Raw genomic sequence first — 144,179 nt, forward strand, 5'->3', positions numbered from 1 at the left:
CACGTCAAAGTGTTGAAAGCAGAAAGGATTTTTAGCGATAGCTCCGTTGAAGGCTGTATTCTCGACCATACCAACGATTAAACGTTTGGGTAACTGTCCTTGGAACAGATGATCTTCGATCATGGATCGCTGTCCCCTAGGAATGGTGAAGGTTTTCACTTCTACGCGTCGGATCGGATACTTGGCGGTCGTTCTGCTCAACGTCTGACTGATGTCGTTTCCCACTTTAGGTAACACTTCCACACGGCGTACGTAGAGTCTGGCTTCTTGGATTTTGGTTTTGTAATTATCGTCACTATCAGCTATTAAATGGAAAGCGGCACTGCTGCGATTCAGTCTCAGGCGGACATCCACTCCGTTTAGCAAATATTTCTCTTGCAACCACATGTCCAAATGCAAACGATCCATCAGTTCTAAACTCTTTTCATCTTTGATTCTGTCTCTTCGTTCTACAAATCCATCATTGTTGTCTTTGGTTGTATTAGTTTCGAATGTTTCAAATTTGCCTGCTTCGTCAGCTTCCCATACCACACAGGCATTGAGATGAGTGTTCTTGGCGTCTATTCCGTACGTCAAGAGATTTTCCAGGTAGGCACGGTAAGGGTAAGTATCCATGCTGCTGCTAACCAGTTTGTTGTTCAAGTACAAGTCCACTGAGCTGAACAAGGAATGCATGAAATTGTTGACGGGAGCTACTGGCTCAGTGTCTATAGCATTTCCATCCTTATCTAGAACTTTGACTTTCAGGTACAAGCAACTGCTATTCAGATCGATGTAATCTTCGGGCTGTCCCTTGATTTCAAACTCGATGGGAGCGGAATCGGTCAATGAGGAGACGGGATGAAATTCCACCCATTGGGATTCTTGCATGGTCATCATGGGGGGGGGGGGCATGGCAAACAGATCCAGTTCCGTCTTGGAACAGGCGCAAGACTCTCGGTGCATCATTTTTTTGTTGCAGTGTCTCAATAATCGAAAACGTCTAAGTCTCGAACGGTTCTTCTTTTCTTGGCCTTTCTAGCTTGAAGTCTGGTGAAAGGGTGTTTTCTTCGTCGTCTCTTTCTGCCTTGTCCTTGCTGAATGCTTGACTCGGTAGCGTGCAGGGCATTTATAGGTGTGTCTTGTCGGCCCAAAAGGTCTTTACCCGTTTGCAGCAAGACATTTTTGCCTGCCCTCATGAAGGCTTCTTTAGGGTTTTGTTTGTCGATGATGACATTTTGGAGAAATTCTTTGCCTTGTGTCAGTGCCGCATCTTTCAAGGCGTGCAATCCGCGTGTCACCATCGGTTTCAACACCGGGGCCACCGAACGAAAGGCCGATTTTAACATATCTCCTAAACCGTGTCCTCGCTGTCGAGCAACCCCTCGATACACTGGATACATGACTTACGAGTCGTGAGAGAACCGTTTTCGAAAATGGAGTTTCACCGTGATTTTTCCTTTGGTGAATGGAATATTTTGTCCCAAATCTCCTTTTATAGCAATGTTGACCGTGTCCAAATACGACTTGCTGACAGGCAAATAATGAGGATGCACAAATTCCCGGTGGACGTGATAGGTGTTTCCACCTTCCTGGTCACTGGTCGTGGTACTATCCACTTTGAAAGGAATGACACGCAGTAACGGTACAGAGGTGTGTCCCACCACGTTATACTCCACCACATCGGAGAACATGAACATCAAATTCAGTACTTGGTTCAGTTCTACAGGGAATCGAAAAAACTTGTAAAATTCCGTATTGCTGTTGATCTTCGGTTTAAAATTTGGAGCCATTTTTGTGTCTCCACCTAAAATATCAAACAAGTCACGATTAAAACTGATGGACAACGTTTGGGTATCCTGAAATTTCATCAGTAAGCGACGAGCCACTTTATGGTACTCCAGGGTGACACTTTTTTTGACTCTGTTCAGGGCTTTGCCAAAGGCGAACTCGAACCTGGAAGTAATGGTGTCCACCAAATGTTGGCCACTAAAATAAAACCCTGCCGGAATTTTCAAGGTGTAGATATTGAAGGGTGAATTGTTGGATGGTCTTGTGTCCCCTGAAAACCCGATGTCATTCATGGCTTCTTGTAATTGTTGGTTCAGGATTACGACCTCAAAAGTGTTTTGCTTTTCGGTGATGTTTTGGATTTGTGTAGGGCGAATCATTTCTACTAAAGAAACTTCCCAATGGGCTTCGTGATCTAACTCGATGGCTTGAGGTAATTTAGCCGTGTAACAGCACAACGTGTTGTGGGGAAACACCTCCGTGGAACTGTCACTGGGTAAGGTTAAGTAAAATTGGTTTTGGTGACTCATAATTCCAGAGTTCTGTGGCTGTCCGAGGGGTTAGTGGATGTCAGAGGCGTGTCCCCGCCCAAAATGGGGTTCTGGTTGTGGTTGTTGTTGGAGTGGTGACTGGCACTGGCACTGGATACAAGGTTCCCGTGGTTCCCGTTCGAGGAGAATTTCAGGGAGGGATTGGGAAGCAGGTAACCGATGCAACTGCTCAATAAAATGGTCCACAATTGTTTGTGTCCTTGTTGCAAACTCAAATTGGCAATGGCTGCCCCGATGACACAATACACCACGAAGATTTGGCAGAAAAAGACGATTTGCGTTTTAGGCACACGTTCTCCACACCACACCCACAAGGGTTGTTTTTGTAAATCTTGCACAGAAGAACTAGGTGAAGGAGGAGTGGTCGACGTAGCTGCGTCTGTGTGAAAGGGCATGATGGTCACTTCTTTTTATAGTCGATGACTTGCGAAGCGTCGATCCAAGAATCAAAACTGGGTGGATATCCTTTCCAACGTACTTTGACTTCTTTGACACGTCGTTTGCCCACTTTACGGGTTCTGCGTTCGAGAATGCTTTCGATGTCGTACACGTCGTCTTCTTTTTTGGTGACACGTTGTAACTCGGGCAAATAAAACGTTCCTTTGAGCACTTCTCCGTTCATGTCTTCCAATTTATAGACGGCAGGATGACGGCCATGCACTCGTCCAGTGACGCGAAACAATTCGGTCGTCCAGTTAGGTAAGTAACCTTTGTCGAAAGTGCGTTTGGTTTTGCCAATGCGCACCCAATCTCCTACGGCCAACTCTCCACTTTTCTTGGGACAGCCCTCGTCGGGGACGTACCGAACAGACGCTCAAACACCAACACTTCGTTGTCGGGAGTCACGTCTTGCGGGGCACGTCCGATGCTTCGATGGTAAGATTGGTTGTACGCTTGCACCAGGTGCGGTAAGATGTCGATGTACTTCAGAGTGTGGTGATGCGTAAAATATTTCCACATGCGTTCTTTCAAAGTGCGATGAAAACGTTCCACGATGCTGGCTTTGGTTTCGGGATTCTCGGTGGTAAAAAAATGAATGTCACGTTTCTTTAATTCTTTTTGGAAAGCTTGGTTCAGAAATTCGGTGCATTTGTCCGTTTGCCATCGAAGAGGGTGACGACCGCATTGTTTCAATACCCGTTGCAGGGCTCGCACTAACTCGCTGCTTGATTTGGAAGTCAAGGGCACGACCCAGGCAAATTTGGAAAAGACGTCGATGACACAAAACAAATATTGTAGCCACGATTGTAGCTGGCCAAATGAGAGACATCGGCTAAATCGGCTTGCCATTGATGATCGATGCCTTCCACTCGGGTGCGACTTCTGGCAAACTTGCGTCGAATGGGTTTGTGTAAAGTGTAGGTAGCTTGTTCTTGTAACCATCGTTGCACTTGAGGTAAACGGAGACTTTTCAATCGCGTTTTGGCAACACGATACAATTTTTGAACTCCTGCGTAACCTGCAGGATGCGAGGGATCGTAGTAAATGCTGGCTAAGACTTTTTCCATTTTTTGTGTTGGTTGGTGTGTTAATAAGGCACCCACTCTTGGAAGATGCTACTCTTTTTCTCTTGGGGTACTTTCTTGGATTGCAATGCTTTGCGTGTGCGACCAGCAATAGGTGTTGAAGAGGAGGATATCTGAGCGGGGGATATCGGTTCTTGTTTCACTTCTGTCTTCACTTCTGTCTTCACTTTCTTTTTCTCTTGTGATGAAGAAAGGGTGGCCATCATCTTTTTAATCCATCCAATTCTGGAGGTAGGTGGTGTTGTTAACTTGCGTACTTTTTCTGGTGGAGTTTGAAACCCTTCTTCTTCTTCTTCTCCTTTTTCTGTCTTAGTCACTGGTAGTGGTGGTACTGGTACTGGTATTGGTGATGGTGCTGGACTTTTCATCAAGGTCTTAAAATCTTTCAGAGTGGGTAGAGCTGTTTCGTCTAAAGCTTTCTGGTGAAAGAGTTGCAGTCGTTGCAAGAGTTGACCGTACTTTTGCGATTTTTCTGTTTCGGACAAATCTTGGCGATCCATTAAGGACTGCAATTCGTGTTGTAACTGGGACATCTCGCTCAAATGGTGATTGGGAGGTAAATGCGGGGTGAGTTGTTCTTGCCACCGATGGTATTCCATCCATCGTTTGTAAGGCACTAAAGCTAGTTTTCGTCCTTCCATAGGGTTGTCAGGGGTCAATTCTGAGATCTTGGGACTTCCGAGGGCCTTTTTATCTTGCTCCCACCAGTCCTCCCAGCATGGTTCCCAAGACTCCTTTCAGTATGGGGCCTAACAAGAGAGGCAAAATGCCTCCACGTTGGACCAACATCTTCTTCTTTTGACGAATGGGAATTTTCTTTCGAACCATTTGGCGAAGGACGTGAAGATGTTTGCTTAAGCATTGTTTCTGGTGTTTGGACAAAGGGATCGTGCCTTTCAAAACGTTCAAACAACATTCGCACACGGTATCGATGACCTCTTTGGAGGCCGATTGAATGAGTTTTTTTCGTAGAGGTGAAGAAGCTTTGGACAGGACAGATAACATGTACCCATGTTTGACTAAACGTGGTGGTAGTCCTTTTCTTTTCTTTCCTTGGGGTTTTCTGGAGGGTGACATCTTTGAGTCTTCAGGAGCACCAAAAAAACACTGATACCCCCGACTTGGTCACAGGTCTTTTTTATACTGGAACGCGTCTCCACTGATTGTCTTTACGGCGTATCAGTTTGAGGACAGGCATGACACGTCGTGGAGGGGTACGCAACGGACTAAATCGAGCCAGTTCTTCCTGGACAAATCCAGTAAACTTTGTAACATACCCGATCTTTCATGGACTTTGATTTTGGGAGAAGGTACTTTGTGAGCAGCAGCCACTGCCACTAAATTGGAGGGTCCTGCCACTGGGGAAGTTCTTTTTGGGGTCATCAACGGAGAAGTTCTTGGTGTGATCAACGTCTCCAAGTACTCTTCAGTTCTTGGTGTCATCAACGGAGAAGTGGATGAACGTGAGGCTGCCGGAGATGCGGTCACCGCCGTGGCAGGTCGTGGTTTGCGGGTGTAAGGTTGCGTCCTGGCCGAAGTGCCTCTCTTGCGACTAGTTTTCTTCTGTGGACTTTTCTTTTTCTGGGGGCTTCTTTTCTTTTCCCGGGGTGGTGTCTGGTAAGAGGACGGGTCCCGCCACTGGAGAAGTTCTTCTTGGGGACCTGGTCTTTTTCTTCTTCTTGGGGCTTCGTTGGACTTTTTTCTTGGGGATAACTTTGGGGGCATTAGGATCCCATCTTAAGAGTGAGCGAATGATGACCCCTCCTAGAGTACCACTCCCTCCAGGTTTCAAAATGATTTGTTTTTTGGTTTGAGTGTCGATGCGGGGATCGGCCAGTTGGACCAAAGCGACTTTGTTTCGATCGAAAAAGCGTTTGGTTTGATGAGGAATCTGAATGATTCCTTGGAGTATTTGACGTGCCGTCACCGTGAACCATCGTAAGACTTCTTTGAGACTAGCTTCTAAGACACGAGCTCGTATTTGTGGATTTTTTTCTCGACTGATGCCATACAAGGCACGAATCAATTTGACGGGAAGATGCGACTGAAGGGACGTCATGTTCGCACTGTGAGTGAGACAGACGAAAAAGAGTCTGAGGTTTTTATAGATTTTTTTATGTGGAGTGAAATGAAGTCGAGGACGTAGACGTGTACAGGACAGGCCCTCCGTCTTGGCACCAGTGGTGAAACAAGTGGGTACGAAATCTCAAATCCTCGGGGGTCGTAGGTTTCAAATCGACGAGTAAATAGGCGTGTGGAGTTTGAGTGGCATCGTCGTATGCCTGAGTCAGCCAAGGCGTTCCTAACTGTTTGGCTAAGACTTGCACTTGCGATTTATCTCGAGGGCTTTTAAACAAGACCACGTAATGCGCATTGAGACTGATGGTGCGATGGGCTTTACTTTGTTGAAACAAATTTTGGGTGATGTAAACGACACTGGCATTACGGTGATGCCCTTTGCGCGTAAACCACAGTTTAATTTCTTCTTCGTCTTCTCCTAACATGTCGTCGAAAATGACCAAATGGGTTTGACGGGAGTCATATACGATGCCGTCGGCTTCTTTAGGAATGCCTTCCACAAACACGATGGAATCGCCTTGACTTTCTCGCAAGAGGCTGTACGCCGATTGCCACTCTTTGTAACACCACACGATCCGCTGAGGTGGTCGATCGATCAAATGATGTTTATGTTCGATCAAACGTTTGACAAATTCGGTTTTGCCTGAACCGCTAGGTCCAGCAATGAGCATGTTAAAGGGATGGCGAAGATACAAAGCCTCCCAACTGGCACGATCTAAGTGTTCGTCGATGACTTTGACAGTGGAGGAAGAGGGAGCAGAGACAGCAGAGTTAGCCATAGTGTGAGAAATGTCACTTGTGACACGAAAACAATCAAGACAAGAGTTTATATACTTTTTTTCAGAACACGTTTATTGAATGTTTCAAACATGAATACGAAAGACAAAAATACGTAAAAGTCAAAGGCTTAAGTATAAGGATTAAAGGCACATGATAACCATCAACGTGGAATAAACACAAGTGTCTGTACAACATGTTTTGGGTAATGTTCTAACCAGTTCTATAGTAGGGGGTAAGGTCACACAAGTGTCCTCCCGAAAGGGTCTTTCAGGCCTGTCCACGACAGTCCCGTCCTGGGTGACGGGTTCTTCTAGCACCGTCACTAACACAGGTTGAAAAGTCGCAAGGCTCACAATCGCATTCCACTTCAGAAGCCCCACACTTGAATTGTGCCTGTCTAAACTTGTTTTGTGTCTCTCTGAAAGTATTCATCTTGCTCGCTCGGTCTTGGTAGTCACAATGAACTATCGATCTTGCCTATGGTTCCTTTTTATATACAGACCAATACCGACGTGTCCATACGGTAAGGTGAAATGATTGGAAAGTCGCACTCGATTCTGGTACACGATTTGATAGACTTTTTCCAAGGGTCGACTGACGATGTGGTGAGTAGTTAAACGTACAATTTTGTTCGGTTGATAGGTGGTCACTTTAAACTTTGCATCCTCTCCCGATTGCAAGGCTTCTTTCAATACCCCAAAGTTCACCACACGACTGGTACGATAATTCAGAGTCAATCCTTTCACTTTACACGTCGTGTGCAATTCTCCTTGTGGGTCCTGGTATTCGTAGCCGTAATTTTTGGGACCACCACTGACGAAACGTAGAATCTTGTCGTCGGGATGCTCGTCTGTCCAGGCTCCTAAACGGTCTCCTTCGATGTCAGGGTGCTGTTGACTCGGGTGATGGATGTAAATGCAACTGTCCGTGTCAAAGTACAGGACACGTTCCCCTAACAGTTCTAAAGCTTCGTACAATTTTAAGCGAGCATGAGCTGTCACGTAAGCCGCAATGATGACATTTCCAAAGGGGTCGTCTTGTACAAAGTCCAGATCTTCTTCGTAATTGACCAAGATCAAATCCTCTCGAACGACGTCCACGTGTTTCATGTATTTGGTTTTGTCGTGAATCATCTGAAAGTAGCGGGAAGGTTCTGTCAAATATTCCGTCTTGGGTAAACACGGTCGTTGTGCCATTTTACCCCACAAGCAATTTAACATCACTTTGGCAAACGACCGCCTGCCTTCGTTTTTCTCGATGTGGTCTAAAGAGATGCCTTCTTGTTCATAGTATTTCTCTTTGAATGTCTTTTCGTCTTCGGAAGTGTGACACCAGGAAGGATAGCCGCTGGCTTCTTGCTTCAGTTTCAAAAAGGCATCCACGTAGTCGGCGAAAATGCCTTTCTGACTGGGGTCACCCTTGTGGTATTGTTGTGTCTTGGGAAAGTGGCAAATTTCGTACACTTCTAACAGTTGGTATCCCATGTCCAGAGCTTTGAACAATTCTACGCTGACCCAGGTTCCCGTCAAGGCCCGTTCTTCCTGGGTGTGCTGACAAGGTTGGTCTTGGTTACACGTTTCGGCACAAGTACGACACAATGGAAACATCAGTTTGCCTTGACAATGGTGAGGTAAGACGGGATGGTATAGGTTCGTGGGAGGCAAAACTTTATACTTGATCAAGCCTTCGTATTGTCGAATGTTGACCAGGTCGATGTGTTCCGTGAACAATTGTGGGTGCCCTGCAGGAAAGGGACAATATTTGCACACGTAAGGATACAACGAACACACGTCCAAGTATTTGATTTCTTCTCCTTTCTCTTCGTCGGCTTGGTACAGCAAACAGGTGGCATTGGTCCTTCCTCCGTACAAACTATCCCTCGGGTTTAGGGGGTCCATCAGCTTGTAACTTTCCACGGCACGTTTAAACTCGGGATCGCTTTTCATACGGTGATCGTACTCGTGTTCCCACATTTCCACCACTTGGTATCCTTGCTGTTCTAACTTTAAGCGTCGCTGACAAGTGTCCTGGTACAAGTCTTCCATGGTTCGTTGTAAAAACTGATTTTTAGTGCTACGATCAGGGTAACAGACGGGACATCCGTGAAATAAGCAACCGTTAAACTCGTACACGATCTTGGGGTTTTCTAAGTCCCAGCCATCGACCGAATACGTTCCGATGGTCTTTTCACCCCCTCCGTTGCGGGCATGCTGAATCCACTTGTCTTCCTTGTCGCACAAGTAATGTAACCAACGTAGGGCTTTGACCGAGTATTGACGTTTGACATAGTGGGTCGTTTGAGGACTGATGACAGCCACGGTGTTTTCAGGCATGAATCGTTGTCGATACACTAAGGAACACGCTTTGGCAATGGTGCAATCTTCTTTCAAAGGATCGACCCCTCCGTGTTCCATGAACAGTTCTCGAAATTTTCCACAGCAACGCCGTAAAATGTCCACGTCGGAACGACAATACTTTAGCATTTCTTCCTGAAAGTCGAAAGGGTCGGAGACGTGAGTCTGGTACCAAGCGTAGAAAGCTTCTCGTTGTTCGGTACGCATGTTGTCGGGGTCGTAATAGTGAGCCTCAGGCAAATGGGGTAGAACGGCGTGTTGATTGGCTTCCGTATTGAAAAAGTGTGGAAAGTACCCTTTAGCCATTTCTGTCATTCCAAACGTTTTAGGCATTCGACTCAAAGGCATGGCCAAATAGCTCATCGAATCTTTAAACTGCACTTGTCCCACTTGCATGAAAATGATTTTGGCTCCGTTGAAAGTGACTTTAGGACGTTCGGTGCCTTGTTCCGTATAGTATCTGAGAAGAAACTGTCCATCGTATCCGGAGAAATTGTGAGCCATCACTGTGGCATGACGATGACAATCTCCGTAACGTTCGATGTCCTCTTGGCTCCACGTCTTGTCGATGGGATCTAAGACCCATTGGGCAAAATCGGCTAACGTGTTCGGTGCTCGAAAGATTTTTTCACGCCCTCCGGGAATCTTGCTGCAGTGAGGGCAATGACTGAAGATAGGTTCTTGAATGCACTTCTCGCACGCTCGATGAGCCACGCAGAAATTAGGAATGTGAATGCCAGTCTCTTGCATGCATTCGAAATCGAAAAAGATGAAATTGCCTTTCTTCTTGTGACCGTCCTCTTTCTCTGGTGGGGGTTGGTATTTTTGCACGTAGCATTCGTGTTTCAAGTCCACGATGTGGTGACAAATGTGACATTTTTCTTTCCTGAACATACGTGTGCCTTGGCATTATTGGTACGTAGGCCTTGTCGACACGTAGGGCACAGTCTCAGCAGCTGACAAGCACATTTCTGCTGTGAACCTTGCGTCTTCAGATGTTGTTGGTAACAGGCAGGGCTGACAAACGTGCGCAGACAAGCAGGACAATGTACTCTTTCTTGTCCTTCGCTCAGACAGGGTGGAGAGGCCAAACATCCTGGGCATTTCCATCCGCAATGTTTGTGTTGCTCTCGATTGTTATAGCCATAGTCACATTTCTCACAGTAATAACTGTATCCCAGGAATCCAGTGATAGTGGTAATGGTATCGAAATGGTCATCGTGATAATAGACATGAATGTATTTTCCGTCCTTAAAGTCGTTCCCTCGAAACAACAGAGGCCCAGGCACTTCTTGAGGGTGCACTTTCAAGGTGTAGCGTGGAGCTAGGACATCTTGCAATTTTTGCATTTCAGGAATGCCACAGGGTGTGTCTTTGGACAGGCCAGCTTGTTTCAACAGGAGTTCTGCTTCGTTTCGTTGTTTGGCTCGGTCCGATTGTTGAATAGTTTTCCATGTTCTTTTCCATTCTGCCGTGTCGTTCTTGTTGGCATAGGTTCGTCCCACCACGATGGCTCGGGCTAAACACATCTGGTCTTGAGGGTTGTTAATTTGGACGAGACTCTTTTTGGTGCTGCGAAGGTCGTTCACCAATAACACCTTATTGCGTTGTCCGGTCCCTTGAGGAGGAGAGACGTGGGCCATTTTCAGTGTGGCTTTACCATCGGTGATGTCAAACTGGTCATTAGATTGTTGTACGTGTTGAATCTTGTCCATGACTTTGGAAGGGGTTAGTTCTGCGGGTCTGCTAAACTCGATCCAAACAGGGGATTTCAAGCTGTCGTGATCTATGGATAGTGTCAAGCGATCGTCTTCTTTGGGTTGACATTGTCACTTGAGTGCGGTGAGCAAAGAATCCCACATCTCGGTGATAAACCCTTCTGCTTTCTCCAATGGTACGTCGGACTTGAAATCTTTAAACTTCACTGTGTAGGTGTAAGCCGTGGTTCTAAATTTTCTAGAGGAGCGCTTTTCCGTCTCTGGAATGGAATAGTACTTTTCAGGGTTAACTAAGGGTGGTGAACTTTGTTTAGAGGGTTCGGATTCTGGTTCACTCATGTCCTCTTCAAAATCACTGGCATGAATTTGTGCCAAGACTTCAGCTCTGGTACGAGGCGATAGATCACGTTTCTGCCTCTTACTTTCTTCTTCTTCTTTCTTCTCGAATGAATAGGATCGTTTCATCTTGAGTGCAAAACGTCAAATGACTCAAGTTTAAACACCATAGACTAATTTATAGTCATGACAAACCAGCGTATATAAAAAGGGTGTGTGTCTTGTCCTTTCACTATTCATTTCACTCTCAAACCGAGCACAACGATGGAAGAGACTACCCAGATGGAACGTTTCATCAGAGCTTTGCGAGGGGTCATTAGAAAATTCTCTTCAGACCAGCCGACGGACTACTCTCCTTCCTTTCGAGATAAAAGTCAAGATACTTGCTATATCTGTCAGAAGAAAGGGCATTGGTCTTCAGAGTGTCCAGACCGTCAAAAAAGAAAAAAAAAACAGGGGCTAGAAAAGACAAAAGTCAAGATACCTGTTATTATTGTCAAGAAAAAGGACATTGGTCTCAAGATTGCCCAAAAAAGAAACAAGAGGAGTCGGAAGAAAAGAGGGATTCTTCAGAAGAAGAGAGAGATTCTTCAGAGGAAGAAAGCAGCCAGGTGAAGAAAAAGAAACAGGAGAAGAAAAGAAGAAGGGAAGAAAGTGAGGAGGAAGAGGAGGAAAAGACTGTGCCGGTGAAGAAATTGAAAAAAAAGAGAGAGTAAAAAAGAAAGAAACAGAAGAAGTGAATGCGATTTATAAAGTGTTCTGTTGTGAATTGTGAATTGGATTGTAACTATGGAGAAAAGAATACATTAATTATATAAGGTAAGTGTCTTTGAGTTTTGATTTTAAAATAAGAAGCTACACTCACGCACTCATACACAGACATGTACTATAAGGGTAAAATGTTTTTGTTTTTTTTTTTGTTGTTGATTTTTGAGTTATTGGCAAATTGAAAGGCTATCTCTTTTCGAGAGAAGTGGGTGGCCCTGAAAAGGGCCTTTTTATTTTGGTGTAGGGGGTGAGTTTAAGCAATCAACTTTAACTGCCTTAATCCTTTGCCACGGCCGAGGCCTACTTCTGATGATTGGATTGAAATCACTAAGGGTGGTACGATAGGCTTAGTCACAGGGTTGGCATGTTTAGCTCGGGAAGGTCGTATTCTCTTCGGTCGTGATAAAGAAGTCTGATACATTTGTTTCAGACTTCTTAACTCCGCTAAAATGTCCAACAGTACCGTAGCCGTTTGATTTTCACCCTCTTGTTTCTTTGCTGCTACTTCTTCTTCTTCTTGTTTTTTTCTTACCTCTTCTTGTTGCTGTTGCTGTTGCTGTAGGAGAAAAGCTTGTTCCGCTTCCTTTTGTCGTTGCATAAATTTCTCCAATTCTTCTTTCTGTCTCTGTCTAAAATTCTCCACTTGCGGTAATGAAGAATGAGACGAAGGTTCCGGAACAAATTCTTGCGAGGTAAGAAAATCCACAAAATCCCAATGTACCTCTTCTGAAAGTAAGTCCGGGTTCCCTTGGGTGGTCTCCACTGCTGGTGCACCCCAATGGATCGTTTTCTGAGTTTCCGTCATGTTGAATCACTGTCGCATAGATTGACAGCACACAGGCGCTAGCGAATCTTAATAGACCACATGACGTCACAGACTGCTCTCTTCGGATTGGATGCGGACTGACTGAATTTTGTAACGCGTGTTCGGATTGGTGAATGGACTCAATCCGTTTCAATCCTTCCTCTACCTATAAATAAGCGCAGTTCACTGCATTGATTCACCTGTTCTCGTCGCCTCACGATGTGGACCACAGTTGAATCATCCACCCTTGTATCTTCCATGATGTTTAGGACGGACATGCTCATGTATGTCCGGTCCAAGTGGACTGTTGTTGATAGGACAGATACTAGTCTATGGATGAGAAGAGTTTACATTGAAAGACAAGGATGCCTCAAGAGGGTACTTGTGTATGGACCTGCAGTTAGAAGGAGTTTAAGAAGAAGAAGAAGATGTGACAGATGCCGTCTATGTTAATATTAATATTAACATAAATCCAAAGGGCCTTTTCAGGGCCACCCACATTTCTCGAAAAGAGATAGCCTTTCGATTGCCTACCCCTTTATAAAAATTTTTTTTTTTTAAAAATCCCATATTCAATTCCCCTTGTCCCTAAAGTAGTTTTTTTTTTTTTCTAACATGTTCAATTCCCCTTTGTCCCTAGACAAACCCAAACTCTATTCCCATGTTCAATTCCCCTTGTCCCTAGACAGACCCAAACTCTATTCCCCATGTTCAATTGCCTTTGTCCCTAGAATCGATATTTTTTTTCCATTGTTCGAATGCCTTTGACGCTAATCTCAATATTTCCTTTTTTTTTCCTTTCTCCCATGTTAAATTCCATTGACGCTAATCTTACCCAGGGTTTTTTGCCCATGTTAAATTTCCATTGACGCTAATCTCGCCCAGGGTGGTTAATGTTAAATTTCCATTGACGCTAATCTCGCCCAGGGGGTGTTTGTAATGCTAATTCCCACTGACGCTAATCTCACCCCTTTCACTACTAACATAAAGCCTTACATCTAAACAAACATAAAGTCGTATAAACATCCAGACAAAACGTCCGATATTCATCAAAATACAAAGTCATATATCAATAGAAACATAAAATCTTTCATCCACATAAATTTATATATGTATACAAACATAACTTCTTACATCCATGCAAACATAACTTCATTCATCCAAACAAACTTGATGTCTGTTAACCTTGAAACTTGTAGTTTGTTATTCTGGAAACATCAGTTAACTTTTATCAATCTGAAGTGGAACTAATTTTGTGCGCAGGTACACATAGCACGGCAGAACATGTACGGTAAACAGCTGACATTACCGTAAGAAATCTGCTAATTCGTTGTGTCACAAACTTTAGATAACCAACGTATGTGAGCATAAAATAAAAAGAATATTTGCTTGAAACGCGTGAATAATTCTCGTGGGTGAAAAACTCTAGTATTTTCACTTGTGGCTTCGCCACTCGTGAAAATACTGAGTTTTTCATCCACTCGATGAAATATATCCGTTATCCACTCGTTTCAAGCAAATATCCTATATATATATATATATATATATATATATATTTAACAGCCAATTTTTAAAGATGCTTAAACGTCTATCTGGAACGAAAGTGCAATAAACTTCTACTTGTTTTCTTTTGATGCGATTTTTCATACGAAACCTCATGGCTTAGTGACCGGATGTTTTACTTCTCCGACAATTAAAAAAAAGAAAAACTATTTTACTGTTTTATAGCTACCTTGCAATTCTAAACTTGCATTTAGGGCGTGTTCACCAGACCTTTTAACCCTATGAGATTATAACATAAGGTTTCACCCTCTAAAATCATAGCTTCATCATATATTAGCAGGTGACCATTAAGATAGTATTTAAAATTGTTACTGTCGCATATTCCTCCATCAAAAGTCCATTTATAAGCCATCTATCGCTCTCGCAGACTATGTTGACGGTATAGGTATTTTTGTTTTTATATTTACTGATAAAACCACTCTCGAGAATTAAGGAGTCTAACTCCCAAAAGCCTAATAAAGATACTGACTGAATTATCTCCCTTGAATATCTAAGGCAAACGAATTTCCACTAACTGCCACCTCACTATTACGGAATCAGAATATTACATGCCATCGGACGTCGAAGAAGACTACGATTGAACAAGAGGAATTGAACATGCTACTCGTAATAAACCAAACTTGCTGATGATCGATAAACTTTGTCCCAGTAATGTTCTTTCCGACGTTGAACGCCTAGAAATTCTGATTGGCTGAAGACGAGCCGGCAATAATTCTCCATAAATCATTAATAAAGCAGTTGCTATTTGTCAGAGATTATTTACAGGAGGTATCATGGACATTAATGTTTATCGGTCCCTCATTGATGCAATCGTTGATGATTACCACAGTATTTGAGGGTATGTAATGAAATCGGTGACAAGAAAATTAGATGATCATACATAATGCTCAACGTGGACCTGTAATGGTCAGGGTGATAAATTCGCGATTACCAACATACAAAGTGGTCTACGGAGGTAGACTCGGTGATGTTGTTAATGGTCTTTTTAGAATAATAGCCCCAAAAGCAATACCGATCGCAAAGCAACTGGGAATGAAAGCTATTGACGTTGTTCGTAATAAAGATATTGGTGCTGCTGGTGATGTTGCCAGCAAAGCATTCTCAGCAATCAAGGACAGACTAGCACGATTAATACGACAAAAACCACAGCCAGTAATATCAACCAGCACTGAAGTTATACCTGCAAATGTCAGTAAAATAATAAATCAGGCTGCAAATGAACGGTTGAAAGAATTTACAGGTGACGAAGCTCGGAATATAACTGCAAATCTGGTATCGGGTAGTGGGTTATCTCATCGCAATCATTTTAGACAGCAGTAAATATAAATAATGTTTAAACGTGCATCCTATCCAGCATTTGACATGGACGCACCAGTACTGAAGGATGTGTATGTACGTTATTATCAATAATATTCATATGAAGCACGAGAATCAAACTAACGTGGTCGAATCGAACTACAAGTTCAATATACAAGCAGATATTTCTTGCCCGTCGATTCGTTCGTTGAAGTTCAGGGTAGACTTGTAAAAAGCGATGTTAATCCTTATGGTGATGAGCAGGGTGGGTTTGTAAATAACGGAATTATGCCATCATTTAACAGTGCACGATATATTATTGACGGTCAGGAAATTGAGATTTGTCATAATGACGTTGACGTTGCCACGACGATATTGAGGCTATGCTGATACGGCGATGATTATTCACAGTCTGGTGGTTCGTCAATGATGTTTGCAAACGATACCACTGAAGACCGTTTCGACGGCAAAAATAACAAGAGTAACTATGGACTAAACATGTTTAATAGATACTTCAAGTAAAGGGACGTCCTTTGGTATTTTAGGAAGCATATTTCCAGTCACTGACCGAGTAACCAATATCTTCTCGCTCTTTTAGATTAAGCAATAAGATACCCAAAAGCCATATAACTACTATCTACTGAAACTGATCGTGTGACTCAGGCACTTGTTGACATGTTCATCTGTATAAGGGCGCCAGCGGAGATTCTAAAACAGAGGTGGGCAAACCTTCCAGTGCAAGTGCCGCATACACAAATTTACACCTTGTCACGGGCTGCATAGTTCATTAAGTAAAATAATTAATATTTGAAATAGCAAAAACAAAAGGTTTTTCTAAATAATATCTAATTAATTTTATTTGTTAATATGTTGTTAATATTTGAAAACTTAAACTTAAACTTCAAAAGAAGCACATTTATTTGATAAACAGAGTAACATAAACAGAGTCAGTGCGAATGATGACTTGTTCCTAGGCCGCATGAAAGCCCTTGGCGGGCTGCATGTGGCCCTCGAGCCGTAGTTTGCCCACCCCTGGAATCTAACAGAATATTGAGCCCAATTTACTTCAGAATTTATAGTGGAAATTAGTAGTTTTCTATTAATTAGGTTGCTGAAGACAACACTGTATCACCTCACGTGGAACAGTTTGGTGCAGGAATTTAGACAAATGTACAAACGTATGCTGCTACGTCAGATGATGCAAGGAGATATCGCGAGATTAGAACCGATATTCCAATACGGGTTTGTTCGTGTATCGAGTAGTACTCACGAAAGCTTAGGATCTGTGACCGTTCGAGTTATTACACAATAGGACAATATGTGGTCCGATGTGATTTCTGCGAAACTATGGTCGAATGATATCTCATGCGAGGTATTCGAGTTATTACATACCAATACGTTGTCGACCTTCACGAACGATACTGGTTACATAAATGATGGCATACGACGAGCTCGCGACATATTACAACGTGGGGATGTGAAATATTTAATTCGAAGTTGCTGATCGAGTGTTGATGCTTCTCTCTATTAGTAGGAATAAACTATTGATCTACTGGAAAGGGCCTTGTGAAGTCAAGCAGGTTAAGAACAAAAGGGACTACAGAATAAATATGGAGGGTAGGCTAAAAATATTTCATGCCAGTATGGTTAAACGATATGCAGAGAGATTCGAGGAAATGATAGAAACTTACTGCGGTCATCGACGACGAGTTGGATGGCTAACTAAAGGAAGATCCGAGTACGAAAATTCAACTAGATTGCTCTATTGGGGAAAGCAAAGAAGGAGTACCTGAAGGGAGCGTTGGAAAATCCTAGAGATTTTTAATAGGTAACCAGGCGTGTTTACAGACAATGTCATACTGAATTAATGAAGCGTGAAATAAGTTTACGTACAACGGAGCCAGTTAGAATTAAAGATATCAGTACATTTTAGGGCACGTGATTCTATAAGCGATTACATATTTAAAACGCAGGATATGGTTGTGACTGTACCACATACTTTCCGTATTCTTCCTTTATGATGTTGGTCAGAAAGATCAAACAACCGTTTCAATGCAGAACCAATATCATATATCAAGTTTTTTTTTAGACTGCCAATATCTCAGCTAAGGTATTAAAAGGTGACACGCTGGTGATACCCCTGCGTTAACGGCATTCGTGTTCCGCAAATGTCTATATCAGTTTATATCTATATCGTTGTTGATACAATATTCGCTCACGGAATAACCCTCACAGGAGAAACTTCGTCGATAGCAAATTCAGTGAAACATTAGCGTGTTATTATTTCATATCAAGATTGCTTCATACTCAATTTTAGCGCCTAACGGTTCGCTCCCTTCACACTGAAACTTGTATTTATAGTAGAGAGACAGAGAAAGCCAGGAGTAGTGGAAGTTCTTAAGAGGATGTTCCCAGTGTAGGAGGCTTAGTTAATTTATAAAGGCAAGACATTTCATTCATTCCAATCTATAAACTCATATTCTTGAATCGTTTCAATACTGATGTTGGCCTAGTTGTTTATGTACACTTTTAGAGCTCTTGTTTTCCTCAATGAGCAAACGTATAGCTGTATATAAATAAGGATAATTTGAATTAATGTTTATATGAAGTTTGTCAAAATAACGTTACATTTTGTTGGTGCAGCAGTAGTGTTTCGCAACGATAAAATTTACCGTTGCAATTATATTTTTTTTAAAAATCTGACGCGATTGCAACGGCACTTGTTGATGCTGCCACCTTTTTATCGCTCCAACGGTAAAAATATAAATTTAGCATTGAAACAATGGCGATTACTGGTACAACACTGTATCAATATTACCGTCCAAAGATGATATATACCATTACAACCACTAATTCCTTTACCCGGGTATTTGAATATCCTTACAGCAGTTGAAGAATGTCATTTCAACAGGGAATGAATACCAATGAAACGTCACCAGTTTGAAAAGACAATTGTAACGGCAAGTTTCCTTGCTGCAACGGCAGAGGTAATCTTTGTACAGGCAACATTTGGCATTGTAACAATAATTTGATACCGTTGCAACTGCACCTTTTGTTTTGGAACTTTTTGAACCAAAGACAAAATGCACACAATTCTTGCATTAGATGCCGGAAGATAACCTACCACTGATGTTGCAGAAGTTGATAAACAGTAGGGAGATTTGACAATTATTCCACACTGAAAGTTGTATCAATCGACGTGAGGTATCTCAGATAAATCCAGATGTGAATAGCTTGTATAATGCCTAAACTTTAACATGAACTTAATTGTTTGCTATAATTATTATGAATATTTTTGAAAACGCTAAGATTATATTATTTCCTGAAAACTGGACACCAAAATTTTAATAGCGCTATATGGAAACAACAAGAATGTATTAACCGTTAAAAAGTGTGTTGAACATATAAATTGAATAAACTTGAAACTAAAACCAGAAAAGAAGAAATAACGAAACAAAGGTCCATTTTACATTATTTACATTGATTGGTCCAATTTTCCTAAAGGCTTTGTACGTGCATTACATGTGGAGCTTTGAAATGAGGCTTGTTCCGGTTCATCATACCCTCTACAGATGTATGCTAAAGATTTTAGTGTACTCTTATAACCTTAATGCTGAGTGACAGCAAGGCATGTCTCTGCTTACTTTAAAAAGAACACTTCACAATTCAGTATTTATTTTGTATTTTGTCAAGAGAGTGCCTTCAACTAAACACGCACAAATACATATAAATATGAAATAATAAAATATTTTATTAGGATAGGTATCCGTGGTGGTTAGCTTCCAAAAACAAATTTGAATGAATACCTTTGGAATGATAAATACAATATTTGGGGGGGGGGGTTCAAAACCAACTTTCTCCTGTCACCATCATCCCATCCCCTTTTCCTTAACATCTGGGATCCGTAAACATTTATGAGAAGCTCTTTAGTGAGATAAATATTTAAGAATGGCATCTAAACAGAAGAAAAATGATTCATTGAGGGTTTTAAACACTACTAGTTTCGACTGCCAGCCTACACGAGTCAAGTCGTACAAGGAATTTAGATAAAACGCAATATGCAGTTTACGTTTAACATTGTAAATGATGAAGAAACATTACATGGTATAAAGATTCACATTTAACATTATATCCGATTTATTTCGTAACGAACACCGGCAACATAGACAAGATATTCAGGAGCTTCTATTCGAACGATGACCTCCTTCTTATGCGTCAGGGTGCAGGAATAGCTTTGATCTACAACAGATTGAACATAAATCAAGAAAACATGCAGGTTCATCGTGTATTAGCATCACAATCATCGTTGACTTGTACAAAGAATTACCCACTAACATGAGAAAACGGTACTAGCCAAATAAAATGAAACGGACTATATATTACGACGGAAAAGACAATCGTAAATAACATAGTTTGTAAATTTCTTCACAGTATTTTTTTTTTCTCTTCCTTTTATTGGTTAGCACCATGGGTTGAATAATGTTAAAATAACTGCTCTGATATTTTTAAAAAGGTCGAACAATTTCGGGAAAAAAGTTATTCCAAATCATTTCTTCGATTAAAAGCACGTGTTCTTGTGTTAAGTTACTTTTTGCTAGGAAAGCTATACTTTGTAAGAAACAAGAATCGAAGCTTTCATATAACTCGAACCGAACCTTGGAAGACTATCGAACCCGAAGCTCATTGTTCTCTCCCAAATTAAAAATGTAGTTCACGTGTTTAGAATGGTGCAAAGTGCGTCTAAACCAAACAAAAATTACAAATACTGTAAGTAAAAATTGCAGCAAAAGATCGTATTATTTGCCTTCAACTATTTATGTTAGATATATTTTCAGACTTTCTTCGAATTATCATCCCTATGTTCATAAATAAAACTGTGCGCTGAGGAGAATGGTTATTTTTTTATTAGTATTAGGCCTTTAAACATGACGAAGTTGCAACTGATTTGTAAACCCATGTCGATGGTGCATCAGTCTTACATACCAACCCTCTCCTGAATATCTACTTTCGACACCTGTATCCCTTTGCAACCAAGACCTGAGCTGCTGTCAAATTTCACATTGAATGTTTTTCGATTATCAAATTATCTACGTAATGAAGAACGTTGTTACGAGGAATGCGGACAGTAAACGTCTTGGTATATGCATGTTTTGTTAATCAATCCCCTTTGTCTGGTGATTTTCTACTGCCGTTTCCGATAATACATAAGAAATTCTAAATTAATGATAGTTCATAACAATTACCCAAAATAGTAACAGCAATTCTCGACAAGAAATCCTTATTAAAATCTCGATTTCTGAATGGTTGATGAAACGGGGATTGTCATATGAACAATATAGTGTTTATAATAAACTTACCCTTCATAGGCGCCAGCTTATATTCAATACCGTTATAAACATCAAAGAACGTTAGGGCGTTCCCTATCAACCAATTGGAGAAACAGACAGAGAAAACCGAGAAGTCTCTGGATACGAAATGAATTAGAACATTTCCTCTAGGGTAATCCCAGCGTATAGTTCCATTTATACAGCTGTTGTTAGCATAGATGACAGTTCTGTTTTCATCAGACATGCTGTAAGACACAAAGTCAATACATGAAAGTAAATACGTGTTATCGTCCTATATCAATCCAGCCATGTAATGAGGTATTGAAAGCATCTATCTATTATCCATCCGTCCACCCGATTTCAGTCCATTCGTACGTTTATATCATATATGCATACACGCTTTATTCGATCAGTTTTTTTATGACAATCTTATGCATTCATGTATCTATCCATACCTGTAATACATTCTTGCATATATATCTATGCAAGATTGTATTACACACACACACACATACACACACACACACACACACACACACACACACACATATATATATATATATATATATATATACTATTATTTAAGGTGGGTCGTGGGCAGTTTTGTCGTCCTCAGACGGTTTCGTGGGCAGATAAAAGTTCGTGGGCAGATTTCCATCTGCCCACGAAGCACGTCGTCCTTTTCTGCACTCTTGCCACAAATATCAATAAAATAAATGCATATTTATGCTGCTGAATGTTAAATATTCGATAAATATTCATCTGCAAAATAAATAATTGCCTTTTTACCTATTTATTTCCATTTTTTCATTAATGAATTGAATTGAATAGCACAACTTGAGTTACCTCCCATTATGTACTAGTATATATTGCACCTTAAAAATAGATTGACCCGGAAGTAGTATGTTTCAAATTTACTGCCCATGATGACAGGGGGTCGTTACAAAGAAAATCAAGGGATGGGGTTCTAACCTGTAACAATATAATATGTTAATAGTGTTACAGGTTAGAACCCAAATCTGTTGATTTTCTTTGTAACGAGCCACTATGCCCGTGATTAGTATTGTGAGAGATCAAAACTGCCCGGGAACCAGGATGTGGAGTGAATAATCTGCCAATGTCGCCAACAAGCACCATACATATATACTATTTATTTTGATCTCTAAGAAGTTTTCAATAATGCTAATTAGTAACATTATAATGAGTGAGCTGTTATATGTCTTTCGAAATACCTCTATTCACTATTGCTGGTCTTGAGCCCAAACTAAGAGGATTGTGGCTGTCATTAGAAATACAAGTGATACCATTTATTTAAATCCAGGCTTAGTAAGTTCATAACTTCACTTAAGTTCATATTATATGCTGCTGCATTTTCTTCTCTCAGTCTACCATTAACAACGACAACAAAAGAAAAATGGTGTTTACTCAGAATTTGTTCCTATATTTATCAAAAAATTTGTTTTGGAACAGATATTTTGTTGGAAAAGCTGAAAGAATAAAATTGGGGGAAAATCATGATGGTATAATAATACAATTGTTTACTTATGATAAAAGAATACTGGATTTAGTGTACAACATCCTTGCAATAATTAAATGGCATTGTGAATATGCAGAACCCCAATTCTTTAATGTACATGTACTGTTTAAGGTACAAAACTGTTTTGCATACTTCATAACTTATTTCTCTAATAGTGCAAATAATAGGAGACAGAAGACATTTAGAAAGAATTAATTTGTCAAAATAAGTTAAATATCAAGATTAGTTTAATGGACGTTTGAAAATTTACTATTAAAGTAAAATTGCCTATTTTTGAGAGAAACATCCTAATAGTAATACACGTAATTTTATTTAAATTAGCAGTAATGTAGAGGATGCTGATTTATTTATGAAATATACCATAAACGTGTGTTTCATGTTCATTACTCCAAAGTAAAATACCCAAGAACCACCTCAGAAAATCAGTAATGACATATTCACGTAAAACACAAAACACAATTCTAAAAAGGTGATGGAGATGCAGTTATCAGCTGTGAGTCACATAGCTAACACATGTTGAGTAGCAGACTGGATGATTGGTATGGAACGAATTGTATTTGCCTTGTCAGAATAGTTGGTAAAGATTTTAAGAGGACTTCCTGGTTGGAAAAAAGTGAATTGGAGAAATGTATTATTTTTTTCATCGTATGTGTCCTTGTTTCACTTCATTAATAATAATGATATGACTTTTGACAAATCTTTTTGTCCGAGTGACTCAATGCTGATAAGTGTAAAAAAATGTCGAGGCTGCGACAGATGTGTCCTCTGTAGAAATGGGTGTTTATTAAACTAGGTCAAAATTAGGTAGTGTAAAAATAGGAAGTGGAACAATACACAATATGGAAAACGCTCGCTGTGAAAGACATTGGGCGGACATACAGACACATCAAGATGTATTTAATAAGATTCATACACATATTATATACTGTTGTATAGCTCTCCTTGTATGCTTCAGATTTATACTACAAACATTGAAGTGTGTGATACCGAGACAAACGGCAATGGAAGATGCACGTATCAAGGTTATGAAGATTGTTAAATTCACAAGCGATACAGAGTCAAATATACCAAAACTTTCATATTGCATTTTCTTACATTTCTACTATCACAGATCGATTTAGACTGATGCGAAACGTATCAATTTATATCAAATTTGTCAAAATCGTTTTTTTTTTACTATTGTTATGAGTTATTCACCTGTATGGAAAACGATCGTATAGGAAGACATTAGGCGAAATGACAGACAAAGGAAGATATACTTAATAAGATACATACACATACTATTTACAGTTGTACGGCTTTAATTATATGCTTTAGATATATAGCAATAGCATCGAAATATGTAGTACGATCGCAAAACGGCAATGGTAGATTCACGTAGCAAGGATATGCAGATCGGTAAAGTCGCACCCGATATTCAGTAAAAAGAACAAAACCTTCTATTTTGCATTTTCACACATGTCTATTGGCACAGATCGATTTAGTATGATTAGAAACATATCAATTAAAATCAAATTTGTCATCTGATATCAAATGTGTCAAAACCGTTGTTTTTGCGATTGTTATGACTTATTCGCCCATATGAAAAACTTTCGTATAGGTCGGATCTAGGCGCACGGACAGACAAATAAAGACGTGCTTATTAAGATATATACACACATTTTATAATATTGTATAGTTTTAATTCTATACTTCAGATCTCTAATATTAGCATCGAAGTATGTGCTACAATCACAAAACGGGAAAGGTGTATTAAAGTAGCAAGCATATGAAGATCGGTAAAGTCGCACCCGATATTCCGTAAAAAGTGGAACTTTTTTATTTTGTATTTTCACACACGTCTATTGGCACAAATCGATTTAGGCAGATGAGAACCTATATATTAATATGAAATTTGTCAAAAGCTGTGTTTGTTTACTATTGGTATAAATTATTCACCTATATGGAAACCGTTCGGATAGGAAGGCATCGGGTGCACAAACAGACATATGAAACCGTACTTAATAAGATACATACACATATTATTTAATGTTGTACATCTTAAATTATATGCTTCAAATCTATAGTATTAGCATCCAAGTATGTGCTACTATCGCAAAACGGGAAGGGTAGATGCACATATCATGGATATGAAGATCGGTAAAGTCGCAAGCAATAATGAGTCATAAATACCAACTTTTTTATTATTAATTTTCTCGACTTTTTTTGGCACAGATCGATTTAAACTGATGAGGAACCTATACATTGATATTATATATGTCGAAATATATGGTTGTTTAAGATTGGTACAACTAATTTACCTATATGGAAAATCTTTGTGTTGGAAGGTATTTGGCGCACGGAAAGACAAATGAAGACGTACTTAATAATATATGTAAACATGTTATATGCTGTTGTTTAGCTTTAATTTTATGCTTGAAATCAGTAGTATTAGCATCGAAGTATGTTGTAACCCCCCTCCCCTTAGTACGCTACTGCAAGCAGACTTTGTTAAATGCTAAGAGACACTAATTGCTCGAAAATTATAATTTAAAAATATTTATGTATTTATGGACTCGTATATTATAACCTTATAATGCGCCTTCATTTTCCATCAGGTAGGTCTCCAGGTCGAGTTGTCATGAAAAACAGGAACCAGTATCGTACATTCTTTACTAAGCGACTTCTCCGATGGTGCAATGTGTCTATAGAGCGTCCGCCTCGGATGCGAGGGGTCGCGTATTCAAACCCCGGCCGAATCATACTAAAGGCATAAAAATGGTACTAGCAGCTGCCTCTTTTGGTGCCGATCATTAAGAGGTTAGTGTTCGGATTAGTCGGCCTGGTGTCAGGATAGTGTGACTGGGTGGGACAAGTTTGTCTTATGTCCGCTAAAATGCAAAAGCCTACTGAACCAAGTCGAACAGGTTACGTATTATACAACTTATTTTCGAGGTTTCAGCGCCCCCCCCCCCCCCTTAAATGCGTACATATATTATCAGTATACCTCCATGCTCAAGCCTATGCATTTGGGTTACCCCCCACCCCACCCCTCTATGCGTACATACTAAATGGACGGCCCCTAACCATTCATGAGATGGTATTGATTCAAATTTACGAGTGCGATTGTGATGTACGCATTTCCCTACACAAACACGGGATGGTATTATTCAACCGTACATGTCCACAAAACTATATATATTTATAGATATATGTATACAACCATGGTACATCAATTAGGTATCTAATTACATAATGACAGTGTAGTGGTTAGCAAATTTGAGAAATATACTTTTTTATTCAGACACCATGCCAAAAGGAAAGAACTAACTTACAGTTTACGCTGAACTAAATTAAATTTACTATTTTTGTTTCAAGCATGGTCGGAATATGTTTACATGTTTCATATTAGGAAACAATTTGCATTATGGCTAAGTATATCTAAGAAGGAAATAAGATGTTCTTACAAACTCTTATTTTGTTGGTGTATTGGTTACCTCTCAACATATGAACCATTCTTTGCCATCTCACGATTATAATCCGTATGTACTTAAGCGTTGTCTCATTTGTAGTGTTAATTTTTAAATGTATACTTTGCTTGTAAAATGATCCCACTTTATATAAATGTACAAACACCGCAATCGTGATGTGCTTACAGGAATACATTCTTCTGAGTTCTACTGAAGTCAGTTATTCAGTATAATTTGTAAAACGATATGGACTGATTGATAAAAGTGACTGTTTTCTTTACTTTGGTTTGTCGCAATATTTTTCTAACACAGTACTAATATACACTGGTCACACATGACGCCCCAAAGAAGCAGTTGTAGTTAATTCTTTTTTACCTGTAGTAATGGGATTTTTACAATATATGGCTGTGGCAGATGTACGTCGATTATCAGACAATGGTCGGCTTTTGCACTATTCGCTTATTTCCCTACTTCGAGTGCGGACTGATTGACCGTTAAGCAAAATCTCAATTAATCTCTGCGATTTATGTGCAACGTACGATATTGTCCCGATTGTTTATTTAATTCCATCATCGTTTAACAAAACTTCTTTTCTTATCCTCTCTAAATCAACTTTTGTTGACCAAAGACAATACATTTTATAAGCAAGGCAGAACGCAAAATCACATTACCCATCCACGAGTACAATGAAAATATGTAAACAAAAATAGTTAATAAAATTCCAAGGTATGTATAATATTGTAATATATTTTGGAGTATGCGCATTTGTTTACCGCTCTCCATTTTAAGGATTCCTTATATACTTGCTTGAATATGGGAAGTCGGTGCTGGGATTATAGTCTTTAGACCAAAATAATTAGCCAATTACTAGGGGCAAACGTTACGGAGTGAAGTGTAAGTGAGTTTCAAGATGACATGGTTTACTTTTGGTGAATTCAGGTAAGAGCCGCATGAGTATCCCTGTCACTCAGTAGTCCCTATTCAAATCTAATTGGGTGAATTGATCGTGTGACTCCAGGTGCAGTATTTATGACTGGAGATTGGTAAATTATACAATGGAATCAACAGAAAAGGACTGTTCCGCCGTCGGCGCGCGCCATTTATTGTTGCTGTGGTGGTAAATATGTTACAAAGTTACAGGCGAAATGAAGCTAAAAATCATGATTTAAAAGGCCTAAGGTGGCGTAGTAAAAACGGTTCCCTGTATTAGGTTGTTGAGTTGTATAGTTTCACGGCGTGAAATACTGGCGGTAAGTTACGGAAAGTTAACGAAGAGAAGCTTTGCAGTTGTGACATTGACATACAATTGGGAAGTTGGGATTTGTGGTCATGTATTAATTAGAGTAACATTACTGATAGATTGGACGCGTTGGACTTTCCAGTTTGCAGAAGTAGTTGTACAGGATTCCTTTGAATCGGGGAAACCTATGACTCGTAGCGGGATTCGCGCAAGGGCTTGACATCGCTCGGTCAAGAAACCCATTTGGTTGATACAATATTTCTTGCGTGAGCATAATGCAAATGTGTATATTGGCTTGCACTGTTTGCAGCTATGATGTACGATGTTAAGATCTCAGTCGGTCAGGATATTCTTTAACAACGGTATCTTTTATCCTAACACGTCTTTCAATACGGTACCATTTACCCCTTGCAATAAAGTATATCAGTTGGAGGTTGAGGATGAACTAATCGATAATGAATTTCTCTAAGTACTGTTTGGTCAATGTTCGGATCTCATTATCTTGTTATTGCAAAAAATATATATTGGTTATAATCAATTACACCTTTAGTTTTATGATTATTTAGACATTCTATATAAATCCAGCATGGTATCAGTTAATATTTCGACGATATTGTTATATGTGACCAGTACATTTGAACATGTATGATTATAAACAGTAAAATTAGGCATTTAAACTGTAGGAAAAAAAATTCTACTGAAAAATGTTTCATCAGCATAAAAAACTAAGGCTTGTCAAATCCGAGACTAGCAATATTTTATAGTACCTATATTTGCTCTTTTCAGGCCAAGTTCTCACGTAATGGCTTGTTTTAGTAAATTGCTTGTTTTTGTGTGGGGTTTTTTTTGGTGCTCCCACACAAAATGCGCATGCGCGGAATTTATTTTCCGTTGCCATGACGTATAAAAGTTACCGGCCATGCACCAACATTTTTCTTTATACATCAGATTTGCATAACATGATTAAAAGTAGTTATACTTGAACAAAAAGAACCAAAAAAAACCTATAAAGTGTACAGAAAAAATAATTTAATTTCTCGAAATAAAAGTATACATCACTGTTACTTAGATACGATTTTCCACCTATAGAGGACGCCAGCAGGAAATGACGTACATTTATCCCCACAAGACGAAGTACTGGGGGGGGGGGGGGGCCGGCACCAGACAGACCCCCCACCCCACTTTTCCCAAAAATTATAGTGTTTTATGTGTATTTATCCCCCCCCCCCATGTGTTGTATGTTTTATATTATGCAAAAGAATTTAGGTCAAAAAAATTTAATTCTCCTTTTTAACGGGGTATTTCTTTTAAAACCTAGTTTTATCTATAGGGTTGTTTTTCCGAATAGGTTTCCATCTTTCCATCACCTGACTTGAAATCCCTTCCCTATACTCTTGGTTGACCTTGGCTAGAGGTCGCCTATATCCCGTGTGTGCTATATATATATATGCTATAGTTTGTGTATGCTATATTTTGCTTCCATGTTGGGATAGCCTTTATTTTTTCCCAAATCTCCCCAGTAATCTTAGGACCTTATAATCGGATCAAGAAAAGGTTTATTTTTATTTATTTAATATATTTTTGAATTTTGGCTAAGTAACGGTGTATTATAATTTAATTAAGAAAAAAAAAACTTAATGTGTTCTGTGTGCAAATATATTGTGTCATTATTCACATATTGGATTTGTAAATTGAAATCCGCTGTACTCGAGTTGGAGTCCATACACTTTTTTATTTGCTTGTATTTCTCCCACCTAGAGTTAGGCCGTCTCAAATTATTTATTGGATTTCTGCCAAAATCTCTAAAAATGGTTGTTCTTCACACACACACACACACACACACACACACATACACACACACAGTGGGGATTTACCGTGCAGTGCGAGAGCTGCACATTTTGAGCAAATAGAATTAGAAGAGAGACTTATTAGATCCTTTGTTTTCGTGTATGTATGTAAAGTTTCCTATATGAGGTGTTTTTCCCGACTCTTTCATAGCCCCATGACGTCATTATCTCGTTCTTTTCCCATATAGTTTCTCTGTCCCGATAATTAGGATTTGTGATAGTTTACGTAATATAATTAAAGTCTATTTAATTATTTAATTTTAATTGTAATGGATAATAAAAAGAAACTGAAGCTGTTTAGGAAAATTTATAAGAATCTAAAAGGGTGGCGGCTACAGCAGATTCCAATCCGGGGTGGGGGTATGAGGGCAAGGGTTCACTTTGTGATGGTCCCCTTTAAGGGGAGATTATCCATTGCCCCATCTCCCTCCCCTTCTTTTCACCCTTTGCAGCCCCGTCCCTCCCATTCACAAATCTTCCTAGAAGTTCTTTTTTCTAATTAATTTGAAAGGATTACAAAAAAATTTGCCTATTCATTTTTTTTATGTTTATGACTTGGTCACACGCCATCATGGTTTTAGTTATGTTATCTGTTATTTTTCCTATTAAAGTTTTGTTAAAGTTGCCGTCTTGATATAAAACTTGGTTTCTTCTGTATTTTTATTTCTTGGATATCTCCATAATTAATTGTATCCTGTCTTGTTTCCTAAACTCGCACTGTGCCATCGCATGATATTTTGTGAAGTTCGCACATTTGCACATGAGATAATTTACATGTATGCATATGTCGTGTAGATATTTGAATATCAAGCTTTGTATTTTTGGAGAGCCGATGTTGGTCCAGTACCTCTAAGGTCTGTCCCAATTAACCGAGATATTTCCTCCTCTACTTTATTTTTAATTTTAGAGGTTAAATTTTCCCTTATCCAATTATATGTTTCCTTAGTTTCAATTCCCCAAAGTTCCTCATTTTCCCTATATTTACATAAAAGTTCCTTTATACTTCTAAAGGTCCTTGTTGTTTCTAGTCTTTTTACCAGTTTATTATTTTTGTAGATGTCACTTATGTTTTTCATGCTAAAACCAAACCAGTAAATGTATAAAGCTTCCTAAGGGGTTTTGGGTTGGATATTTACTTCTTTTACATTATAAATTAAATACTAGAGAGGAGGCCTAACTCGAATCGGGAGAAACACAAATAAATAAAGAAAGAAAGTGCGGACCCTGACTCGAATACAGCCTACCTCATTTTGAAAATAGACTTTAATGTGAGAAACACCACACCATAGTCAATCACATAAAACAAAAGGTTTTATTTTAATTTCAAATGGTAGTATACCGTTCATCTCGCCGGAATTCTAAATTGCAAATTAATTCAAAAGCAACTAAATTTATACCAGGACAAACAAATAAATTTGAAAAGTCCATAGAAAAATATATATTAAGACAACAGAGACAAATTTGACATAGTATTGCTGTCCCTACACACAGACTATATAGCATACACACACCATAGCATTGATACACATAGCATACACGGAACATAGAAAATTCTTGACAAAGATCACTAAAAATCAAGGATATGAAATCTGAAAATGGGAATAAGACCCATGTTTCAGACTACTACCCTTTAGAAAACACTAGGACTAATTATAAACTAAAAGTTTGATCAAAATTCCTTTTTTAAACTTTAAACAAGCACACACATCTTGGGGTATACAAGAGTACATGAAAACACTTTATTTTTTATGTGGTGGGGGTCATCTGTCTGGTGCCCCCCCCCCATGATACTTTCGTAACTCATACCTGCGAAAGATTATCATTTGCACTCACATTGTATGTTCTTTAAAATAATGATTTTTTTTTTATTTGCGAGATATCGTCGTATAGTTAACCTGGATACAATATAATCTTGGTCCGTTTGCACCTTGAAACTTATCATGCGTGAATGGCAGGCGCCTTCAAGCAATCTGGTGATATTTTCGTCTCTTTTGCGGTATTTTTTTTATCTGACATTAGCGATACACACACAGTAAGGATGCATACGCATGCCGGCATCCGCTACATTTACGGAGTTCGTTGATATATTTTGTTCTGTAAATTTCGCATGATGAAAAAAGAAGGAATACATTATAACAATGCAAGGTTAGTTTCTTTTATTTTATTTTCAATCAAGTGTTTGTTTATTGTACCGTGCCGGGGCGGGGTGGGAGGGGGGGGGGGGCACAAATTCAACACAAAATTAGTTCCTTTCTTATCTGCATGGAATAATGGAGCAAATATGATTGACGATATTGACTGGTAATAACAAGCTTTCAATTTACGCGCGCACACACGAAGACAACTTGAAAAATAGAAACAAACAATAAAATTAACTGGTAACTTCGCACTTGCTCAAGGCTTTGTAGTTACAATGGGGGGGGGGGTCTGTGCTATTATCTGGTTAGGCATGACTATTTCGCAGAAATACAAACAAATCTTTTGAGATGAGCATAAAATACAATTATTTCTTTTCCTCCATACATTTACGATGCTCTCAAAGGACCCACATATTTAGGTAAAAGTATGACCGTTACCAGGCGTTACCGAGTTGAAAATATGCCGAGTAAACTTACGAATTACGCCACGTACAATGTATAAACAACACTTGGCAACTTTTAATGATAAAAGATGGTGTTTTTATTGATTTACTTATTTATTTAGTTATCAGAACTCTTTCAGAATAACAATGTAACTGCCGATTATACAGCTCGCCTCTAAGAAGATTTTCGTAGTTTCCAACTGCCATGCATAAAATAAGTTTATGCCAAAGTGATCGTGACCTACAAAATGTTGGCCATTGTCACAGGGCATAAAATTCATAAAACAATAAAGAACATTCCTTTTTGTTCTACCAAAGCAGCGGAACCATAATGAGTTGATAAAACACAAGGATATTTGTTGTTATTTTGCAAACCATTGCTAATAAAATCAGCTTCAGAAACTATTATTATTGTCCGCCCTAGAGGAAAGATTTTACAAGGTGGAAATCACTGACTGTCAGTATCCCTGGAATGACAACCAGTATGACAACTATAACTAGTTTGTGCATCAGTAAATAATCTTGAGTAGCCACTGCACCTGAAATGCGTGCAGTCCATTCATCGAATACCTCCTATTCATTCATTGTATAATACACATTTTACTTACTAAGAATACCCTATCACAGTATAAATGTTTAGTCATAAATCGGGAAAGTTTACAACTGTATATGCATATTTATTTCTATTTTAACCGTACTGTCATAAAGGTACTTCTGTGGAGGCTAGTGTGTATATGTCATGATGAAAGCTTATGTCATTAATAGTTTTCTTTCTTTGCTCTTTACAAAAAATCAAAATAATAAGACTTTCGTTATCTTTTGTCAGATTTCATATTTTCTTGAGAATTTTTTTAAAAATGTATCTGGAAAGTAAACATAAAAAATACGATAATTTAAAAAATGAAAGTTGGGTCTCCATCTAAAGAATTTATATATTCTTAGTTACTACTCAGTAATTTTTAATTATTCATAAATGATTGTAAGATAAATTAGTTTTACAGTGTAAAAGTGCGAGTTTGCTCCATTTACAGAAGGGTTTACTTGCTATTCTCTTTGTATAATTCTCCCAGCTTTAAACTACAGATACAGAACATTACATAAGACAGCGAATTTCAGTCTTAACCTAAAGCTCGAGGCTGGAGAAGAGGTCACTAAATTACCGTTTCCATAGTTACACACTGGTCAGATAGAGCAGTCTCCCGCAGGTATCATTCCCTATAGATGAATTAGAGGCCAAGTAAACTGCCTTCATTTCATGAGCTATACTAGTGTAGTATAGATGAAATAAGTTTTAAATTGCAAAAGTTGTCTCTTTTGTAACCAAAGTGCAAATCAATAAAGAAATATAATGACATGTAAAATTACATGAACAGCAATGAAGGATCTTTTCACGAGAGTCGCAAAAGATTGAAACTATTTAACGAATTTCATAAATTTCATTTTAAATAAACTTAAATGTAAGATTATGTTATGTGCATCACATGACAGAAATGATATTCAATAAAAAGCATAAAAATAGGTTACATAATTGACTTTAAATTGCATTCGTCATTACACCTTCAATTCATATGTCGTTATGCCGGCATTTGCTGAGTTACTGGGTGTTATTAAACGTATCATATAGTTACGTATGATACTGGAAAATATCATATGGGTATATTAATCTTAAGAGGAGCAACATTGGCTCAGTGGTTAGCGTCTCAGACCTGCGACCGAAAGGATGCAGGTTCAACCCCTGCCATCGGATCAAATCCTCAACCTTATTGGAAAATAATGAGATAACAAGTACATTCTACAAAGACATGGAACCTATTACCTCCACTGAAACGTACGAAATGATCATCTAAATTTGCAACAAGTGATCAGGAGAAGTGCGACCTGTTGAACTCGGAAGTTTGATATGTTACACGTTTAAAAAATTATGATAAACAGTTACCGCATTTTGAAGTTAGAAATGAAACTTTTATTTCTGCCATCATTATATATAAACAAGAAATTATAGATGTAGTAACTAGTCTTGACCTAAACAAAACCGCTGGAACCAATCCAATAAGTAATAAACTTGTACAAGTATAGTTGAAGAAATGTATGTTCCATTGCAAATACATTTAAATAAATCACTCCCAGCCAGCGTGTTCCTAACACAGTGCAAGCTAGCGTATGACATACCGATGTATAAGAAAGGAGATAAAACACTACCGTCTAAATGCAGACTAATTGTTGACTTCAGCTAAATTATATACACTATTCATAAGTCCAACCTTAGAATATACTTCTGGAGTCTGGGATAATTGTTCTATTGAAGATTCGGAAAGATCAGAATAAAGGGGGGAAAATCAGATGGAAGATGCACGGATCGTTCCAGATCTATACCCATTAATTCTTCTAGATAGTCTCTTTATGCGGAAACTGCTTGGTTTGCACAACGAAGGAAAAGGAAGAGATTATGCATTATGTATTCGATTATAAATACTCAAGTACCTAACTATTTAAACGAACTTCTTCCACAAAGGAGATATGAGGCATCTAATTATCGTCTACGTTACTCTCAAAGTATCACACCAATCTCAACCAAACTTTATATTTTCACACGACCTTTTACCATATACGATTCGTCTTTAGAACTCTCTGCCTGATGATATCCGAAATCCTCCAAATCTTTCTATTTTTAAGAAACGTTTCTCTAATTTAACTAACGGGTCATCACACAAGCAGAAAGACATCTTATTGTAGGTGAGTAGTCACGTCACTTTTCAATGATAAATCTAGACTTAACCAAGAAGTGTATTGAAAGGTAAAGCGAAAGAGCTGGGATCTTTGGCATTAGGTAAGGGGCAATAGACAAAGTGTTCAACTTCTTCATTATCATAAGCACATGCACACGTGAAAGAGTTAACTAAATTCACCATGTAAAGGTCGGATTTCAGGAGACTACCTGCTTGTCTAAGTTTAGTATGTAGGATATTAAGGTGACATTTGTCAGTAGCGTAATTTTAGCGTGATGACCCGTTAGTTGAATTAGAAAAACGTTTCTTAAAAACAGAAAGATTTGGAGGATGAGAAACCTATAAACTAATATCAAATGTGTTAACATCGGTGGTTCTTTACAATTGGCATGACTTATTTGGTTATATACAAACCATCAAAAAACGGCAAGGGTAGAAGCGGGTAGCAAAGATATGAAGATCGGTAAGTCGCAAGCAATACCGAGACAAAAAAGGCAACTTTCAAGGTAGCATTTTCACACATTTATATTGACACGGGTCGTTTTAGACTAATGAGAAACCAATGACTGGATATCAAATAGGTCCAAATCTTTGTAGCTTTTTTTACGATTAACATGACATATTTAGCCTTATAGAAAACGATCATGTTGCAAGGATATAGGCGCACGGACAGAGAAATGAAGATGTACTTAATAAGATACATACACATAATTTTTACTGTTTTATTGCTTAAGTATATGCTTCATATCACTAGTATCAGCATCGAGGTATGTGATACCATCGCAAAACAGCAATACTAGAGGCACGTAACAAGGATATGAAGATTGGTAATGGTAAAGTCGCAAAGGATACTGGGTAAAATATATAAACTTTTCTAGGTTGCATTTTCACACATTTCTGTAGGCATAGATCAATTTAGACTGATGAGAATCCTACCAAATACTACCAGATTTGTCAAAATCTGTGTGTGCTTACGATTGGTATGACTTATTCGACTCTAAGATAAACGTTCGTGTTGTAAAGATCTAGGAACACTAACATTCAAATGATTATCATCGAATTATATGGTACCATCTCAAAGCGGCAAGGGTAGAGGCACGTAGGTAGAATATAGAATATGATGATCCGTTGATGATCCGTAATATCGCAAGCGACACCAAGTAAAAAATATCAACTTTTTTACTTGCATTTTCACACATTTATATATTTCACAGATCAATTTAGACTGATGAGAAACCTATCAATTGATATCAAATTCGTCTAAATCGCGTTTTTAAAAAATTACTAATGTTATAACTTATTTGCCTATATGGAAAACGCTCATTGAGGAAGACATTGAGCGGACATACAGACACACAAAGATGTACTTTATAAGATGCATACACATATTATATATTGTTGTATAGCTTTCCTTATATGTTTGAGATCTATAATATTAAAATTGAAATATGTGGTACCGTGGCAAACTGCAATGGTAGAGGCACGTATAAGTCGCAACCGATATCGAGTCAAAAATACAAACTATTTTATTTTCATTTTCACACATTTCTGTTGGCACATATCGATTTAGACTGACGAGAAACCTAACAATTGATATCAAATTTTGCTAAATCGGTGTTTATTACTATTGTAATGACTTATTCACCTGTTTGTTAAACGATCGTATAGAAGACATTAGGAGAAAAGACAGACAAATGAAGACGTACTTAATAAGATACACACACATATTATTTACTGTTGTACAGCTTTAATTATATTCTTCAAATTTGTAGTATTAGGATCGAAATATGTGGTACAATCGCAAAACGGCAATGGTAGTTTCACGTACCAAGGATATGAAGATCGGTAATGTCGCACCCGATATTCAGTAAAAAGAACAATCTTTTTTATTTTGCATTTTCACACATGTCTATTGGCAGAGATCGACTTAGAATCATGAGAAACGTATCAATTGATATCAAACTTGTCAACATCGTTGGTTGTTTGCGATTGGTATGACTTATTCGCCTATATGGAAACTATTCGGTTAGGAAGGCACTAAACGCAAGGACGTACAAATGAAGACGTACTTCATAAGACGCATACACATTATTTACCGTTGAACAGCTTTTATTACATGTGTCAGGTTTATAGAATTAGCATCGAAAAAATGTGATACGATCGCAAAACGGGATCGGCAGATGGACGTAGCAAGGATACGATGATCGGTAACGTTGCAAGCGATACTGAGTGAAAAATACCAACTTTTCTATTTTGCATTTTCACCCATTTATATTGGCACAGATCTATTTAGACTGATAAAAATTTATCAACTGATATCAAACGTGTCAAAATCGTTCTTTGCGATTGGTATGACTTATTCGCCCATATGGAAAACTTTCGTATAGGTCAGATGTAGGCACACGGAAAGACAGATAAAGACGTGCTTAATAAGATACATACACATATTTTATAATTATGTACAGCTTTAATTCTATGCTTCAGATCTATAGTATTAGCATGGACGTATGTGCTACCATCGCAGAACGGGAACGGTATATGAACGTAGCAAGGATATGAAGATCAGTAAAGTCGAACCCAATATTCAGTAAAAAGTACACTTTTTTGTATTCTGCATGTTCACACATGTCTGTTGGCACAGATCGAGTTAGACAGATGAGAAACCTATATATTAATATGAAATTTGTCAAAATCGGTGTTTATTTACTATTGGTATGACTTATTCGTGTATATCGAAACCGTTCGTAGAGGAAGGCATTGGGCGCACGAACATACATTATGAAGACGTACTTAATAAGAAGATACATAAACATATTATTTACTGTTGTACAGCTTTAATTATATGCTTCAAATCTATAGTATTAGCATCCAAGTAGGTGCTACCATCCCTAAACGGGAAGGATGGAAGCATCAAGGATACAAAGATCGGTAAAGTCGCAAGCGACAATGAGTCGCAAATAGCAACTTTTTTATTATTCATTTTCACACATTTTTTTTAATTATTTTTTTTTTTTTTTTTTTTTTTTTTTTTTGCACAGATCGATTTAAACTGATGAGAAACCTATAAATTGATATCATATATGTCGAAATCGGTGGTTGTTTACGATTGGTAAAACTTATTTACCTATATGGAACATGTTCGTGTAGGAAGGCATTTTGGCGCACGGAAAGACAAATGAAGACGTATTTAATAAGATATATAAACATGTTATGCTGTTGTTTAGTTTTAATTTTATGCTTCAAATCAGTAGTCAGCATCGAAGTATGTTGTAAACTCCCCCTCCCCTTAGTATGCAACTGCAAGCACACTTTGTCAAATGCTAAAAGGCACTAACTTTCTTGAAAATTATAATAATCAAAAAAAATTCCGGATTCGTATATTATAACGTTATAATGCGCTTTCATTTTCCGTCAGGTGGGTCTCCAGGTCGAGTTGTTATGAACAACAGGAAACAGTATCGTACATTCTTTGCTAAGCGATCGCTCAGGTGGTGCAGTGTCTGTACAGAGCGTCCGCCTTGGATGCGAGAGGTCGCGGATTCAAACCCCTGCCGAATCACACTAAAGACATAAAAATGGTACTAGCAGCTGCCTCTTTTGGCGCCCATCATTAAGATATTGGTGTGAGGATAATGTGACTGGGTGGGACAAAATGCTGTATGTTTGTGGCATGATGCCACATTGCTAGACATCATTATAAACTGTCACAATGCAGACATGGTAGCGATATGATTGCATTTTTTTTTAAAGCTACGTTAAAAATTACACACACACACACACACACACACACACACACACACACTTTGCTTAGTTATTTGCTATTTGAAGAGATGGAATATTGTTCATATTTCAACCGCTTTTTATTAATGATCATCGATGTGACCAACATATACGATAATAATACTCCCGATGATGATGATGATGGTTGTTGTTCTGATTTCTGTATTACTACTGCTCCATGGGTATATTATATATCGAACTTGAAAACAGAAGCACTACCAGCAATAAAGCAGCTTTGAAAACAAATCGCACTTAATCGATATCAATATATATTGACATCAAAATGAACGTCAAATGCTCTGTGCAACTGTATCGAAATGAACTATTACATGCTGGGTTTTTTTTCTTTTTTTGGGGGGACAGTTTTAGACCGAAAAAAGTAGTACTTCAAGGCTCTGTCTATGGTATAAATATGTTCATGTACACTTTTCCATTGTAACTTTAAGTGTATAGACTGCAAATACGATGAAGCACAAATCGAGGACGTCGAGTGTTAGCATTGGAACAATGTTACTACTTCGGTCGAGAAGGATAACGACCTATATATGTATTCCTGCCCACTACCATGTAGGATGTATCAAACTGTATATTACTCAAGCGCTCTTTGTCGAGCGTGCTGGTGTGTGTGTACAAAAACAAATGGAATATAATAACTTTAACTGAAATATATACAATTAAATTCTATATAAAAGTGATGCGGCACCTGGGAGTAAAGCAAAAATGGAAGAAACAAATTTCCGGATCGCTACTATCAACAGCAATGGGATAGACAAAGCGAAAGCAGACAAAGTAGCCAAAGAAACAAACTTTGGTGTAATAATGATACAAGAAACACACTATAGAATTAAGCCAGAGTTCGAAATTTTAGTAGAAGACAAACTTAACGCAATAAAGATATGCAACAATTTTGCAAATAATGATATTAGAGTTGGTTGCAACAATAATATTTTTAAAAAGCTGGGAAAGGTTTGAGGAGGGGGGAATTTTTTAAGGGACGGTTGCTACGTGTTAAAATGTTTAATTGGCATATTATAAATGTGTACATGCCAGCTAATAGAAATAAGAAACTAATTTTAAAGAAAACTTATACACCTACCTACAACAATATTCGATGGAAAATCTAATCATAGGGGGAGATTTCAACTGGGTAACTATAAATTAAACCAGTCTAGCAGGATTGATAAATTTTACGGAAATTTGTATGATCCATTAATATATATTAATACTGCAATAACCAACCAAAAGCTATCAGACCATTTCATGCTCACTATTGACCTAAAAATGAAAAAAATAGAAAAATGTGGGTCAGGACTATGGAAACTAAATAATAAGATTTTAAATGACAAAGAATATGTCGAAATAATAATTAAAAAAAGAAATTGAAACCGTCAAAAATGAAGAAAATATTAATATAATAATTGATTGGGATGTTTTAAAAAACAAAATAAAAGGAATAAATATTCAGTACTCAAATAGAGGGCGGAAAAACCCCAGAAAAAAAAGACAAACACGAACTCAAATTAGAACTAAGCAAAACAACAAACGACGATGGAGAAAGAAAAAAAAAACGATTGACAGACAAAATTAAAATCGTTGAAGAAGACGAAAATCAGGGGAGAATAATAAGGGCGGGAAAATTTACAGAGATCTACAACGAAGCAAAAAACGTATATAAGCGAGAAGAATTTAGAAAAGGGGGTGATACAATTTTAAACAATATCAAAATAAACAATGTAACCCATACTGTAAAAGAAGATATCCTAAATAATATTTCCAAATATTATAAAGAACTATACACCACACACCACACAGAACATATACTTCAGCACAATCGACAGCTACTTAAAAAATGTCGACTGTGAGATGACATCAGCAGTACATAGAGACCAATGTGATGATGTCATCTCAGATGAAGAAATCACAAAAAGTATATCAACACTCACAAAAGTCACCAGGGAAAGATGGACTCATCGTGGAATTCTACCAAAAGTTCCACGGTGAACTGACGCCGATCTTAAACGCTTTGTATAATAATATAGTTTTAAGTAAAAATAAAATGACTAAATCTATGAGGGAGGGAGTTATCACAATTATATACAAAGGGAAAGGGAATAGAGACGAGATTAAAAACTGGAGGCCTATATCACTTTTAAACACGGACTATAAGATTTTAAGTAGGATTTTAACAAATACAGTAAAGGGTAGGATAAACAAGATAATTAATGTAAATCAAACTTGTGGGGAAGGGATATACAAAACAATATTTTAAACATTAAAACTATAATTAACTACATAAATGAAACTGGTATGATGAGTGCTATGGTACTCTTCGACCAGGAGAAAGCTTTCGACTGATTTGAACAAAACTGTATAAAGAATGTTTTTAAAAAATTTGGTTTCGGACCCAATTTCCAAAATGGACCAAAATCCTACACACTGGGATAATTAAACGGGAAATGCACGAAAGAATTTGAAATACAACGATCAGTGATACAAGGATGTCCACTATCAATGCTAGAATACGTAATGGCAATATAAATCCTACGTCACACGATAAGAAACAACCCAGATGTGCAAGCAGGGGCGTATTAACCATTAAGCAGACTAAGCACGTGCATAGGACACCAGGGCCAAAGGGGGCACCACAAAGTTGAGAAAAGGGTGAAAAGAAAGAAAGAAAAAAGAATGAAGATTTGTAAAAAAACTGATACAACTAGTGCAAATTGATCATGATGTTCTGTTTCTTGATCATGGTACACCCTAGGGTTATCTTCTCAGGTGTACGTGGAAAAGAGGGGCGCGCCAAGATTTGTCAGTGCTTAGGGCACCAGTGAGCCTTAATCCGCCCCTGATTATACAAGGCATACAAATACCAAACCTAAAAAAGAATTAAAAAATGCTCTAACATGCATATGATTGCAACATCTTTATAAGAGAGGGGAAATGCTATAAGCGTCGGGTTCCAAAATAAACCACAACAAGCACGAAATCTTAAAAATAGTTAACTGGAGGGGCAACCACCCTGGATTATCGCCCCCCCCCCCCCCACACACACACACACTTACTGAGAGACACTGTAAAGGCTCTAGGGGTTTACTTTGGCAATAAAAAAAGAAGCTGTAGAAAATTATGAACATATTATCAATAAAATAAGAGAAAATGTGAAAATCTGGCCATGGCGCCATTACCTATCATGGAGCGGGCCCAAGTGGCCAAGACTTATTTATACTCAAATATTAACTACATAATTAAATCCATAGATATGGATAATACAATTTTAAACAAAACAGACAACGAAATAATAGATTATATATGGAATCATAAAATGCATCATGTAAAAAAAGAGACATTATATAGGGCCAAAAGTAGAGGGGGCTTGGGGTTGCCGAGCCCTCTACTACTATAATTAACTAACATAATCAATAGATTAAAAAAAAAATGCACTCAGACCCGGCTACAGTGTGAGAAGCACCGTACATCTACTGGTTCGGCTTCACCTTGAGAAACCGACCAGAGATATACAAAAATAACAAATTAATATAAAAAAATCGAAGTGCCACGCAAACATATGAGAACTAATTTTAAAATATAGAGACAAAACAGATTTATGCAAAATTTAATAAGTAAAAGTCACGCTTGGATTAGGGAGGAGGTAACCAAAAATATAAAATGTAGAGTAGAGCAGGACAACTGAGGGGGTAAATTGGACAAAAAATTGGAAAAATTGGGGAAAATAAGATCTGTCAAAACACAAAGTATAATTTTTAAATACCTGCACAACACCTGGCTAACAGGCGAAGAAACAATCAAACATCGTATGCTGAGGATAATGCCGAAATGCCCTTTATGTAAAACAGCGAACTTCACCAAACTACATACGATTGTCCAATGTGATAAATCTAAACATAATAGGATAAAGTTAATAATGAAAATTTGCAAAAAATATAAGTATAACAAAAATAACATTTTATTCATAGATTTAGACTACGAAAACAAAATCGTTCTAAAATGTATAGACTATATAGTAACTACGATGATATCATGTGGACAGGTGATAAAGATTTTTAAATAAGATACGTGGTAAAAATAAGAATATTAACCACAACAAGAACTCAGTACGTCTTACGACGAATAGATACTTACCGTCAGGTTGATATAACGCAATTGATGTTGGAATTGGGGGAGAGAGGGGGAGGGAGGAATAGGTATTACAGACCGAAGGGTCGCGTAGCGCAATTGCGAGCTGATGCCATACCCATACCCCCTCCTCGCACCCCACAACAGCCATATTTCAAAGAAAATTTCAAATTCTATTTCAAATATTTCAAAGAAACCCATATAACTTTTCTTTTTAAAAGAGAAAAGGGAAGAAAGGAAGAAAGAAAAAAATAAAAGAATTTTGTAATTTAATTTTTTTTCTTCTTTCTCTGAAAGAAAATTCTAAAGACATATATAGGAAGGGATACAGGGAAAATATAAGGGGGAAGTAAATGGCGATGACATCATGGGGCTAAGTCACAGGGCTCAGTGAAGTGCATAGGCCCATCATGAGTCTTTGAAAACACCCAATGTAGAACATAAACAGACAAAATAAAGACACAAATACATACTGTATAACACTTAGTTTAAAACCCTACTAACTTCTCCCGCACTGCATGGTTGACCACTATAGAATAATGTGGTCTCATAAATACGTTTGGATCTTTCAATAAAGCATAATCAGATAAACTAAATAAAGGAGGCCTAACGCGACCCAGGAAAAACACATAGAAAATAAAGAAGCGTGAACCTTGGATCGAGCGTAACCTACCTATCAACATCTTTAAAGACTATTATGAGGAACGACACATATTATCACTCGAATAATAAAATAGGAAATTATTTTTTTTAAACAAAGTCTAAATAGTACACCATTCCATCGTCAAAATTAGAAAACCATAAAACAAATTAAAAGATACAATATAACATCATAAAGGAAGAAATACAACTGGGAAAGATATTTGATCTATACTTGCTGTCTCAAACATAAAGAAAATATAGCATACACACAATATAACACCATTACATATAGCAAACACTGAGACCTAAGCGACATATAGCAAAGGTTACAAAACATTTCAAGGGAATGAACTTCGAGCAAGGTGAGGGAAACCAGACTCGGACGAACAACCCTTTAGATAACACTATGGAAACATAAATACCCCATCAAAAATTCTAAAAACTAAATTTTTTATATAAAATTTTGTTTTAATAAAACGTAGAACACATCTGAGGGGGAAATACACAAATATAAAATACTTTTTATTTTTTTTGGGAAATGGGGGCATCTGTCCGTTGCCCCCCCCCCCACTCCCAAAAAAGTGTGTGTGTGTGTGTGTGTTATTATACCCATTACATTACTTGCAAAATATATATGGTGCTGACATTTTCGGCAAGAGGGAGACCTACCGATATTCTGCATATAATTATTTTAATGTTTTTCAGAGCGAGAGTATTGGGGCCTGATCTGTTCAATATATTTCTCAACTGATACAGCAGGTATAATCAGAGGCGTAGCGGGGGGGGGGGGGGGGGAAGGGGAGTACATATGTCCCCGGGCGCCAAGGTACAGGGGCGCCAAAATGAGGCTTACAACGTTACATTATAATAAGTTAACAAGGGTAATATTCAAAAATGTGATTAAACGGGGAGGGGGCTGGGGCGCCAATTTTATAGTTCGTCCCCGGGCGCAAAATATCATAGCTACGCCTCTGGGTATAATAGAGACACCCCCCCCCCCCCCGAGTTTGCCACAGAGCGCTCGTGTAATATACGGTTTAATACAAAATACATGATTATGGGCAGGAATATACAAAATTTGGTCGATATACATGATCGTTGGTATCTATTCAAACGAGGGCCATGAAATACATTAGCAAATTCCTACAGTATTTTAAGGCAGGCGATTACGAATTATTTAAACCACGTTTTTGATCTGTCACAGATTTTATAATCATTTTGAAGTGGCTGCTTTATCTCGAGGAAAACGAGCGGTAAGTGTTATACAAAACAAAATCTTAATAGCAATTTGATCACTTTTGCGTCATTTGACAGTAAGAATAGTAATAAATAGAGGATAATTTCTTTTCCTACGTTAGGCCTAATACCTGGTATGTTTTTTAGTGTGGTACACACACAAAAAACAACCCCAAAACAACACTAACAACATTTTAAAAAACCCACAAAAACGAGTGCCGTGCCGAAGCCACGGGCTAAAATGCTTTATTATCATTTTTTTTTATTTATAGCATCAATCACAAATTGAAATATATACAGTATTAGCGTTGGAAAAGAAAGTTTTCTTTTTGTTATATTTTTTTTTCTCACCCTAGCGAAACACTTTCTGCAAATGACCTTAATAAAGAAAAATAATAAATTAACCTAAACCACTTTGAATGTCGACCGTATCTTTTATTTACACGGCATCATGCGCGGAAGAAAATACCAACTGAACCGGGATTTCAGACAGCAGATGAATTGAAGTTGATTCATTGAACATCATTAGCAATTGTACAATCAAACAGATGCAACAATGAAAAGTGGAACTATGAAAAATCGAGAATGTTAGATTTGCGAAGGATTTATTCCGAATCATTGTCTGCTAATAGAGAATTCATGTCAGTTGCTGTGTCGGCGATGCCCACACAGCGCGCCGTCCAAATGTGAAGTTGCGTTTTGCTGACAGACATAACACTGTGCCATAATTTATCTGATGGCATGTAAAGAAGCTGCTTAAATTATAGTTTTTAAAAGTTTCTTCATTTTGTAAGAGCTCAAGAAATTAATTCTGGTTTGAAAGACAAGATGACGGTAAAACTCAGAAGACGTAGCTGTACAGTACCGTTGGTGTTGGAGACGTCATAATAAAGGTAACTGCGTTAACTTCGCTTTTTGTTTGGTAATTTGTTGGATATTATCTTTTGCTGATCTTCTTTGAGCTTGGAGTAAATTTTACATTCTGAACATTTTTATTTGCACTTATCTGCTTAATATGTATTGCTGGGATATCATATAGAATATGAAGTCAGTATAATGGTACTATATTACATATTTGAATGATAAAAGACTGGTAAATGATATAATGATAAACTACAAAATAAATAATTTGCCCAATATCCCAAATATGTTAATTAAAACAAACATTGAATGTAAATTCAGATATAATGAGCAGTTGTAAGAAGTAAGAAATAACATTTTATCCATTGAACCTGTTATGTGTTATCATCATCAGTTTTAAAATAAACACATGGAGACAAGTTTGCTTAAATTCTAAAATTAACACACACACACACACACATATGGTATTTTAATCTAATACAGAAATGGTGACATTGATATATGCAGACCAATAGTTTTTTTCTTCTACAGATATAAATTAAAAAGCCTAATTCTGAGAGTTTCACCTACAACATTCATGATGGGAAAGGGCCACTAATTAAGAGCTGACATATGTGGAAGAAAAATACCATCCATGTTGAAAAGGGCTAGAGGTAATGTGAGAAAACATAATTTATCAATCTTATTTAACATTATTGTTGATATTTTATCTCAACTGGTCAAAAGGCTAAGTGGGTTTATGTAATGGTCCAGAGTGTGTTATTTATTTCACATCCCCTTCTGTCTTTCAACAGTAAGAAATTAGCTACTTTGGAGTCCATAGTTCTGATCAATTTGTTTATATAAAACTTGGTTTTGGGCTTAAATCAACATCTTGGATAAATCTAATAATGAGCAAAATCCAAGTATATACATGTGATCATGTATAAGATTAGTTGAGTTTTTTAACCAGCCTAAAAGCCATACTTCCACAATATAGGCTAAAATCATTAAGTTGTCCTTGAAGTTTGATGAGTGTTAACCATTAATAATAATAAGGTGATCTTTCATCTGAGTATGTTACCACCGCATGCAATATTTATACATGTAGTACAGTTTTTACTAAACGTAGAATACATGCTTATATAAATGAGATCTAGATTGAAGAAGTGAAGATGCATACAAATACATGAGGTTATAACCACTACTGCTGATTCAAGTTTGATCATGCTTGGCCATTGGGCTTATAGAGTCAAGTTTCACAATGATGCTTATTATGAGTGTGATAAAGGTATGGTAGTGAAGTGACCTTGCATCTGATTGGCAGAGTTTCTTATGATTTGCACAACAGTGTTTATGATCCAATTTAGATCTGACTTGTTTAATTATTTGCTTGTATGTCTGAGGCTATAAGCAAAATCTATGCATATAATGTGGTGGTTCTACATCTCACTAGCCATTCTTGCTACTGCTCTTAAAACTATTTCTCATTAATTTCATCAGACTTGGTGGATAGATTTATCTCATCAAGATATAGCAAAAGAGCAATTTTGTAAAAAAAATATTCATTCATATTAAACTCAAATTCTGCATCTGATTGGTTGACCTTGCAAATACTATAAGGGCTCTATTTCTGACAAAAAGATTATTTTGATCTAATGTAGCAGAAATGCTTATATGATCAAAACATTGAACATATTTGATGACAAATAAGAAATAGTTTTTCATGCAAATTTGATAAACATTGATAAATCGGTTCATATCATTAAAAGCTTGGAAGAGTTTGATTACATGTGAGACCATCACATATTAATCATTCTTTATTTAGAGAATTATTTTTGTCAGGATTTAGTAAAATATGTAAAATCAATATGGACTGGTTTTGTTATGTACAGCAACACTAGTTGTTTACTGAGTACTGAGGGAATTGGAGTAAGGCAAGGGTACATTGCAGTAGGTAACCTGGTTGACTTGATAACAGGATTTTAACACAAACATTTTTATCAGGAGTCTAGCATACTAACCATTGATTCACTGCAGATCCTGCCCCCATTAGTTACCTTTTAATACATAAAGCATTTGGGTTTTTTATGTCACAAATCCCATAGGGATTAAAATTAACATCATAGGTCTCACTGGATAGTTTCGTATTTTGACATCCCTCTAATTTTTAAGGTAGAAGGCATGAACCTAATTATCACAAGCCTAGCATTTATAAATTTACACATAAGCTAAATCTATAATGTGGTTCAGATTTACTTTGAGTTAGGCATGGAAATAGGTTGGCTTGTTGGTGACTGCCTGTCACAGTTAGATGAGCATTGGAGATCATATGCGTAACTTAGTCTGCAAATGAGCTGCCGACTTTTATTTGTGTCTGCTACAGAGGTAAATATAAAAAAATCTTGATGGTAGAGGGGTGATGAAAAGTATGCTAATTTGTTATAGTACTAGTGAACTTTATTCATGCATAAGGCACATACTGATTCTTTTAGTTGCCTTGTCACAGAAAAATATTGAAAATAGCTATTTCTAGTAAAAAATGAATGTAAAATGTACCTGCATCCTTTGACCCTACCAGAACCAAACTAAAAGCTCAAATTTGTGCAGCTGCTTTTGCTCATCACAAACATAATTGGGAGTATAACTGCTAACCCTACCCTCTAGCACACATTTCATTCATTCATTGGATTAAAGTCACGTGCACCTTTCGGTATGTGCGACTGTTTAGTTTGTACACGTTTGTGTACTTTTTGAATTTAGCGATTAACTTATACAATGCCCCCAAGCAAGCAAGCCGAAGCCCAGGTGCCCCAAAAGGTCCCGCCCAGGCTCTCATCGCTGCAACCTTCTCCATCGTTGTACTCCGTTGGTGGTCTGTTTCTGCATCCTGCATCTCCTTCCTCTCTCATTTCAGGCAGTAACCGAAGCACACCAGCAGCAGTATTATGAAATTTTCGTTGCAATCAATGCCCAGTTCCCTATATTTATTGGGCTATTCCTGTACTATCTTGCCAAACATGTGATTGTCACATACGCTTCAGATATTCCTGAGTTGTGAATTTTCCTATCTTTTTTAAGGTCTATTAAATTTTGTGTACTTTGCGTACTTGAATTTTCCGAAAATTTTTTCACATCTAGTAGGCTTTTAGTAGCCCTTTATTTTGTTTTGGAGATCTCAATTTGGTTAAGTATTTCGTACGTGTGGCTTTAAACCAATCAGTGTGTTTCAGGGCCAGTAAGTTGTTGGTCAAAAGAGGGCTTTCGTGGGTCAGAATGAAAGCTCTATGTGGTAAAATTTGTTTGTAAAAAAGAAGAAAAAAAAAGAAAAGAAAAGAAAAAAAAGGTGGGTAGGGAGTGTGTATGCTATATTTGTGTGATGGCTATAGACATTTTTGTTCGTTTTTCTGCTTTTCCCACATATCCCGACAACACACATTCACGCTCACTTTCTCATTCACACTTATAAGTAGATGTGGGGGGGGGTGGCCTTATTTCTTTTGTTTGATTTCGGGAAGGCAATTCTTTTCATACTGGGGGGTGGGGGTGGTTTGATTATTTGAGGCATACTCTTTTCATTGTTTCTGCCTTCATTCCCCAAGGTCTGCAAGTGTCCTGTTCTTTCTTCTTTTACTGCCTTAGGACGTTTAACTTCATCCTGTGCCTTTTCCTGCTCTTCTTTATTTCAGCTCTTTCTGCCTTATCCCGTGTCCGTTTCTATTTTGGTCTTCTCGTCCTTTTGATACTGCCATGTTCGCCGTGAGATGTTTTCTTCAAGGGAGGTGGTTTGATTGCCTTTGTTTCCCTTCGCTTTGATCACTTGGCTATTTACCTGTTATTTTTGTTTAGCTTAGCTATTTGTGATTTATTTTAATGTATATTTTTTTTATTTTTATTTTTTTATATTTTTTTTATTTTTTTTTGATCCTACGGGACCTAGCATGCCGTTATAATTCCGAAACAGTGATTTTGTAATATTTTGTCCTTATCTGGTTTTTATTGTTCGGGTTATGATCGGCTGTGCCAGTCTGTGAACCCACGATACCGAGCCGGCCGTCACAATTCCCAAACAGTGATTTGTAATATTTTGACTGGTCTTTGATTTACTTTTTAATATTTTTTTTTTTGTTTTTTGTTTTTTTTTTTTTTTTTCCTTTTTTTCTTTTTTTTTTTCTTTTTTTGAACCTACGGGGCCTAGCATGCCATTATAATTCCAAAACAGTGATTTTGTAATATTCGTCCTTATCTGGTTTTTATTGTTCGGGTTATGAGCGGCGGTGTCAGTCTGTGAACCCACTAGCCCGAGCCGGCCGTCACAATTCCCAAACAGTGATTTGTAATATTTTGATTGGTTTTTTTCTTTTTTGGTTCGATCTTTTAGGTTTATTGGTTTTAATTTCTTTACATGGTCTCTCTTTATACCCAACCCTTCATTCGGTTTAGATTTGTCCCCTTTTGCCTATTTTGTTAATGAATGTCATGATGTTATTATAGGTCATTCCTATGTTATTGTTTTTTGCCACAAGTAACTCCGGGTATGTCCACCGTTCTCCTATTTGTTCCTGTTGAGATTTTAGTTCGGCCCTTTCCTGGTTGTATTTGGGGCATATATTTATTAAGTGTGCGATTGTTTCTGGAGTTGGGCAGTAGGGGCAGTTTTCGGTTGGTCCCCTTTTTATGTGTTTCCCTGCGCATCCTGCCAATAGTGTTTTACCTGTTCTTATTCTATTTATTATTGTTATATCGTATGGATTTTTGAAGGTCGGACTTTCGACTTTTCTACTTACTTTTTTCATCATCGTGTGTATTAGACTGTTTGCATCCGATTTTTCCCATAGCTCTTGCCACATGTCATTGATCTTGTCCCATGTTATTGATTTCAGTGACGCTGTATGCTATATTTTGGGCTTTTGGTTCGTTTGTGGCGTTTTTTGCTTCTGCATCTGCTTTGTCATTGCCTGGGATTATGGATGTGAGAGGGTATCCATACGAATTCAACGTGTTTGTTGTTTTTTTCAATCTCTTTAAGTAGCGATCTTGCATGATTAATCATATTAGGTCTGCTCTTGGATTGGTCTGTTGCTAACGATTGTAGTACACTGTAAGAGTCGCTTAGAATGACTGCCTTAGTTGTGGGGTATGTTTTGACGTATGTTAATGCCATTAGTATTGCCATGAATTCTACCGTGTATATAGCGCATTGGTCTGGGAGTCTTTTTCCAACGGCGACATCTAATTTTGGGATCACTATCCCTGCTGCAGTTTTATTTGGATTTTTGGTTTTTGATCCATCTGCGAAGATTTGCGTGTATGTCTCGTATTTGTTGTCAATGTACGTTAGTATTGATGCTCTTAGTCCTATCGGGTCATTTTGTTTTTGTCCTAGTTTACGTAAGCTAAGATCTATTTGTGGTGTGGGACAGGTCCACGGGGGGTCTGGGTAGTACCTTATTTTTTCTGGGTTGATATTTGCGATTTGAAATTTCCTTTTTAATTCTGTAATTATTTTCCCACTAGGTATTTTTTTATTTTTTCCTTTTGTATCGAATGGTTTGTCGCATGCTAAGAGGGCTTGTAGCGTGAGGTGGTTGGGTTGGTGTATTGATATTCGAGTCGAGTATCGCAGCATCAATTCCTTCCGCCTTAGGTCTAGCGGGGGTTCTCCTACTATTATTAAGATATCTTGTGTGGGGGTACCATTTAGGACGCCGGTGCATACCCATAGCGCTTTTGATTGGACTGTGTCTAGTTTCTTTAGTAACGTGGCGTTCGCCGCTCCATATACCTGGCAACCGTAGTCCAATTTTGCTCTTATAAGTGCTCTATATAGGGTAACGAGTGTTTTTTGATCAACCCCCCAATTCACCCCTCTGAGGTTTCTGTGGAGGTTGATGTCTCGTTTGCACTTCGTTACGAGTTCTTGGATATGAGCTGCCCACGTGAGTTCGTGGTCGAATACCATACCTAGGAGTGTTGCTTGTTTTTCGAATTTGATGGGTACCCCCTTTAGGGTTAAGTTTGGAGTGGGTGGGGGGTGGCCACCTCCCGGATTGAAAACTATGCCTACTGTTTTTAGAGGTGACAATTTAAATCCCCATTTATCTGTCCAATTTCCTATATCATTTAGTCCTTTTTGTAAGTGCTTGGTCGTTTCTCTGCTGGCTGGGTTGCCAGTTTTCCATACGGCGCTGTCATCGGCGAATTGGGATAAGTCAAGGTGGTTGGGTTTTACCACTGTTTCCAGGTCGTTTATCATTATATTAAATAAAGTTGGGCTGATTACGCTTCATTGTGGCATGCCATTTTCCAGTTTGTATCGTTCGGAGTAGTCTTGTCATAGTCTGACTTGTATCTTTCTATCAGTTAGGAAGTTAGCAATAAATTTGTATATATTGCCAGTTATTCCGTATGGTTTAAGTTTACTTATCAGTCCCTTAGTCCACATTAGATCATATGCTTTTTCCATGTCTAAGAAGATGGCTGTAACATATCTGGATTTTTAAAATTTTTCTCTAGATGCTAATTTGACAGCGGTTTCTAGTCTCATGAGTTGGTCTATTGTGCTTCGGTAGTTGCGAAACCCGCTCTGTGTATTAGCTAGTAGTCCTTTGCTTTCTAAATGGTATTTCAGCCTGTTGTTTACCATAGTTTCCATTATTTTACATATATTGTCTGTTAGTGATATGGGCCTGTATGATTTTATATCGCTTGAGGGTTTTCCAGGCTTAAGAATCGGGACCACTACTGCCTTTTTCCATCTTATAGGTATGGTACCGGTTTCCCATATTTTATTAATGAGGTTAAGTGCAATTGTGACAAGTTTTTTGGGTAGGTTCTTGTACATTTCATACCCCAAAGTATCCTCCCCGGGGGATGTGGTCTTTTTGCCGGCGAGGGCCTTTCTCCATTCGGCTTCTGTAAACGGAAGGTTTAGTGGGCCGTCATTATTTCCTGCTTCCTTTATGTTGTCAGAGTTGCTTTCCTCAAATTGCCTTTTATGATTTTTAAACTTATCCTCTAAGTTGGTATTGCTACACATGTTGGCGAAATAGTTTGCGAATAATTCTGCCTTATGTTTGTTGTTTTGTCCAGGTATGTTGGGGGTTATTGATTTAGTTTTGCCTCTCATTTTTTTAATTCTTTGCCACACCTCCTTCGATTTTGTGTTAATATCTAGTTTTGAGCAGAATTCTCTCCATGAGTTTTGTTTAGCTATCATAATAGTTTGTTTGGCAGTTTTTTCCTTTTCCTTGTAGTAGTTAAAGTCCCTATTATTTTTAGTTCTTTTGAATTTGTTTAGAGCTCTTTTTTTCTCTTTAATTGCTATTTTACATTCATTATTCCACCAGGGCACCGTGGGTTTGGGTGCTACTCCTTTAGTTTTAGGAATTGTTTCTTGGGCCATTGTGTTAATGGTTTCTATTAATTTGTCATTAAAGGTGTCAATGTCCCGGTGATATATGGTTTCTGGGTCGATTGAGTCACCTATCTGTTTGAACCTAATCCAGTTGGCCTGTTCGTATTTCCATCTTGGTGTGAAGGACGCTTTATTTTGAGGTATTCTAATTTGTATTTCTATATTTATAAGGTAATGGTCACTTCCCATAGGGTCGCTTTCATCAACTTGCCAATCAGAAATGCCTGTTAATCTTGGTGTGCATAGAGATAGGTCTATTGCTGATGTGTGGCCTGTTCTGTCATCTATCCGGGTGTGCATTCCGTTGTTTAGAAAAACTAAGTTGCATTTTTGTGCCCATTTTTCTACAATTTTTCCTTTAATGTCCGTCTTTTGACTCCCCCATAGTTCATTGTGCGCATTGAAGTCCCCACATATTACCACCCATTCTCCACAGTCTTTAATCATTTTGATTGTTTCGTCTGCACTTAAATTGCACTGCTCATTTGTTTCATAGAGGTTAACGATTAGTACCTGCTTAGTTTGAGCGGTTATTTTGACTATCTGTATTTCGAAGTCATTGGGCGGTCTACTATCTGTTAATTTATGCATTTCTGATGTAATTCCATCTCTAACAAAGGTTGCTAACCCCCCTCCTCTTGCTGTGGGGGATCGATGCTTTAGGTATTTGGTGTTGTAGCCTATGATGTTTGGGATACGTGAGGTATCATTTAGGTGGGTTTCCTGTATGCATATAACATCTGGTTTTCTTTCCTGTTCAAGTATTTTGTTATTTAGTTGGTCAGCGTGGGCCCTAAGGCCGCGTGCATTCCATTGCCATATTTTGATTTCTGCTCTGGAATCCATCTCTAGTGCAAAAAGTCTTAATAGTTTGTTTAATTTACTGTTGTTTTCGTTTTATGCGTGTTTCCTACCAGTGAGGGTGCTACCTATTTATTTTGTTTTTGGTATCCTGATTTTTGTTTTGGCCTGCTTATAGTTTACCCCATGGGAGATCATATATTCGACTATTAGGGCTTCTCTAAGAGCCCTGGGGCATTCTGCGTGGTTTGGTTTGTGGTTACCACTACAGTTAGCGCAGTGCTGATTGGTGGCGCTACATGTTTTCCGGTCTGGGTGGTGAAGACCACATTGATTGCACCGGAATAGGTTTCCGCAACTCTTAGAGTAATGCCCCCAATTTTTGCAGTTGCCACAGAACCGTGGTTTGTTTTTGAAAGCAAAAATTTTTTTAGCCTCGAGTTTTTCGGCTATTTTGATAGTTTCTGGGGTGGCGCCCTTAAAAAAGAGTACCACTGCAGTGCTATCCTTTCCCCTTCTTGTTTTTAGGCGGATTGCTTTCTCTACTTCCTGTCCTTTACTCCTTATGTAGTCTACTATTTCATTGGTTTTATTTTGAGTTGATACGTATATGACTCCTTTGTTGTGTGTTTTTGGTGGGTTTGGGTCTATGTGTTGTTTTGTTCTGTTGTGTCTAGTGACCTGAACATTTATTTGGTCTATTCTTTCAATTTCCATATATTTGGCAATCTGTTGTTCAGTGGTGCATTTGATTATCAGCAAGTCGTCTCTAGTGCTTTTAAGCGTGAATTCTCCTTGGTGATGTTTGTTCATTTGCCATGCTATGGTTTTAAAGGCTAACTTCGTTATTTTGGAATTTACTCCCTTGACGAAGAGAGTCAGTTCAGCGGGGTGTTTCTTGTTTTGGATATTTTGCAGACTGGTCTTTTTTCCCCTGGTGTTTGTCTCTTTAGCTGACTTTGTTTCGTTGTCCATAACCGGCTTGCTGGGTCTTGTATTCTGACAGTTAGTGTGTTCCTTATTCTTTCTAACTGGTATTTGGGATTTGGTTTTCCTATTATTCTTACCTTTTGTTGAGTCGTGTGTGACTGCTTTATTTGTGGTAGGGTGAGGGCGTTCTGTTTCATCTAGTAGGTTCTCAGTTTGAGTCCCCTGGCTGCTAGTGTTTTTAACCAGCGTGGTCTGGGTTGTTTTTGTGCTTGTTGAGTATTGTTCCTCAGTTTGGGTACTCATGTCGGATGTAGTTTTGCGGTTACTCGGTAGATTGTCCACATTCTCGTTTACGCTTGGTGACAGGTAGAGTCTACTCATCGAGTCAGTTGGGGTCGAGTTGAAAATTGGCATTAAGAACTGTATCTGTCGTTTTTCTCTTAGGGGGGATGAGACTGCTTCGGAGTAAGTTTGCCTTAGTTTATCTGCCTTTAGGTTGACCAGGCAGCTGAGATAACTATTTGATGATGTGACATTAATTTTGTTGTTATCCATCTTGAGTTTCTTTATTTGATGTAAGGTATATATGACGGGATATTTCTTTAGTTTTAATCCTGGGTTTGTTTTGATTTCTTGCAATTTATTTGAGTTTAATTCTAGCTTAAAGCTATCTGTCTTAACTATACTTTATTCTACTTAGTACTATGAAAAAGCAACAGCTGTAAGGGGATATGCAAATAGCTTTTATTCTGATTTGTGTAATTAATTATTATATTACTATTATCCAATTTAAACTTATTGAAAATTATTTTCTAGCCAAATGGTCAAAGTAAAAGGTTTTACTTACCCCGATCCAATTTTCTTTTTAAGATCTTTAGAGTTTTTAAATACAGCCTTCTAATTATACAAGTTTCATTACATTGGTCAATAATTAGTCACATGTGATGACACTTGTAACTAATCAAACCACAGCAACTGAGAGCAGACTAAGCACTGATATTTATATGGTACAGTGGCAATATACAGTCTGTCTGCCGCAACACATGAAACAAACTGGACAAATCTGAAAGCCTTGAATTTGACTTTATTTATCTGTATGGTAGAACAGAACCTGAGTTGAAAAGCTTTTAAAGAAAGACCTTGATATCAAACCTAATAATAACTGCAGGAGTTATATTATGGATAATTAACCATTCTCTCAGTTTCAAACTGGGCATTCCATCCCATGGGGTTCTAAATGTAAACCAAGTGTAACTGATATCCTAATGAACTGTAAAGACCATAGCAGCACAACAGCAGGGGACCAGGTATGTCCAGATCCAGAAATCACAGACCAGTTTCAAACTGATGATGAACCACATAAAAATTACACATCTGCTAGAACTTATGTTATGAAGATAACTTAAATTGCATTATTATTAATCCTCCTCCTCACATTCATCATAATTGAGATGCATCATATATGTTTTATTGTAAAATAGTTTATGCAACATAATTCAGTGAAGACCTTTGCTGCCAATTTACCAGTGAACCATTTGTTTCAATGAACATATTTTATGTTGTAACAAGGAGCATCATTTAAACATTATGATACACTTATCATACCTGTATATGAAATCTTAATACTAACACTTATACTTGCAATACTACTACTAATAAAAACACCTGCATTGATAATTTGATTATGTTCAATTGGACTTGTATCTAAATGATCACCAGCTGTATGAAAAGACATATTTTAATATATAGATATTGGATGGAATACTAGTTACCACAATTGAATAGTCATATGATAAATGATATATTATTTTAAACAATTTATATTTGCAGTGAAACATACTTTTACATTATTTTCACTTAAATTTCATTTATAGAGCAGTATACTCTGCATTCATTAAATTACTGAAATGGTTATAATACAACAACAAATACTGCAACTTCCAGAATCACAAAAATCAAAAGATATAAACAAAAACTTCCCTACATGTATCAACAGTTGTCACTTAATAGACAGAACTCTGAAGATTTAGAATAGGATGTTAACAAATTAGGTATTCAAGTTAAAAAGAAAAAAATACCAAGTAAGCTTACTACCAAAAAATCAAACAATAACAGTGAATTTTAGTACATTCCCAGGAAACAGAATATATGATTTTTCTTAACTTGATCTGATACATCTTAAATCTATAGAAAATGATTCATATTGTATGACTAAAATATTATGTAAACAAAAATTCCATCACTTTTTTCAGATGCAACATGCATACCCCAACCCATCCTTCTTGATCATAAAGTATACCAGCATTCCACTATAAGATGGGGAGCTGTAGTGGCTCAGTGGTTAGCTTTCTGGACCTGTGAAATAAGGTAGGTTCAAATTCTACCATCAGACCAACCTGGGTTAGCTACCATGGTGTGTCCTTGGGCAAGGCACTATACTTAAAGTGCCTTGGCACTAAATAACTTACTTGTGTTGGTTTACCATAAAAGGCCAAACCAAACACAAAAAAACAACAACTTTAAAATATGAGTTTTGTCAATACTAAGTAATTGAAAATCATACTGAAGAAATGTTTTTGTTAATACAGATTAATGGATCTAAAAAATCTCTTTCTTCTGCAGGAGTTTAAAATGTTAAATTAAAAAGGTCATGGTACACATTGCTTTGTTCGTACACATCAGGCTCCGTAACCCATATCCAACTAAAAATTTTAGTAGAGTCTGAATAAAACATATTTTAATCTGGATGATAATATTCTTTCTCCATTCATATATTACACCACCAAGATTGATCCAAATAAGATTACATTTTACTATAACACTGAGGATGAGTATGCCTCTTAACAACTTACAAATGTGGAGAGAATGGAGTTAAACTGAACTTTGATTTCTTTTCAACCATAGCACAAGATGATCATTTATTATGAAAAAACCTGAATAAAGTTGGAGTTCATAACCATGACAGTCTTGATACAATATAAATTCAATATATTATTGTTGTCTTGAGGTATAGTTCTGTATATTACAATCTCACACAAGATCAGGGTATATTTTAGTACCATACAGTTAATTCGGGATTGTATTAATACCTATTCTGGTGAATGAACATTAAATAAGATTTACTATTTTGGAACCAGTTGCAATAAAGTTTACTAAACAAGAGAAAATATGACTTTACTATAATATCTAAAATGTAAAATCTGCAAACAGAATACTTGCTTGACTTTACACTTCAACTATATCATAATATTTATTTGAAATGAATTTATACAAATGGCATTAAATTTGGTTTCAGGCTGGTAATGACAATGGTAGTAGTGAATAGGGACGGTCTAGGGACTAGGGAACTTCCATGTTAAAAAGGGTATATCCACTCTGGGGACTATGTAATTTAACATGGGAGAAAAAAAAAAAATATCCATTCTAGGGACAAGGGGAATTTAACATGGGAGAAAGAAAAAAAACTATTCACTCTAGGGACAAGGGAAATTGAACATGGGGAATAAATCGTGGGACTGTCTTGGGACTAGGGGAAATGGAACAGGGTCGGGACCCTATTTTAATAAGGTCCCGACCTGATGGGTCTATGAAAATGGAACAGGCGAAAATTGAAACAGGGAGGGGTCTCTATTTTTTTATTATTTTTTTAAACAAAAAAATAAAAAAAGGGGTAGGCAATTGAAAGTCAAGATCTTTTCGAGAGATAGGAATGGCCCTGAAAAGGGCCTTTGGTTTTATGTTAATATACCCTTAACATAAAGGGCATCTGTGACATCTTCTTCTTGACCTTAGGCTGTGCCTGACTGCAGGACCATAGATTAAGACTCTTTTGAGGCATCCTTGATGCTCCACATAAGATTCTTCACATCCACAGGCTGGTGTCTGTCCTGTGGATAACTGTCCAGTTGGATCGGACATACATTGATATGTCCGTCCGGAACATCATCGAAGACACAAGCGTTGAAGATTGTACATCGGTCCACATGTTGGGGTGCTGAGTAACAGGTGAAGGAATGCAGTGAACTGTACTTATTTATAGGGGGAGGAAGGATTGAAACGGATTGAGTTTGTTGACCAATCCAAACACGTGTTACAAAATTCAGTCAGCCCACGTCCAATCCGAAGAGAGCAGTCTGTGACGTCACATAGTCTATATAGATTCGCTAGCGCCTGTGCGTAGTCAATCTAAGCGACAGTTTTTCAACATGACGGAAACTCAGAAAACGATCAGTTTGGGTGCACTGATGGTGGAGACTACCCAAGGGAACCCAGACTTACTTTCAGAAGAGGTGAATTGGGATTTTGTGGATTTTTTACCTTGCAAGAATTTGTTCCTGAACCTTCGTCACCTTCTCCTTCATTACCGCACATGGAAAATTTTAGACAGAGACAGAAAGAAGAATTGGAGAAATTTATACAACAGCAAAAGGAAGCGGAACAAGCTTTTCTCCTACAGCAACAGCAGCAAGAAGAAGAGGTAAGAAAAAAACAAGAAGAAGACGCAGCAGCAAAGAAACAAGGGTGTCAAAATCAAACGGTCACGGTACTGTTAGACATTTTAGTTAAGAAGTCTGAAACAGATGTATCAGACTTCTTTATTACGGCCGAAGAGAATACGACCTTCCCAAGCTAAACACTCCAACCCTGTGACTACGCCTACTGCACCATCCTTAGTGATTTCAACGAAATCATCATCAACAGTACGCAGTCCAGAAGTAGGCCTTGGCCATGGCAAAGGCTTAAGACAGTTAAAGTTGATTGTTTAAACTCACCCCTTACACCAAAAAAGGCCCTTTTCAGGGCCATCCACGTCTCTCGAAAAGAGATAGGCTTTCAATTGCCAATAACTAAAAAAAAACATTTTACCCAATAGTACCTGTCTGTGTATGAGTGTGCGTGAGTGTAGGTTCTTATTTTAAAATCAAAACCCAAAGACACTTACCTTTTATAATTAATTTATTCTTTTATAAATATTTACAATTCACAATTCACAACAGAGCACTTTAAAAAGTTCATAGACTTATTCTGTCTCATTGTTCACTCTCTGTTTTTTTAATTTCTTCACCGTCATAGTCTTTTCCTCCTCTTCCTCCTCACTTTCTTCCCTTCTTTTCTTCTCCTGTTTCTTTTTCTTCACCTGTCTGTTTTCTTCCTCTTCTTCTTCCTCTTCCTCTGAAGAATCCCTCTCTTCTTCTGACTCCTCTTGTTTCTTTTTTGGGCAGTCTGGTGACCAATGTCCTTTTTCTTGACAATAATAACAGGTATCTTGACTTTTGTCTCTTCTAACCCCTTTTTTTTCTTTTTTGACGGTCTGGACACTCTGAAGACCAATGCCCTTTCTTCTGACAGATATAGCAAGTATCTTGACTTTTATCTTGAAAGGAAGGAGAGTAGTCCCTCGGCTGGTCTGAAGAGAATTTTCTAATGACCCCTCGCAAAGCTCTGATGAAACGTTCAATCTTGGTAGTCTCTTCCATTGTTGTGCTCAGTTTGAGAGTGAAATGAATAGTGAAAGGACAAGACACATACCCTTTATATACGCTGGTCTGCTATGACTATAAATTAATCCATGGTGTTTAAACTTTAGTCATTTGACTTTTTGCTATCGAGATGAAATGATCCAATTCATTTGAGAAGAAAGAAGAAGAAAGTAAGAGGCAGAAACGTGATCTATCGCCTCGTACTAGGGCTGAAGTCTTGGCACAAATTCATGCCAGTGATTTTGAAGAGGACATGAATGAACCAGAATCCAAACCCTCTAAACAAAGTTTACCACCCTTAGTCAACCCTGAAAAGTACTATGACATTCGAGAGACGGAAAAGCGTCCCTCTAGAAAATTTAGAACTATGGCTTACAAATACACAGTGAAGTTTAAAGATTTCAAGTCTGAAGTACTGTTAGAGAAAGCAAAAGGGTTCATCACCGACATGTGGGATTCTTTGCTCACCACACTCAAGCGACAATGTCAACCCAAAGAAGATGATCGCTTGAGACTTTCCATACAACATGACGGCTTGAAATCCCCTGTTTGGATCGAGTTTAGCAGCCCTGCAGAATTGACCACTTCCAAAGTCATGGACAAGATTCAACACGTGCAACAATCTAATGACCAGTTTGACATCACCGATGGAAAAGCCACACTGGACATGACCCACGTCTCTCCTCCTCAAGGGACCGGACAATGCAGAAAGACCTTATTGGTCAACAACCTTCGCATTACCAAAACAAGTCTTGTCCAAATTAACAATTTTCAAGACCACTTGTGTTTAGCCCGAGCCATCGTGGTGGGATGAACCTATGCTGACAAGAACGACACGGTAGAATGGAAAAGAGCCTGGGAGAACATTCGAAAATCGAACCGAGCCAAACAACGAAATGAAGCAGAACTTCTGTTACAACAAGCATGCCTGTCCAAAGACACATCCTGTGGCATTCCTGAGATGCAAAAATTGCAAGATGCCCTAGCTCCACGATACACCTTGAAAGTGCACCCTCAAGAAGTGCGCGGGTCTCTGTTGTTTCGAGGGAAAGACTTTAAGGATGGAAAATACATTCACCTCTATCATCACGATGACCATTTCGATACCATTACCACTATCACTGGATTCCTGGGATACAAATATTACTGTGAGAAATGTGACTTATCATGGTTATAATAATCGAGAGCAACACAAACATTGTGGATCGAAATGCTCAGGATGTTTGGCCTCTCAACCCTGTCTGAGCGAAGGGCAAGAACCAGTGCATTGTCCTGCTTGTCTGCGCACATTTGTCAGCCCTGCCTGTTACCAACAACATCTGAAGATGCAAGGTTCACAGAAGAAATGTGCTTGTCAACTCCTGAGATTGTGCCCAATGTGTGGACAAGGTCTATGTATCAACAGTACCAAGGCACACGTATGTTCAGGAAAGAAAAAATGTCACATTTGTCACTGCATTGTGGACTTGGAACACCAATGCTACATACAAAAATACCAATCCCAACCAGAGAAAGAGGATGGTCACAAGAAGAAGAAAGGCAATTTCATCTTTTTCGATTTCGAATGCATGCAAGAGATCAGTATTCACATTCCTAATTTCTGCGTGGCTCATCGAGCGTGCGAGAAGTGATTCAAGAACCTATCTTGAGTTATTGCCCTCACTGCAGTAAGATTCCTGGAGGGCGTGAAAAAATCTTTCAAGGACCGAACACACTAGCCGATTTCACACAATGGGTCTTAGACCCCATCGACAAGATGTGGAGCCAAGAGGACATCGAACATTATTATGGAGATTGTCATTGTCATGCCACGGTGATGGCTCACAATTTCTCCGGATATGATGGACAGTTTCTTTTGAGATGTTATACGGAACGTGGCATCGAGCGTCCTAAAATCACTTTGAACGGAGCCAAAATCATTTTCATGCAAGTGGGACAAGTGCAGTTTAAAGATTCGATGAGCTACTTAGCCATGCCTTTGAGTCGAATGCCTAAAATGTTTGGAATGACAGAAATGGCTAAAGGGTACTTTCCACACTTTTTCAATACAGAAGCCAATCAACACGCCGTTCTACCCCATTTGCCTCAGGCTCACTATTACGACCCTGACAACATGCGTACCGAACGAGAAACTTTCTACGCTTGGTACCAGGCTCACGCCTCCGACCCTTTCGACTTTCAGGAAGAAATGCTAAAGTATCGTCGTTCCGACATGGACATTTTACGGCGATGCTGTGGAAAATTTCGAGAACTGTTCATGGAACATGGAGGGGTTGATCATTTAAAAGAGGCTTGCACCATTGCCAAAGCGTGTTCCTTAGTCTACCGACAACGATTCATGCTTGAAAACACTGTGGCTGTCATCAGTCCTCAAACGACCAACTATGTCAAACGTCAATACTCGGTCAAAGCCCCATGCTGGTTGCATTACTTGTGCGACAAGGAAGACAAATGGATTCAGCATGCCCGCAACGGACAGGGCGAAAGATCATCGGAATGCATTCGGTCAATGGCTGGGACTTAGAAAACCCCAAGATCATGTACGAGTTTAACGGTTGCTTATTTCACGGATGTCCCGTCTGTTACCCTGACCGCGGCACTAAAAATCAGTTCTTACAACGAACCATGGAAGACTTGTACCAGGCCATTTGTCAGCCATGCCTAAAGTTAGAACAGGAAGGATACCAAGTGGTGGAAATGTGGGAACACAAATACAATCACCGTTTGAACACCGATCCCGAGTTTAAACGCCTCATGGAAAGTTACCAGTTCATGGACCCCCTGAACCCAAGTAATAGTTTGTACGGAGGAAGGACCAATGCCACCTGTTTGCTGTACCAAGCTGACGAAGAGAAAGGAGAAGAAATCATATACTTGGACGTGTGTTCACTGTATCCCTACGTGTGCAAATATTGTTGCTTTCCTGCAGGGCACCCACAATTGTTCACCGAACACATCGACCTAAAAAACATTCGACAATACGAAGGCTTGATCAAGTGCAAAGTTTTGCCTCCCACGAACCTATACCATCCCATCTTACCTCGCCATTGCCAAGGCAAACTTATGTTTCCTTTGTGCCGTACTTGTGCTGAAACGTGCAACCAAGATCAACCTTGTCATCACACCCAGGAAGAACGGGCCTTGACGGGGACATGGGTCAGCGTAGAATTGTTCAAAGCTCTGAACATGGGATACCAACTGTTAGAAGTGTACGAAATTTGCCACTTTCCCAAGACACAATAATTCCACAAGGGTGACCCCACGCAGAAAGGCATTTTCGCAGACTACGTGGATGCCTTTTTGAAACTGAGCAAGAAGCCAGTGGCTATCTGTCCTGGTGTCACACTCCCGAAGACCAAAAGACATTCAGAGGGAAATTCTGGGCACAAGAAGGCATTACTTCAGATCACATTGAGAAAAACGAAGGCAGGCGATCGTTTGCCAAAGTGATGTTAAATTGCTTGTGGGGTAAAATGGTACAATGACCGTGTTTACCCAAGACGGAGTATTTGACCGAACCTTCCCGCTACTTTCAGATGATTCACGACAAAGCCAAATTCATGAAACACGTGGACGTCGTTCGTGAGGATTTGATCTTGGTGAATTACGAAGAAGATCTGAACTTTGTAGAAGATGACCCCTTTGGAAATGTCATCATTGCAGCTTACATGACAGCTCATGCTCGCTTAAAATTGTACGAAGCTTTAGAACTGTTAGGGGAACGTGTCTTGTACTTTGACATGGACAGTTGCATTTATATCGATCACCCGAGTCAACAGCACCCTGACATCGAAGGAGACCGTTTAGGAGCCTGGACAGACAAGCACCCCGATGACAAGATTCTAAGTTTCGTTAGTGGTGGTCCCAAAAATTACGGCTACGAATACTGGGCCAAACAAGGAGAAGTGCACACGAAGTGTAAAGTGAAAGGACTTACTCTGAATTATCGTACCAGTCGAGTGGTCAACTTTGGCATATTGAAAGAAGCCTTGCAGTCTAGAGATAGTGACCACCTATAAACCCAACAAGATTGTACGTTTACCCACACACCACATCGTCAGTCGACCCTTGGAAAAAGTCTATCAAATCGTGTAGCAGAAGCGAGTGCGGCTTCCCACCCACTTTACTTTGCCGTATGGACATGTCGGTATAAAACATTGGTTGTAAGAGGATAGCCACCCACCAGAAGGATGACTTCGCCGCAGCAAGAATCGAGTGAGAAATCCAGTGAGAACTCCAAGTTCAAACCCTACCATTTTCCAGTCTTCTTACCTGACTATTGTGATTGTGCCCGTCGATTGGACTTGTTTCAAAAATGGCCTACGGATAGGGAAGGATTACCTTCTTCGTATGTTTTAGCTAGAACAGGATTTGTCTACTTCGGACCCGAGTCAGGATTGGGATACGAAGTACAGTGTTTCGCTTGCGGACTGAAGTTACGAATGGATCTATGTATCTACAAAGATTCAGCTCTTCTGGAACATACTCGATGGTCTCCGCACTGCCCTTACCTTTCAATGGCCTTTCCACCCATTAAACTACGGTACAATTATGACGGTACCTTAGAGACGGTACCTTCCAAAACTAGACGTAAACACATTGCATCCTATTTCATTGTTGTTTCTTTTCCACATAATAGCTTATTTTTTATAAAATGTTAAACTTTACTAATCTTTTTTCAAGATCACTTTAGTTTGCAAAAATACATCTTGTCATTTATTGGCATTCTACATTGAATTTTGTAAACTAGCTATAAACCTGACCTAATTACTCAACTTAACTGCTGACAGAAACAGTCTACAGTAAATGTATTTCATTTCTATAGCTCGATGGATAAACATTACATCTTTTAAAGCTGTGCACAGAATAGGCCGACATATCACGAGTCAGGAAAACATGGGGGTGGTATCCCCTGTGTCCAAAATTAATATCATTTTGAATAGAATATTCTAGTGACAATTGCCTCTTTTCAAATGGTAAGCATTGCTTTTTTTTATTTTCATCAATCTGTCAAATTCGGTATGCATTTTGCTTTAATATTTGAGATGGAAACCTTAGGTGCATAGAAATGTCAGACAGCATTGTACATCATGGATGGTGTCCAACATACTTTTATGATCATAAAACAAAATCCCATTTTTTAGTTATGGCCACTGATTTAAAAAATATTCATCCAAGCTAAATATAATAATAATAATAATGAGGACTTTGTATAGCGCCTAATCTTTAGAAGCTCTAAGCGCTTTGCAACATTAGACAACATAAAAACATACACAATGATATGATTACAAAAACAAACACCATGAAATTAGAAAACATAAAAAACATGCTGAGAATATTTAAGGTAGTTAACATTATTAAGTCATTAAGTTTGTTTTTGTAGTCAGAATAAGTAGTTTTGAGAGCACTCTTGAATGGGATCACTGCGTCTTTGTGTCTAAGTTCAGTGGGCAATTCATTCCATGTTGCTGGGCCCTGGTATGCAAAAGAATGCTGTCCATGTGACTTTGTTTTCATAGTGAGAATAATGAGTATATGATTGTCGGAAGAGGAGTGTAAGTATCTTGCTTGTGTGTACACATAGGTGAGGTTGGATAGGTATGTTGGACTAGAGTCTGTCAGTGAAACGTAGCACAGAGAACTAATGTTGTGTTTGATTCTGGATCGAATGGATAGCCAGTGTTGGGTACAGAGCAGCGGGGAGGTGTGCTCTGATTGTGGTACTCTAAGTATGATCCAAGCAGCTATGTTTTGAACTTTTTGAAGTCTCTGCAGTAGATATTAAGATGAACCAGACAGAATTGAGTTACCATAGTCCAGTCTTGAAAGCAGTAATGAACACACAAGTGTTTTAGTGGCATCAACTGAAAGATATCTGAGAATGGAGCTGATGCGTCTCAGCTCAAGATACGCAGCCTTGCATATGTTCATGACATGTTGGTGCAATGTGAGAGTACTGTCCAGAGTAACACCTAGGTTTTGTACTGATTGTGTGAATTTAATGTTGGTGTTGCTGATATTTATTGTGTGAGGTAAAGGATGTGAATGAGAAAGTCTTTGATAAGTAAGTATGGCTTGATTTAAATTGTGTTTTTCATGTGACTTGCCAGAGATTTTTAAATGAATTGATAAAGTAACTTGAGACACATTTCAAAGTACATGTTTTAAAAATATTCCATTGATTATTGCTGGCATTTAGAAAAATGCAATGCATCCTTTGTTGTGAAACTTATTTTAAAACATTGTATTACTCATGCAGAAGCCTGCTTGAAAACTAATGGCAAAGCAAAGGCAAATGGAATGGAAGAGACCATATCAGAGACCCTCAAATATGCACCCAACCAACGCAGAATGATAAAAAACAAGGTAATCCAAATGACTCTTATTTCATCAATATTGGATTCAGTTTCGTCTTTTAAAGCATAGTATTTGCAAAGCGGATGCATTTCTAAACTGATAACAAAATCAGCTTATCCTATTGCCCAGGACTATCAGAGCTAGAGTCCAGCTAACTACAATATGCATATATCTTGTCTGATCGGACAAGTGCCTCCATTTGGAATTTTTATTCACATGAAATATTTGGATGAAATAAATTCATCTTTGTGCAAATTGATTGCACCATCCACTTGCCAGAAATGACAAGTAAGTGCAAAGTTATCTTGTATCATGGCTTAACGATAGTAAGGGAAGCACAAGTGCAGTGAAGAAAATTTCATACATTTTTATAATGCTGATTAACATGACTTCTGCATATGTAACTAGTGCTGAGATGATATGACTTTATTTAAGCATTACAATTTTGTTTTAATTTGCAGGTGCCTGAGCAGAAGAAGTAATAGATAAACTTTACAGTGGAGTTGGAGACTGATTCTGATTCATAATCTTAATTAAATCTAGAAAATAAACATTAAAGTCATATTAAAATATCTGTTGTATTGTTTCCTTCTTTCATTTTTCTCTTAAAAACAAATGTCTGAACCTTTAGTCTGTAAATTCAGTGGATTCCTTATCAGCCCATCTACTTTTACTTTACACCATGCTACTTTAAAAAAAAAATGAATTATCCCCATTGGGGTAGGTCCCCCCAACCCCCCACCCTACTTTGTCAACTTACCTGCCACATTTAAATCTAATGGAAGGCCCTGCTGTAAAGCCTGTTAGTAAAACTACCCAACAAGAGGATTTCATACATTTGCAACTCCTAGATGGATGGTAATGTTTTCATTTTTGTAATGTAGATTTGGACATTCTTGCCACCAGTATGGAATATGTGTTTCAGAAACACAAGCAGCTTTCATCAGATTTGCATATAGGTTTTATATGTTGTGAGTATGTTGTAGGAAGTTTTTTTAAATAACATCATATGAGATGATGCCAGTGGAAATGGCAGAAAAGTGTCTGTATTGTTCACCAACTACACCTTGTTCTTACAAAATGTGGCTGTTACACATTCCCATGATGATGTCACTGACAGCCATCAGTGAGGAATGCCCCAACAAGCATAATACAAATTGCTTCCATTGTAATTGTTACAATTCCATTCTGACCACTCCGGTGTCCTAGTGGTTAGAGCGTCCGCCTCAGAAGCGGGAGGTCATGGGTTCAAACCCCAGCCAAGTCATACCAAAGACTTACAAAAATGGTATTAACAGCTACCTCGCTAGATGCTCAGCATTAAGAGGTTAGTGTTAGGACTGATCGGCCTGGTGTCAGGATAATGTGACTGGGTGCAACATCATACTACATGTTTGCAGCATGATGCCCCAGTGCTATACATCACTATAAACTGCCACACTGCAGACATCGTAGCAATATGACTGAAAAATTATTCAAGCTACGTTAAAAATCCAATCACACACACACAATTCCATTCTACGATCCAGAACCAACACTAATTCTGTACTACAGTTCTTGCATTTCAATCCAATTTTGCTTTTGAAATGTAGTGCCACTCAATTCATAATGAACCCATTCATTTCAAACACTCGCAAATACTTATTATTCCTGTCTACAACTGAAAAATATCTATATAAAAAAACGTGTAACTGTGTTTTATGCAAGGGCATGGAGATGCACAAAAACTTGCACCTGAAGCTTGAATAAAACCCCGACTGTGGATAAGACTTTACCCATCGATTACCCCAGCTTGGGGATAAATTCCGACCGTGGCGATTTATTATATATCCTATGACTGCTCCAGCTTGAGGGCAAAATCCAAGCACATCCCTAAAAAGATAACAAGTATAGCGGCTCTTTACCTTCTGTAAATGCCACTTGAGCTTCCTGATGCTGTTGTATCTGCCATTTGACAGAATCACGAATGTGGATATATTTCTTAATTGCCTCTAGTTGTTGAGCTAGTTTAGCTGTATGAAATTCCTTTGTGCAGACTCACTCATTATTAATATTACAACAGTGATTTAATTACACATCACCTGTCAGCACACCAATGATAAGTCAGTTATTTTATAACACACCAACAAGCTTGCCCCTTGCACCCCCCCCCTTTTTTTTTTATTTGGGCACCTGTGGACATGAATCTGCAAGGCTCAAATTGTCATTTTTAATATAAGATCTCAACATTTTTAAGGCCTTAATTTTAAAGACATCCTTAAAACCCCCAAAAGGTTATCAACTGGATCACCAGCCTTCGTTTAGAGTAACAGCAAGTATATATATATATTTAGGTCTAAGGAAACACAATAAAAATGTTTGATTTAACAATGACATATTTGCCTCAGGTCTGTGATCCTGAAGTGAATATTAACTGTCCATTTATTTTCTTGGCTTTTCTTTACTAGGAAATTGATTATAGAGATTTCTGCAGTGGTGAAGGCAATGTAAAAATTGGTTACTATAACATACTTTTTACGCCATGTTTGAAAAAATAAATCCAATGGAAAGGTTATAGTCTGAAAATCTTCATTAAATTAAGTTAATATAGGGGAAAAAACTTTAAGAGTTCATAAATATTTTTCAGTGCTGAATAAAGATATAACATAACACTTTCTGCTGTGATTTTAATAGTTTCTGAGAGCATGAAAAATTTCTAGAACTATAATGTATAAATGTTTTCAAAAGATTATATTAATATGAGGGAAAAATCTGTTATGAAATAAACTGACAAGATCTTGTATGAATTCATGTTATCTTTAAATATGATATTTGTGTGAAAATATCTGGAAGAAAAAACAAGATGGTGCCACTCACACATACAATGTGGTTGCCACAGTAGCCATATTAAGAAACTTTTTATCGCTACTTCTGAATGGATAATTGTGTCAGCGTGTCAACATGTGTACAAAATACTTATGTTGATGTCTAGCAGGTCCTGAATGAGAATTATGGTGCTGTACAGACATCCTATAAGGCCACCAATGTGGCCATCCTGAAAATCTTGGTATAACTACTTCTCCTGAATGAATCGTCATATCAGTGAAAGACTTCTTATGTCTAGTTGGACGTAAATGAAAATAGTGCCAATCTAACCTCCAATATGGCTGTTTTAATGGGCATCTGGAAAACCCCTTCCTTGCTACTTCTCCTAGATGGCTGGTCATTTTGACATTGTGCTTTCACTAGATGACCTATTTGATGTCTGGTTGGCCGTAAATGGAACTATGCATATGGTTTTGATGTCTAGTTGGTCCTAAATGTGGTTTTTGCTGCTCATAAACTTCTAATGGTATTATAGTTGGTTCCTTAATGAAACTGCTGTACAAAATTAAAAGGCCTTCTCACTTTCTGTCAAGTTGGATACAATTATCTTTACCAGCTAGGATTTCTTGATCGTCTTTTTTATACATCAACCCTTCGCATATGTAGTTAGCTAAAACAGTATTTTGAACAATTAATTGCCCTCTTGCAAATACAATCCCAATTGCATGCTTTTACCAGTGTGAGAGCTCCTTATATAAGTAGCTAAGTATTCAGTAACTGAATTTCCACATCCACATGCATCAACTCAGAATTAAAAGTTGCAAAACATATACAAATTTGAAAATCTTGAGACATGTGTCACTTTGCATGGTGGGTGTTATGATTTAAATGCAACAAGGAAATTGAATTAGGGTTAATTTCTTTAAGCTGTATTCAATCATGGGGCCCTGGATTATAGAATGGTCTAGGCATACACATCACTAATCAACTCTCTCTAGTCCAACCAATGTGTGTATATGAGAAAGCTTGCCAGTAGCGTTATGTGTGTTGATTTCTTCCAATAAATATGTTGGCTGCCATGTAAAGTCTATGATGTCCTGAAAAATGGTGTTAAGCTCCATACAAGCAAGCTAAACAATCAATGATATAATGGAACAGTAGACACCATTTTAGCTAAATATGCCAAGAATTGATTTAGAGACTTGGTTAGTGATGATGACTTAAAATTGGCAAGGGATTAAAAAGATAAAAGAAATGACCTTTCATGGCACTGTAATATAACAAATGAGGAAAAACAAAAGTTTATTGCATTTGAACCTTTTGTTTTTTCACAGTTTCAATTTAAGTCATAAGGCCCCTTATTTTGCCTTACCAAACATATAGCAAGTTATTACCTCAAGCCCTAGCACTAATAATGCCTCACAAGTAAGCAGTCTTTTATGAAGTCTCAGGTCTGAGTATATGTCTAGCAATACTTATGTCCAGTTTGTTTATAAAATTCTTTCTCACATGGTACAGTTTTCAGAGAGACACGATAAATTCAACAAGTGTGGTAATGAAGGGACAGGCATTCTTTATTTATGCACACATCCCAAAGGGACATTCCTATGTTTGAATCAACACTGAACTGAAGAATGGAGCATCAGCTGCATCAATTAAAATATTGTGGCCCACACAAAATACTGCAAGGACTATAATCAATTTATGAGTGCAGTGGGCATGAATTACTGTAGCAGACTGGAGGAAGTAATCCGAATTTATTAATATCTTGAAGCTAAATATAGTAAAGTTTTCATCTATAATCTGTGGAATCATTTTTGCACACAGTTTGCAGGATTTGTCTTTGGGTCATCGTTTTTCTTTTTCTTCATCTTTCTAGCTTATGGTATCTTGATAAGTCTTATGGTGCCGTGCAACTGCACTTGATGATTACCACAGCCAGTGACATTGTATCAAATCTTCTGGGATCAGATGATTCAATGCAAATTCCACATAACCTATCACCATCCTCATGTTTGCCATCTGACTTACTAAGTTATTTTGCCTAAATAATAATAAAAACAATCTGGTCTGATGTATTGATAGCATTCTGAATGACCATAATATATTCTCTGTATCTATCCTAGAAAATCCTGAGTGGATTGCTGTTTGGTTTTAATAAACCAAAGTAATCCAATGAAAGGCATTTTACAGACACAAGTGTCTGTTTCCTGTATGCAGTGATTAAATGATAGTATTATGTCTTTATTTTTTTAAAACTGATGATACATATGATCACCTTCAATGTGCAATATTAGTTATGTTAATTAACGAGTGGGCAATATTTGAATTTCAAAGATAAAAGTGTATGCCATGATCACTTTAGTAGGATGATTTGTCAAGTGAGGTTATCTTTTCTGTTTGAATAAATATTGTTAACTAAACTATTTTCGCAAGTTATGACATAAGAATGATTCAAAGAAAGAAAATTCATTAAATTGAACATATAAAATGTAATACTGCAACAGAGTCTAGATGAACTATTTCTTCAGAGACACAATCCAGACTCTGTGGCAGCAAAATTATCAAATAGGACACAACTAAGAGACAATCACATTTTCAGTCACAATGGTTTGACAATTATCAATGGCTTGAATTCATTGACTGTGAAGGCAAAGTGATTTGCAGTTACTGCAAAAAAAGTTCCCAAACTGTCACAGATTTTAAATTCTACCAGTGGACTTGTAAGTGTAACTGACAAATTCAGGATTTAATCAAGCAAGTCTCATGATAGTATTATACCTAATAAAGCAAAATGTAGCACAGTATATTCATGACACTTAGGCCAGCATGTACAAAATATTCCTCAAGTTACAGTTGCTAGCACTCCACTAAGAAATGTCATTTTATAATAAATAAAAATGTAATGGAAAAAAAAATTGATAAAGTGATTGCACTCTTTAACATAGCCTACTACCTAACTCAATAATGAAAATGATTTGGTTCATTATATCTTTGTGTTTTATGGAATAAGTGCATACATCTGATTGAATTTTAGGCAAGAGACTGAACTTTTGGGTTAAGTTAAAATGTATGTGGAACAAATGCATTTTCTAAAACTACTTGTATCAGTGTGCATTGTGACTTTTCTTTAAGATAACTCTAAATGGTACTGGGTATATATCATTTTCTTCAACTGCACACTGTTGTCTTCCATTTGATTTGATGACTTACAGCTATACTGTCTACACAGTAGGCCTCAACGTCAGGAAAAATTCTGTATACTTCAGTTACAGCTGAAATAAGTTTTGCATTAGTACCTGAATCAGACAAAAAAGGTTGTGTTCTGGTGTGTGAATAGAAATGGCTAAAAGTAATATAGACAAAAGCCATAAGAGTACACAAGTTACATATGAAAACCACCAATTCACTTGCATGTGTGGCATACAAGTTCAAAGATTTGCTTCATGTTTATTTCTGTACACACATTGTTCAACTCATAAGATATTTTAAGAGCTATTTCTCTATTGTATGCATAATTCATTTACAAATGTGATTAGTGGGCCACACCGAAGGCCATACTATTAGTTCACTTGGCAATATGGTAACGTCAGCTGAAAAGCATAATCATCCATTAAAAGAGCATTATGATATGAACATTAGGTATTTAGGACATATAGATTTTTCTTTTCCAAATGGAGTCCAAGTAATTATTGCCCAATCCAGGTATAATTTTGTACACAAGTAAAGAACAAAATAAGATAAATCTTCATTTATTTGCAATTGACAATACACTTCTTAATGAATATACACTTTTGCATTTATTTTGTATCACTTGAATAAACAATATTTCTTTCAGTTCATTTTAAACTTTTATTTTATATCACTTGAGTAAACAATATCTCTTTCGTTTCATTTAACACTTAGAAACAGGTTCTTCCAGTTACAATAATCAACTCTGGAAACAATAAACAAACTGGAACTTTTGACCTAATTATATTACATTTACTAGGGTTAAAACAATAAATTCCTTAACATAATAAATTAACAGTTCCAGTTAATCAAACACAAAATCACCTTTTATACAGGGTGTGAACTGTTAATATTTACAGGATAAAGCTTATAGTTTCCAAATTGATTGAAGCTTACATGTTGCAGTTGCTGGCACATATCTATTTCCAGCATGGTTTGCATACATTCCACCTTTAATAATTTTGTTACTTCCCTACCCCACCCCATTCAGTAACAAGTATCAAAAATCAGGCTCATTCTAAGGCAAAGTCTGTAACTTGTGTACCACAGTCATCAGAGAGACAAAGATGCAAAACTTTATGATGCCTGTCAAAGGAAGAAAACAGTTTGTTGTTTACCCAAGTTTTGAACCAGTTAACTTGAATTCTCAGACCATCAATTGCTACAGCCCCACTAATTACAATTGTTAGGGAATAATGAGAACTCACCTTCAGTTATCTGTGTATATATATAATTTTAATAACCAAGAATACCGGATGTCTGGGAACATTATAGCATTCAATGGTAACGTCAGAACTGAGATGAGAGAATTAAACAAGCATAGTACATGACATAATATATCCATAAACTATTGACTGGGAAAAATACTACAGAACACCATTTCTGCTGGCAGTAAGATGTTGAACCTATATGTCATAAATATCAGGTTGGACATCTAGGACCAGTAATATTCATAATGGGCAGTACCACCCCCCACCCCCCCAAGTGAGAAGGGCCTGATTTGTAATCTAAGCCACCCAACCTATCACAGCCTTTATAGTACTTGAAACAAATATTGAGTAATAGTAAAACAAACTCTGAAAGTTATTAAAACCAATTTGTTATATTTCCATAACTCTGCATAGTTAACTGTGCAAGCAGACTTAAACATATCAGTGTATGACAGTTAAATTGAGCTATAGCATCGATTAACAGAAGCTACGAATTCATCAACAAGCAGTGAACAATCATCTTCACAATAAATGTCAAACATTAGCATCCATAAGCTGTCAAGACAAGTTGTTACACTGGATATATAATCATCCATTTATTTCAAACAAGCTGTGAAAAACGAACCTCACGTCCGCTATATGTACGCTGGCCATTGCAAAGGATGCTTTAATAGATTAATGTTTATCGTCGTGTCTTGACAACCATTTTGCGCGCGCACACCGGAAAGTCATGCTATATATTTGTTACTTGTGAACGTATTCGTGGGCAGTACGCTATATATTGTTCCCGTGACCGTATTCACGGGCAGAATGCTATATGTTTGTTCTTCGTGAACGTATTTTTGGGCAGTTACTTTGTCATCTTCAACCTAAAGGTCAAAACTGCCCATGAAATATATATATCTGCCCACGAACCGAAAACATGAATAGGACTATAACATAAGTGTATATACTTATTTTCAACATATACATAATTACTATGTAAGAAATACAACCTATGTATATGTATTTTGATTTGAAATGTAAACTATATCATGTCCTTCCCGTAAACCCACTTTCGGGATGACTGCCCACAACGCACCTAAAACGTGTATATATATATATATATATATATATATATATATATACGAACTAGAATAGTTGTAGTCTTTATTTTAAATTGTCTCTATACTCTAATCATAAAATGAATATGCCTCTTTTATCGATGAATCACGGTATAAATTTCAGAATGTGAAGCAAATAAAAGGATAGAAAAGATTGTTATTTATCCCAGTGCATAGCATTCAGAATTCCGGCTCTGCTTCGTAACTGTGAGTCAAATTTAACAAATCAGGAAATTACCGAATAAGGGGTAAAATAAATTCACGCGAGCTTCTCTGATGAAATAAGCACCAGTGAGAATGCTTTGTTTTTAGATTTGATACAGCACTTATACAACAGATTCTCGTTATATGGACCAAGGTTCCAGTTATTTTGTTAGCGATAATACTTTTATTTTCAAAGGGGTTACCTCCCTTATCTTATCATTATCAAATCAGCATAAATCAGTATATAAAATGTCAGAAACAAAACTCGTTGCTTAATATTAAATTAGTTTAAGTGTGTAGAAGATAAAATGCATATTTTCATAAATTTTAAATGAAATTTTATCAGAATAGAATAATTACATGCCATTCATTGACATATTCCGTCCTAAACGTAAATAGGTAATATACATCCTTGTTTCAGTGGAATTGCTGTTTTAGACTTGAGTTGAATATTAAGTTCTAAAGATAAAATGAGTTCTCACCAACGCTGTTTAACGCTATTTTCAGCACATGATAGGCTATACATGGCAGCCAGTATATTTGGTGGAGAATGAACCCAGGAAAACCCACAGAAGAACCACCTACCTAGGTGAAGCTACTGTCAATTTTTCTCAGATACCCATGTTTGCCGAGCCGAGACTCGAACCCACTGGGACAGTAATCTGAAATGATGAGCGCCTTTGACCACTCGGCGATTCGGATCACCAAATGCTTCTGCAATCTGTTCTTGTGTGTGAGGGCGGGTACTAGAGACGCTATTATTTCTTTAATGAATTTTCTTATTCATTCTACTTCGCGTTATGACTGTATCCATGAGGTCCTCGTGGCAAGACTGTATCAATGAGGCCTTCGCGGTATGACTGTATCCATGAGGCCTTCGCGGCATTGCTGTATCCGTGAATCTTTCGCAGCATGACTGCATCCGTGAGACCTTTGAGGCATGACTGTATCAATGAGGCCTTCGCGGCATGACTGTATCCATGAGGCCTTCTCGGCATGATTTATCCATGAGGCCTTCGAGGCATGACTGTATCAATGAGGCCTTCGCGGCATGTCTGGGATAGACTTATCCATGAAGTTCACATTTTCCCTCCTTCGTTCTACTCAGTCTCTTTGGATTATTTCATCAGGAACTGACACTGGTTAGACTTGAACTATGCTTCCATCTAGGCTCAGTCTGCTAAAATTGTCACATCACTTGCTGAGCACAAGTACCAAACACTGACTTAAAACTCCGAAGTTAAATATTCGACCTAAAGTTTGATGAGATTTGTGAAATAGTATCTAAGCAGAGAAGAAATGGTATAATTATCGGAAAATGGTTAATAGATCTTCTAAGCATTGAATTCTGAGTCCTAATCAACTATTAAGCCTAAGGGGTTGTAAGAGCACAAGGCATACATTCACATTTCAGTACGAACTCTTAGTTCTTGAACATTTCTTAAGGCAATTATAGTTTCATCCTGCATATTATCTGATGCCGTGTAAAAACATGCCTAAATCATTAGTTGTTTTGCAAACCTTTGCACAAATTCGTCGACGTCAGAAGAATAAATTTCGTTGGAGAAAGAAAAAGGCTTACCGCTCGTCATTTGCTGTGATTGATTATTTTTAATGACAATTAGTCATTTACATTTTTGTGTGAGCTTCACTGGGGGGGGGTCCCTGCTTGATGTTCTAGTGAAACTATTATAAGGCTCTGTGTTAAATATTATTACGAATAAATTATCTTATACTTACCTAGGTGGTGTAATCTCGCAAGGATCGTCAAAGAGCCATGCCGTCATAATTGGCCACATTGACATGACGATGGCGATATAATACAAACTGTACCTCATTTTGTCTGATTTCCAGCTGAACTGCTTAGAGCATAAACCGTGTACTAGTGTCATGAAATATTTAATCTGTCCATCTTATAGTATATCGCTGGTCTTATCTTATTTTGAAAGCCAATCCTTCAAATAATGTCATGAATTAGAATATTGACAATGCTCATCGTTGCGTAAAAGTGCATCATTAGTTTGCATCAATTATTCACGTACTGATATGTAGCGTTGTGTCTTTATTGTATGTGAAATTTTGTACTGCAACGAACTTATATGTACTGACAATAAGTGCTGAGTGTCACAATACATCATAAAGATCGTTTGCAAAATAGTGTTCTTAATGAAGTCTCTTTTTAATTTGAAAGAGAAACTAATGTTCCTCATGAAGTTTATACTAATTTTAGATGAACATTTTATGATACTTATATAATAATTTCTTTCACTTAAACATTAGGAAAGTCTGCGGAAAAATTACATTTTACATGAAAACTTCAACCTATAACCACCTCCTAGTGAAAAGGAAGCATGCTCATGTTATGTAAATATGTAAATAAAAGTTTTATCAAATTCTACGTTTGTGTTAGAAATTGTTCCAAGTCATTTTTGTCCATTTTTTTTTATTTACCACTGTTAGTATTTTTACTCATTACTGAACATATAATTTATCGACATTCACCTGTCACCAGTCACCAGCCATCAATCAATCAATCACCACCAGTCAGTCACCAGTCAGTCACCAATCAGTGAGCAATGTTCAATCAATCAGCTCTCAACTGGAGCTCGCACGCCATAAAGTGGACTGCTCACTGACAAGACTCTTCGTAATGTATATATATATGTATATACCATGCCTATATTTCGCCCATCACTGACATTAAGAGATATTTACATGCCATTGCTCAAATATCGTTTACGTCGGAATCATGATATGTGGTGAGAAAGATGTAAAAGTGTTAAGTGTTATTAGTTGTTGAAGTCTTTGTTACTGCGACCTATATTGCCTTCTTTACATTGTTTGTCTTAGGTCGATTTATCGGTCACATTATAAGGTAGAATCGTGAACTAGTTTTAGAAAATTCATCTCTGGAAGAACTCCTTTGTTTTAGATAAGAATTGTCTCATTAACATAAATACTGTAAATCTTGCTGTTTTAACGTAATTAGGATTTCGGTGATACATTATAGTCAAAATATAAGAATTAATCTATATTTTATTGCAGGAATTTTTGTGCACTATAATTTCCCCCTCCCTGAATTCACTAAACTTTTGTGCAGTAAAACGAAGTGTACGTAACCTGTAGTGTCCAGCTTTACAGAATTCCTTTGAGGATAGTTTATCAAATAATGATCATAACAGAGTTGTCGGTCTTTGCGATGTGATGCACCTCCGTGAATACTACACGGGTTACAAGAACACTCTATTGTCACATATAGATCAGGCTGTTTTTTTACACTTAATTTATTTGTTTGTGTTCTAATTCATTTCTCAGGCACTGTTTGTGTTAGTGTCAGGACCATGGTGAGGGTTTAGATTCCGAGTACTACATATGTATGTCAACAGCAAGTCACTATTACTGATAATCAGGTTTCAAATACTTTATTATGTCGATGTTTAATTTAATTACCTATACATTAATAATCTTGAGGTCGTGAACCTGCGTGATTGGATCCACCTCTGAGTTCTACACCATTCCAACAAACGTTGTTTGCATTTGTATATTTAGTACTTTTATTTATATTTTATGTGGTTATTTTTACATCGTATTGGGGACTACTATGAACCATTAATTGTCCTTATATTCAAAATAGACTTTGTCACTTCTGATTGAAAAAGAGCATTTTATTTGGGACTGTAATGAGCTTTACATGAAAGGTATCGGCTGCTGTAGATGTTTGAAAGAGAAAGATAGACCTACACATCACAGCACATCAAGTCCAAAAGCACTGAACATCTTACATTTAGTTTGATTGTTTTCTTCTAGAAAACGATTCACTTTAATGAACTCTGCTGGAGACAGCTTTAATATGGTATAAGCAAGCAATGCAATCGATCAATGTTATCTGGATTATCAATTTTCTAATATACACTAAAAGGTAGCTACACGTATTTCAGATACCCCACTTACGGAACCCACGTTTCAATCCGAAAATAGAAACACAATTCTCGAGTATACTCTCGAAACAAAACTTTAAAAAACTCTTGTGTATACGTTACTACTTCTTCATTAGAGCAAACGTAATGAATATACTGAGTACAAGCACTGACTCGAAGAAAGTTCAAGTAAACAATTCATGGGTGACCAAGTGAAACTATGATTCTCAGGAAGAGTAACTTATTATCGTACAGTGCTCACGACAATATTGAGTATAAAGGTTATGGCCATCTTTGTTTGCCTTTCGTCCCTTTTTGCTGAAACAGTACAACAGTCAGAAATAATAATTTATGTCCATTACCTTTCCTCTGACTGCAACATTACAAAATTAAAATAGAATAACTAAGTTCAAATACCACAAAGCAAATGATACAACACAAAAATTATAGACATAGCTCAGAACGAATAGTTTTCGTAGAACCAAAATTTTTGTTGCTTTTAGAAATTTATATCAGTCTATTTGTATTTAGAAAAAGTGGTTAGTTAAGTTATTTCGTGTATATTTACTTCAATATTTCAAGTTTTGTTAGGGTTGAGGAGAACATACATACATACATACATACATACATACATACATACATTTCTTTTAATTGGCGTATGTTTCCAATTTTCTTTTTTCCATGTCTTATACAAAAGAAAAAAGAGTGAACCTAATTTTTATGACGCGTAGTGTCAACAAGCTTCAGACGACTTTAATGTGGCGCGCGCGATATCAAACAAGCTCTTTCTCTCCTCGGAATACCTTGCATTTTATGCGTAATATTATGATTCTGGTCCACTTTGGTTATTAATAAATGGCTTAAATGACTTAGTGCCGGACAATCCCAACCGCTCCCTAAACCTATATTCAGCGATTAGAATAATATGTCCTGTTTCTTAACCCCGTAACTCTGTTGTGTCAATATATCAAGAAATCTTGTACCTCCTGAAAGCTGAGAGGATTAATAGAAGCTCCTAACGTATATATCATGCGTAGGACAAAAATATGTCAGCTTTCTTTTTTCTTTTTTTTTTTTCATTTCAGACAGGGAATTTCACAAGGATTAGAGGTCGATATTTGACAACATTGTCAGGAAAATTAAGATGCAATTATAGGTCATTCTCTATTTTGTTTTGCAGAGCAGGGTTCATTTATACCAGTCCATACATCAATTCATTATCATTTGAATACTTCCAAATAGTGGTTCGACGTCCGCCTCGGATGCGGGTGGTCGCGGATTCGAACCCCAGTCGAGTCATACCAAAGACTTATAATAAATGGTACTAGACGATAGGCGCTCAGCATTAAGAGGTTAGTGTTATGACTGGTCGGCTTGGTGTCAGAATAATGTGACCGGGTAGGACATCATCATACAGGCAGCATGATGCCCCAGTGCTGGAAATCAGCATAAACTGCCACACTGCAGACATCGTAGCATTATGGCTGAATATTTTTTAAAGCTACGTTAAAAATCCAACACACACACACACACACTTCTAAGAAGTAGTTTTGTAGCTGATAACTGTAGTCGTTTGCAGTTCTTTTTTTGATGATTGTACTCTATTAAAATACGTTCTGTTTAATAATGATTGTACGCATTGCATTACCTTCATTTGCTGATAATAATACTGTTGTGTGTGTGTGTGTGTGTGTGTGTGTGTGGTACTTTCGTTTGCTGGTAATTGCATTCTTATAGTACATTTTATTTACAGACACTTCTAAAGCGGCATACCTTCGATTGACTTGGCATGCAAGTATGCTGATATGTAGAGACAAGGATAACACAGTAATTAAATGACTTTATTTGTACAACTGGCTCTACTTCAAGAGAATAATTCTCGCGAGAAGTTAAACAATTTCAGTTATAAATATTTAATTTAATTTCCAAGAATGATGGTCAAATATATATAGATTGTATCAAAAGTGAGTGTTGAAAAAAAAAAACCTCAGTACAAACATATGTGGCTTGCTGACTAAAATCATTTTAGTGCTTCCTTTTTTATTTGCTTGCCTATATTACCGAAGTTTGATCCATAACGGAATTATTCTGAACGTTGTATGTTTAACTAAATCGTTTGTGACGAGTTTGAATGTGTGTTGTGGTAGGACAGTAAATATATAAAATGTACTCCACTTGTTCCTCACAACAAAAAAGACTCGATCAAATTTTGACCGCATAAGACCGCCATTGACCGCCATGGACTGACAAGATAATCTGCCCATGTACGTTACATATAATACATTAGAACATCTGTATGATTTCATTTTAAGGCAAGTTGACTGCTGGACTTATCTTGTTCTGAGAGTCAGTCCCACATTTTTTCACAATTGAAATGTTGTTCGAATTCTCGCAATGTGCTCTTCAGGAACGTGACCTGACATCATTAACAAGATTATGCAGCAAAATGTCGATCATTCGGAACAACAGAATGTTCGCTTGATACAAGACTTATTTTGTTCTATCTTAGGAGTAATGCGGACAACCAAATATCCGGCCAAAATCAATATATCCAGAAGAGTCCGAATCATAGACACTTTACTAAAGCAACCCTACATCATTATTAATATTATACAGTAACTAAAGCATGTGTTCCCCTGATAGACACCTTTAGTCGGAACATCCTCGGTCTTCTCCGCCATGTAGAGAAAGAAACCCCAAGTGGTGTGAGCTTAGACGTTTTCTATTTTGTTGGCTAAGATAGACCAACACCTTCTGTACCCGATGAAATTACTATTTTTGCCATGGTCATCGAAGTTAGTTCCAGGCGCTATGAGGAAGTAAACAATATTCCTAACGCTAGCATGAACAATCAGACCAGCAGATTAAACCAAACAACCCAGCCACTTGCGTTGCATCGAATTTCTGATAGTTGGTGCTGTTGACATTGGTGTCTCAAGGTCAGCCGAAGGTTGACTGCAATCGTTTACTTTAATGAATGTTAAGAAGTAAAAATCAGTGGCTTAAAAATGTGCGTATGTATGGGTCACAGACAACGTTTCCTGAAATATAAATCACTCTCTTACTAGTGTGCATAAGTATATGTTTACTTCAATGTTAGATTAAGATTTTCCTGTGCGGAAAAGTCGATGACTGTAATAGCTTCGGAGATTTTTTTTGTGATATTATATTAAATAGCAATTGTTGCACAACATAAATGTCCTATAACACAACCATGTCCTCATATTGTGTGTTATTGCAAGCCAACATGAACGGCAAATCCAACTCAGGTTTCAATGTGTAATAAGTGATCCGCGATCGCTGGAACATGCGTCCGGTGTGGAACAAAGAAGTTGTCGTTCACTAAGAAATGTCGTCGTTGGTGGTGTCCATGCTGCATTAACAAAACTACCAGGAACACCATAAAGTAAATACTATGGTGATAAAACATATTTCTGGATAGAATTTTAGCGGGCCTGGTACACAGCTGGATATACGACTAAATTCTAACAATCAATCAAAGCCTGTGGAAGAACCTATAAACAGTGTCGATACTGAATGTTACCGACCGATGTACTGATAAGGCATGAAGTGATATCCTTAGATGTCAACGTGCCCATTGAGATCTCATCCATGATCTCATCCATGACTTGAACGCGATCAGGCTTATGCTTGGAGAAAGAATCCAGGGACGTCTGAAGGCCACGATTGCACTTGGAGGTAAAATATATTGATATAAAAGTATATTGATACAAAAAGCTTAGTTTCCGAGAGGACTTTATCAAAATATACCTCAATCCTCTTGGTTATTTTAAAGGAGAAGCATTTGTTGAACAGTTAGCGAGCACGGCAAAGTAACCAATAGGATTGATTGAACATTCTTGGCAAATTTACCTACCAGCGCCAAGAAAGAGTTTTTGGGCGACAAAATCGTCTATACACATGGAAGTACGCGTTAACAAATGTAGATGTAAGTGCAGATACAAGGAAGCTGAGCCGTTGACGTAAAACCAAAAATTAGCAAGTCCCGAAAATGCGCTAAAACTTATTCTTAAACGTTCACCTCTAAAATGGCCACTGTTATTGCAGGTCAACTCAGGCAAAGTACTTCCTGAAGCCTTTACTGCATTGTTAAAAAAACATTGGGTGATTATTTCTTTTGTTGTACATGTTAATTTCAATATACTTCGCAACCAGGCTGTTAATCGATTTAACCGTATACTTGCGGCATGGCTATTCGGACATTAGTACGCACAGGAATTGTTAATGAGGTCTCGGAGTATTCGATCATAGATCGCAGAGAGATTTAGTGAGTGGGTAACACGGCTTCCGTCAGTCGTACAAGCGTTAAATAACATTACGAATGAATCAGTTGCTCAACCATCTGTGTTAGCCCCCTTCGGAAACAATTTCGCTCTGTATCTGTATCCGCTGTGGAATTAGAAAGCGGTAAACATAGTCCAACTGACAGGGTATGATCCTTTCATGTATTTACGATCTCAGATCGGAATAATTTTCCAGGAGAGCCAATATGTTATCATTTAGCATACGCTGGTGAACAAGAAACAAACCAACGTGCAGAGCATTTGTGCGAGGCCAATTACAAGTCATTCCTGCGGATACAGAACTACCACCAAAGTCTATTATAATGCTCAAGTTGATTCACAAAAGCATTATCAGTACGGTTAAGTGGTGATTCCGTCTAGGAATGTTCGTGCTTAGTGTCAAGCGGTGACAAACTCAATGCAACGATAAACAAATGAAAGATGTTTCTTTGGCCGAATCTGGTTTTTTTGTGTGTGTGTATTCAAATTCACGTCGGTGCTGCAAACATTCCACAAACATGTCATTTTAAAGATCTTTTGAAACAACAACCTAGGGAACTCTTTTCGCGCTTTTCTATGTGCTTACCGCTCCGCTGTCAAGTACATTTTTGGACGCAGTCCAGCAAGCTTTTCCATTGGTTTCCAGCATATCCATAGTTGAGCTTAACAACAACTTGAATGTTTGTGTTACTAAACAGTGATAGGTCGTATGAATAATCACTTGAGTCGACCTAGTTCAGAAGTATATATGAGGTCATATCCGTTTAAATATCCACACTGGTAATATGCGTAAGAAATGAAACTTTGTCCGTGCAGAGCATCCTTACACGATCCTGGTAAAACGGCTTGATCTTTTCATCATAAACTTTTACTTGAGGATCTTTGACAAACCCATCATAAATCTGATTTGTCAACTTCAGCTTCTTTGCTTTCTTGACTTGGACAGCCACTCGTCTGCCGTCGAATAGCTTGGGTGATTGAAATGCTGTATCCGCGATGAGCCTTCGACGTTTGTCACATTTTAACATCGATATATATATATATATATATATATATATATATATATATATATATATATATATGCAGGTTATTTTTAATGGCTAATGAATAACTCTCCTTGTCCAGGAACTTCAGTAGATAGATTATCTCCCCTAGGCCATTATTGGGGAATCAGCTATTAGTCTCAGAAAATTGTCTAACTTCAACACTAAAATGGTATTTTGGGACTATTATACATTACATTTAGGAACTGTTGCAAAATTATATCTCTCGGAATAAATGATTTATGTGTTCACATCTTGTCTGATATCTCTTGACGGCATTTTACTCAGTATTCATATTTTTTTCATACTTTTTTGTTTAATTTAGTTCGCTTCATGAATTAGTACATGCAAAGTAGAAAATAAGTTGAATGATAATAATATCTTTGTAAGACTGAATCATGGGGAAGGTCTTTTACCTTCTTTGTTTCTGTGTGACTGACATGCAGCGCAGGATGTAAGAAGTCAACCTTAGATAATATAATACTTCTTTCTCAAAACACCAAAGTGTGAACCTGGTTTTGGGGTGACAAGATTATGCCCTTCCTCAAAAATTCTTATTAGCTTTGTTGACGTCCCACTCTAATCTTATTCTCAATTGTTACGCCCTTGTTATGAGTACAGTTTTCCGGTTTGAAATAAATGTGTCTCCGGTTAAAGTAACGTTTGGTTTTCTTTCTTTTTGACATTTATGTCACTGTAATATGACTGTGGTTTATAACTTGAGTGTGAATGCATTTTGGTTTTGTTTTTTACTGTTAGGATTATAGGCTGCATTATTTATATTATATCTTTGCATCAAGGAAAACTAGTATCAGCCGGTGGTCTGACTAAACTAGGTTTTTTTTCCTTTGGTTTCAAAGCCCCTACATTTGGTCGTTTCTTATGCGACATAGAAAGCAAAACTACATGAACCTGTCAGCTGTCATAAACACTTCTTAATATATTATTCAAGAAAAGATAATTCCATTTAAGAAATTTCCAGGGATGCAAAGTACCGTGTTTATACAGGAAATTTATGCAAATAGTGGTTTCTTTAATTTGAAGCCTCTAACCACATAATGCAATAGATGGATATTTCAAGCATGCACACCTGAACAGTAGGCACACTGCAAATAAACAAAGGGAAAAAAACACGATGCAAATTATTAAAACTGCTGTACTTATTCAGTTACCAACATTGGTGATATATGAGCCTGGTAAAATTATCAGTTGTATCATTCACTCTTTCCATCTGTCAGCATTATGTAAGTGTTGATTATTATTAATTACGGTGCTTGGAATACCGTCCAAATCAGTATAGTGCATATATGTTTTATTGGGCCGTGACAGCTTTATCGTTGGTGAGAAACATAATGAAAAAAGTTACTATGATGTATGAGGTATTATTGTACTCCTAGGCCAATTATCCAGTGGCACAGCTGACAGGAACCATTCGCCATACTGGTTGAGCAGACAATGTTAAGGCTTATCGGGCACTTGCAACAGCGATTCGTAAATCAAACATAGTATAATTTCTTCTATAATAATGCAAATTGTTGTAAAATCCAACGACCGTTCCGTCTCTCACAATATAGAAGCCCATATGCTTCAATTTTCCCATCTTTACAGCGGAAATTTGGGATTTTTAAAACCAATGAACAGCGCAGACAAGAAATGGAAAAGACCTTTTAAAATTTACGTAATTTAGAAAACGCAGACAAAGAACACCAACAGAAGCAACAACCACTATCACTAATATGAAACAATGCACACTACCTTCAGCCATTCCTCTGCTTTAATGAAGTTGGTCATTCGACGCATTATATGACAGCTGGAATGATTTTTTTTTTTTTTAAAGGAATATTACGCTTACCAAGTGTCTTAGAAGCTGAAACTGGGGTTTATGCATTGTTTAGTTTGATTTATACAAAAATATTCTATGCATATATAAAATCGTGCAATTCTGCAAAACTAGTGTAATTATATGCTCACGTTATGTCTACAAGCATACTTCAATGCATTGGACAGATAATTTATTTCCCATAAATTTAATGTGAATATATTACTAAAATAAAACTAATTTCTTCTTTAGGTTGCATACAGACCACATATGTTTCCACCCATTAGAATTAGAGAAATTCTCTCAGCCTTGAAATGCAGCTGCTTCGCATTATTGTTTGGACCTCGTGCTTTTCAACAGGAGGACTCCACTGTCTGTACATGATAACATAGCCTCGCATTGAAAGCTCATATTGTATTTGGTCCTTAGGAAATTGAATTTCAGGATATCAAAGTGAAAGTGAATATTTTGTTCTCAAGTATAGTACAATGATTGATGTTAAAGACATGAATACTGGAAAAGAATAGGTCCCTTTACCAGCCAATTGGTGCATCTTACAATATTTAGTGCTCTGTTTTATTCCCCCAATCAAAGAATGCTTATGTGACCGTAAACTAATTTGTACATAACAAAATTACTGCAAAAGAGTCGATTGGATTATATCATTCCCAAAATTCACTGAAATTTCAAAATGCCATCATCTCTTTGAAATTTAATAGTCGCAGCACCTACAAATCCTCCGACGTAATTTCCAGATTTCTCACAATCTTTCATTGATTGGCAGCGACTATCAAAGATCGGAAAGTTATTTGATTTTAATGTCAGATCCCGTTAGTTGTTTTCCATTGTGTAATTTTGAAAACTGTGACTTAATCAAATGCGCCACTTAAAAAGTATTAAACAAATAAAATGTAAGTGACTCGTAGGAAAGGTAGTATGTGAAAATTAATTGCATTGTTGCTCTTGTTTTAGACATCGTTTAAATAAGTTACCAGAAACAAATAATTAATCAAAACAAATGAGCGTATATACAGACAGTTAGGAGCCCAAGTCGGCAACCGTTTGGATGATGTATAATTCACGGCCAGTATTTTGAAATGAAATTCTTTCGCTTATAAATATAACAATTTCTCATTTTTTGCAGACCTGCATCAACTAAAATTATTCATAAACTATAAACAAAAACAGGTCTGACCTCTATCGATATATTTGATAAACTATTCAATTTGATAAAATGTTAGAACCATAATTTAATCAAAACGTTTTTTCCCCACCATTTTCACCATGGACAGCTTGTGCAACCTATACAACGTACATTTTAATGTCAGTCTTAGGGAAAAGAACAATTCGAAAAATGGATGATATTTTGACACCATCAAAATAATCCTATATCAAAAGCAATTTCATAAATAATTTGTTCAAATTTTGGAAATTGGTTTTCCTAGCATTTGGCGTTAACGTGTTGATGTGTAGTTATGCAAAAATGAAACGCATCTATTTATAATGTATATCTGTTATTCTTAACCAGTTCCATATATGTTATCAATGCATTGCCATAAGAGCATCTACAAACTACAAAGAACAATTTTTATATAAGGCATATTGTATTTATAGAAGAACAGACAATAGACCTCCTGTAAGAGCTAAACAGATAAAGCACATATGGTTTTTGTTTTAAACATATTTTGTTACATATATTAGAGAAGCAAAAGGGTTTGATACAAGTTCCCATAACAACTACAAAACACACAATGTTTCATGCATCAGGTGAAAATGACGAAGCAAATTGAATTGTATTTGAATGAGTGTTAGAACGATACTGATCCAAAACAATCATTGTTTGAGATGCAAGCTTATAAAGGAATAATACAAGTGAAGTCACATGTGAGAATAAGTCACAAATAAATCTATAAAGACATATAAACAAACACCAGTATCTCGATAGTTCTTAAATTATTAAACCTTTCACTTACAATCCTGGTGATGTGATGTGATTTTGATTTTTAACGTAGCTTTAACAATTTTTCAGTCATAACGTTACGATGTCTGCAGTGTGGCAGTTTATATCGATGTCTAGCACTGGGGCATCATGCCGCAGACATGTAGTATGATGTCCCACTCAGTCACATTATCCTGACACCAGGCCGACCAGTCCTAACACTAACCTCTTAATGCTGAACGCCAAGCGAGGGAGCTGTTAGTATCATTTTTGTAACTCTTTGGTATGACTCGGCCGGGGATCGAACCCACGACCTCCCGCATCCGAGGCGGACGCTCTAATCACCAGGCCACCGGAGCGGTTGACACTCCTGGACAAATACATTTAATTATATTTGAACTACAGTATAATTGCTTCGAATACATGTAAACATATATGCATACAAAAATATGGGCATGTGTACACATATATGCATACATATATAGCCATATATGAACATACATACACATATACATGCGTATACATATACACACCTGCATATGTACACACAAATGTATACTACTTAGTCAAATCATGATTAAATTATGATTGTAGGGAAAATCAGTTAACTCCCTTGCGGGACATAATACTACTACTACTACTACTGCTGCTGCTGCTACTACTACTACTACTACTACTACTACTACTAATAATAATAATAATAATAATAATAATAATCAAAATAATAATAATTATAATAAAAATAATGTTCAAGACTTAAAAACCATGACAAGATATTAAATAACATATAAGGTTAATAAGCTCAAGAGCGGTTAGTATGTACGAAATAAATGTGAACTTGATTAAAAACTTCATTATTAATTTTGTTATTAAGAGTATCGTCATCAAACAAAAGCATTTACAGGTTAGTTTGAATTGGCACTGTGTAGGTTATTCATTAGGAAGTTTCGAGGATTAGTACAGTATCGCAGTATTCTATTTCATTTGATTCAGAGCAACTACACAATCAACTGGCAACAATGTGTATCAAATTTAGATCCACCTTACAATGTGGGCAGTTATTCCTGATTTTACCATGTACGAAATAGATTTCTCTTTCACCAATGAGACCAGTAGGATGGCACTTGCTTTGCCTGCTGTTTTTTAATAACGTATTGGAAGACGATATAGAACTGTAGTTTCGTATATTTTGGGGAAGATTGCCCATTATTTGATAGGTGAGTATAACAAGAACTTATTTTTGAAATGTAAATAACAAAATTGTACTTCAGAATGTAAAATGTTTCCTAAAGCATATCCCTGGCCCCACGGTGAGAAACATTTGGCGGAATAATTTCGTTTGAAATGTCTGGTGTCATATGATTGATCATTTTATAAAATCAACAAGATTTTGAAAACCAGCTAGACACCGTCTCTTCGTAAACACTTCCGGTAAGTTCTAGTTCAGTTCTAGATGTTTGCTTTTGTGGCCTAGTGGTTAGAGCGTCCGCCTTGGATGCGGGAGGTTTAGGATTCGATCCCCGGCCGAGTCATACCAAAGACTTACAAAAATGGTACTAACAGCTGCCTCCCTTGGCACTCAACAGTGAGAGGTTAGTGTTAGGACTGGTCGGCCTGGTGTCAGGATACTGTGACTGGGTGGGACATCATGCTACATGTCTGCAGCATGATTCCCCAGTGCTAGACATAACTATAAACTGGCACACTGCAGACCTAGTAGCGATATGACTGAAAAATTGTTAAAGCTACGTTAAAAATCCAAATCACACACACACACACACACACACTGTTTCCTTTTGCATATTTTTAAGTCGATCATAATCGGTTTCATTTGATCCGGTGCATAGTTCGTTCGCATAATCTAAAACTGGTCTGATGAATATTTAATAATGCTCTCATTATTCGAATAATCTTCGATGATTTTCGAAATAGATTCTTCAGTGTGATTTCGACAATTATATCAATCCTAAAATTTACCCTCAAGGTGTTCTTGGTAGTTTATAAAGGCAATACATATGTTATCTAACAGAAATTGTATGACAAATCTGAGCAGGTGAAGCAGCTTGGAATCATACAGCTTCTATTTGTATGGATTTTATGGCACATGCCATTGTTCTGTCCATCTGTGTAATTTGTCTAGGTCTTGGTTTAGTTTTGGGTTCAGTAATACTAATATCTGTTAAAATGCAGTTCTTACCGCCCTCTGGTGTTACGAAAACTATGATGCTTTCGACGGGATGACTTCACCTAATACTTCCAGTTCCATAACACAACGTGTATTACATGTAATTTTAATTTGCATCTAATTCTAAATTTTCTGGTTTAATGGTGTGATGAGAATGAATGCAAGAATAAGAATGCATTCGTCAAACTTGAGTATTGATCCTAATGTTCATACTGTGGTGATTCGCAATAACATGACATAACATATTTATATTTTCTATCTCCATTAATGTTACACGTACTAGTTCGCAAAATGGTCGTTTACATGTAGAATTCAAACTGAATGTAGCCCATATTACCTTTATGGACGGCTATTTTTACAAATAGCTATCGGTGTTTTTCTTTATAGACATTTGTACGAAGAATAACGAAACGCTCAACTAAATCCGTTCTACTTGTTCTTGACTATGCTAAGTTTGCCAGCACTGATTTAACTTAGGTTGAAATGTCTCCAAAAGATCATTCAAAGCAAAACAACATATTTTACGATATTTCATACATACTTGTCATTTGTTTGTTGTGGATGGCAGGAGTTCTGTTTTACCTGACGTAATAGGATTATGTATAACGGTACAGGTGTCACTATCCCATATGTCAAGGTCTGCCAAGCACGAAATTACGCAAAATGCAAATTGTTTCAGCAGCATACACACAAAAAGGGTTTGGAGGAAGTGTTTGACACAAGCAACTGTTAACATATAAAAAAATTATTTCTAGAGTTTGGGAGTCGTCAATAACAAGTCATGGAATGGAAAACAACTGGACATACATCATCAAATTAATTATCGGTTAGAAAGAAGTATTTTAATCGAGCACCGGTAATCAAAAGAAATGTAAATAGGGAAAATATTCAAGTGACTAGAGAGTCCTTTTAGACATTGGCATTTTGGTGTAATTGTTTACCTAGCGATGCATACACCTTTATGAATGAAGCCTACTGCATACAGACAACTAAACTATGTCGTGTAAATCAGTATATAAGAAGCATTATATTATACATATAATTGCATAGTATTCCAGAAATCTAAAAGTTGAAAAGGCATATATATATATATATATATATATATATATATATATATATATATATATATATATATAGTGTGTGTGTGTATGTACATTTCGACAATTTTTTATATTTCGATGATGCTATCAATATATGTGTAATATAATGTTTACCTTCTACATGTCACGGGTCAATTGTTTTTATGCAATTTACTTAATTCATAGAAGTTTATATGTTTTTTTTGGTATAATTACAGCAAAATGTCCTTGTCAAGAAGACTCTCTCGTCATTTGATCAATTTTCGCATTTGTATTTGATTTAATTACATGCGTTCGAGTAAAACAATTCTTTGTAACTGATAATTAATTTGATGATGTATGTGCAGTCTTTCCCCATTCCATGGCTTGTTATTAATGACTCTCCGTTTCAAGGAATAACAAATTATGTGGCGACAGTTGTTTGTGTTAAACACTTCCTCCAAGCCTTTTTTGTGTATTTGCTACAAACACAGTTTGCATTTGACTTATTGTCCTGCTTGGCAGACCTTGACATATGGGATAGGGCACTTGTGGCGTATTGATGTAGTTAACAGATGCTTTCGTACCGTCATACATTAACCTATTACGTCAGGTAGTAAAGAAATCCTGCCATCTACACCAAGCAAATGACGGGTATATGTGGTATATAGTAAAAGATGTTATCGTGCTTTGCAATAATATTTTGCAGCCATTTCAACCCAGATTAAATTAGCATTGGAAGACATAATATAGTTCAGAACAGGAATAACGAATGCAGTTGATACGTGATGCAATTGTTCGTACAAAAGAAAATGAAAAACCCGAATATACTAATTGGTCTCATCTGAAATGGGATGACATCATAGACATTGCTTGATATTGAAAGACTAATGAATTCATTGACTGCATCACGTCGGTAAAAAAAAAAAACCTGCCTTGCATGTTACAATATTCAAGGTAAATTCATTGGTATTATTTACAAGACTCGTCTTCATTTTGTTTCAAGTAATTTCATAATGTTGCTGGATGAATTTTTAGCTATCATAATAATAGACTTTGTCATCTTCATTGAACAATTCTCTCTCCAGGGAAAATTATTTTGATTACATCTATATTTAGCATCCAAGGATATTTAGCAACAACTAAGAGATATTGTCGTGGTATTGAAAGTGTTCTTCAACCGCGTATGCAGTCACCAAGATAGGAACGTGTTTAAAACGTGACTATCATTATTAAAATACAAGATGCTTCAAGGATTGTTTCATAATCAAAATATACCAACCTATCCAATGAATAACCACTGGAGATATTCCGGTCACTGGGGGCTAGATTTATTATAACACTGAAGACTGGATGAAGTCCGTATGATATAGGTGAAGATGAAAACACATTGTAATCTTCTAATTGTTATTGACAAGTACTTACCTTGAAAAATGGAAACAAAGAGGTTTACACAGCTTTAATTTGGATTGTTCCAAAATGGTATATTCATGCAAAAGTATTGCCGTGATATACTAGTCTAATGTTTGTAAGCAGATTTAAAAGATTGCCGTGAAAAGTGATCTAAATATTTGGTATGTATCACGTCTGAAAAAACACATGCACATTCTCTAGATATCTGAAAAAAGGTATTGTTGCATCGCTTTAGTGTTCTTACTAATCTGCCCTGACTACTTCACTTGCCATCGTATTTCTCTAATCTTCACACTACTCTAACCTGCATACTTCGCATGTCTTCACGTTACTCTCTCTCTCTCTCTCTCTCTCTCTCTCACTACTTCTCTGATCTTAACAGTACTCTACCCTGACTATTTCGCTTGTCTTCGCAATATTCTCTCTGACTACTTCTCTAATCTTTACACTACTCTACCTTACCTACTTTGTTTGTCTTTACTCTTTCTCTCTCTCTCTCTCTGTGTGACTACTTCTTTAATCTTCACAGTACTGACAATTTCGCTTGCCTTCACACTACTCTGTCTGTGCTTACTTCACTAGTCTTCTCCCTACTCTAAGTTGACTACTTTGCTTGTCTTCACGCTACTCTCTCTCTCTCTCTCTCTCTCTCTCTCTCTCTCTCTCTCTCTCAGAAAATCCCATACTATCGGAAGTCTCATAGATAGGATATTCCACAGTCTCAATTTAAGCATGTCTAATTTATGTTCGTACATGTTTGGAATTGTCCACAAGGCTCAATTAGATATAACTTTCACAGATATGTTTCATGTAACTTTTTAAACGCATGAATTCTTTAGATTTATTCATTGTAAACACGACCATCTTCATTAGAACTACACCCTATTTCCAGGTAAAAGCTATTTTTTTAGAGTCTTCTCAAATTATCTTTAAGCCAAACTTTATTATTCATTTCTAGGACAAAGTCGTGTAATATATTTTGTTAACGATGACAGATAATGTCGTAGGTTTTAAAGTATATGTCAACTGCGCACGTTTAAAGCGAATAAAACATATAGATACACCCATGAAGATTCGAACGTGTTTAAAATATGACGAACAATGTTACAATACAAAGCGTTTTACAAGCAGATCAAACCATACAAAGCGTTTTACTTGCAGATCAAACAATACAAATCGTTTTACAATCAGTTCAAACAATACAAAGCGTTTTACAATCAGATCAAACAAAACAAAGTGTTTTATAATCAGTTCAAACAATACAAAGCGTTTTACAATCAGATCAAACAATACAAAGCGTTTTATAAGCAGATCAAACAGTACAAAGCGTTTTACAGGCAGATCATTAAGTACACTATCAATGTCCCAAATGTATAACCACTGCGGACATACCAAATAGGTGGGGCCGTAGATTGACTGAAACAGTGGTTGATATTAATCTCTTAGTTTTCGTAGTAAGCCCATGATAGCTAGGGAACATGTTATTACTCCTACACATATGTTGTCAATCAGTAAAGGTTACAGTTAATTATATTGTCACTTTACTGAAGGTTATTTTATACACCAATTTGTAATCTGAACCATTAAAGGAAATCAAGATAATTGCGTGTTTCAAATGCTGCTTAAATGCTCATAAATGTGGCGCATGTATGCATGCCGCTCCAATTAATTGAACACACGCATTCCTGGAGATTCGGCTGTGGTGCGTTCAGGCAGGGTGCTCCAATAAATTGAACACTCACTCAAGCCTATAGAGAGAGACTCGACTTAGTACAATTATGCATGACTCTAATAAATTTAACACTCATGCAAGGCTAGAGATTCGGCTGTGGTGCATTTATGCATGGTGATCATATAAATTGAACACTCACGCAAGCCTAGAGATTTGACTGTGGTGCAATTATGCATGACGTTCCAATGAAAACGACACTTTTATGTTAGCCCATTTTCATTTGTTATCATGGCATTGTGCCTCTTGCGTTATCTTAAATTTAAATTTACGTTCATATACGTGTTTTGCAAAATCCAAAAAGATAGTATGAAACACCGGATTTGTTTTATTGACTGCTGCATCAGTTAATGTAATGAACGTATTACTCTTCATAATTGCACAGTAATTAAATATCGTGTTTTTATTTACCAAAGAACATGCTGGGCTACATCATTTTCTAAATAAACTTTAGCTTTTCCTCAAATTTTGGATTTAGATCCACAAGAACTTGATATATATATTTTTGTCGCCGAAGTTTGCACCGCCACGCCAAACACACTGAAGGCAAACAGAAGCCCATCAACTAGAAATTAGGAGCAAAGAGCTTTTGCTGTCAGTGCTATATATACTACTAACACTGTGGAGAGTCAATTAGACCGACAACAAAAATACATTTCTTTGCACATTAATTTAGCCCAGACGGCAAAATATTCAGTGTTTCTGGGAAAATTATATTATTGTTGTTTTGTTTTTTTTTCTCTTATCAGAACCAACCTTCTTAAAAGTTACTTGACTGAGTGTCCTAAGTTATTCAGTGCCTATACTGATATCGAGTCGTTAAATTTACTCGTTAGCTATAAAAACAGTGATGTTAAGCCAGGCCATATTGGATGTGTCAACTGCAAGAGGTAACCAGTTCGTGTTACATCGCACATAAACGTCGAGCTCGCCATAATATATAAGTTCTACGATGTCTGAACAAGAAATACATATACAGAATCTGGCTACCACACCTCTACGCTAAATGTCCAGTGGCCCAGTTGCCAGTAGCCGGTCACCATGCTGGTGCGCAGAAATAGTTTTAAAGCTAATTCGTGATTGAAGAACTTCCGATAGTATGTTTTAAATCAAAATAGTATGATTTCGACGACTTGTATTCCGACAAGTGAAACTATTTTTATGAAATTTTAAAACTTGACTCAGCTCATCACACAGTGCAACATACGTTACAACTAAAATCATATAGAAAGCCACAAGTCTGATTTCTAACAACACTGGTAGTGGTTGTATTCCTTTAAAAGCAATAAAGAAATAATAATCAGCTCTGCTGTCATATAGTCAGAAATACGTTTGCAAATAATTCATCAATAAGCTGTTTCGGGTTACAATATTTTAACAATCATTCGTCGTTGATTAGCAGCATCAAAATGATTAGTATCACCGAACAGACTTCTTGAAGGAGGTAGTGTTCGTGTTAGTTAGAGAGAGTGGTTGCTGTTGTCGTTGCTGTGTTTATTTATGCACGTGTTGTTATAAATGACTTCATGTTAAGAATAAGTTGGTGTGCATCAATGTTGTGACAGAATAATGTTTGACTTTTAATTATTCCCTAATGAACCCGTTCACTAATATATCTTAGATGAAATAAATTATTTCGTTATAAATATCGACCATATACTGCACACATGTCGGGGCCCCGAGTGGCCGAGTGGTCTAAAGTGCTCTCCGTTACGGATCACTGCCATCTCACCTCTGTCTGCATGGGTTCTAGTCTAGAATTCGGCTAACGTGGGTATGTGAGAAAGCTCGCCAGTAGCTTCTCGTGCGTCGGTGGTTCTTCCCGGGGTTTTCCCGGGTTCTTCCTCCACCATTTATACTGGCCGCCATGCATAGCCTATCATGTGCTGAAATTTGGCGTTAAACCCAGCAACAACAACAACTGTACACATGTCAAAGAGAACATGTGTACATTTAAAGAACACAATGTCCACCTCTAATTTCATTTCATTACATATACCTTCATAATTCTGATTTATATTTCTTGCTTTCTATACATATTTTTCTGCCTAAAAATGTGAGTACGAGGTATTTGTCATTCAATCATGTTAAAATGAATGCTTTTTTTCTACGATGAAACTTAGTCATGCAATACATTTCTAGCCAATCAATTAATGTTCTGTGACTTTATTATGAACCCTGCGGTAATTCTCATTTTTCCGTATCAATCGGAGGTTGTAAAACGCCTAAGAAACCTGATGTAAATATATGTACAAACAAGAAAAAAATAGATGGAATCGTATTCATGTTTTTATTTAGATTTGTACAAAAATAATGTGTGCATACAAAATAAAGACATCACACATACCGATCTTACATCCGCAAGCACGTTGAAAGATTGTTACACATGACTAAGTTGGTATATATCAGATAACAGTGCAAGGTGAAGGTGCAAGCTTCACTGAAAATGTTAAAAGACTTCCTCTCATGTAGATCTGTTGAAATATAGGCATAGCTTGGAATGTAAACTGATACCATTTCGCTAAACATTTACCAAGCATGACACCTTAAGATATAGCCACATATGTATCATAGCTTTATAGAACTCTTGATCTATCCCTGGGGGAAACTTAAGGTTTTCCTAAAATCAGAGGAATTATTCATCTGTTTCGTTGAGAATAGGAAAAGTCTAACAATATAATTTAGGAAATCATTTTCACTCTTTACACTTCGCAATAGTTGATATAAGATTCCTATATTGTAAGAAGTGCTCTAATTAGGATAGTCCATCATCTCAAATTGATGATTATTTTTGACAGATTTAACAAAAACAGTAGACAGCCTAGAAATCATAATCGTTATTACGTAGATCAGCTTTTAGCCTCATAATTAAGACGAATTTGACACTGGAGAGATTCCAATATTTTGACTGGCTGAAAATGATCCTTACCTAAAACTGACCAATCAAATGTTTGAAATCTATAATTAACTTCAAGATTTGACCCACTTCTTAGGACTATACTTATGGATCAGCTAATACCTAGGTAATTTAGTTGTTGGCCGAAAACTTTGATTGATTCATACCGAATCTCAGGCTGAACCTCAAGATAGAAATAGATATTATCATAAAATCAGTTCTAGTTATTTTTTCTACATCGCGTAATTTTGACGTAGCTTAATTATATGTTTCACTTTGTAATTAATAAAAAAAATAACATAATAGACACTCTTAGGAAAGGTAATTTGTGAAAATTCTTGCATTGTGTCTCTTTCTTGAGATCATTTACCTAAGATATCAGAAACAACCTTATTCAAACAAATAAGCATATGTAACAAACAATTATTAGCTCAAGAAATAACAGAATTTACTACGCATAGCTAACAGACAACTTATGAAGTGAAGGATTTCCTTGTCATACTTTTGCTGTGTACATTTTTGGAACGTAATAGATTTTTAGCAACAATAAAAACTCTTTGTTTATACAGGGACGTATCATTCAAAATTAAAATCATAAACTACAAACAATAATGTGTCATGCCTCTACCTTTTCTATCTTGCTATACAACAAACTATTAAATGACGTTAAACTCCAGAACCATACTTGAATAAAATAGTTTGGTTTTACTTTTCTCAGCATTAACAGCTGTAACTGCTATATTGTACAGCTAAAACTTGGAACCAGTCTTATGCAGTGATGTCTGGTAATAAAAAACGACACCAATCTACTTACAATACGTACCAGCTATTTTACCCCATTTCCTATACCTCACAAACACATGTACGACGTCACTACAAATCCCCCATGACATAAACCGCGTAATAAAATAATAAGAATGAGATGATGGTACAGCTTTTTGATTACGATACCATATAGTCATGTACAATTATATTGATATTTAATGTAGAGTCTATTTATAAAAGAAATGCCCCATAAAATCCCGGCGCCCACAGACCAGCTGTAAGAGCTAAACAGAAAGCAGAGAATCCTAGTCCTCGGCTAACCACGCCTTTAATGAAACAAACGTTTAAAGATAAATAAATGCCCATTCCTTTTGACGTTAGAACATGTTGGCCCATAATCGACGATAAGCACATTGAGTGGTTCATGCTTTCCTTCTCAATGCCTGATCAAACTGTGGCTTGAGATTTAATACATTTTATAGCAGTAAACATCAGGATGGAGAAAAAGATGTACTAACATCATTGTCCAGTAATTAATAAGTGCAGAAGATTAGTGCGTAATTATTGTGCACTGTCTGATGAACACGTTAGTCCTCTGTTTGAAGAGATAAACCTCACTCCTGACTGAAATTTTCAGCTAGCGATCTTTTGATCCTGTGATGATCTCTACTGAGGTGTCCAGTCTCGGAGAATCCTATAGTTGGTAATGGACATATAAATATAGGGGAAATATGGCCCTTTCATCTGTATCTTCACTGATCCATTCAAGTCTGGTATGCACACAAGATTTCCTGGAATAAATCAACCAATAAAAGCTATGCATCAATCAATCAATCAAAACATCGATCGATCATTAATATACAGATTACTAGAAGGTTTATGTGAATGTTTATTTGCAAAGTGAAAAAGTTTGACATGTTTTGTCGGGTACATATTTAAGAGAAAAAGACCTATGTTTTTATTCGTCAGCAGTCTGCATTTCATTAAGCTGTCATGTCTATTCTGTTCTTATATTCCTCTGAATTCTTGCATCATTCTCGCTTGACATGCATAAGATGTATCAAATAGTTAACGCGTTCAGAATCTTGGCGTGTCCTGTAAGTCACCTTTCCTTTAGTGATTGGTTCTGTTAGACTCCACAGTTCATTAGTGTACTATGAATGTATTTATCAAAAGAAGTTCATTGTTGAAAATTTACGCTTTCCATGTACTTTTAGAAAAGAAGTAGATAGTCAAACAGTTCAGCACTAGAAGAGCTAAAAAGGTGGATAAAAATTCTTAATAGTCGATTATACCTGATGAGGGAAAGGGGATTTCTCGCAGATTGTCAATTCCTTCTGTGGCGTCACTGTACGTAATGTCGTTCGAAATTTCATCCAGATCAAGGCAGAGCAGGAAGTTCTTACCGCCGTCTGGTGTGAAGTTAACTATGATACTACCAGCAGGATAACTCCACCATGTGCTTCCGTTTACACAACTTGGATTTGCATAAAATTCTACGTTTTCCTGATAAAATGGTCTGAAAAGAATGAACGAGAACGCGTTAATAAGCACCAGCCTCGCCAAGGAAGAAATATGTTACACAAGCAAAGTTAAATAAAAAAAATATATAGTTAGACTCAGTGGATACATTGACTGAAGAAGTTTCAGTTCTGATATTAGAATATGATTTAATTTTTTTTGCAAATGAAAATAATTTGCAAGTTAAGGTTTGTGAGAGTGCAAACACTTGTGCTAATTAGATATAATCAAATCCTGTTTCAAAATCCAAAACGACCTTAGTTTCGCCCCGATATACTCTGATCATATCGACCTTATACACACTTGGAGTTAAGTAAAATGGGAACAAATATATATATATATATATATATATATATATATATATATATATATATATATATATATATATATATCACATACATTAAAAACAACATGGCATTTAAAGTGTTGGTATAAAGCTAATTGATATGCCAGTACTTTTGGTATATCAAATTGTGATCCGCCCATGGCGCAATACGAATATATAAACATTCTTTTAACTACAGGCCTATAGATCAACGATGAAATTCTACTCATTCATTAATCATAAATGACATATGAAAATAACGATCAAAAGTATTAATAGTCCCTGTTTTCTAAATGAAAAAAAAATGGTACACAATTTCGTCGGAAACCTTTCTTTTCATACCCCTCTCCCCCATCGTGCGTAAGGGACAAAAAAACAAATATCTGAGTGAGAGAGAAAATCATGGCGCTGGACCAAAACATTAAAACTGAACTTGTACCAAGTAACCTACAGTAATATGGTTCGTCGTAACGGTATGTTTACGCTTTTATGAGGCGCCGTAGCGGACAAATGCTGGACCAATCAGAACGTTGCCCTTGAAATTTTAATTTCATATGTGCATCATTCCAATTTCACGTGTTGCATCAAAACTGCTTGTCCTTAAAGTTTCATTTTCTAGGTCGAGATTTTAGATTGTATATGTTGAATTAAACAGTAGTGGTTGAAAGTTATATTTTCTATGTCGAGGTTTTAGATTGTGTCGCTTGAATTACACGGCGGTGGTTGAAATTTCAATGTCATACGTCGATAATTCCTAATTTATGTATTGGTTCCAAGAGTTTATGTTGAAAATTCCATTTGAGTATTTAGGTCTCATCCGTTCAATTACACGGCGATTGTTGAAAATTCGATGTCCAATGTCGAGTTTTTAGATTGTATCTTCTGACTACACGGCGGTTGTTGAAATTTTAATTTCATACGTCGAGAATTTCAATTTAACATGTTCATTCACATTCATTGTACTGAAAGTTCCATTTCGTATGTTAAGTTTTTCGATTGTGTCTGTTGAATTACACAGCGGTGATTGGACATTTTACTGTGCTTGTCAGAATTGTTATTTTTATATGGTGAATTGGTGTGTTGGTGTTAAAAATAACATTATACAATGTCCACTTTAACAATTCAAAATAGTATCGAGCATTAAGATACATAATTCGTGTATTCAATTACGAGGCGCCATTACATTTCATGCATTTACAGTTTGAAAGTTACCATTCACAGGTCGAGAATTACTATTAATGTCTTCGCTAGAGGTCGCTGTAGTGAACGGACCGCGTTATTTTTAAACAAGTATGCTGCTTCTCGTTGCTGTGAAATTCAACAGACGAAATCTAAATACTCGCCATATGAAATGGAACTTTCATCACAAACAGTTGCATACAACGTGTGAATTAGGAATTCTCGACATATGATATTGGAATTTCGAACACCGCAATGTAATTCAAAATATACAATGTAAATCGTCGACATAGGAAATAAAACTTTAAACCACCACCGTATAATTCAACATATAAACTTTAAAATCTCGATCAAGAAAATGGAACTTTAAGGACATGCAGTTTGATCCGACACGTGATATTGGATTTCTCGACATACGACATCGAAATTTCAACTGCAACTTTCTGACTGGACCAGCTTTTGTCCGCTACGGCGCCTCATACGCTTTCCTTGCGATCTATCTACAGTGGTCATAGTATCAATGATATATACTGTAGTTCCAATCGCCCGTCAGCACTATGTTAAATTTGTCGGTTACGAGGCACAAATACTGTAGCGTATTGAATGCTTTGTTGTTGTTGATTCTTAAACCTATTATAATGATCTAAAATTCGATTGTAAATTTTTAAATATAAAAATATCCAAATGCTCTCTCCCTCTCTCTCTCTCTCTCTCTCTCTGGCGGAAATTCATGAAAATGCGAACGTTGAGGATTTTCTCTTGTGTCATACGACGATGCCTCTAGACCTATGAATGATGGTAAAGTTTAGTCAAACCGTCCAAAGAAGAGAGAGAGAGAGAGAGAGTGTGTGTGTGTGCAGTGGAATCACTAGGAGGTTCTGTGTGTACCGCACCGGGTGCCGCCATCAGAGGGGGTGACACCAAAATGACTTTCTATAACCTTTTTGAATTTTTGTGCAGGAAGAAGGTCCATGGGGATGACACCATGAGTAAATGCACTGGGTGACACCAACCCTAGTGACGCCACTGTGAGAGAGAGAGATTTCTTCAATTTTATAGAATTTAGAGTCTTTCGAAATGTTCATTAAAGCAGAATACTGACTTAGATTAACTGTCAATATATTAAAATCTTTTAATTACTTCTTGTTGGTTTGTCGGTTCGCATAGTTTCTATTCCAAGCTAATTTCCATACGCCAGTACGTGAATGCCTGACAGTTCAGGTTCACTGCACAATAGGCTGACAGTTTTTGTAGTGCACTACTTTCTTCATATAAATCATATTTCACGTTTAAATCATGAGTGTATCTTACATTGATTTAATAAATGTGAATCAAACTAGAAACTCAAACAGAAAACAATCAACTTATCAATTTGTATATGTGATTGTGAACAACAAGAAAAATTGTGGAACTATATTATGTAGAGGGCACAATTGCAGGGATGTGAGGAGTTCATCCACTTGGTCAATACACAATTACCAGGAGCATATCGTTAACTCCATTCAAAGCGCAAATATGTGTATTATATTTGTCATTCCTCAGTTTCCTTTCGTAAACTATTGTACCGGATATTAATAATTGACCATCTCGATTCTCTTATTTTTACGGTTTTCGTTAAAAACATTACTGATATTTTTTTTCTTCTCAATTTCAGACTAGTACAGGACCGGAGAAGGTACTTTTGCCGACCTAGGCGAAATATGACTTTTGCATCGTCTCCCTTGGCGTCCCTCAGTGCCTTGCGCCTTTGGCGACTGTCTAGTTCACCTATATGGTCAGGCAGGCCTTCGATTAGTCAAAGAACAAACGGTACTAGCAGGTACAAGTTTTAAAGACTCTGAGAGAGACTCTCCAGTTAGTACAAGGAGCGTTTCTGAGCAGCACAAAGCTGTATTTGATATCGGTCCTGGAAGCAAACCTATGTTTGACCTTGCTTCGGAAGCACAAAGCGATGTTGGATATTACCCCAGAAACACAAAGCTATGCTGGATAATACCCCAGAAACACAAAGCTATGTTGGATATTGCCCGGAAACACAAAGCTATGTTGGATATTGCCCGGAACGCACAAAGCTTTGTGGATTAATATTCCGGAAGCACAAAGTTATGCTTGATATTACTCTGAAAACATCAAAAATAATGTTGGATATTACCCGGAAACAAACATACACACACACGTACGTACGTCTGTGTGTATGTGTATGTATGTATGTATGTATGTATATATGTATGTATGTATGTATAACTGCATAATATGTTATAACATATTAAACAAAAGGGACAAGGACCCCTATAGTACTAATGAGAGTTAAATGCCTTTCCACTAACAAAAATACTTCATTGTTGGTAGCGATAACTCGATGAATAATATTACATAAATATTTGTATAACTCTATATTTCCTTTACGCTTTATCTTTTCTAAAGTGATTAATGACGTCACTGAACGTCGAGTCAAGGATAAAACAATAAAATCTTGTCAACATAATACTTTTTTTACTTGAGTCTACATTTATATTTGCATTGTAAAGATACTTTAACCCTCTAATATGACACGGTATAAAGATATGTCAATTGTATGTGGTTTGTCCTGGTGATAAATATTATGTAGAAGCCAACGCGTCAAAATCTATACCGCGAAAATCTAGAGACACGGCAAAATTATCTTTAGAAATGTGTTTGACAAGATGCATTTTCTTGTTTTGACACAACCTTTAGCACCTTTATAAATATCTTGTTTAGCCACTCTTACAGACGTGAGTTTGACAATGATGAATAACCTGTTATTTAATTAGTGCCATAATTGCACATGCAGAATTAACACAGGTAGAATTAACACAGGCAGAATTAATTACTGAACGTTATACCGGGGAATGTATGACTTTTGAATTAATTTTGTTTAGCTGCTGTCAGAAACGTTCAAGATGATAACAGCAGATGTATACAAACGTTTGATGGTGACAGGGACATGTGTATAAATGTACAACATTGGGTCTTCCAGTTTCAAAGGCAACCATAATCGATTGTGGATCCTTGACACTGCAGAAGCAAATATTTGTCATAAATATTATTTGACTAAATTAAGCAACATCAATGTTTATTTTCAAATGTACAGAACAAGTACTGTGACTGCTCCGTTACAATATTAAAGGTATACGCCTTTCCATTTTAAGATGAACCCTATAACAAAAGATTTATTTTTCGTTTATTAAAGAGAAATGGAAAAAAACTGTAGCGTCAGCTTAATAAATACACGAAGTAATATAATTATAAGTGAATTTCGCTGTTTACTTAACGTGTTTGAAGGCATACAATTATAGCCTATTTTTATTTTAATAATATTGATATTTTTCCACTTTTCCACCACAAAAATGATCATGCTCACCATTCTTCATGAATTGTTTATATTTTCGCCCAGATAAAAAAAAAGTATGCTTATCACTTATATCTGGAATCTCTAGTGCCTCAGAACCCATGCCTAGTGTGACTATATAAATAATGTTTAAAGACTGACATAGTATTGAAGGCAATGAACATTATATTTTTTGTAATTAACATTTTCAAAATTTACCACGAAGAAAACAATATTTTTCTGAAAACTGCTGACTCAATGAGCAGTTTTCTAAGCTATGCAACGCAAAATAGCTAGTATATTTAATTGCCTTTTTTATAGGTGGATTATTTGTATATTTCCTGGCCTACGCCTCGAGGAAAGGAAAAGCTCAAAGGCAAAGGTGTATGTTAAACAACGCTAATAACTGTAAATTAGCTCTTTCATCGTAAACCAAAAAAAGGAGAAAGACCTTGGCGAACGTCTAAAGTAGTAGTCAGGCCTATTTTATTGACATTATAATGGGAAACATTTCATGCTATAACATTAATTTTCTCTTCTCCCAATGTAAGCGGTTCATTGTCTTCACTAACATGTTGTTCCCCACACAAGAGTCGGTCAAGGACTCTTCAGGTCAACTGGCCACTTAAATGGGTTATACAATATAATATGTACAATATAAATCATTATAGTATCGACATCTGTTGTCCAGATCTAATGAAAGTTCCTCAACATACATAAACGTTTTCTGTCATAAAGACTTTTTCAAGGAGAAAAGAAATCTCCATTTGCATAATGCAGTAAAATTTGTTTATAACGAACACGGTATTCAAGACTTTCCTGTTTCACAAACGTCTCAAAGGAATTTATTTATCCCGCGCTTAACGAAATTCGGCCTTGACGACAAAATTTCTCCATTCCATTAGACTTAATAAAGAATGCGTTCCACTCTCTATTCGCGCAAAAGTTTTCAAAGTTTTAGCAAAATGAATCTACTGCAAATAGTAATGAGCAAATTTACGGTTAGAATGAAGTTAATCTGCACGGCAAATAAAGCGTACAATAAAAACGAAAGGTTGTTCACTACATGAAGTGTTTTTATCAATAAATTCTGCCAATATGTCAACTTGGTTTAATCGGAAATCGTGAACCCCTTATAAAAGGTAGCTGTTCCGAAACAAGGGGAAAGAAGTGATCTTTAAAGCGCCCGGAAGTAGGTCCTTCACGATATTATCTACTCGTGCACAGGCCTTATCTTATTGTGATCAGCGTACTACAAACAAAGTTATTTCTTCCGAAACCATTGTTGTCTGAATGGCCTCCTCTACTGAGTTCTTTTGAAACGTCCGGTGATTCATTGTGAAGCTATGTCTTTTTTGTTATTAAAATCATGATTTTCCACAAGGACTATTTTGACTTGCCACAAATTTGTTCCAATCTCTGGAAAAGTTGTAAAAGAGCAAGCGAAAGTTCAGAATTCAATGCCAGATAAAACTACTGCGCCGGTAACAAGAAATTGCAAATGGAAACGCCACTGGGGAAGTGAGATCAGAAATTGTGAGATACGTTTGGTAATATGAAACGCTTTTACGCCAGCGAAAATGAGAATTTTATATCTTTGATTAAATTTTATACACATATTTTGTAAATGTAATTGACAATTTGCTATAATTGGTATGTGCAATGATGTTGTGGAACAGAAAGTTGCTCCATCATATATTTTTCCCTCGCTGAAATAAAGCAGATCAAGAAAAATTTCAATCAGTTCTTGCTACTTTATGATTAAATTTCAGCTGCACGACGCAAAATATGAAATGGGAACTGTCGGTGTTATTCATAATTTTGATTAAGCAAAAGAACAATGTAAGCAGTATTTTCAAAATCTCCTAAATTTATCAGTGCGTTTGCTCGATTACAATGTGTAGTAATGCCTTGATGTTTGCCTGTAAAACGCTGAAAATAATACAGTTCAAGTTTCCTATTTATCCCTTACACCACAGCATGCCACAGAGAAAAGAAAACAAGGGGAAAAAACAACACCGAAAGCCACAATTTAAATTCAGATGCTAAGATGCCCGTCTCCAGGTAATGTCTTTTTTCTACCCCTCAAACAATTAAAAAGAAAGGTATGCGGTAATGCCCAAGTTTTCTTCTTAAACAGGAATGCACGACAGCACGGGAAATGTTATGAAGCAAAATGTGTGTTTTAACCGAATTGTATTATTAATCATTAACTCAAAGTAAGACACTGTGCGGTTTTATGCAGAATCTTATTTATATTGTCCAAACAATACAAGATAAGTGGTGCACCGCACCTCACCGCACCACAGGTGTCGATCCGCATATGGAATAAAGTTAGCTTGTTAGAAATAAATTTATAGTAAATCAGAAAATGAGTTGCGACTTTGAAAATTCTGCTTGCTTGCGTGCAAGTCAAAAGTATATGTTCTCATGTTTTATACCGAGCAAACATAGTTTCAGCGGTGTGGTAACATGATTTGTGTGTGTGTGTGTGTGTGTGTGTGTGTGTGTGTGCGATAGAGAATACTCACTTTCTCACAGGAATGGTACATGGATCACCTAGGCTCGCAGGTCTTGCATAAACCAGGATCAAACCGGAACAGAAGCAAACCAGGCTCACAACTTTCACGGATGCAAGCATTATTAAACTTTCTTTAAAACAAAATGTATTTATATAAATTGATTCAGTCCGTCACTGATGAGAAAAATGCTAAATATGTCACTAAAACTTTTAACGGCAGATCTTTAAACTACAGTCAATAAACATGTACTGCTACAGGAAATATGAAGAGTTCAGTTTGCGGTCTTCTCTCCCGCTATGTCGAGTGGGCCGATTTTTGTTCTCTGATGCTTTAGCAGACGACAGTCAAATTTATACGACGAGGTTTGGACCGCCCTGTGACAGTCATCTCGTTAGACACAGGTTACATATCGCAGCAGCTCCCTGAAGTTTGTTATGCGTCATCCGTTGGTTTTAATTGCCTATACAACATGGCGTAGATGCCGCAGGGCATTTATGCACGAATCTATTTTTCATAGCGAGTTTGAGCGTTAAAAGTATTCAAATATAAACTAGTATCTGTTTCGACAAAACAGAATCTGTCGAAGGATTATATTAAAACTCTCTAAAGTCTCCTAGCAAATGGCACGTTGAATGAAATTTGAATTTCGTATTTACTGTGGAGGCTTCGCTGTTACATCTTTTTAAGTTCTGTTTGTGTGTGTGTGTGTGTGTGTGGACAGATATAATTTTCTAAACATCGAAAGAAAATACCTCGAGTGACTGCAGTTAAATGGTTCTTTAATACAGATGCAAAGTACAACTCCCTGCATCACATGGCGCGATTTTAAGAATTTCATATATTTGTTTTATTCAGCATTTACTTCTGGTAAAATTTTCTTTGCTTATTCAAAAAACATTTGTGGGCAAAACAAATATTAGTAATTTCTTTTTCGCATAAATGCAAAGACCTTACAGAGGCTTGTTTGACCTTAGGTCGATATAAAGACGGTTTAGATACTTTATGAAATTAGCGATATTGGATTCGTGCGGTTTTTGTGCATTGTGAAGACATCAAGATGCTTGAATTGGAACAAAATACAACTACACCATTTCCAGGATCGACGGGATATATGACGATAATAACATTTAAGCCAATAAAAACTATCGAGTCTGTGCGAAATTCAAGGAAGTCTTAAGGTTAAAAATTCAGATCTGTTCATAAGAGAAATATTTCAAGTTAAGGTCATTTAAGTATGCCATCATATAACACATATCTGATCTACAAATTAACATGGGATACTTTGGAATTCGCTGAGTCATAAGACGACAAAAAACTATATGGAGACGAATCGAAATATATTTTTGTAAATATTTATTATTGTAAAGTTGACGTTCAGATTTTATCATACTTATATTCAGTGACTATATTCAATCTTTTATTTGGGATGGGATGTGTGCATGGTATAGGGGTATATGGTTGGTGCATGCAGGCAAGGCGATTGATACCGTAACCCATGGACCAAAATTTAAATCTCAGTAAGACGATGACTTGAACTTTTTCTAAACTGAGGGAGAAATTGAATTTTTTATGGCAAATAACAGTCCTTTTCAATGCACTGGATCCTGTGCCGGATTAACATCAAGCACACTAAGCAAATGCTTAGGGTAACACCCCAACAGGGGCACCAGAAACAAATTCAAATTGATTGTTGATGATAAGATTGAATGAATTAATTATGGCTTTTTTATCTGCACGTACGACTATCTTACGGGGCGGGGTTTGTGGCGAGTGGCCGAATTGTCTAAAGCGCTCGGGCTCGGCCAATGTGGTATGTGAGAAAGCTTGCCAGTAGCTTCCCTTGGGTCAGTGGTTCTTCGAAGGGTTTTACCGGGTTCTTCCTTCACCAATTAAACTATCTCTATTGCGCTGTAAAATAGCGTTATACACCAAACAACAACAACAAATATAAGTAGATCCTACATACTTCAATACTGCGATTTTTCTTTGAAAGAATATAAACCATTTTTCTGCCGGCTTTGTGCCATTGGGTTCAGGATGCGTGTTTACAGGCAGCTAATTATTTTATGAGCTACGGAAATTACCTTTGCGAAGTACCCGTATTTAAAAGAACGAAATTTCTGATTGACTGAAAATCATTATTGTACAAAATGAGCGTAATTGTTTTTCTTCCGTAGAAGCATGCGTATGAGTGATAATTAAATTAGTTGTCAATGCCAACATGGAATGTTCAGGATGCGGTTTCAACAGACCCTGACCTAGTAGTAAATTAAACAGGATTTTTGTTTTACATAAACACAAAATAATATATAAATTATTGCTTTACACATCTGCCTCAGAGCTGTTAGCACTAACTTTAACAAAATCCAATCTTGTATACGACACGTTTTTGAAATTATTAGTCGCTTCTCATTAAAAAAAGCAAAGGGCAAAAAGAAATAATATATTATAAAAAATAGGTTGTCATCATATGGAAGCTCACCGAGGTTCTAGATGAAAACAACGACCAGCCATCTGCCAGACAAATAGAAATAGACAGAAGAAAAATAACAAACACTTAAAGTAAGAATCAGCTTCATAAACTTCGGAGTAATAGGATGAAAACAATTCAATTACCGAATAGCAGATTTAAGAGTAGCGCTGATCGAATAAAATGGACTTTAAAGAAGATCAGATATTAATTTTTTTTTAAATAATCGACCATTCTCAAATATTTGAATACACAAATTTGTATGTTGTTTTTATGTTCTTTGGTGCTCTAAGTTCAGGTCTTGAGAATATAAATCCGCTCCTGATTGCCTCTAAATTAAACCAACAGTGTTTGCATTTTTCTTTCCACTGTATCCACTCGGTCTTGATTTAATTTGTTCCAAATTTTATTTCTCATTTACCGTTTATTTGTTTGGACCATTTTGGGAAATCAACATGAGATTAACTTCAATGTTACATGTGTATGGAAAATCATTGAACATGGCGCACATAACCAAACAGTTGTCCATTGCAGTTTAGAAGCTGATGTAGTATTCATAGAACACAATCCTCCATGAACTATCCCCATAAATTTACACCACGTCATTTTTACGTATTATACTATAATTTGATACTAATATTTCGAAAGATAAATACATTAATTAATACCCTTACATTTCACTCATAACTGAACTCATTTGAGATATTGAAGATACGAACCTAGTTAACAAGTTTTATAGAATCAGAAAAGAAATATTGACCCTGGATAGATATGAAAGAAGGTCAGATAATCAAATGATTGATTGCCTCATGTGTCACTTACTATAAAGTCTCTCTAAGATCGTGATGATATAAACTTCTTTAACAACACTGAACAAAATCTGATCCAAGTGTTGTCTCCAGAGTTGTAACATGGTCAGCCGATATAGCCAGTGAGATGTAAGATTACCTTATAAAAATGCGTTGATCTTACTCATAACTGAACTCATTCAGCACCTTGATCATATAAGATCATGTAAGACGTTGAATCCAAATATGATTAGAAATAGTCACTGTGGTGTCGACAAGTTCTGCCATTCAGATGCATGTTCTCCTTATAGATATGCACGAGTTTTCACCAATGGGGAAAAATGACCTACCTCGTATGCTACAGTCGAGGTCTGAATGGACAAAATACTTTAGTTTGTTTCAGTCTGATTGGGTTTAATATGTTAATGCAACATATGTCGCCCTCTTCAGATAAAACACATTCTTCGGTAACGTTTTGGTAATAAAATGTTTTTAAATTTGCTTCTGGATTAGTTAAATACAAAAACGACTCCTCATAATCTACTTTTAAAACAAAATTGTCACGAAATGCATTAAAGGCGTGCCAGGAAACCTTCAGACTATTTATAGTATAATTTCTTTTTGGAATCTAAGTACAACAACAGTAAGATTAACGACATGACATTTTTAATTGGAGAGGACAATTAAGTTCCACTTTCTTATTTTGTTTTGTACCTATTTTTGTTCAATACAACTAATTTATTTTGTATCAATAAGCGACGCAGACAATTAATTGGCATTACGTTTCGATACGTTTACTAGTGCAGCTATTACGCATCAAAGTCAAGTAATAGTATTATGACTTAGATTTACGTAGAAGATAGGCAATAACCACTCACTTGCAGGACATAAGAGTACTACATGAACTCAAGTACTGGCTAGGTGATTCATTTCTTTTTACTCACTAAATTCAGCATTTATAGTACAATAAAAATAGTCATTGGGTTTGACTAAAAAGACATGTATACAGGGCTAAAAATGGAACAAAAACCGTATCTGTGTAGCTTAGACTTAACACTTAAGAATATAAATCACGCATTGTTCATTTCCATTTAATTCGCACTATGAAACATACTTTGTTCCCATCAGGTGGCGCTTCAAAAAGCTCAGCAAATGTATACACATAGGCAATCTCCATTTGTTTTAAGAAAGACACGCTTCCCTTGTAGAGAGCTGAATTAGTTGTGGGCAATGGGAACTCTTCTTTCTTTTGATCATAGACGCTGAGAACTATCCTTTTCTTTAAGTCACCCTGTTTTTGTTAGAGAAGTTTGACAAGCAGAACTGATGTTACTATTCGTTTTGCAGTATACAAGATGTAAATAATATAAAAGCACATAGAAAGGGATAGAAATATCCTAAAAACGGGGTTGGGATATGAAAGCAAGATTAGCCGATGTACATCAGGTTTTTCTCTGGCTTTGGTACTGAACCGACAATATCGGTCAATTACGTGAAAGCTTGTTTTAGTTTCATCACGATCTACGTCAGAAAGAACTTCTTCGTAACACTAACTGCAAATTGAAATCGCTCTTACACCGCATCGTGACCCTAAAATGCAAATTGAGCTATGATTGTTAAGGTGGAAGACGTGAAGTAAAAATGATATATATGCATTTATGACTATATGCCTACTGAACAATGAAATAGAAAACATGTCCGTGACAGCAAATCAAGTCTCCTTCCTTGAGAATAAAATGCATCATATTTAAAATCACAACTATAATTGTATTATTTTCTAATATAGATGTCTTTTGTTATGTATAAATCCTATTGAAAAAATCAACGGAAAATTCGCAATACCAAGCAATACGAAATCCCGCATGAGATTTCAAGAATTGTTATATTTTCGAATAATCATTCAATCTTGTCTAACCGAATGAAAGATCTGAAAAAATATTTTGCTGCAATATAATAATGTGTGAATCAGTATTTAAAGATATAGCTGTGTCCACATCATCTCATACAGGACATAAGCATGTATTACATGACAAGTCCATGCTCTAATATATACATTGAGCATGTTAATATTAACTCCTAGCGTGTCTATATTAACTCATAGCATGTCAATATTAACTCATGGCATGTTAATATAAACTCCTAGCATGTTAATATAAACTCCTAGCATGTTAATATAAACTCCTAGCATGTTAATATAAACCCTATCATGTTAATATAAATTACTAGCATGTTAATATTAACTCCTATCATGTTAATATAAATTACTAGCATGTTAATATTAACTCCTATCATGTTAATATAAACTCCTAGCATGTTAATAATAACTCCTATCATGTCAATATTAACTCATATCATTATTAACTCCTAGCATGTTAATATAAACTCCTAGCATGTCAATATTAACTCCTAGCATGTCGATATTAACTCCTTGCATGTTATTAATAACTCCTAGCATGTCAATATTAACTCCTAGAATGTCACTATTAACTCCTAGCATGTTAATATAAACTCCTAGCATGTTAATATCAATTCCTTGCATGTCAATAATTACTCCTAGCATGTCAATATTAACTCCTAGCGTGTTAATATAAATCCCTAGCATGTTAATACAACTCCTAGCATGTTAATAATAAACACTAGCATGTTAATATTAACTCCTAGCATGTTAATAATAACTCCTAGCATGTCAATATTAATTCCTAGCATGTTAATATTAACTCCTTGCATGTTAATAATAACTCCTAGCATGTCAGTATTAACTCCTAGCATTATTAATTCTTGGCATGTTAATATAAACTCCTAGCATGTTACGATAAAATCCTAGCATGCTAATATTAACTCCTAGCATGTCAATATTAACTCCTAGCATGATAATATTAAATCTTAGCATGTTAATATAAACTCCTAGCATGTCAATATTAACTCATAGAATGTCAATATTAACTCCTAGAATGTCAATATTAACTTCGAACTACTTCTATGTCGTTCGCCTTAGCTCCCAACTAATTCCATATTAGACCCAAGCTGCACTATTTTGCTTTTGTGTTTCTTTTCATTGAGTATTTAGCAAGTTGTCTTTTTTCTTATTACTCTAATTTTTCTTTCAGGAATTTTTCTATTATTTCTTTCGTCCCACTGGTGAATAAATTCGCCTCATTACTGTCAGTATTCTATGTAAAAGGTTAGAAGGTTATAAAGAAGTGTTGTTTGGACATTTTTATTTTGTTTGCATTATATTTTATACTTCATAAATAGCTCCTTATACGGTTATAGCTTGCACTCGTTCGAAGAACTAATTTTGTCTACTTGGAAATTGTGATGGTTTCTACGGATTGCTTGAGATGAGTCCAGAAGAGATTTATATTATATTTTCATCTGTTTGAGGAAGAGATAAAGGTGGAGAAAAGATGTCTACAAATAAATCCAGCTGACTTGGAAAATTTCAAATAAAATGTTTTTAAAAGCAATCCCATGAAGCGGCGAAAACATCCACCCAGACCTGTTGAATGACTGTCTTAGTTAACCTTTAGTTGCTATACGCATATGTGACGTCTAAATATAGCTCTCATCCGAATTTAAATTTTAAAAATGACTGCTTTAGCTAACCCCAAAATTAAATAAAGAAATTATTAATAGATCCACATTTAAGGACTTAAAATTGCAAGATAAAATACAAAATGAGAGAGAGAGAACACGTAATACTTATCTTTGATACAATGTATCAATCAGCAGGTGTATGATCGTGTTCTATTTCATGTAAACGTGTACTTTTATTTACTCTGAATAATATTGTTTTATAACGTACTTGGAATCTTGTGAAACACAACTACTTCAAAATGCATATCGATCTTTATTTTAAGGTATCAATCACGATTGATGGGACACAATGCCCTGGCGATGTTGGTGAAGGTTGCTCGTGAAAATGAAGAGACTTCAGAGTAAAGATCGCGGAAAACAAGTTTAACAAACTCTCAAAAGCCGGAGTGCCACCAAATAAAACCATTCAAATCACAGAACACAAAAACATTTCATCAATTGTTTCTCGCATCAATATTTTGTTATTTTGGCTACATAACATTCCATTCTCTTTAACAAGCTAAGTCTGGTTCACTGCTGACGCGCGCTTTCATAGTAGTAAAATAGTGTATATTAATGCGCAGTGCTCATGCTTCATTCACAAATTGAAGAACACGTACAAATAATGTATTGTTTTAATTGTATTATTTCTTTAAAATAACATAATGATCAACATGTTTGTTTGAAGCTAATTAATAAAAAGGTTATTGATTGTGTATTGAAAAGTATTGGGCCCTCGTTCATGTGGCGTAGGATGCTCTCGCAAGCATCCTTTGCCACGTGCACTCTGGACCAATATTTTTCAATACTCAGCCAATAACCTATGAGTATTGAAATGAGTTTCATAAAAAACGTGCTTCTAAAATATCTCTTATCTGAGCTGCTTTTTTGGCCGCCTGTAAAATGTCAAGTTTGCTTGTTAGACCAATATATTCATACCAGTACATGTGTACAGTTAAATACCACAATATTTGTGTCTCTACATCCTTAATTAAATTTCCATACATTATGCCAGGTAATAGTTTCTTTGACCCTTATCATCTATTCTGAAAACTTGAACAACGTATCTGAACCAGGAATAGCATCGCACACTAATGGACTTCATTCTCATCTGACCCCAAAAGATTATATATCTTTTTGTTTTTTGGTGCTTTAATTCAACTTAAAGTTTGGGATATCAAATCGACCTAAACCAATCAGAAATCGCTGATGAGATTTTCTCGTTTATGATTTAGATATTACTTTTAGGGGTGTTTTATCCCTTTGACTTTGGTGCTAGATAAAAGCCATCTAAAAGCCGAATTGTTTAGGGCGCAAATATTTACCTTGGATACCATGGCAGCATTTGTTCTAAGAGTATATCATTTATAGCGGTAACAAAATAGGTGAAAGGGGCTTAATTAACGAGATTATCATAAAAGCAGTATAACAAGAGACACTTTCTACAGAAAACAAAAACACTACATGAGTACGATCAGTTCCAAACTGCATGATGACATTTTCGCAACGTAAGATGATTCTGAAGGATACACAGTACTAATGATATGGAAAAATGGGAACCAGCCTGGAAATGGGTGAACAAAAAATAGAGTATATATGGGTTTGGCTGACATGGATTTGTTAATAATATGAATCATGTTTTAGGAAAAAGAATCTTTTGAGAGCTTATCCTAGTTGTAAGTGAAAAAATAGAGACATGGTTTTATTGATGGAATTTCAGTTCTTTAATAGTCTTGACTTTGGAACACTCATTACTAAATTTAGCGCCTGACTCTTTGGTGCGGAATTGAAAGCACATGTTTCAAACACATGCAGGTCCAGAAAATGCCGCGGCTCATATTCTTTCCTTAACACGGAAGCTGACATCCATGTTTTACCTATACTGATAAATATAGGTTTTATCATGAACGTTCAAAAATTTTAAGTTATTGAATTTGTAATATTATGGTGTTTGCATAGGTTTACTATGGGAAATGAATTTGTAATGTGAGTCCTGAAGTCAAGATACAACCTAGACATTTTGAAATGTACATCCGTTGGATCAAGTGCCTTTGCTGAAAGGTATATATTTATTCAATTTTTACCTATTTTAATTAAGCTCAGTAGAACCTGCTTAAACAAACGTGAGATATTGACATTGATCAATTAACCGGCCATGTCCTATTGTTTCACGAATAATCAATAAACCTTAAATGTTAGCTATTTTATGCCTGATACAAGGTCAAGGCCATTTAATAATTTTGGGTGCGTTTTAATAAACAATTTTTCTTTTACTTAGTGACAAGTCCAGTACGTTACAAGGGATTGCTGTCTAGCAAGGGTTGATGGTTAAATAAGCATTGAAAGGACAGAAGTCACGCTTGACTTTGAGTTAAGTCAGCATTGAAGAGATTGTTGTCAAACTGAACAATGGATCAGGTAAGCAAAGAAGGGATTGCAGTCAAACTTGGACTGTGGGTTAAGAAAACATTAAACGGACTGCTGTCAAATTTGGACTGTATGTTATGTAAACATTAAAAGGATTGCTGTCAAACTTGAATAGTAGATTAAGGAATCATTAAAGTGATTGCTGTCAAACTTGGACTGTGGGTTTAAGTAATCCTTAAACAGAATGTTGTCAAACTTGGAATGTATGTTAAGTAAACATTAAAAGGATTGCTGTCAAACTTGGACTGTGGGTTAAGTAAACATTAAAAGGATTGCTGTCAAACTTGGACTATAGGTTAAGTAAACGTTAGAGAGATTGCTGTCAAGCTAGATCTGTTTGTGAAATAAAAATGGAATGAAATACTGTCAAATTTGTATTTGGGTTAAGCAAGCATATGTTTTATTATTTTTTTTGTTTGTCCATGTATCACCTCGAGCCACTAAAGCCAGGACATATTAATTATAAATTATTAATAGTATAATGACTACGTCCAGAACCTTTGAAAGCAATATCCTAATACTACTTGAACTGTAAATAAATTAAGTATTGCTATTTCGTTTTCTGGTGCCCCAACGCTTATTCTTGTCATAAGGAAAGGTTAAGATCACTTTGAAATGCTTAAATTCAGAATATTTTGGCTATTATAAGCCGCAAAACTTTCAAGGTATTGCAGCCATCTTTGTAATAAAGAATCATAAGTATTTGCACTAATCTGCACACATCCCGTGCTCTGTCTTTCCCTTCGGCAAGAAAAGGTCATTTGTATTGTCCAGTATTTAGTAAACATTTATTTGCTCCTCCTCCACCACCACCCCATGTTGTAATTAGTCGCAATCTCTTGAAAGAAATGCTGTCATAGTTGGCCTGAAGATTGGGATGCAGTGCCTGTTCAGATCCATGCAACACCAGTCACTATGCAAGAAGGAACACTGGCGTCACCAGAACGTATTTATTTTGGCTCTAAAACCAAAGTAAAACGCTTGGTTAATTTGAAGAATAGAATTTGTTCAGGTAGACTGTGCTGTGATATGATGAACTTTCAAACTCACATGACTACAGCCAATTAAAACATTACAAGGAAATTAATGCAAAGACCATAACAGTGGCATGCGTACCCACGCAGGCGAGCAGGCTGGGCACATGATTTCATTAGAAAAATATTATATGTCTAGATATAAGATATAACAATTTCTTGTGCATCAGTTAAATTCTTCTGCCTTCAGTCGGGTTGTGTCGGAATTGCATAAGTGCCATTCTAAATTATAAAACACTCTTCTTCGCAATATAAAGACTCTCCACGTTAGGAGAACAAAGATATGAATAATGGTGAGGCCCGTGGATGTGACTGCTTTCGGCCAATTCTCTTACCAAAAAAGACAAGTTTCCTCTCGAAATAGCGCTGCTCCTTTAAAATTCTTTTGCGCCTGTTTCACACACTTCTTTTACGGTGATACGGTCTTAATTTTTACCTTTTCTGCATAACTGATTTGTCTTCTTAATGGAGTAATGTTACTTTCCAAAATGCTGTTCAAATAAAAGATACTGAGATATTTTCTCTCTCAGCAACAACTTTTAAAATATCATATTTCATGATATATACATGAAAAAGAGTCCATAGATATACCCACGATCTATAATTCCAGAATTATGATCCAACCTGACATGTCAATTATACATTTCCCCCCAAAATCGGGTGTGGGGTGTGGGTGGAGTAAAATAACTATAACAAACAGCGGCTCAGTAGCAGCAAGAACAAAAAAGAATTTACCAAATAAAACTTCTGGTTTCATATTGAAGAATGCTGTAGAGGAGCATATTCTACAACGAGCACTTTTAATCAGTGCTCGACTAAAGGAACAAAATAATGATGAATACAGCTGGCAGTATTTACCAATGCAAAATGTTTATGTAGGCAGCTCTTGCTACTAACAGTAGAACATGCACACTTGTTCTATGTAGTTCAGATATGTCGGTTATGCTGTTGCAACAACATCAGATATTTACACTGAGGATTTTCTATCTCACGTTTCTACCATGTACTCGTAACACCTATACGTTCCCTATTAAGAGCATCCTCGCGTAATATTTTGACCCCTCTGTTGCCCTAAAATATAGAACAGGTTCATGTAATTTATTAGCACAGAAGCAGCAGAGGGGGCGAATCGGACATTTTGTCCAATCGTTATTTTGCTTAATTATTACTTTCTGCACTCAACGATCTAGTGTCGTCAGCGCCTGGTAAAAAAAAAACGACGACGTCGTTGGGGGATCGTCGCGTCGTCATTTGGTTTAATTAACACCTTCTGCGCGTCGATCCCCAGCGTCGTCAGCGTCCGGTAAGCACATCGACGACCGCGTCGATGTCATTGCCCCCTCTGCTGCTTACAATAAAAATTATTTACAACTAACCGAATATTTGGTCAAGTCCGATACGATATCGTGTCCGAGGATCATGTAAATTTATCGTTACGAATCCATGTGGGGTCGACTGAGCATGACTAAAAAAGTTTCGAAAAACATTAAAGTCCATGTCACCGCCGCACCATGTCTGCCAAATATTTCGTAGCGTGTGTGTATCAACGCCGTTGAATACAGCAAGAATATTGCAGTTATCTCTGATTACTTTTGGAATCTGAGTGTATCGTTGAGTGACATATATCACGTCAGTGTTTTTATGCCTGCCTCTGGAAAATATCCTAGCTGGGTTCTTTTGATTGTCTAACATAACATCATCGTACACGACTAGATTGTTAACGTCGCCATCAATATCATCAATACCCGGTGCATCATTGATATCCGTAATAAACTCAATAACATTTTTTTTAGCGATCGCTGATGCATTCTCGTTGAAATCTTTCAACACCTCGTAGCATCGTTGATCATCTACGCTAGGAGCAACCAAATACAACTTATCCCACTTCATCCATCTCATTATTAAATTGAGTAACAATTGCGTCTTGCCGGATCCAGATGGTCCGATGATAATCATCCGGATCGAGTTTGGTAACGCTGCAACATGCTTAACTGGTTCTCTTGTTTTAGTCGCCGAAAAATCAATTATATTCATATCTCTATACATAAATTATGGATCTATATTGTGTGAAGTGTAGAGTACGTACTGGCACAAATGATATGACAACCGTTACGACAAGAAATAACAGATCGGCGCTTACTGGTAAGTGTGTACAATGCGGTACAAAGAAATTTAGATTTATTTCTATTAGACCCGGAGATGTTTTAAAAAAAAGCGAGGAGGTGATATTGCAGCCAAGTTATCAAAACTCCCCGGAACCCCGTGGGCAAAGTATCCAGGAGAAAAGCACCTTCCAGGATATAGCTACTGTGGCCCCGGAACACGATTAGATATCAGACTCGATGATCAAAATCAGCCCAAACCCGGTGAGTACCCAATAAACGCTATCGATAAGGCGTGTCATGCTCATGATGTTGCTTACAAAAGTAGCGATCTTCAACAGCGTCATATCGCGGACGTAAAATTAATTCACGCGCTAAATGCTATTCCTGATAAATCCGTCAAAGAAAAATTGGCCTCATGGTTGGTAAAATCGGCTATGAAAGGTAAATTAATGATTGGCGCTGGTAATTAATAACAATCATCCAAGAAAAACGATGGATTCCATCTATTATTCTCCGAGAGGATACTGGAAGGGGAAGGCCGCAATTGGTAAGCTTGCAAGCGCTGCAAAGGTAACAAAGACCACTGCGGCTAATTGGTTATCCAAACAGGCTATATGGCAAATCTATCTACCACCGCCTAAACAAATCAACTTCTCGCGCTTTGATGTCAGCGTACCTAATGAAGTTCATCAGGCTGATATACTATTTCTGCCGCATGACAACGGTTACAAATACGCGCTAACCGTAGTTGATGTTGCGAGTCGATACAAACAAGCGGAGCCGTTAAAAACAAAGTCGGCAACTGAAGTAGCCGCTGCATTTGAAAGAATTTATCGAAGAGGCCCTCTGCGCTGGCCAAATCTATTACAAGTTGATCCCGGTAGTGAATTTCGCGGCGCTGTTTTATCAACGCTGAAACATCATAGCGTCGCGATACGACGAGGTCATACTGCGCTACATCGTGATCAGGCAATTGTTGAACGATTCAATCGGACTCTCGCTGAACGGTTATTTGGATATCAATACGCGAAGGAATTCATCCAAGAAAAACGATCTCGTGAATGGGTTAAAAGGTTGCCAGGTGTAATTGCAGCGTTAAATAACGAGATTACCCGAGCAATCAACATGAAGCCCAGCGACGCGATTAAATACGAGTATATACCCGGAAGATCAAAAATAGATAGCGTTTCCAAGCCGATTCTTGGCGATGTCACCGTTAGATATCTATATGAACCAGGAGAGCTTGAAGGCGGTAAAAAAAGAGCTACTGATCCTATTTGGAGTGTTACCACACATAACATATCAACGATAACACGATCAACTGGTAGACCACCGATCTACAGACTGGATTCAACTGCTCCTCAGCGCGGATTTACACGCGAGCAACTACAAGTGATACCTAACGATACTCAATTACCCCCACGTGGTCTTAACTAGCGCCGTTGCGTCTATTGCACTCAAGACAGGTCAACCTCACATTGTTTTTGACATGACCGAGACTGTTATCGATCCTATCCACGGTAAATTGGCGAGTGTCTTTATCCGAATAACGCCAACTCATTATACAATTGCAACTCGCGCAGTGATTATTCTGTTGTTGTCGTAGCGAGATTATTAATTCGGCATCAATATCAAAACGCCGCTGTTTTTTTTTATCCTGTTGGCGGTAACCCGAGAGTTTTCTATCAATGACGCTTGCATCGATGGTGACTTTGTCGCCGGCTTCGTCAGTGACTCCGTCACTGGCTTCGTCAATAACAATTCTTCGAAGCTGATTTATCCTTCGTACTCTGGACACTGCAAGATAGACTAGATTTGACCATTCGATGCGATTATCAACTATCCAAACAATTGTGTCCGTGATGGTTAGTCCCTGCGAGGAATGTATTGTTGTTGCGTATCCTAGCGTCCACGGGGATTTATCAGCACGTAGCGCGTCCTCGACGACACCGATATCAACGAGCACGATATCATTCAGCACGAGAATTTGTTTTTTTGTCCCCGACGCTGTCGGGGCTGGAATTTCAACTTCAATGTTCTGCCGCCGTGTGTCCGCGGGTCTATAACATAACGGCACTGGACGCGTTGGAAACTTTTCCTTATGCAACGCAAACAACCTCCGCTGAAGTGTGTCTCTGACTATCTTTCTGCTCGCTACAATCAAATCGTTTGGTCTCCATGTTTCCCAGAATTCATTCAACGGCGTTTCCGGAATCACCTCGCGGATTATTTCACATTGAATTCTATCCGGCTGTAATCTGATTAGTTTTTTAACCTCGCGCAGTTGTTCATCAAGTGCTCGGTAATCAGTATCGGTTTCTTCATAATAGTCCACAAAACCCTTTAACCAATCATGTGGACCCTCGCCGACAAATGGTGGTGGTTGGCCATGGTCCCCACACATGATTACCGCTGTATTCGCACGCAGCAACCACTCAAGAAACATTTGTAAAGTATTTAACGAAACAGTACATATCTCATCCCAGATGATAATGTCGGGAATAAATTTTTCACCCATTCGATCAGGAGTCCACTCGCCGCCGCTGTATCGAAAAAAGCTGTGATAAGTAACGGCGTCAACATTTCGTTGTTTTATTTCTCGCGCTAGTCTATGGGTCGGTGTAAGCACGATTATACTTGCCCGCGTTCGAAATAATTCAATTGCCCGAGTCGTCTTTCCTGACCCGCCACAGCCGCTTAAATAAACCGTCTTGTGTCTACAAATTGGATCAGAACACGGTGGTGCATTAGACCATTCTGATAATTTATCACCGCGTAGGTAATTGTTCTCAACGATGACATTTGCTGACGGGGAATAATCGCGTCGTATTTCTTCTTTAATTCTCCATGTACCCCAACTCTCGTCCGGACTAGTAAACTCGGTTACGTTTTTCTTATACTTTACGTCAATATAAAATGAATCAACGGCTACTCTAACCGCGGTATCGGGAAATCTATTTATCATCGAGAATAAATTGATAGCGGCGTAACCCAGCATAGACGCCCTCAAATGTGGATATGCTGGGCTGTCTCCATCGCTGTAGGAAACAACTGTACCCAACTTTGTTCCATTGGACAAGAAAGCTGTTTTGCAGTTCACGTATCTATTTTTTGCCACTGCGTCCTTGATTACGAAATCATATTCTGCGTCATCTATAATCAGCCGTGAGCAATATCGTTTGTAGTCGCAGTTTTTTCCACCTTGTGTAAACTTACCAATTATTCTTCTACCGAGATCTTTTGCCTCGCGGTTTCGTTGGTTAAATATCCTCCTGGACCATTCGATGATATATTCCTCGTCGGCATCAATGTGCTTTCTGGACTCGTCAATTATGCTATCTAGACGCTCCGGTTCTGGTAACCAGACTTCAGTCTGCGCTCGGTATGATATAATCGCGTCACTGACAATCAACGAAACTAGCATGCTACAATCAATCATATACCGTAGCAGCGCTATTGGCAGCCACTTCTTTTCATTCATGTGTCTACCGATCCAAATATAGCAACAGCGATGAAGTCCTGCCGCGAACTCAAATGATACTATGCGAGCGAATCCGGTTAAATCAAAATCAGGCAGTGGTCCATTAATAGCAACACGAGTCATTTCATGTCTGGGGTGTCCAAATCGTTTGAAATACTCAGCGGCGGATCCATACCCGAGAAAACTCGCTGGATAACAGGCAACCATATCAACCGAGATCATAGCGTCGCGGTTGTATTCAGTGTTCCATAGTCCACCGTGATAGTATTCCAAACAACTGGATTGTACATCCGGTAAAAATTCCTTGCGCGTTGGTCTCCACGCATTTTTCCTTGCTGCAACATGAGCCGCAACCGATGGAATCGTAAAACAATTTGTTAGCAGTTGTTCATCATGCTCCTCAAATTCCATGGCGGTTTTTTTCATCCTGTTGTGAAATGCTTCAGTGCGATATAATTCGCCGTTTGGTCTTACAAACTGATCAAAGGTATCCGCATCGTTTTCAGCGCTGCGAAGTAACCACACTGATACAGGGTCGTTTTTACACAAGTAGGCAATAGCATCAAATAGTTTCCTCTCCGCGAGAAAACCATCCCGGGAGAATTCTTCTCCTAAAAATTCTTCGGGTATATACTTTACTGTTCTATCCCGTGGAAATATTGTGATCGCGGGCGTCCATGCGTGTTCGTTATGATCAATAATTTTGATTGGGGCTCCCTTCGATTTATACTTCGATTCGTATAATACTTCACCGGTTATCGTTGTAACGGTTATTGGAAATCTCAGCGATGTTTCTAATCTCGCTATGTCGCTGATGGTTGCTCCACGCTCTTTTACGGTTAGTTCCCACTGGTTGATTTTGCTACGTCGTAAATCAGTCAATTTGTTTCCTCGACATGCATTTGTAAAATGCTCTATTATTCGTTCTGCTACACAATTTATCCCAGTTGACTGTTTCATCGGTTTCAGTTTTCCGATATCAGGTTTCTTATTTAACGAGTATATTCCATAAACAACTGCTGTTTCAGGATACGCTCGTTCATAGTATGGTTTGTCAATTCCGGTTAACAACCCCGGCTTGGAGTCGCGGCTGACAGTGACTGTTTTCTTGTCGCTGAGAACTGGTTCAAATTTATCACGCATGATCCAATCGCCTGATTCCACCCGGACAATGAATTTTACTCTGAAGAAATACCTTTTACCGTCAAGTTGTGATATTATCGTTGCTGCGCGGTTGTCGTTCATGGTAGCATCAACAATGCCATCAATTCGAAATGTTGACCAACTATGAGATGCACCATCACGTTTGAATTCATTGATACAATCGCGTATTTTACTCAACAGGGTTTTATCGTTTATTAACGCTTTTGGTGTGTCCTTGAGGACTCTATCGAGATTAAACCTAATATTTTTCCGGGGCTTAATTACTGCTAATCTCTCAAACTCATCCATATAATTAAAACAAGTATTTAAATGAAAGAATATAGTATAATGAATCACTGCAAATGGTTGATGATTGGGTCGACAACCCCGTGCAATAAATCATGTAGAGGTGAATTCTGCGGATATCATTTACAAAGCGTTCGTAATGGTTCTCTTGGCCCCCTACCGTGCTTGGTTTGCCACGTCGGTGTAAGAGGAAAATCCCAGTTGTGTATTAATTGTGGCGGAAAGCGATACAGGGAACTAAAACGCTATTATGACAAGCGAATTAAAAACGCCGTCATTGACCCCACCGCAGACTTCGTCATCAAAACCCCTCAAGACTACGTTGAAAGATTCATAATTAAACCAAATAATAAATTAGACAAGTAGTATTATTATACAAATGGACCAAGAATTTCAGCCGCATCCTGTGTTCGTCAGTTACGAGGCGTCTCGCGACGGCATTGTTAGAAACCGCAAACTGAAGAAGCCGGTTGGTACCGTAAATAATCACGGGTATTTAATGTTTGGTGCCGGAAAGAAGAAATATCTCTGTCACAGAATCATCTATGAATGTTTTCACGGATTAATCGAGAATGGGCTTGTTATTGATCATATTAATAATAATAAGACTGATAATTCTCTTACAAACTTGCAAGCCATCTCTCAGAGTGAAAATAGTAAAAAAGGCCAAACCGGTAAATACCCAAAGAAAGCAAAACCCGTAAAGTCATTTGATACAACAACTCACGAGGAAAAAATATTTCAGTCGATGAATGAAGCCAGTAGATACTTTGACATTTGTATCGCCTCAATACGAAAAGTAGCAGAACGAGTATATCAAACAGCAATCTCAAAAAAGACCGGGCATAGAATTCGATTTTCATATGTAGATACGAAGTCACCGGCGCCTATGGCGCTGACGAGGTCACGTCTAACGAATTATTAAACACCTCGGGATTGATACACGGGGTTTCATTTTTCTTTTTATTAATATTTTTGATATTAGAAACAAGATGTTTTATAAGAATAATGAATATCGAAGACATCAATAATATATTAGCCGAGATTTCAAAATTAAAAAATCAAGGAATTGAATTATCTGATGGTCTCGACAGTGAAAAAATATTATCCGATTATGAAATTATTAACGAACAATCGAAACGGGGGCGTTTTACCCTGGCCCGCGAGTATTTTTTTATAAAACGATTACAACATACGATCAATGAAAACTTGTACCACAATGACGCAAATGCATTCATTGGACTATTCACTGCCGTTGAAATAATACGAAAAAAACTTGGACGTGTTTATGAACGACGCAGGGAGATTTCTAGTAAAATCAAAAACATTAGAAGAATTATAGACGGAGCCTCCGGCGAGAAATTAGAAATTGCTTCGCAATTGCAATAATGGTAGGTGAATCACTTACTACTCGGCTAGCCAGAGAGCGGCTAGCAGCGCTTAAAAAGTTCATACCGTTACGAGACAGGGTCCGAGAACAACTTCAAACGCGGCAGCAAATGCAAACTGATTTTACTGTTGGAAGCGAACAACTCTTTGCCCCGGTAACTAAAGCGACCAAAGATGTTACGGCGGCAACTGTACCCGTTCTTGGTGCGCTTGAAAAGATAGCGGCTCAGACCGAACAAACAAAAAGGTCTTTAGAAACACTTCCTGCAAAAATAGCGGCTGCTACAACACGGAGGCCACCACCACTCGCTATAACCGAACCACAAGAACCTTATGTTACAATGGCCGATGAAGAAGAACTAGGTGCTACTGCGAAAGAACCAGAAGAAGAAATACCAGAAGAAGAAATACCCGAAGAAACACCAGAAGAAGAAATACCGGAAGAAAAAGAGGGGAATATACCCCGTATTGTACTCAAGAAGAGCACAATAGATCAAATTAGAGGCTTCAGCAACAGGGAAGAATTAATTAATTTTACTGCCAACAATTTTGCTAAGAACATACGAGATAAGAAGCATATCAATAGCGGTTACGAGAAAAATATAAAGTCGTTAAAAGACTGGGCAAGAATAGTGTATTTAGCAAGTAAACATAAAGATGCATTACCACATCGTAGTAAATCCGATTACGATGAATTCCACAAGGAAGTTAAGAGTATAACACCAAAAAAAGGAAAAGGATACTCTGTTGGTAAAGAATCCTACGGCGTTACCTGTCCTGGTAGTGTTCTCAGTGATATATCACGGCTGGAAGTACTAATTGGAGGAAAACGAGCCGGAAATAACTCTACGGAAATAATCAATGAGGCCGCTGATATTTGCAAGCGGTTATTTGCAGGCGGTATTATGGACATTAATGCATATCGAACGCTCATAGACGAACTCGTGGATGATTAATTGGAAAACTGGTGTTTTTAATAAGGATGATCATACACTACAACCACGATAAACCAGTACTCGTCTACGTGGTAAACTCGCGATTGCCTGTTTACCGCGCGTACTATGGAGATGGTCTCGGTAGCACCATTGCGGGGTTATTTACAAGAATGGCTCCAAAAGTAGCGCCGTTAGCCAAACAATTAGGAATGAAGGCTATTGATGTTATTCGTGATAAGGGTATTAGTGCTATTGGAGATGTTGCCGGAAGGGCGTTTTCTGCCGCGCGGGACAAACTAATGTCATTGGTGAAATTCAGGAGAAAAAAACAGAAACCACCGGTAATGCCATCAACGACAGTGATGCCTGCAAATGTCAGTAAAGTAATAAATAACGCCGTGGAAGAAAAATTAGAGTCGTTGGCGGCTCAGCCATCCGCCGATGCGGCAACCAACGCGCTCATGAACGCGATAGCGGGTAGTGGTTTAAATTCAAAGAATTTACGACGAAAACGACGTTGATGGATTTCAATTGAAAACATCAACATGATAAATAATAGAATGTTTGCGCGAACCGCTGATCCCGCGTTTGATATGGACGCCCCAGTGCGCAGGGATGATTCTGTCCGTGATTATCAATATTATTCTTATTATGCAGCGCAACCCGACCTACGATCGCGAATTGAACTTCAGGTCCAAGATACCAGTAAATACTTTCTGCCGTGTGAAGCGTTTATCGAAATTGAGGGAGAACTCGTGACAAATGCCGCCGATAATGCACCATACGCAGATGACCATCGTGTTCGAGTTGGCTTCGTCAACAACGGTATCATGGCGTTATTTGAGAGCGCCAGATATCTTATTGACGGGCGAGAAATTGAATCAATAGAACGCGAGGTTGATGTTGCAACAACGATAATTGGGTTGGCGAGATACTCGGATGATTATACAAGATCGGCGGGCCCATCTATGATGTTTTCGAAGGACACCACCAATAACGCTGACCATCTTCAGTACATCAACGTGCTGGCGAAAAAAGAGACCGCAGGTGATCAGGCTGAAGCAGCCAATCCAGACCGCAGAGCAAAACCGGACGCTGAGTTCAATATCATAAAAAGTACTAACGATAATTTTAATCTAGGGTTTGCAACACGAGTAGGAATGTTGCAAGGACCACGCCGAAAGTTTTCATGCGCGATTCCACTCCATCACATATTCGGATTCTGCAGAAATGTTAGAAAAGTTGTCTATGGGGCTAAGCATACAATCGCGCTGACGCGAAGGGGCGATGATAACAATGCAATATGGCATGCTGCTGGCGTCGCTGCCGGTAAAGTCATTTTAACTAAAATGGCATTGTGGATGCCGGTGCTGACTCCATCAGTTACCACGGAAGCACGATTGTTAGCATTTATGGAACAGGGAGGGAAATCGCTGTTGAGTTGGCTAGCGGTAACAACTGATGCTAAAGAGGATAACGTCGCCGATACGTTTACATGGCACCTAGCATCAAAACAGGGTGTTTCAGCCCCGCGTCATATATTCATAGCGCTACAGAATAGGGAACGATTGGGTAATCAAGAACGCAGCCATATGATATTTGATCAATTAGGAGTCAGGGATGTTTCGCTGAGAATAAACGGACAACAGGAACCATCCGAGGATATACAGCTTAATTACGGCGACAACCATATCGCACGTGTGTACCATCGATTGCTGTCGTATATGGGTCGTGATCAAAACGTCGACACTGGTTTGCAAATATCACAACTTGATTTTAAAAACCTGTATCCGATTTATTACTTTTCGTTGGAACATCTTGATTTAACGAGACAATCCGTCGTTGATATACACTTCAGAGCTCGTATAGCCCCGGGTGGTGTTAATTATAGAGCGGTTGCTGTCATCCTCAGCGATAAATCAATGCTGCTAGAAGGCGTTGGTGGACGAATGAGAATCGTTGATGCGCCAGTGGAAAACATGTAATTGAAAGCATAAACGCGTTTACAATAAAATGTCGTATAGTGTCGTCAGTGTAGAGTTGACTGATGGTCAAGTCAAGAAATTACGATCAAAGTCGGCTAAACAATGCGGAACCACAATAACGCTGAAGCCGTCACAGATGGCAGGTGGTAATCATAAGATATCGTTGACGGCGCGTCAAATAAAACATTTCAATGATGCGATGAAGAATAAAAAGGGAGTTCAAGTAGATTTTTCGGCCGCAGCAATTAAAAACATGGAAAAGACCGGTGGGATATTTCCGCTGTTAGCTGCGATTCCAGCGTTGATTGCCGCGGCCGCACCAGCAGTGGCTAAGGCGGCGGCGTTAGGAGCCGTTGGTACCGCGGCGGGAATGGCATTAAAGAAGGCAACCGGGAAAGGCTACAAAAAAAAACGACCCGTGGCCGGAAAGGGTCTAAGACTACCGGGAACCCCGTATTCATGGTACTCGGGAAAGGGTCTAAGACTACCGGGAACCGTTTATTGACTCGGGAGTCATTGACTCCAATGTCTAATTTTGATTTAATAGACGCCGCAAACGCGCTAGCGATAAAAAACTTCAGAGGTGTTTTTATGAGGGATCAATTACCGGCGGCCCCAAGGAATACTGAAACAGGCATAATTAACCTCGATGGGTCCTCCGGAGCGGGAACTCATTGGGTTGCATACGCGATTGATCCGCGTGCGATCGTCTATTTTGATTCATACGGGTTAGCCCCGCCGAAAGAGTTCATGCGGTATATCCGGGAGTGTTCAGCCCGGGTTTTTTATTCCACGCTGCCAACACAGCGATTAAGCGACCCACCGATATGTGGCCGTGAGGTATTGAACGTACTTGCGGCGATTTCATCATCGCGAAAACCACCTCATATGGTTGTAAACGAATATACTAGTGGGGTCGTAGAAGCTCAACGGATTTTAGAGAATAACATTTACAATAATAATGATTGATATTTGGGGACGACCGGTTTCGGCGCTGAATAAACCCACGGAAACGCCCGCCACCGATGACATAAAAAAACTAATTGAGGATGAAATCGCTGATACGTTGAATTTAACCAGTGTTGACCCGGGCGAAATAGTTGTATTTCAAGACCGCCAGGGTAAATTGAAATCCAGTAATGTGTCACTGAATGACGTTTTAATACGACAGCGTGATGCCGCCGAGGACACTATCGCGCTGTATACCAGCGACGGACGACTCAAACCGGGTGAACATCTATCGACGATAACATTAATCCGAGACGGTTTTACAAGGTTGGATAAATCGGTGACCGAACTTGACGCGCAGGTGAAAAAATCTATCACCGATATACAGCTCACTACCGCTAGTTTTTTCGGGACCCCGCCGGTAACCGAACCAAATATTACAACAATAAAGAATACTATTTTGGAGTTTACGATACTGTCGGCCAATTTATCCTCGTTACGAAAAAATGTTAACAAGATTGATAGCGCCGTTGATAAATTCTTTGGTAAAAAAAATATCAAACCGGATGAAATCACAATAACTATAAATGATATCACTGCGTATGGACAGGAAATAGAAAAAATCAAAATTATTGCTGAAGCGTTTAGACAATCACTATTGAAAACAGATCAATCCGAAAGAATAAAAATCTCTCATGAGAATATCATCAACACAGTATACACAATTCAGCATGGATCATTCGATTGGACTCCTACACAGAATACAGTATATATCACCGCAACTGTTAAGGGTATTTATCGATTGACATTGATTTCAAATACGAAGTTTAGTATATCATCGTCGAGTTCATCCGGGTTTAACAATACAATATCAACAATTATAGACAAGGACGCAACTGAACGGTTTGTGATTAAGACCGTTGATAGCAATATATTTAGGGCAGACATTACATGGTATGTGGAATTTGTAGCGAATCTAAGTAATTAAAAACACTAGCTCTTTTAAAATAAAAATGACCACCAAGGAAATTGAATCAGAGGTATCACCGACGTCACATCAATATCGATTCGATACCGCAAAAGAATTTTCCGCGAATTTGAAAACGCTTTCCGAACAATACCGTGCAAAAATAAAAAAATACCGCAGAAAAATAACCGCCATCGACGCGGTCGTGTACTCGGTGTCGGGTATAGTAGCTGGCGCCGGTGTTATTTTATCCACGGTGACCACGATAACCCCGATCGCTGTTCCAATCGCTGTCTCCGCGATGACAACAGTTGCTGGAGTCGCCAACGCAATCACTAGGAAGATATCATCGTGTTTTCAGAAAAAACTCAACGAGTATACAGTAAAACATCAAATAGTATCCGACGCATACTCGAAATTATCCGGGTTGATCTCGTTATCGATTGATAATTTGTTCGTATCCGATGTTGAATTCTCCACGATGGTCCAGTTATATAGCTCCGCGATGTCAAAAATCGAGGATTTTCAACTGGAAGCCGGAACCACCTGGTTGTTGAAATTAGACACTAAAGACAACGAATAATAATAATGTCGCTGAACCCCGAAGGGTCTCAATTACTTCAACGGATCGCGGAGAATACCACTCCGGTACAAACAAATATGATATCGATAACGTCAACGAAACCCGAATTCAGTGTGAACTTCCCATCGCCGGTTCCAGTGAAGGAAATAGCGCTGGCAAAATTGCGAGTATATCACAGTTGGCCTAATATCCGAGCGGACGCATTTAACGGACAACAACCTAATAACTCGCTGGTTTTTGCATGGACAAATAAGCCCGATGGGACCCCAGACTGGAATGAGGTTACAATACCAACTGGGTCATACCAAATAGAACAAATCAATAAAGAATTTCAACGCAGGATAAAATCGATCACAGGAAAGGAATCAAAAATCGCTATTACGGTTCATGAACCGACGTTATCATCGACGATCGAAATAAGCACACCGGGGTATATGGTTGATATTTATAACAGTTCAATAAGAACCATACTAGGATGGCCTAAGGAAAAACCCGCGGACTTGCACACGAATGTACAATCGTATTATAAAATTTTTCCCATTTATCTTGGTAATTTGTCTATTATGAAAAACACGTCATTACCCAGCAGGTTTATATTTCAAGACAGGGACGCCATGCAGTGGTATTTTCAGCATGACAAAACCCCTGAATCGATCGTCGTATTAACAGTTAATTTAAATGATATCACTGATATGTTTGCCGAGATTAATCGTATTTACCAATCACAACTAGAACAGCTACGGGAAACAAAAGAACGAAAACACGTTGAGATGTTAAATCAACTTATATCAGACATGGAATATATCAATAAACGAATCGTCGGGATAATATTCTCTAACAGCGATGATAATAAACAAAAATTCCTAACCGAGTATAATATCACAGAAGCCGATTTACCCGATTTCAAGTTTCCAGGATACAACGCGCCAGAACTAAGAAATTCTCTTAATGATTTTCTCGGTCCATCAACTATCCTCAAACACGATAACGGAGATGGTGGTAGGCATATTGCCCCGTACAACGTAAATATCGCATCAGTGATAGCAATCAATCTAGTGTGTGATGTTATCGAAGGGAGTTACCAGGTAGATACCAATCAATCAAATCAAGCTCAACAGGGATATATCCTTTATTCATTTTCACCAACAGCCCCTCCGGGATTTTTAATCGTTGAGAATCCGATTAATCCGGTCTATATGCGATGCCATGATCGGTTTTTAACGAGAATTAATTTTAAACTCACCGATCAGTCAAATAACCTAATTGATCTACAGGAGGAGGAGTTAGTGATCACTCTGTTTGTAAGATCATTGTAAATAACCACTTAGCAGCAGAGGGGGCGATGACATCGACGCGGTCGTCGATGTGCTTACCGGACGCTGACGACGCTGGGGATCGACGCGCAGAAGGTGTTAATTAAACCAAATGACGACGCGACGATCCCCCAACGACGTCGTCGTTTTTTTTTTACCAGGCGCTGACGACACTAGATCGTTGAGTGCAGAAAGTAATAATTAAGCAAAATAACGATTGGACAAAATGTCCGATTCGCCCCCTCTGCTGCTACAGAAACGAAACTGGCATATCCCAAACATATGTGCATCGAACAGACGTCCAAGTTTCTAACCACTTTGGAAAGAATTCACCTTGTATGGTTCAGGTGCTTGTGTTTAGCCAGTTTCTTGGTAGTTTCATGCAAAAAGTGATCGTAGCTCACTAACAAATGCAGACCAGAGAACGTAACAAAGCAAGTACAGTGAAAGAACTTACTTCAGGCAGAACTATTTCAGTTCCAACTGTATGTCGTTAGTTATTGCTGGAACGTTTGTTACGGAGAAATGCTTTACGTGCTTGTCGAGAACACTCTCCACCCGACTATTCGTATTTTAAGTACATTTAATTGCGATCAATTGGAACAGTTTAATACGATTAATAATTTACGCATTATTTCTGATGTCAAAAGACATTCAATACAGTCTGTTAGTTTGAAGTCGGAGAGAGAGAGAGGGAGAGAGAGGTGCATATGCGAGTGAAACATGAACATGACAAAAGTACACAGAACAGAACATAATGGACATAAATTTAGGACATAATTACTAACACATTAAGGTCAAACGTAGGTAAGACACAATATAAAAAGAATAGCAACATGAAATTCTAAGATACTGTACCTGTAAAACACTGATGTAAAAGGTACAAACACATAGACAATTATGTATTAGGTACAAACATATAGACAGTTATGTATTAAGACATTACTGCGCATCAAATATATCACATAAATTGTTTACACATACGACAACTTAAAGGGGTCAAACTAATTAAAACAGGATAACTCATTTATCACAGGATATTACATATTAAGTGAGATGTCTTTCCGTAGCCGAGAAGCTAAAACATAAACTAATTAATGTGAGCTCAGCCATTGCGCACATCTGCAGCAGAAAATCTTGTACGGTAAGAAATCATAAGCACAATAACAACAGTGTGAGTTTAGAAATCATAGATTAAAATTATGAGAATGCTGAGATGTTTATATTTTGTTCTTCTTGTTTATCAACAAAGTGTTTGGCAAACTACAGCAAACGTTAGAATAATAATTGATATTGAATTAGAGAGTTATAATATAGTTTCTTCATTTGAATTTGAATTAAAGAAGAAACAGATTACACATTCCAGTAAGGCCATTTCATCTCACATTTGATTTCTTTAATTTTTGTTTCAGTCAGGTTTGTTTGTAATCTAAGGCTCTAGCAATCACAGTTATAGCTGTTGAAATTGTATCATAGCTGAGAGAGAGAGAGAGAGAGATCGGCCGTCTGGACATCACATTCCTTTTTGTGTATTTGCTTAGGAATTACATTGTCCCAATTCCAAAATGAAGTTAGATTGATACTAGTTTAACCTAAAGATCACGTGATATTATCTAACTCTCCAGTTATATAATCCCATTTAAATAACGAGGAGTCGGATATTTATACAAGCGGTCAACAGCAATGAACCGTTTCATGAAACGGAAAGTACATCTCATACTGTAATTGATGAGTACCACATACGAATTGAATGTTGAGATATTCCACCTGCAGTGAAAAGATTATTCACAACAGAAGAGGAAAATGAACTAAAGGTTTATACAAATGTTGTAGAAATTGTCAAATCAACAACAGAAATGTATGTACATAATGATGATCAGATTGAATTGTTAAGAATGGACAAGATAAACGCTATAGATTTCAAACCAAATAGCTGTATATAAAAATAGTTGGATAGAGACAAAGTATACAAGATAAATTAATCTTGATTAATTTATCACCAGTTAATTAATTAATCACCAATCTATACAACAACTCCTCCTAGTCCTTTAGTTTATCATTTGTACTAACAAGACTTTCGGAGAAAGGCATAATTAGCTTAATTATTACTTAAGAGACAATTAGATACACGACTAGTTAACTCATTTAAGAAGCTGCATTCCTTTATGAATAATGGCAAGGCAACTTATTTACGAAAACCATTTTGCAAGCGTGATGCAGCCAACAAAAATATAAACATTATGTTAGAGCAAAGCAAGTCAGATTGTGTGCAAATTAAATATGGCGAGTTCAAGAAATGTTTTAATAACTTGTTGTAAACTATTTTACCTCTGAAAGCCTTATCAACGAATCCTAGCTCAATTGCTCTAAAATCGCTAAAGACTAAAGGAATGAAACTCCTTGATGCTATTCCTGCGTCTCCAAAACTAGCGCCAACTATGCCAATTCCAACATATACGGTTGATATACTTACCTCTACCCAGTTAAGTTGTTGTAGTTGTTGTAGGGTTTAACGCCATTTTTCAGCACACGATAGGCTATACATGGCGGCCAGTATTAATGGTGGAGGAAGAACCTGGGAAAAGCCCGAAAAGAACCACCGACCCACGAGAAGCTACTGGCAAGCTTTCTCACATACCCACATTAGCCGAATCCGAGAGTAGAACACACACAGACAGAGGTGAGATGGCAGTGATCCGTAACGGAGAGCGCTTTAAACCACTCGGTCACTCGGGGCCCCTACCCAATTAAGGAATTTGTATGCAACATTACATTTTTCCACACACCTCTATAATATTCATTCTCTTTAATCACTTAACTTTTAATCTTATTGATCTGTTGTTATCGGAAAGTCGTACCATTATCGAGACGTGAGGCTCGTACAGAAGGTATTATCTTTTCGTTTGTCATTTATATATATGAAGGTGATAAATGAGAGTTATTGATTTAGGTTTCATGGTGGATAATTTGTTTAGGTCATATACCAGATCTCACAGATTGTGAAGTGTAAACTCACTTAAAGATACATACACGACTAACTTAATAATTTCTTGATGGACCAACATTGACTTTTAGTGCTTTCTTTGAGAACACTGTAACCAACCACAATTACCGCGTCAACGCTTGCATTATAAACTGAGTTAATTGCGTCGATTTTCTCTTTCATTGATGAGAATAAATTTGTCAAGAATTGGAGCTAGGGGATTTACATTTTCAAAAATTGTGTAGTAAGTAATGAAACTAGACTAAAGAGCCAAAAGCTCATCTTAATGTATTCCACACTGACAAATATAATTGCTCCACCATCCAGCTAGTAAGAAATATTTGAATTACTTTTGTCTTCATTAGGCTCATCCGGTTCGATCCTAACCATCTGTTCCCTCTTCTTTGCTGTAGAATGGCCAAAAAATATACTTACAGTTTTACATCCAGAATTTCCTCAAAATGTACTTTCTTAGTTCTGCAAATCCGAATTACATGAGCCATGTCATGAGTTCTCAAGTTTGATTACACATTTCGAAATTGTACTGTAATTTCGACTATATTCCAAGTGCAATTGCATCTTCCTTACTGCACTAAAAATGAAATAATCTGACGAATTATGATATGATCATTTGTTTTCTCCGTTAACTTTATATTATCAGAATCGTTCAGTATTTTACGATATTGCACACATTCATACTGCACCCACGCGCAGGACACGTGTGCCCAATAGTGTATTAGGAACTACTTTGTAAGCAAATCATGTACATTCGCATTGTAGGCGCAATACGTTTTCGTTGATTAAATTTGTTTATGAATGAACTAAAGCAGATGTTTCGTGGACTGCAACATACCAACTGTTTTGCTACATTCCACGTTAACATTTTGATACATTGTTTCAGATTTTGCGATAGACACCAGATTTCATAAAACTGCTTGGTACCTACAAATAACATGCAAGCTATAAAGGCATAAACTGTCTCCTTTAGCTGGTAATAAGAATGGCCAAAAAATATACTTACAGTTTTACATCCAGAATTTCCTCAAAATGTACTTTCTTAGTTCTGCAAATCCGAATTACATGAGCCATGTCATGAGTTCTCAAGTTTGATTGCACATTTCGAAATTGTACTGTAATTTCGACTATATTCCAAGTGCAATTACATCTTCCTTACTGCACTAAAAATGAAATAAGCATTAAATTCCATAGCGTCTTTTTGATAATTGCAATTGAAAGACTTCATATTTTCCCCACATTTATGATTTCAAACATCCAATGACAGAAATAGAAACACATTTGCAGATGTCAACACGCTTCTCCCTAGCTTATTCAGTCCCATGTATTTCATGTGGAATTGTCGCATACAAATCCAGTCCATAATCACGAAAATAATACCAAAATCTATTCATTCCAGATCAAATGGAAAAGTTGTTGCAATGCACATTCATTCACAATATGACTCCAAATTTCAATTTTAACTAGACACGCCATTTTCTTTCGAAAGTTATGTCGAGCGCGCGACTAAGTTCAAATTTATCTGGGCGGTGTTATGTGCGCAGTAATAATGTCCGTGTTGTGTAATGTTGAATATGCTCTTGTGTATTTAATTTGGAATACGGCATACAGTCATTTACGTTGTTTCTGTAGTGTATTTTGTTTATATAATTAAGCCTCATGTAGAATTAAAAAAATAAGCATATAATAAAACGGTTACTGCATTTGTATGGGAAAATATGAACTCGTTTTGTCGGATGGATATACTGCACTCCCAAGGTCGTGCAGTATTCCATCCAAAAACTCGTTCATATTTTCCCATACAAATGAAGTAACCTATAAGTATTACATAATTTAGGTCATTATACAGTAATTCATGTGACGAAGTATTACATATTTTAGGTTATTATACAGTAGTTCATCCGATGAAATATTAAATAGTTTAGGTTATTATACGGTAATGCATCTGACGAAGCATATATATTTTAGGTTATTATAAGGTAATTCATCTGACGAAGTATTAAATAATTTAGGTCATTATACACTAGTTCATCTGACGAAGTATTAAATATTTTAGGTTATTATACGGTAATTCACCTGACGAAGTATTAAATAACAACACCATCTAAGAGGATTTAAAAAAAAAAAAAAAATTGGCCGATTTCAAAGGTAAACCATGGCAGTTTCTTCTCTGCTGACATCAGTGTAAATTATTGGTTCCTTAATTCATCATCAGTATTCATTTTTCGTTTCTAAATATCCATGTATGTATGAATCCTTAATCGTGCACTGGACGTGTGCCAATCTCTCTGGGAAGACGGATTCATATTTGCACTGGTAGAAGTGGCGTAATAACATCATCATGTTTCTTCTTTTTCTTATATATTTTGTCTTCTTTTGTCTTCGGCAATTTGAGCCACAGAATGTTTAAGTCTTTGTAATACCTTCATGTTCTACATTGATATTAATTGTAATGCTCAATCCAAACATATAAGAGTCTTCTGTAACTTACTATTTTATCCAACAATATTCCAATTTCAATGACCATGCTTGATGTCAAAAAAGGTACCGTCCCACTAAAAGATTAAACTAATTTCACTTTTGAATCTATTATTCATGGTAGAAATGTTGCCATAATATTTTCATTTGTGTTGTGACCTTGCTGTCGGAAAATTAATAGCTCCATTAATTTTGTAAGAATGTCTGATACTGTCAAAATAAACTGAGTAGAACATACATCTACACTGCAGATTATAAAAATCTTTCTTTGAATCAGTCATGCTATTCCCTCGTGCGCTACCTCCTCGGTATCTAATGGCAAAATATATCTCCATCGTTTTGTCTCTGGACTGGTTTCTTTAACTATTAATTATTTTTGCATACCGTTTTGGCATTTAAGAAAGAAAGCCACGCTCACAGTTATATTGGTCTCCATCTCAAATATTGTTTTTGCCCTCTGATAAATCAAGTAACTTTTGATAATACTATAGACCATTTTGTGCAACTAACAATTTACTTCTGTCCTAATTATATATTCAGTTGTGACGAGAAGGAATGTTAAAGTTGTTGCAGACATTGTTAAATTGTTTCCAGTAAATCTTATTGTTGGTTGGCCTAAATATATATTCACCACGTAATGGATTAATACATTCAAGTCGAATGTTTTTATTTCGACTGAAATATAAAATCTGTAAATAAATAAATAAATAAATAAATAAATAAATAAAATCATACTGATTAACAAATGTAGTAACACTTTGATCTAGAAAATGCTAAGGTAATATTGAACATTTATTGGTGTCATCTATACTACGACGTTTAATTGATTGTACCTGAATACCATATGGCACGATGCTCCGTATATATTCACTGGAGCCCGACTATCAAAACGAAAGCGTAAATATAAAAACACATTTAACGGTCCGTAGCTTTAAAGGAGATTTTATATTTAAATTAATATATCTGAAACATCAGGATTGGCAGTAGTAATCTGCGATACATGGCAATAATCGTGTGTATTTTTGTTAAATCATTCCGAAAAGTTTGTATACATTTGGCACAATGATAAATGTAATGTGCTGACTAAGGTTGACCTATACCACGTATAGTAAATTAGCTTGTATTGTACAAAGACGCCGGTAATTAATTTTGTTGATACCACATTCACGTGTGATTTGTAGTTGATTGTTCATGAAATCCAATTAAAGCAATGTATAACCATGTTTCTTTATCGCAATATTTGCATAATTGATATTTTCTATTTCGTATCTATCATTTCTTCTATTAGTTGTTTTTCTGTTATATGCGTAACGTTTGACAATAGGCTGTGCCTATAGTGTAACTTTTCTCTGTCAGGTTATTCTTTGTTACCATCGTGCTTACGTCGACAAGTGTCGCAAATGTCGACTTATTTATTTCAGTAGTTCAATGTCAATAACTGCTAGAGGTCAAATGAAAGTCCGGAAACAACAGCATGTTAAAAAATATGAATAAGTTCACACTGTGAAAGGTTTAGTTGATTTGACTTCTTCCATGCAATGTGTTAAATATTAAGTTAGTTGGATTAATTTGTTTGATAATTGTATGTGATTGGAGGTTCGCAAGATTGATGTACCTTCAATGAATACAATTGAAATGATGTTTAAATGTCCCCTTGAGTCCATGTACATCTTACAGATTAACTTATAGTCTATTAAAGTGCATCATTTTCAGAGTTCTTATATGACTCTGGACTTTACATCATGTTTCGGAATGGTGTCTATAGTTTCTAATATAATGTCATTTAGTACTGAAACGATATTGTAAAGATTAAAGTCATCTCAATGGGTTTCTCACATGTACCATTTTGTTGCGTATTTGCGATGTTTTGGATCGTATCTTCTTTTTCTCCTCTTGTTTCCACATAATAGACAATTTGTATTGCACATTTTCTTACAACTGTATCATTCTAAAAGAAGAATTGGGACAAAGGGCGACCGAATGGTCTAAATGCTCTTGCCTTTATCGATCACTGATATCTCTCCTCTGCCCACTTGGGTTCGAGTCTCGGGCATGACCAATGTGGGTAAGTGAGTAATCTCGTCAGTATCTTCCTTGGAGTCGGCGATTCTTACCGGGTTCTTCCTCTACTAGTTATTGAGTGCTAAAAATGGCATTACATTCAGAACAATAATAGCAACGTAGAAGAAAGGTAAAAAAAAAAAATATATGACGCGTTACAAAAGAAATTATCCCTTGTTGTGCCATCTCGCAAATCAGTTTCAGTTTTGTCTTCGTATTATACAGTTTATAGACAAATTAAAATAGTCGGACCAAGGCATGAATTGAACAAGGAGAAATGAAAATGTTTTGGCTTTGATCTGTAGAATATTGTCTTTCCTATTAATCCATCTTCTTATATATCAGTCATCTGAGGAAAGTTGAATTAACCTCGTAAACATAAAGGAGAGTCAGTTAGGAAAAAGGTTGACAGAGATATTGTACTACTTAATTGTTAGAAGTTTCGCAAAAATATCATGGCTGCCCTAGCATGCGTCTCGTTCTTCGTACTGCTCTTTGTTATGATGATACAATCAGCGTTTGTCCGTGACCCTTGCGACGAAATGACCGCTGGGTGAGTAAGAATATATTTCTAGACGTACCATGGTATTTAGAAAACGTTTTGTATAAGCATGCCCTTTCTTTACAGGTAATGAAGAATTGGGACGTGCAAGATCAAAGCCGGCGGCAACTTGTAGTCACTAGCCAGCGACAACTTTTAGTCACTAGAGCTTGAAATATGGCGCGTCAATTGTCTACCCTCTTTAGATTTGTGGCTATTATAATTGTCTGCGTTAGTTATTGTGATCATACAATGAAACCTCATGACATTTTTGCTATATTTCCTTTTTAAATTTTATTTGTTTCAACATATTCAACAAAACGTGAAGCAAGGGAATATAAATTTACATGTATTATGAAAGACCTTTTCTTATAGGTTCGAATTGACTAGCAATATGAGAAAGTATACTTGTTCACACGTTTTATTATCACATTAATGAAGCAGCTGTGGTTAACCAACACGTTCTCCAGCCTAGGTAGAGCTTCTACATTACATGGAAGCAATTTGTAAACTGCGTGAAGCAGAGAGAGAGAGGATCATGGGTACAATACATCAGTATGCATGATACAAATACTAAAATGTACATTGGTATGATAAGTAATCATTTACCAACATGTGAAGAAAATCAAGGCGCTCGTTAGGTTTCGTAAATACGGCCTTCAAAATCTCTTACAATTTGCAATTTAGACCACACGATAATGGTGCTGAAGATTTAAGCAGCAGATCAATAGCCGCAGGCGAAAGTAGGTGGATTAAGACTTAGCAGATCAGCAGTAGCAGGCAAACGTAATGATTAAGATTTAGACAATCACATGTCACAGGCAAACGTAGGTGAATAAGACTTAGCTGGTCAATCGTTGCAGCCACGGGTAGGTGATTAGGATTTAGAAGATCAATAGTCGCAGGCAAAAGTAAGCGATTAAGATTTAACATATCAAATGTCGAAAGCAAATGGAGGTGATTAAGATTTATAAAAAAAGATCCTGCGCTGATATACATAAGAGTTACACCCGTCACAAATGAGCTACAATTTCAAGTGCTTCTCCCAAATTGCATAATGATGTATGAGTCACGTGCTTAATAAATCATTATATAGAGCGCTACAATTATTTCTTCTTCACGCATGGAGCAAAGACAAAGTCTTTTCTCTACATATATTGTAAAGGAGTGGGTTGCTTGTTTCACAAGTGATAATTCGTTTAAATTCACTAAAGGATAGTTTTTTTCCGCGGAGATAGGGTTGCAATAATAACTTACCTCCCTGAAATCTCTAAACAAAAACTTGTAATTTTACAATATATTTTATTTTTCAGGTTATGACTTGCTATTTCGTCATATATTTGTGATCATAGATAAAATGGGCACCGACTATATATAATTCTATACAAGGTACATCATTTATGAAATTATTGCCTTCGCATAATTTTGACCAATCAGTTTCCTCATTAAAGTTGTCAGTTATGGTACTTCCGGTAAGTATAATACAAATTTGTGCGCGTTGTAATGTGAATTTCTCTGAACTGTCTAAAGCCTAATGAGAACAGTGGTCCAGACAACATCTGCAGGTTCCAAACGTGTCTGTCTAAATAACAAGTGCATCTTTGTTTCTAATAACATCCGAGTTAATTTGAATTTCAGTGCCCTCAGTGACCGTGTCATTTTTGAAACAGAATTACGTAGTTCGTGTATATGTGATGTACATATGATCATCATTCATCAAAACTAAAAAATACAACCACTTGTTTATGACGTCATGGAAAGCTAAGTAATTCGTCAACAAAATGCAAGATTTGGGAGGGAACTGACAATTCCGAAGTAAACAGGATCGCGTCGATTTTCGTTAGGATTAATTTTTACTAGCCGTTGGCTAGTTTTACGACACTATGGTTTTAAACCAAGTAAAAGAAAAGAGCGAAAACCAACAAGTTTTGAAAATTTCAAAAAATAATTTATTTCATTGAAAACAAATTTAAAATTTAAAAAGAACTTAGAGTATTGTGAATAACATCCAAAATAGTCATAACGTTTTATCACAATAAAGTTCCAACTGAATTCCAGTGGTATTCCAAATAAATTCCAGTATTGAAATGTTTTGATGTGTCTTTAGTCTCTAACGTCCTTATGTGACAATGGCCTGAAGTATGATGATATACTGTCAGTTTTCTGATGTATCACAATAATTTAACAAATAATATCTGTCTGAATTTACTATAATTCCAAATTAATGTTATTGTCCATGAATATTATTGATGATCACTTTTTCTGTCCAGTGAGTAATAATCTTAATAAATAATTCCAAACGAAGGGAAATCTGAACACAACAACATACTGATTCTGATTCAAGATGTTAAAGCAAGAATGAGTAATTTCTCAAGTAAAATCATTATGTAAAAAATAAGACACAACAATAGACCCAGGGTGAGGATCAAAGGTTCATTTCTAGAACATTCTAAGTTGTCAACAAGATAAGGTCTATTACTAAAAGTATGATGAAGACCATGGCAAACATCAGGTACTACCGGTTTTACCATGGGAAGTTCCAATGTCCTTGACTCAGATTAATATAAATATCTCTACCTCTGTGTATAATTATCTCAATATTAATCGATACTCACAGAGACTTATTAGATATGTATTTTATTGTTTGCAAAATCAATGTCACTGGTCCGGTATACATGATTTTGGAGTAGGACAGGTACACAATTATACATAACATATAATCTTGGAAAACATGACAAAAAAACAATACAAATTAAATAAATCTAATAATTGACCTGATCTTTAGAGTCCAACGATTAGTTTTCAAAACATATTCAGTTTCGTCAGCATTTTGAACGGACATACCGAAGAACCTATGTCGACAAACAATCTCATGAGCATAACAAACTGATCAGCAAGATCGTTTATCAATAAAAGAAAAAGTCGCGGCTCTAAAACTGACACACGGGGAACACTTTCTTGAGGTTGTTTATATTTCGATTGATATCATGTTTGCCATTACATTTCGTTTGATATGACATTGCCATACAACTCTTAACTGTTTTTATCTCAAACAGAATTTCCATACCATTCTAAAAGTGGACGTCTAATTCCATAAGTTGTTTGTTGGTACAAAAAGATCAGATATATCTGTCTGTGAGGGTGTGTTTAATTTTAGTCAGTGACCGTAGGTTGAAACAATCGTTTATAAACAAGATATAACATAGCTAATTTGTATTAACGACTGAAGATTCTTTTATAACGTAAAGAGTTATAAATACGTTGTTTATTTAGGATCGTGGAGATGTATATAAACACAGAAGTGAACAATTATTCCATTCCTTTTTTATGTTCGGTCTGCAGAAATATATAATATTGTGTTTAGATTTAATTTATAGGAATTATTTATTTAAAGTATTTATAGGAATTGCAAAGTGCTTATATGAATGATTGAAATAAGTATTACTTGGGATTATTGTGAAACATGAAAACTGTTGGTGCTTCAGCACATTCAAGGTTATTGGTATATCAGAACATTCAAGACCTGGAATTAATTCTGAACGACCTATTTTATTGAACATGAAATAGACCTTTTATGATTTTTGGGGGATTTAATAAAAATGACTAGAACTTATTCTTAAATCTGCATTACATAACTTAGAAAATTACATTACTTGTTAAGTTTTACAAAACGTGTTGGTTTTTCTTCTTTCTGTTACTTAATTTAAGATTATAGAATTGTATCATTATAAAAAAAATAGTACTGTCATACAGGTTAAAGAGTATTTGTGGAGATTCTAACCCGGTTCACCGGGGTACGGCACCCATCGTCTTGCCTGCACACAGTTACTCCTATACCCCCTTCGACCATGAATTGGTCAACAATCATGATGCCTCAAAGTCGCTGGTATAGGCATTTGTGCATAGCATACACACCAGCATATCGACATAGTAGTTACCTCTCATCAAAGTACACAGCCACCCTGGACTCTTCCTACACAAATCGAGGTATGTAAAAGTTATTCTAGAGAAATAAGAATATACACTGTCTGTTTTCACAACCCTAACTGGAGTTTAGAACCAGGAACAAAAAGGGAAACTTTCTGGATACGTCAGCTTTGAATACTACAACCAAATGACTTCATCAGATTATAGCCACCATTTTCCAATCAAATAATTCGTTAATTTTGCTCCTTTCTCACTCACTCACATAAAATTACTACTGTTTATTAGTAGTTCTTCCTAGTGGTGTTATTGTTATGGGTCAATGGGTGCATTACA

The 144,179-nt window shown here is 37.1% G+C and overlaps 3 protein-coding genes and 1 long non-coding RNA gene across 4 annotated transcripts in view; 2 read left to right on the forward strand and 2 right to left on the reverse strand.

The window, feature by feature from the left end:
• Window positions 1-19,648: 19,648 nt before the first annotated feature.
• On the reverse strand, window positions 19,649-76,327 carry LOC149795182 (uncharacterized). The gene is made up of 3 exons (XM_089964050.1): window positions 76,168-76,327; window positions 20,904-21,118; window positions 19,649-19,785 (listed from the first exon to the last, which is right to left on the reverse strand). The coding sequence occupies exons 1-3, from the start codon at window positions 76,317-76,319 to the stop codon at window positions 19,673-19,675; spliced, it is 480 nt and encodes a 159-aa protein (XP_089820176.1). The 5' UTR covers window positions 76,320-76,327; the 3' UTR covers window positions 19,649-19,672.
• Window positions 44,533-66,445, forward strand: LOC149795183 (uncharacterized). The gene is made up of 5 exons (XR_016422094.1): window positions 44,533-44,941; window positions 45,441-45,562; window positions 56,289-56,403; window positions 65,776-65,882; window positions 66,335-66,445. It is a non-coding gene; the product is annotated as an uncharacterized LOC149795183 (long non-coding RNA).
• A 19,783-nt stretch (window positions 76,328-96,110) lies between the features above and the next one.
• On the reverse strand, window positions 96,111-106,753 carry LOC149795184 (uncharacterized). Its single transcript, XM_089964916.1, has 3 exons — window positions 106,401-106,753; window positions 98,791-99,014; window positions 96,111-98,286 (listed from the first exon to the last, which is right to left on the reverse strand). The coding sequence occupies exons 1-3, from the start codon at window positions 106,508-106,510 to the stop codon at window positions 98,162-98,164; spliced, it is 459 nt and encodes a 152-aa protein (XP_089821042.1). The 5' UTR covers window positions 106,511-106,753; the 3' UTR covers window positions 96,111-98,161.
• A 32,994-nt stretch (window positions 106,754-139,747) lies between these two features.
• Window positions 139,748-144,179, forward strand: part of LOC149795185 (uncharacterized) — an 8,808-nt gene continuing 4,376 nt past the window's right edge. The window contains exon 1 of the mRNA XM_089964917.1: window positions 139,748-139,931. Coding sequence (XP_089821043.1) covers window positions 139,834-139,931 — 98 coding nt within the window. The 5' untranslated portion in view covers window positions 139,748-139,833. The remainder of the gene's footprint in view (window positions 139,932-144,179) is intronic.

Source organism: Sinohyriopsis cumingii, chromosome 7, assembly GCF_028554795.1.
Source record: "Sinohyriopsis cumingii isolate HCF-2022 chromosome 7, ASM2855479v2, whole genome shotgun sequence".
Taxonomy (NCBI): domain Eukaryota; kingdom Metazoa; phylum Mollusca; class Bivalvia; order Unionida; family Unionidae; genus Sinohyriopsis; species Sinohyriopsis cumingii.

Excerpts from the sequence above, each read along its gene's own strand:
- LOC149795182 (XM_089964050.1), bottom strand. The coding sequence starts at position 76,319 with ATGACACTAGTACACGGTTTATGCTCTAAGCAGTTCAGCTGGAAATCA. Across the intron at positions 21,119-76,167 it reads TGCGAGATTACACCACCTAG|CATGTCTGATGAAAACAGAA; the intron begins GTAAGTATAAGA and ends TGTGTCTTACAG. Across the intron at positions 19,786-20,903 it reads TAAGCTGGCGCCTATGAAGG|ATCAAAGCTATTCCTGCACC; the intron begins GTAAGTTTATTA and ends AATCTGTTGTAG.
- LOC149795184 (XM_089964916.1), bottom strand. The coding sequence starts at position 106,510 with ATGCTTGCATCCGTGAAAGTTGTGAGCCTGGTTTGCTTCTGTTCCGGT. Across the intron at positions 99,015-106,400 it reads TGTACCATTCCTGTGAGAAA|ACCATTTTATCAGGAAAACG; the intron begins GTGAGTATTCTC and ends CATTCTTTTCAG. Across the intron at positions 98,287-98,790 it reads AATCCCCTTTCCCTCATCAG|GAAATCTTGTGTGCATACCA; the intron begins GTATAATCGACT and ends GATTTATTCCAG.